At 45.7% G+C, this 123,160-nt stretch overlaps 1 protein-coding gene and 1 long non-coding RNA gene across 7 annotated transcripts; both read right to left on the bottom strand.

The window, feature by feature from the left end:
* Positions 1-56,652: 56,652 nt before the first annotated feature.
* On the bottom strand, positions 56,653-60,866 carry LOC115946411 (uncharacterized). Its single transcript, XR_004080488.2, has 3 exons — positions 60,690-60,866; positions 58,187-58,250; positions 56,653-57,031 (listed from the first exon to the last, which is right to left on the bottom strand). It is a non-coding gene; the product is annotated as an uncharacterized lncRNA (long non-coding RNA).
* A 5,438-nt stretch (positions 60,867-66,304) lies between these two features.
* FGFR3 (fibroblast growth factor receptor 3) lies at positions 66,305-122,652 on the bottom strand. Of its 6 annotated transcripts, none has more exons than XM_034064923.1 (17): positions 122,475-122,652; positions 101,254-101,517; positions 96,320-96,373; positions 90,294-90,463; positions 85,468-85,591; positions 84,864-85,054; positions 81,453-81,603; positions 77,459-77,652; positions 76,447-76,592; positions 76,233-76,354; positions 74,914-75,024; positions 74,592-74,782; positions 73,058-73,180; positions 71,572-71,642; positions 70,023-70,160; positions 69,461-69,566; positions 66,305-69,375 (listed from the first exon to the last, which is right to left on the bottom strand). In XM_034064923.1, exons 1-17 carry the CDS (start codon positions 122,635-122,637, stop codon positions 69,211-69,213), a joined length of 2,484 nt encoding a protein of 827 aa, XP_033920814.1. In that variant the 5' UTR covers positions 122,638-122,652; the 3' UTR covers positions 66,305-69,210. The 6 variants fall into 6 exon arrangements, with proteins under 6 accessions (XP_033920814.1, XP_033920815.1, XP_033920816.1 ...); XM_034064924.1 differs by having other exon boundaries at positions 76,447-76,595; positions 77,465-77,652; XM_034064925.1 differs by having other exon boundaries at positions 77,465-77,652.
* Positions 122,653-123,160: the final 508 nt, after the last annotated feature.

Raw genomic sequence — 123,160 nt, 5'->3', positions numbered from 1 at the left:
TGCTTGCTTGGTGTCGTGAGTTGTGCTAAAACATTCTTACTAACTGTTGTATTGCAGGTATGAAAGTGGGGAGCAGTGTGCTGCTTATTTCTTCTACACTTTCCATTAGACCAGGTTGCTTCAAGCCCTGTCCAACCTGGCCTTGAGCACTGCCAGGGATGGGGCAGCCACAGCTTCTCTGGGCACCCTGTGCCAGCGCCTCAGCACCCTCCCAGGGAACAACTGTGGCAGTGTTCAAGGCCAGGTTCAAGGCTTCTATGATTCTTTTACATCAGACTGGTAATACCGACATGCAGAAAACTGGTTGGAAGAGCCTCTGCCTTCATGAAATTATGATCTTAGAAGTATTAATATAGATGGAGTTTTGTTGCAAACTATTTTAGTACGATGTCATTTAAAAGGTGAACACATATGCACAGCGGCAGGGGAGAGATGGATAGCCTTGTGGTTGTTTCATTGACCCGAGGCTTAAGAAGTCTGTTCAGTTAGTGCCTATTCTTTTACTGATACATTGCTTGGCTCTTGGGACACTGTAACATAAAACCTCCTTGACAGTGGCTGGGTGAATGACAAGCTCTCCAGAACAGAGTCTCTCCATGCAAGGACCTAATATAGCATTTTGTAGTGATAAGGCTTTTAAATATTGAGTGCAGACAGTGACAGAACATACCAAACAGTTTCTCACTGCTTATACATCAAAAAGTGTTTCTGGTATTTTCCTGAGTTATTTCTCAATGCCGATGCAAGCAGGAGGATGTTTGTAGTGTGTTTCTAATTCCCTGTACACTCTGCTCACTTCCATTTTTGTGTATTATTGGATATAAATCTTTCTCAGTAGTTAAATATCCTTCACAGGTCAAAATTCTTTGGGGGCCCATTAGCATGTAAAATTTTACCCTTGCCAAACCTTCTGTGGTTTTCAAACATCAGTTTCTCTCATCTCACTGGCGTAAAGGATTTCTGCTATGCAAAAGATGGATCTAACTCAGATTTGCCTCTTTCCGTCTAGTATTTCTCTTTATGTATATTGGCAGAGCAGACCCCTTCATGAATGGCCTGATTTATGTCTCAGGGAATGCTGCAGCCAGCAGTTCAAGACGTCAGGTCTCCCGTGCGTGCTGTGGATTCTTCCTCCCCCTCCTTTTGTCTTAGCTTCAGCCCCAGACCCATCCAAGTTCCTTCCTAGTGTTTTCTGTGATTTCAGGTCCTTGGTTGAGTAAGATCTTCAGACTTCATCCTAAGGAAAGCTGCTGCAAGGAGCTGAAGAGCAACGGGGACATGAGTAATGATAATAATAGGAGCCTCTGAAAGGTCTTACTAAATGAAGATGGGAATTAACAACCTGTTAATGCAGAAAACCTGGGGATCTCTGCAGCTACTCCAGACTTGTAAATACAAGATTTCTGTTCCCCTTCCACATCTCAGTTTAATCAGGGAATATATACCAAAGTAGTAAGTAAATCAGTGGGTTTTTCTTCTCCATCCTTCCTATCCTCAGCCTTTCCCTTTTGTCTATCCCCTACTTAACATGCAGGACTAAGTAGGAAAGATTTATGGGGTCCTTGTTGCACTTAGTTTCTCAGTGCCTTGCTTTGCATTGGTGGATGTAGAGCTGAAATATAGTGACTGTTAATCTTTACAATGAACATCTCTTCACTAGATGGTTTTCAATGCTCAGTCTATGTAAACTCAGCCATTAGCAGCCTTCATCAAGCTCAGCTCTCAGCTTTCCCTGTATGACCACATCAGCTCACCATGGTCCCTGTGCAGCCTCTGCATGCAATGCTCCTAAGAGCAGAATGTTTTTATCCTTCCCTTCAAATCCTGTGTGCCTCTATCAGGGGGATCTGTGTATGCCCTTCCATAAGCTACATTTCAGAAGAATACATGTTCTTAGGACGAGCCTTCAAAATCCAGAGTGACATTGAGAAAAAGAAATGCACATCCTTATTTTTAACCTATCTTCTGCAACCAGTTACCCATCCAAATTTTGTGGTTAAACTAGCACTGTGGTCCCTTAGTGACTCAGTATAATTTCATTTGATGTGTACCTAAACTGTATGGGTCACCCTTTTCCCCAAAATGGATGGATACAGATCCTTTGTGCTTGAGCTGAAAATTAAATCCTTAAGGGTATATAAGTTTTGGACTTGCAAATTCAAAAATCGACTGATGTCAACCCCAAAACCCTCATCAAATGAATGATGGAGCAGGAAGCATTAGCAAAAAAACCCTTATTTGTATCTCTTTAATACCTTTGTGCTCAACAGAAGTCTGATGTGGAGAATAGTTTGTCCATTCAGGCTCCTACAGGATGCATAGCAGTGAATGGAAATAATAGAACAGGGAGATGTGATGGTGTTAGCATTTTGGCTGTACTTTCTTTCCTGTTCTTTGCCCTTGAGTGAATGGGATACTCCAGTATTTCAGTTTTGTGAATACGAGCACACTCTCAGTCAAGAGAAGTATATCATGGTGTACCACCACACCCGATGCTCTTACTGAAGTCTTTGGTGGAACATGGGCACTTCAAGGAAGCAGGATAAGGTCTTTTTAATCTATCTATCTATCTATCTATCTATCTATCTATCTATCTATCTATCTATCTATCATCTGTCTGTCTTTATTATTAAGAAATGATACAGTGCCTGATAAAACAGAAACATGTCACCTGCATTTAGCAGAAGACTAGAGGGAAAGTGAATTTGCCTGTCCAAGAATAGCATCACTCCAAGGTTCCCACCCCAGGAATGGCATTCATGCTGGTAAACAAGACCCTTAGCCCCCCCTAAAACCTCCCCATCTTTGATTTGATCTAGGCCTAGAGCTGTAGCCCCAGCAGGGTGGTGGGTTGCTGCTACAGATGCCCAGCACTGTGCTGCTGAAGTGGAGGTTGAGGGACATTCCAGAACATAGGAAGAAGACTAATATCACCCCTTGTACAAGGGGCCACGAAGATGATCAATGGAATGGGAATCCTGAATCATAGAATATTGGGTTGGAAAGGACTTTTACGGTCATCTGGCCCAACCTTTATAGGCAAAGTAAGACCTAGACTAGAAGATGTCCCAGCACCCTGGCCAACCATACCTTGAAAGTGTTCAGTACTGGGGAGCTCACCACTTCCCTGGAGAGATTATTCCAGTGGAACAATCTCCACTGAGATTGGGGGAACTGGGTCTGTTCATCCCTGAGAAAACAAGGCTCAGGGGAGACTTTATCACTGTGCTCCAGGGTGGCTACAAAGAAGATGGAAACTCCCTTCTTAGAAGGAACCACATGGAAAAGACGAGGGGTGATGGGCACGAGTTACTCCTGGGGAGATTCCCATTGGACGCAGTGAGGACAATCATCCATTGGAGTAGCCCGTAGCCCGGGTCCCGCTTTGCCTGGGAACGTTGGACCGGCTGATCCTGGAGGTCCCTTCCAGCCCGGGGCTCTATGAGCCGCTAGGTGGCGCCCGCGGACCGCCCAGCGCTGCCCGTCCGGTCCCGTCCCGTCCTCCCTGGGGCCGAGCCGTGCTCCTCGTTTACCGGTCTCCATCCCGCTCCCTGCTTCCCCACCCTGTCTCTCTGTCCAGCTCCTTGCTCCGCAGCCCCAGGCTCTGCTCCACAGCTCCTTGTGTCCTCCTCAGGTTGCTGTTACCAGTCCCCTCAAGCTCCCTTCTCCCGTGTCCTATCTCCCTGTTTATCCACCCTCGCTGCCAGCCGGGATAAACTTTTGCTCCCCCGTCAAATGACCCGGTACGATCAGGCACTGGACTTCCTGAAACTGACCCCACTTTGAAACACAGCATCATTTATCGGATGTGCTCCAGTCCTGGTTCACAATTGGACAGTGGGAAAGAATCCTCCACCACCAGCCTGCCCTGAGCTGCTGCTCTCGGTTGTTGCCATTGCTGTGGTTGAGGGGTTCTCTTGCAGAGGGAGGGAGGGGGGAAGAAACTTTAAAAACAGATAAATAAACTAAGTCCTCAGCCTTGGAATATCTGGTAGCAAAAAGCCAAACTCTCCAGTGGAGTTATTTGGTTTCTATTCATAGAATTAGAGAAACATTTAGGTTGGAAAAGACCTTTATGATCACCAAGTCCAACTGTTCCCCAAGACCATCACTAACCCATGGCACTGAGGGCCTCATCTACACAGTGCGTGAACACTTCCAGGGATGGTGACTGCAGCACTGTCCTGGGCAGCCTGTTCCAATGCCTGAGCACCCTCTGGGGAAGGAATTGTTCCTAATATCCAATCTAAACTCCCCCCCCCCCCCCCCCCCCCCCGGTGCAGCTTGAGGCCATTACCTCTTGTTTTATCACTTGTTACCTGGGAGAAGAGACCGGCCCCTCCTCACTACAGCCTCCATTCAGGCAGCTGTAGAGAGCAAAGCAATTGTAGACAGTAGACATTGATTCATTTGACTTCCTCTGGCTCTGTGGAAAAGCTCCCAACAAGGTTTTCTTTTGGGGGCTGCTGATGGGCTGCACTAACACAGGTACTTCTGGACTTGATGATCTCCAAGGTCTTTTCCAACCCATCTGATTCTATGATTCTATGAACATATGGTCCTTTTGTGAGGGTTTAAATCACCAGTCTGGGTTCGTATCTTCCCACAGAGCCCTGCTCTTTCCCCTTGCTATAAGAACAGCGGTGCCGGTGTGCTCTGCTGTGCAAAGGCAGGTTCGGCTCTTGCCTCAAGGGCTTAACAAATGTATTACTCAGTGCTATAAACACTTAGTTAACGAAAACTGAAAGTCCGCTCTCATTTCTTTGGTGTGAGGCATTTTCAGGATCAGACGCCAGGTCGGTTTAGAGCGGGTTACACACATGTGATTCAGCAGTTCGAATGCGATGCTTCAAATGACTCAGCCCTGTCTTAAAAGAATGCAGTTTGGTGAAAAGGTATGAATCAGAGAATTAGAATAATTCAGGCTGGAAGGGGCCCCTGGGGTCATTCGACTTCTGCTCAGAGCAGGGCCAATTTCAGATCAGGTTGCTCTCCTTGTTCAGTCATGTTATGCTTGTCTCTAGCGATGGAGATTACACGGATTCCTGGGCTCTGAGTCTGATCACCTTTTCCTAAAGTCTGCTGGGTATGTCCTATGTCACAGCTAGTGTCTGCAGCCTCTTATCCTGCAGGAATAGCTTGGCTCCATCTCCTCTGCACCTCCTGCTTAGGTAGTGGAAGGTTGCAGTAAGATCACCCTAAAGCCTTCCCTTCTCAGCAGGCTGGCTCAGCCTCTCCTCATACTCTACATGCTGCAGCCTCTGGCCATCATGGTGGCTTCTGCTCATTCCACTCCACTATGTTCATGTCTGTCCTGGTCTGAGGATCCCAGAACTGGACCCAGCACAAGACAAGAACAGGGTGCCCAGAGAAGCTGTGGCTGCCCCATCCCTGGCAGTGTTCAAGGCCAGGTTGGATGGGGCTTGGAGCAACCTGATCCAGGGGAAGGTGTCCCTGCGCATGGCAGTGGGTTGGAACTGGATGAGCTTTAAGGTCCCTTCCAACTCAAACCATTCTGTCACTCTATGATTCTATGATACTGATGGTCTCTCACCAGTGCTGAGCAGAGGGAAAGAACCATGTCCCTCAGCTTGCAGGCAATGTCCTTCCTAATGAAGCTGTTGGCTTCTGGCCTTCCTTGCTGCAAGGGCTCATTGCTGGCTCATGGGCAGCATCTCCAACAGCACCTTTTCTGCAAAGATGCTGTAAAACTGGTTAGTGACCATCCTATACTGGTGCATGTTCTTACTCCTTCTGGGTGCAGGACTTTGCATTTGTCTTTGTACAACTCCATGATGCTCCCCTCGGCTGGTTTCTCCAGACCATTGCAGCCCCTCTGCATGCAGCCCTGCTTCCCCTCCAGTGTAAGGCCCACTGTGATTACACCACTGAATGCACCACTGAAGGGTTGAAATGGGAACATCGAGGTCACACAGCTAATGCATGCTATGGGATACTTGGGTCTCACTTGCCAAATCCAAGAGGTTATTCAGGGTAAAACCAGTTTAATGACAAGCATGAAACTGATGACAATTTATGCAATCATTATTAAGTGAGCAAACTACCACGTGGTGTTAGAGAAGAGCTGAAGAAAACCCCATTAATAGACTGTTGGGGCAAATGTGAAAGTGCAAAACTCATCGACTGTGATGTGCACTAAAAATAGAGACTTGAGACTCTGTCCTCCCTTAGGAAGACTTAACCAGGACTAAAGAGAAAGCTTTCTGGCTGATGTCCAACCACTAGGTTTTTAAGTCCTGTAATTAACTTTCTTTTCATTACTTTCTGGTGGGAAGTTTTCTCTTTTCCCCATTTCTGCTAAGCTGTGGTGTGTGTTCAGTTGCTACGATGATGAGAATAATGGCATTCCCATCACCGCAAAATGGTCTAAGTTGAAAAGCTGATGTGAGTTTCTACATTCTGGTGTTAAAGTTATAAATGACTCATTCATTATTTATGCTATGTGGAGTAAAAATTTTAACAGAATTCTGTTCTTCAATTCACCTTCAAATTGCATGTTTTCTGGCTTAAATATTTTCTAGATGTGAATTGTGTCATTATAGATCTTTTCAACTTATTCAGCAGAGCTGGCAGCTGTAGTTTAAAAGCTGTTGAGCAGCAGAGCTGGAACTCACCAGACTTTTGTCCAAAGTCAAGGGGTAATGGGTTTTGGATTGATCTATAGAGGTCTCTGCTGTTTGCCCCAGGTCTCTCTGCACTACAGCAGTGATATAAATGGTGCCTCCAGAGTTCAAAGCTACTGTTCACTATGAAGTGCTCCACAGCCACAGGGACTGTCAGGTTGTTTGTTTCTGAGCAGTTTCTAAGGGCTATAACAAAATAGACTAAAACCCTGAATATCCATTTCCAAGTCCAGGCAGAGCATGAATCCAGATGATGATTCCTTCGAGATCAGTGTCACAAGGCATTTGGGTGACTGCAGATCGCAGTGAGAGCAATGGGTTATAAAGTATTTTCAGATTGTAATGGAACAGGATGTAAAGTACACTGTTATCAACAAAAAACACACTGATATCTCCCACATTGCGTTCCACACTCTCTGGCTCCCAGCCTCAGGAGACTTGATTTACGCAATGCCTTTGCCTATAGCTGCTGTCTGGCTACCAAGTCTTTACATCATGCTGCAGCCTTGCCCACATGGAAACCTCGGGAGTATTGAGTGTGAGCTGAAAAGTGGTTAACTGGAAGTTAACTATTGAAACAAGCCCCCAGGCAGTGGTGGAGTCTACCTGCCTCCTGTTCCAACCAAGGTCTATTTGTCATTCCTTGCATAGCATGCGCAGCTCCTTGAAGCAAGAGGGGGGGGAATTACTTTTCAGGAGGAGTTAACCACAAACCTGCTGCCAGCAAGACAAATTTCAGCAAAGACGTAAGCAGGAAGGTGTGATCCAGTGCACACATTCCTGAAGAGGAGGAGGCAACAGCTGGTGAGGCTGCAGCATGACGGAGAAACATCTGGAAGCCATGGGAGTCTTTAATCCAGGCGGGACAGCGTGACGCCGTGTGTCTGCCTCGTAAGAGCTTTCTGGGCCAGCTTCATAAGGAAGCTGTGTATGAGATAAGGGAGGTGCTTACACCGGGTGTCAATGGGGTCTGAAGTGCAGTACACTGAAGCCAGGTCTGAGTGTTGCTCTTCACCACTAATACTGATGAACTGGAGTGGGTCCAGAGATTAATGAGCCATTGGCTGCTGTGAGGAGCAGTTAACAGCATCGCATGGCTTTCACCTAGAAAACATGGGTCTGAAGGCAGGGAAAGCACAAGTTCAAGACATTTGCTGCACAGGGCCCGGTGCTGTGTTCTCCACAGACAAGAGCCATCAGCTTGGTTCTCAGTGAAATGACAGCAGTGGGGTTTCAGCAGACTCTCACTAGCACAGCCCAAGGCACTGCAGTTCCTGGTGTCAGCTGGAGGCTGTTGGCCTGGAGCTGACAGCTGTGACAGATGCTGCAGCTCAGCAGCTGATGTGTTAATTCAAACCAACACCACTCATGCTTTAAGTTATCGCACGAGGCTACGGCATACAAGAGTTTGGGATGGGACTGCGGGATGCCTCTCATCCAACACCCTGCACAAAGCAGGTTCCAACCTGCTCAGGGCTTCATTCAGCTGAATTCAAGGACTTGGTCCCAGATCTGAGATTCCACAACCCCTATTTGTGATATTTGACCACCTTTAGAGAGACTTTTTGTTTTCCCTTTATATTTTATTATCATTTCCTGTGTTGCAACTTGTGCCCATTGCATATCCCCTATCATGGTGGAATCATCAATAACATTAGTTATTACTTAATAAATCCCCCAGTTAATAGCATGTTTCATGGTAACTGCCTACTGAGCTCTAATTTCCTGATGCAGGAGCAGAGAACACACACCATTCCCACTCCATCCAGGTCTGAGCATCAGAACAGGGTGGCTGCAGTGAATAAGCTGTGGAGATGCTGCTCTTCCCCTGCACAGCGCCAGTGGTGGCCCTGGAACAGCTGCTTGTGCACAGGGTGACAAATTCATCCCTTTCTATAGTTGGTGCAACTGAAACCACTCGGAGATCCTTGGGGATGAAAGGCTCTGTAAAGACCGGAGTATTTTCATATGATGATTACTGAAATAAAGCTGTAAGATGCTTTAATGTATGGAGTTCATTGGAAGGTTTACAATTTGGGGTGTTTTATGAAGGGAGAAATCATTTCCAAGAACCGTGTTAGAGTAAACCCCCCCTTAGGATGATTCAAAAGGAGAGTTCCAGTGTATTACAAAATTAGCATGGCTATAGCTCTGTAAGGTTTTAAGATCCCTCAGTATCAGGGAGAAAGGGGAAAGGACAGTCAGGCAGCCAGAACGGGAATCTGTCTGTATTGGGAAACCATTAGAAAGATGCAATGTGGTGGCTGGGACCCAGGCAGAATTTGAATGTCATCCCCTTTCTATAAATAATACATACACATCATCATATTTTTAGTGCAGAGTCCAGAGGGAAATAATCTCTCTTCATTAAACTGGGATAGAACACTTTGGACTGGAATTCAGAAGTCCCAAGTTCAGGGGTCCTGAGTGGTGTGTCCCAGCTGCAGGGTGCTCTCCTATTCCACTTGAGCATCTCAAGAGCAAAGGTATGAGGATGCTGCAGCAGAAGCAGACCAGAGGGCTGCAGCCTCTTGCTTTGGGGGTTATCCCAGATGTACTGTAACCCCCACTGGGAGAATGGGGTGTTTACCCTGAATGATTTTTCATCTCTGGACCATGAGTGGAGCATTTACCACCCAGATCCAAAGCCCCAGGGTTGTATCTGTGTCAGCTCAAAGTGATGCAACTTGGACAGAAAGAAAGCTTTTGGGGCAGATGTTGGGGTTTCCTGTGGGAATTCAGGGTGAACAAAAGAGGGCACATCCCATCCAGCTTTCAGAAGTTATGCTGCTCTGTGTCTGGGACACTTATGTAGTGCTCGGTCACCGTGCATTCCAAGACATTCATGTGTTAAGGTCACGATGCCTTACACACTGTTCCACAGGTGGTGGGATGCTGGAGTAAGGCCTCAGTGATCTATGCTTCTGAAGTCTGGAGAACCTATTCCCCTGCTGTTTCATGTCACATCAGATTAACTTGCATGTCCCTGTGGCTGAGTCTGGCTTTGCCCTCATTCCCTTTCAAAGCCCATTCACAGTGCCTTTGTATGAGTTTGTGCTCGTGGGCATGGAACTTGTGAGTTAGCATTGCTCAGCTCAGCTCTGCTCTACTGCAGACAAGCAAGGAGAAGCTGGCTAACGTCTTGCCCTGTTGCAGTCTCCCAGGATGGCAGGAGATACCACAGCCCCCTTCTGCTAAGCATTGAAATCACAGATGTGCCCCTGGTTTAGTGTTCATGTGGGCAAGGCACGAGCAAGGGATTGAGACCAACATACACAAGGGTTAAGCAACCTGGTCAAAAGACTTACAAAGTGGCAAATGAAGTGTCCATGTCTCTGTCAAGTGTTCCATTTGGTAAGAGGCACTGCCTTGCTCACCGATCTTGCTGCCTTTGAATTGCTCTATGTGCAGTTCCTATGGGCACTGGCTGATTTACACATCTGCCCTCTCTGAGCCTGGGCTAGAGAAGAAAACTGATGGAAGAGAAATGAAGTGGCAACTAATGAGCAATTAGTTCATTAATAGAAGGTATCTGCTTCGCATTAGGCAGGGAGAGATGAAAAAGCCTGAATCCCATGTCCCCAGTGACTGGCTGTTTATGGAGCCTGTGTTAAACCAGGAATCTGGCTTTTTTATGGTTGCTTTTTTCCCACCCTGGAGATGCATGTGTATTGAGGGCTGAGCAATGGTGAATACCAGAAATGATACAGGGTATCATGCAGCACAGGGGACTCACCTACAAAGGGCCCCATTCTCTGGGTGATCCATGCTGCCCTGCATCCTGCTTTATTGCCGGCTCTGCCTCATCCAAATTCCAAACCTTGGTGTGGGCAGAAGGTGGGAATAGATACCTAGATTTGGAAAGAGAAGCTGGGATTGCTCCTGCAGTGCATTCAGTCAGGCTTGAGCCTGGGCTTTGAGCTACTGATGAGAGCAATGTCCTGTACCAGGTGCCCAAGCCCCTTCCCAGGACATGCAGCCTGCTCCAGGCAAGTGATGGAGCTAAGAGTTTGCTCTTGTGAGCACAAAATCCTAGTTAACAGAAGAGCACCAACAGCTGAATGACCAAACCAGTTGTTAAAGCACTTTGAACAATTGGCTTCCCCAGCCACTCAGGTGCTTCAGGAAATGCCCATCACTGCACTGGGTGGGTATTTAAAACCAGGAGCAGGAAAAGGTACCAGCTCTTCCAGAGCAGCAGTTGTTTTTTTCCTAGAAGACAGGGAGGAGGATGAAGAGTTTCACGTGGGATGCTGTAAAACTGCAGTCCCATGAAACCCAAAGGTGAGCTCCTTGTACGCAGTGTGGAGGGCGCTGGGAAGAAGATGCCAGGGTGGCTCTTGTAGTTCTGTTTTCTCCTGGAGTGTTTGGAAACCATGCAGGGCTGTCCAAGAAAACAAATACCAACTGCGATTGGGAAAATGCAAGCTATCTTTCCCTGTCCCTATATCTTTAAATGTATCTCCCTCTCTAAGTTTTCCCAAACTCCTCTCAGTTATCTCTCTGTCCAAATTTCCTTCCCTTCCAAAGCTGGAACAGTTTCATTGTATTGAAATTAAATGGAAAAAGAAACCCCCCAACTAAACCTGAAAGTGATTAAAACGTTTTAATGTAACCCCCCTTTTTCTTCCTTGAAATGACTCTGATCAAATCTTCTCCTATCAAAGCAGCAACAGAGCTCAGGAGTGGCAGGATGGGCAGGATGCCTGACAAGGGCAGCAGGCTCCTGATTTCATCAGCTATGGAACCTCTTTCCCTGGGCACTGCATGGATTTTCTGCTGTGGATTGGGAGTATTTGGGTTTTGAGGCTTGTCTACCAGGCAAAATTGTCCCAAATAAGCTATTTTGCAAGAGCTGTTCTGGAGCTGCTGCTCATTTGAACCCCATTGAGGGAGTGTATTCCAGAGCAGTTACTTTGCTCTGGAAGAGAGTATCAGTTATTCCACTGTAAAACGACTCTTACCATGGGAGACAGTGGTCTGAGCAGGGATATGTTCCAAAGCAGTGATTGTGGAATAGGTTATTCTGCAATAGCTTTTCTGGTCAAGTTCCTTGTGTCTGCAAGCCATGAATCCCTGCTGCAGCACGGGTGGGAATGCACCCAACACACGCAGCCTCCGGCTTTACGGTGAGCTGATGAATCCAATAGTGTTATTATTGTGCTTGTCTTTGAATGAGAAACATCTCTGTTAACACTGTTATCTCCTGGATTTTCCTCCTCTGTTAATCATTATGCATTCATCTATCTCAGTGCAGGTACATGGGGTTGCTTGACTCTTTTCTCCCTCCCTCCCCACTGAAAAGGTGATGTTTTATCAATGGATTCAAATGGATGAAACCCCCTTTTATTCTAACTGCATCTGGGACTTTTTGCCAGCGCTTCTTGGATTCCCTTTATTGTTTCCCTGGATGGCTGGTGATGTTAAACCACAGCATGCAGCTCAGCCCCACAGCAAGAACATCACCAGGTGTCATTACCCAGTGCTTGCAGCCTGCTCAGGCAGCTTTCTATTGGTATGACAATGTTTTCCTGCCTGAGCCAACTTGAGCTAATTTGGAGCATAAGATTTCAGGAGACTGTATCAAGTCCTTCAGTGAATTCCAAATGGATTGCAGCTGCTCTGCGCTCTATTAACCCCATCATCTTGTAATTGTGTCCAAAGAATCCAGGGGGAAGGGCAAAGAAAGCCGGAGTCTGGCAGGATTTTGCTTCGACAAAATCAAATGCAAGTTGGAGGCAGTGTAGGAAATGCTTCCCTGGAGTAGGGTGGCAGGTCAGTGGGACAGATTCCCTTGGCTATAACATGGACTTGTTTCTTTACCTCTGCGTACCTCTTTCATCCCTAATTTGAATGATGCATTCCCCAAAGTGCAGGTATTCGTGTCCTTTATGGCTTGTAAAAACCCTATCTTATGGTTTGGGATGTTATGTTCGTAGCTGCTATCAGCTTCCATGGGGACTTCTGTTCCTCAGGGCTGGGTTCTTCAAAGTAGTTAAGTGCAGAAAGTGATAAGAATTAAAAATACCCTCTCATTTCTCATTAACAGAAGCTTCTGGAGACCAAATACCAACAAAACCACCAGGTGCTTTTTAGGACTTTGAAAGCTGTTGACCTCAATAGTGCTGTTGGACACAAACCAAAGGGAGAATCTTGCATCAAATGCTGTATCTTCTTCTCACCCCTCCCAAACTATATTATGTTGGCTGCCTCTGGGCCTCCTAATGGGTACTGGTTCTGTTATCCTCCAGGTGTTTAATGGTTTCTCTTCACTCACTCATTGCTTTCTTTCTTTTCCCCCCCCCCCCCCCATTATGTGGCTTCTATCCATGTAATGATCTTTGGTATTTGCTGTTTGCCACATGTAAGTGTGTCCTGGTCTTCAAGCTCACGATGAGAAACCAAAGCAGAAACCTCTTGATGGTATGAAACCCAGCCAGTCAGTGCCCTCGCTGGGATAAGAGGAGCTGAGCAAGCTTATTTGTGCATGTTCACTTTATCCAGCAAAGAAGAGATGTCTCTTCACTAACCCTGAACCTGGCTGGCAGAGCCTTTCCTGCTAAAACATCCCAGCTTTGCACTTGCACCTTTGCCACTGGAGGAACCCGCAGACCAAAGCGGGTATTGCCATGCAGTGTCTGTGGCTTGGTGGCAATGGAGATGTAGCCAAAGCCAGAGCCTGCTCCAGCCCCTATAGGAATTGAGACGTTCACTATGGCTGGGACGTGGTTACACACTTTGGCTTCAGCACAGGCTGCTTTGCTGATCTCAGGGGTTTCTCAATGTAGTTTCTATCAGAGTACAGAGGGAAAGAGATTAAAGATAAAGCCTTGGGAGATTGTTTCTGGGAAGCTGCTCCATTCATTCTGCTTTCCTCCCAGCCACGTTATCTCACCACAATGTCACAGGGGAGCACTGAGGCATCTTTGCCACCTCCTGTCATGAGGTACCCTCCACAGCCAAATCCCAGTCTCCCTTCCTTTAAAAAAACTCCAAACAAAACATAAGCCTCAAAAAGCATGTTTCCTCTTTATTTTCCTATTTCCAATGTGCACTTTTAGAGGAATGGCTCCTCCTGTATATTAATTTCTGAGAAAATAGTTTCTCTTAGGACATTTCTTTCTTAATAGCTGTAATGCATCTCAACACAGATCTATTTTTCTCTTGAAAAAGATCAGAAATTCAAAAGGGAATCGTTCCTGTAGAAGAGCTTCTGATATATTTTAATAGTGAAGGATGAAATACATTCCATAGGCCAGTGTCAGAAGAGGAGTATCTGGGATGTCTTTATGCTTTCTTTAGTTCTGGTATTAACTCTCCATGGAAGCCTTGCTTCCAGGGGACCCTGTATCAGGAGAGGGTCCTCGTCCCCCTGAAGCTCCTGGAAAACTCAAGCTTAACTTCTCTGTGTCTCATTGCTCCTGTCTCCAAAGCACAGGTTGTACCACAAACCCAGCTCAACTCCAGGTTTTCAACTGATGCCAACCAGAGCACCTCCAGCACAGCTGGTGCTGGCCATTTACTCATCTGCTTGTATTGCTTTAGCTCTTACCCTTCCCCACGTCATCTCTCCCTGGGTGATTTATTTGTCCCTTCATGCTGTCACATCTTGATTTATGCCATTGCTGCTGATGGCAGGGCCTTGTCTGGATGCTCTGCATCTGGTGCACTCTACTCCATGGCAAAGGCAATTACCAGTAGCAAAGAGCAAGAGGTTAATTCCAGGCTCCTTTCCTCTGCCTGGACCAGGCATAAATTCCCACTAGGAGCAACTGTGCAAGCAGCTGCCTCTTAGTATGGAAATTAATAATCCCAGTTCTAAGAAACCAAGTGTTTATGCAGCAGAGGTAATGTTTAAGGCTGGTTTTGTGGTATTGCAATTAAACCTTCTCTGTAGAGGTTTAAATACTGATTATCTCAGTCCTTTTTCATTCAAACCCCAGCACATGTGATCTGAAAGGAGCAAATATTTTTAAAAGGGACAAGGAGTCTGATTTTCAGACTGATGCAGAAATGTTAAATATATTTTCTTCCTTCATTTCCATTGCTTTAATTATTATTATGTTTCCAGTAAGGGGAGTGAGTATTTCCCTATTTAGCACTCTGTTTCATTAAGCAAACTGCTCCTATTAAATCAAGCTTAATTTGCTCCTTCTGTCATTTAATGACTTTACCTGTAACCCATGAAACAGGCTGTTTGGTCCCAGCAGAAGGGGGTAAAACACGTATGGTGAAGTGAGGTTTTCCTTATGCCCACAATAGTTTCAATCCATTGGTGGGATGCTGTGCACACAGGCTCAGGTTAGTTTGTACATGGGTATTTGTGGCACAGGGTGTGAGAGCTGTATTTCTGTCCTGTTGCCTCGAAGCCCAGAACTCAAAGAGGACAGAAGCCAGCACAGACCCTGCAAGGGGAAGGCACAGGTACATTCCCAGTGGTTTTAGACCTCACTGATGCTATAGAATCACTGTTTATGGTGCAGATGTGGTGCCTTTTATTCACTTTATCTACCTGGCACTCACCCCTTGCAGTAGCTCATCAATTAGGGAGAATTTCTCCTCCTTTGGTGCAGCTGGGTGTGTTTTTAGATATCATGAAGGGAAGCAGAACATGAGCTGCATAGTCAATGACTTGTATCTGATGGTCCAAAGCCAAGGTTAGGGTGCAAGTGCAGCCCTGATGATGCTGCTGCTTCCTGCTGTGGAGCTGGAGGAAAATCCAGAGCAATAGCCACAGGTCTCAGTGTTCAACAAGCTGCAGCTCTAAAGTGTCTGAGGATGTGGATCAAATGTGTGAGATCGCACCGGTGTAAGGCCAAGGGAGCATGCTGCAGTCTTGTAAGTCCAGGAGCTGTGACAGTGATGTGGGGAGTTTAAGAGGTGAAAGATGGGTTTGGTGGTGGGCCTGGGGAGCAGATCAGGAGCTGCTGGGGATGCAGCAGCAGGAGACAAGGGAGGGTTTGACTGAGGAGGTTTTGCAAAAGGAGGTGCATTGAGGAGCTCATCTTTTATGTGTTTCTTTAATAGTCGTGGCATGAAAAGCTGCAGTTTGCCAGTAGGAATTCCTCCTGTGCATTTCCTCGTGCTGTGCCTGCTTGTTGTTTGGTCTGTGACCTGTGTGGTGCCTCTGGTTGGGGTTTCACCTGAGCTGCAAAGGACATGGCTGAGCAAAGTCTGGGAGATGTGTGTCCTCAGCAGAAGGCAAGGTGCTGCTTCCTGAGCTGCAGGAACCACTGTACCAGGCAGGTTAGTTTGGTGATAACATGGAGATCTCCTCTTCCCAGTTTCTGGGCTAATGGGAGAGGCTCAGGTGAACAACCATATCATTAACAGAATCTTACATTCATGCTTATGCTTTTTTGTCCTTTGGGCTACAAGGCAAAAAGCAGTGAGATGTGTGGGTACAGCCTTCAGCAGCTTTGTTGAAACTGGGTTTGGGACTAACGGAGAGGTGGCAGGAGGGGCTCAGCTCAGGGGATCACCAGTGTAAATCCTGGTTTCATGGTGTGGTTTTTTGGTTTTGTATGAATATGAGAATTATTTACAATGGGGATTCAAGTTAAGAATGTGAAAGTATTGCAGTGGTCATTTAAATGAAGGAAATTGCTGCCTTCTGAGAGTGCTTCAGAACAAAGCAAAGGGCACTTGGAGTAGTTTTGAAGGACAGCTCAGTGGATGCAGCAGCCCCGGGGGGGATCCTGATGTGGGATCCTGATGAAAGAACAGCTTCTTACCACCAAGATTCTGGTTTCCATTGCAGAGTCCTGTTGACTCTTGACGCAGGACATGGTTTAGTTGAAAGACGACAAAAGCTTTACATTATTTGTGATATTCTTAAACCTTACTCTTCTGAAAGGAATTGAAAAGAATCCCAACATTTGAACCTCGCACTGTGAAAGGGTTTTCTTTTTGAGTCTGGCTGGTGTGGTAGGTGAATGCTTAGGAGTTGTCTAAGTGTAAATAAGGTGCAGTTATGCATCCAGGACCTACTTTGATGTGCACATCTTTCCTGGAGGAAAGTCAGTTCTTCAGAAAGGATTTAAGGGTTGGGGAGGGACTAAGTAAAAACTCAACAGGAAGATACTTAAATAGTGATTTTTTTCTTAATCCGTTCTATTCTGTACACGTCTGCCTGGGCAGCTCACATTGGTTTGATGCTGAGCAGTCTTCTGAGCCCAAAAACTGAAGCAAATGCAAGCAACTGCAGATGTGCTTTACCTTTGAACACTCGTGTAGCTGCATGTCTCATAATTACACTTCTGTGAATACTTCTGGTGGACCCAAGGACTTAATCCCACAAATCTCACTTGATCACATCACTGTACATGTGAATTTATGCTCACAGGATTAAACCCTGCCTTCAGCTATGAAGCTATGAACCCTAATTGTTGTAAGCAGAAAATGTGTAGGGGTGGGGGAAGAAGGGCCAGGTTAAAAAACCTTACACTGTAAGTGAAAGATCTTTCGTTACCGGTAGATATTTCTGTCTCTAAGCCTTATTGCTGAGGAAGCTGCTGTCCCAGGCTCTTTGCTTATGAGGCAAGTGATGATTTACTCCAGTTGACACACAGAGGGAAATGAAACCTGATTTTGATTCCAGCCGTGTGCCAGAAGTGCTTTCCCAGGAGAGTCCCTGCAGTTCATCGCTCTGGTTTGCTGATTCCCTGAATGCCACTGAGCTGCCAGAGCTCATACAGGAGCAAACCACTGCTGCAGCCGGGATGTGACCACCCACCCAAGGCCAAACTGTCTGGGAATGCTGTGTAAATGTGCAAGGAGAAGGCATGGGAAGGGAGGTTTGACTCTGAGTCAAGGGCTGAGCAAGGAATGAGTTGAGTTGGTTCAAACGCCCAGCTCCGAGTGCTGCTCCATGGGAGGTGTTCCTGCTCAGGCTGGATTGGAAGACCATGGTAGTGTGTGAGTGCTTAGGGAAGGGATTGCACAGCCAAAAAGTAGTTGCCTGGTTACCTGCAATGACCTTCAACAGCCCAGCTGCAGACTTGAGCACACTTTCCACTTGTTTGGGTCTGTGCTCAAGGCCCTGCTCCTGTGGAAAGAGCTTTCTTCTTGTAGAAGGGATCTGTGCTCCTGAAAACCTTCAGCGTACTGCACCCAATCCCCCAGCACATCCAACCATGTGAAGATGAGGTTTTGCCGAGGAGCATCCCTTCTGTTACCCTGGTGTAGTTCATAAGCAAAGCTCACTGAAGTCACGTGGTTGTTGAAGAGGTCTCATCTGCATCCTGATGGCTCGCCTGGTGATGGTGAATCTCATCCCTGTTTGGTGTAAATCGGGGAAGCACTACTTCACCTGTTGGTGGCATTATCACCTCTTGTAATTTACCATTATCCTATTGGAATTGCTTGAAGATTTAGGTTGAATCCCTTTCCTTCCTCAACAGGGAGGGGATAACGGGATTTCCAACAGGCAAGAGCAGCAGTTTGGAGCTGATCCACAGCCATCCTTTGCCTTCAATAGCTTTTAAAGGCATGAAAAAGTTGTCACTGCAAATGTATGGAGCAGCACTGAACTACTGCAACCATGACGGTCTAAGTGAACATGCAAAGTAAAGCTGGATTTTAACTCCTTCATTTCATCTGAATACTTGGGGGAAACAAGAAACCCATGGACACCTGAGCTTTTCTTCCCATCCATAACCACCTGTGTCTTCTTGTGTGACCACTGACATGCATGGGGTGTCTCCACTGAGACGTTCAATGCCTGTATTTGAATGAGGAGATCACAGACATCCAGGATGTTCTGCCAGAAGCCCCAGTGGTTTGGCAGGTTTCCTGAAGCTCATGCCCCTTCTTGCTTTCACTGATGTCCATCTTAATTACTTTACATATACTGTTCCTTGCTGCATGAAAGAGTGTTTCCACAGCTCAGGATGTGTGAGAAGGAAGCTTTGTTGTCTGTTTTCACTCACGTAATTAGGCAGTACTGGTAACTTTATGTAAAGGAATATGAAAATAATTGGGTTGCTTTCGGCCAAGCTCATTGCCAACATCACAAACCCCTGAATCCAGAATGATTTCATGGTTTGCTAGGGTTGCTGTAGTCTTTAGATGAGTTTAGTTAGTTAGTTTGATGGTTGATGATACAGACAGTCTCTTCAGGGCTTTCTGTCCCTTTTTTGTTATATATCAACCTCTTGAATCATGAATCAAGCCACTACCATTAATAATGGCTGGGAAACATTCTCATAGTTAGAACTAGACTAGCCCACACGCTTTAACAGTCTGCAATGGAAATGCTTATCACCAGCTCTGCTAACAGCGTGTAAGTCTTAAACAGCAATGGCTCTGTAGGACTAAAGAAACAAATGGAAGGCTTGCTGTTTTATTAGCCCAACAAACTACAGTTCACTCCTGTCTCTACTTCCCTTCCTGCATAGCAATCTATGCCCCACTTCCAAACGCTCATGTAAACAATAGGGAGGGAAGCCTTTTGTGTGGCTTTTGCTAAGATTGTGAGTTGTGTGGGCAATGCAACGCAACAGAATTTCAATGAGGTTTGCAAGCTTATGCATGGGGAAATATTTCATACCTTGTATTCTCGCTTAATTGACTCCTTATTTTTTGCACATAATAATGTAATGAAGGTGAAAAGGGGAAGTGCTTTGACACAACAATCGAGCCTGTCTTTGAAGAACCCAAGGAAACGCTGTCTGGGTAGATTTATTCCTTCTGTAATTAAAATGCTTTGATGTAAACATGGCATACTCCAGTATTTGTAAACTGCTGCTGTGCTTCAGGTCTCTTCTCTTTCCATTAGTCAATGTTTTGCTCTGAATTGTATGCTGTGCTTTCTTTTGGGGACCACTTGATCTGGATTTTGTTATTGCTTTTAATGTTGATGTGAAGTCTTCACCATTTGGCTCCAGATGTAACGGGAGATGTTCAAGCCCCTATTGTCTGTGCTGCATCCTCATTCATTGTTGATGTCTCTATATCTATTGCTTTATCATGGCAGTAAAGAGAGATGTAGGTACTGCTTGCAGGGCCCAAATTTATGTGCATAATGAGCAATTCAAATCTCTACCTACTTTATATTATGCAAAGAATACACTTGACAAAGAGCTCTGACAACTCCGAACAGTGAGGGCTGCACTTGAGCAAAGTAGTGGGGCCACACTAAGTTTATACTTGTAGCTTTCCACCTCCCTGTTTGCAGATAGCTCTTTGCAGGGCCAAACACTTGCACATTTTTGTTTTGGCTTTGCTTTCCCCCATCATTTCCCTTAGCAATGCAGTCTTTTCTATGTACAAACTGCAGGTCCTGTCATGGTTGATAAAGTCTCCCATTGCATAGAGCATGGCACAGAAAAAACCAACCCAAAACACACAGAAAACCCCACCAAAAGCGAAACAAATCAAACAAAAGCACTTCAGCCATCTCTCACAAGGTAAAAACACTCACAGGGTGTTTGGCATGAAGAAGTTTCAACACTATGAGATTGGGATGGAAGGTGGGTAAATTCTTTCACTCTCAAATGTTTGCATCTCTGGAGTTTTGAAGGAGCTGGTAAGTAAGTAGGTAAGTAAGCTGGTAACTAAGTAAGATACTTATGAGCAATGGGGGAAAATGAGCCCAGTGAATCTGGACATTGAGGCTGTTCTCCCTGCCTTGTTACAGAGCAGCTCAAGGTGTTTCACCCTTTCTGGAATCTCAGGTGTGACCTTTCTCAAAGCCCATCAGCAGTGTTTTTTCAGTGGCATAAAGTATGAAACTCCCCAGTTTTGAACCCCAAAGGAGGACTTGGAGATGCCCCAGTGGGTAGAAAGGTGACTGCCCCAGGAAGCACCACCTGTGGTACCGGAGGCACCTCTGATGCTGTTGGGATCAGCAGTGCCTTTTGTTTCGCCCTTTGCAACCACCAGTGGTGCCAGTTTCCTGGGTGAGAGGATGTGCAAAGAGGGATGTGGAAGCCCCTGTGAGCTCAGAGTGATTCCTTCCATGGGCAGCCTCTGTGCTGAGCCTTGTTCCCATCTGTGCTACTGCAGTCACTGCTCTGGAGCACCAGACAAAAATATGGCTTTCAATCTCATAATGTGCTGCCCAAGCAAATGTGAAATATTTAATCTGGCATCGCCAAAGGGGTGCTTTATGACTTATGCCAAATTACATTATATAAACATAATTAAAGGGTTAGCTTTGTTTGAATCTGTCATTCCAAGCAATAAAGATGTCAGATAATTTATTGCTACATTCTGATACTCACCCTATTAAGCTAATAAGTGTATTTTTTGTGTGTGTGCATGTATGTATATGCAAGCAGCGTTCATGGTATTAGTTGGAATTGTTTTGAAGGTGGCAGGGTCTGAAGATGCTGCTGATGGGACCTGTATGTGTTAAAGGTAGAATATGAGTCCTGCAGACCAAAATTGTTAAGCTGTGATGAGCAAGGGTTTGACAATGTGAAACACTAAAAAGACTTGATACTTCTCATTTAAAAAAGGATTATTTATGAGTTGTCTCTTCTGCTCTGTAGCCCCTTTCTGCTTGATACACTTCATTTTGCCTGCTTGTAGCAGGGAGCATCCACTTTTCCAGTGCTCTTCATTAAAGGTCCATCACTTTAGGCAATCTTGTTATCAAGGTGGAGTTAACTGGCTGGCTTATTGAAGATGAGGGATGATTTAGCCAGGTACCTGCTTGTGCTATGGGTACCAGTGAACAGCCTTGGCGCAGTGTAGGATGGAACAGAGCAGTCACCAGACCCTGGGACGTGTCTGTCATTCTCTGGGGTGGTTTCAACTCACTATAGTAAGTGCCTCACACACCAGGGCTGGTGCAGGCTGATGTTCTTGGTACACACTCAGCTTCTGGAGCAAAATCCCTCCCTCTCTCCTACCCTGGGTACTCTATTTCAAGACCTGTGTTACAACCACTAAATCAATGGAAAAACAAACCCCAGTCCTGTCAAGTGCTAGGACAAATATTTTCAAGGCTATTTTAAGGTTTATAAAAAACATTAAACTAGAGAGTAAAATAGACTTGACATGATTAAACTGTCTTTATTTTAGTTACACACATGGACTTTTTGCTGCAATGCAGAAACTAAAGATGCCCCTGAGACTGGCATTATCAGTGCCTGAGTATTTCTGAACTAGTAGGGGCAATTATTCTCTTAAAACTGTTGTTAAGACAGGCTTTGTTTAAAGCAGGCTTTCCTTTTGGTTGCTGTTGAGTAAATGCACTGAGCCATAACATGCTGCTTGTTCACCTCTCCAGAGCAGCGGGTGCACACAGAGCTGAGTTTGTCATTCCTTCACCATTCATATAGCATAAAGCCTCCTATTTAATATTGAGAGGTTGCAGTTGGATGTCTGAGCAGCCCAGGCATACTAGAGGATTAAAAAAGTAGTTCAATTAAAGACCAGGACAAAAATAGATTCACAGGTTTTCTGGTTCAAATTAAACTCTTAAACGCCTCTTTCCCAAATTTCTTCCATTCGAGTTTTGGATCCAGTCCTAAACTCTAGGTCTGAAACCCCAAATTACACCACAGTTTGTGTCCACGTCAGTGACAGCCTGGATCCAAACAGCAGATATAACCACAGTGAAACCTGGGAAAGCTTTGGGTCTCCTGCCCAGGGTCAGCAGAGCCCCTTTGCCTTGTGCATCCTCTCTGCCACCATGGCCATCCTTATCTGGTCCATCCAGGGCCAGTCTGGGTAAACAGAATCTCTTATATGACTATAATAGGCTCTGTGTTAGCTGCAAGGACCAATAGGGGTTATGCTGTTTATAAGTTCAATTAATAAATTAAACTTGGTGGGGGACCTGCAACATTTCCCAGTTGTTCTCCAAGAATCACAACAAAGCTCCTCATTTTGGGAATGGTACCTAGGGGGGTATCTGGCTTTCTATTCCGGGGTTTGGTTTGGGCTCATCTCTACCCAAAATATTATTTTAACCACTCTTTGTATTTCGTTTCCATACTTTTCCTTCGGAATGCTTTGAGAAAGGATTCTGCCAAAGACAGAAATGCTTTGAGCCCTGGAAAACATTTTTTGCTGTGTATATGGAAGGCGGTGTTTTACTTGGCTTCGCTTGTGAAGTACATGGCACAACCTGCATGAAATATTTGAGGCTGCGAGGAGACATGAGCAGTTCTTGAAGGGAGGGGATAAAAAAAAGAGAAAGGAAAAAAGCTAATTTTCATTCAATGGTCTCATTTGCTTACAGGCACTCCCAGACAGGAGGAGTGGGGCAGAGTGAGGAGGATGAGCTGATTTATGAACTTGTAAAATTAAAGGTGGTATAAAGTCAGAAAGAAACAAAACACCACCCCCAAAAAAGGCCCAAATTCGAGGTTTTTACATCTGTGAGGAAGAATTAAACCATTAGTGTTTGATATAAATTCATGAAGCTTTCGAAGCACTGAAGGTTGAGATGAAAGAGCTGCCTCATGCACCCAGATTGTGGGAGAAAAGGGATGCCAAGTGCCCTCGTCCTCACCTGGATGCACCTTTCCTGTGGAGGGTGCAGTATGGGGTGGAAGGTAATGGGAGTTAATAGGGTTGTAGGGCAATTTAGAGTGGCAGGGACCTTCCAAGCTCAAAGCAGGGTTGGCAATAAGTTGCTGCCTCTGTAGGCTTCTCTTTTACCCTTAGAGGGGCCAAGTGGGTCTCAGTAAAGACATGGAGTAGAGATGGCAGATGCAACTAAATGAGGCTCAACCCACTCTCTAGCACTGAGCCCAAACTTGAGCAGTCCCTGGGTTGCCCTATTTAAGAGCGGTAGCTCCTTGGAGGTCCCAATGTGATGGGGGGATTTGGGGCAGAGCTGGGGCTGATCAGCCCACAGCCCATGCCTGTTCCTCCATGGTGTGGTGCAAAAAGGCTGTCTGAATCCTAATACTCCTTTGCTCCTAATAGAGCCCTGTGATACCCAACCAAAGCAAACCATGATGATAATTCTTCCTTTCAGATTCCCAAATCCAAGCCACAGCTACCAAGATGCAGGCAGAGCACTGCTGGAGGAGAGGTTGGGATTGCTGTGAGATGCATCAACCATGGGGCATTACCTGGCTCTTCAGCACTGCTCCTGCCTGCAGCTGATGGGCACTTTGTGCTCTAATTTGCTTGTAGTTCCTTGCTTCATGCCTTGCCTGGCAGCTTTCCTGACATGCCTCCACCTGCAAGCGAACGCCTTCTCCTGCAGCCCCTGGCAGAGCAATGCCCCAGTTGGGAAAGCTTCTCCATGAGATGCTGGAGGGCCTGGGAAGGAGAACCATGGGAAGGGCCAGACATTCCCTGGAACAACCCCTCGCTCCATCCAGGCACCTTTCCACTTGTCAGGGGAGCTTTTATTTCTCCAGAGCAAATAAAGTTGTTCCGAAGGCAATGAAGTGGTAAGGCTGAGGCTCCATGGGCAGCTCGCAGGTTGCTGCTTGTTTGCTTCTGAAAAGCACTGTTTTAATTCAGTTGTGAAGTGTCCTTTGAAGGTGCTGGGGTGCTACTATGGGCAGTTTCTTCAGCTCAGAGGGAAGTGAGTGTATCTGAACACTGTAAGACAGATGGGATCAAAAGCATGGATCAGCAATTTGCTGGATTTGGGAGGTTTGCATGGCCGGAGTGGCATGGGTTGCCTTGTTCCCTTGGCCTCCATGTCTATAGTACAATGTGAGCTCCACATCAGCAGCTCAGTCATGCCCCATGTCTCTTCAACACCTCTTAATTTTGCTGCTGTTTGTCACGGTCTGACAGGCATAACTGGTGTTTTGGAGGGGGAAGAAGAGATTTATAGACTTTTAAGTTCAACAAAAAGCATTGCAATGAGTCTGATGCTGGCCAAAATGACTCGATGCCACCATTGCTGCCAATAGCCCATGTTGTGGTTGGAACTACAGCTTCTCCTTCACATCATGCTGGTGCATGGTCCCTAGCATGTCCATATGTCATTTCTGAAGGGTTCCAAGACTTCGTTTAACTCTTCAGGCCTCCACAACCCCAGTGCAAATGTAGTCAATAAATCGAAAGAGGCTAGAAGCTGTGTTTCTAGCAGGCAACGTTGGTGATCAGATGATGCTCACGGTTGTTCCTATGGCTTCTCTCCTCAAATCTGTATTTCCTGCAGCTGGAGCAGACCTTGGCAGACACACAGATGTTGCACTGGGATGAACGAGAGCAAAACCACCAAGAAGACCTTAGAGGATGGCTGGTTCCTGATATAGTTTGTCTGCACTGGTGCCTCCCATCAGTAGTAGCTCTTCTAATCTGACTATAAAAGCTGGAACCATCCAGCCCCATCTCTGTAGCTCATCTCCAGCTTCAACTCTTGTCATAATTGTCAGGAAAAGACTGCCTTTTGAGTGGAAGAGAGGCTCTCCCTGTTAGGCTCCGGAAACAGAGCACGTGTGCAGGGCCCTGGCACTTCTGCTGCAGGAGTCATTAAATCTGTTTAATTTGGCTCTATCAGTGTGCCTGGTACCTGCTGCATTGTGGAAGAGCCAAGTGTTGTCACAACAATGCTTATGCACCCTCCTATAGAGTCTGGGCTTCGGGATGGGAGAGAAGGGAAACAGGAAAACCGTTTCAGGGAGTGATACTTTGCTATTGCTTGATAAGGATGATCTAAATAACCCATTGGGGAGCAGGCAGGAGGAAGAGGCATCTGTCTGCCAGCTAGAGCTGTTCAATGCTGGTATCAAGTGAGCAGCTGCTTGGTTTTGGTGCACAGAAGCTGCGGAGCCTGCTGAAGGATGGGTTTGGGGATGGAAAGGGATGGTTTTGCTTAGGAGAGAGAAGCATGGAGCAGCTGAGACAAGTGCAGCTGGTCTCAATCAGCTGAGCTGGGAGGGAAGGCCAAGGAAGCCAACCTGCTCCCCATGGGGGAAGAATTGCTTTGGGGAGGCAATAAAACACAGTGAGAGTGGGGAAAGGTTGCACAGTGCAACATGGAAATGCTGTGTGTGATGCTCGGATCTCCCCAGGGTCTGGGTGGGATCTGGGAGGAGCAGGGCTGGAAACGGAGCATCCAAGGGTGAATGACGGAGATACGGGGTCATGTCCCGAAACACCGACCGCTCAGAGGAGTGTTTCCACCTTCCTCATCCTCACTGTGGTGCAGTGTCCTTGCAATTTCTCTTGATTTAGGGCATGGCTTAGGTGTAATTTGGAAGAATAAAGAATTGGGCCAAAAAAGCCATCCTGGTGCTTCAGTGTAGTGAGCATGAGCCCCCAAAGGGTGCTCTGTTTAGGCAGACAGGTTCTGCCATCCGTGCTTGGTTTGATCTTCCAGAATAACAGGGTGTGAACTTTGATATTTCCACGTTGTATGGCAAGAAATAACGTGTCTGTAACAGTCCTAATCCTGAGTATTACCTCTCCTCCAAGCCTCAGAGATGTACTGATATACACACCCTGCCTCCCGCATGCGGGTGGATAATTAGGAAGAAAAAATCCTGCCGTCTGTATGTTGGTACATGTCCTTCCAAGCAATCCTGTTTTCCATAGGGATCATGTGCAGCTGAAGCGCAGCCGTTGTTGGTGTCCTGTGTTCTTTGCGTTGTGCTCATAAGCAAAAAGTGAGACAAATTTCAGTTCCTGATCGTTTTAGACAGGAGAACAAAGCAAGAGCTTCAGAGCCCTGTGCCAAGGCAGGAATCCATGAGCCTGACTTCTCTTAGAGGCAATTTCAGGATGGTATAAATTGAATATATTGGATTGAATGATTATGTGGATTGTTACCTTTGATTTTGTTTTTAATCTCTCTTCATGATAACGGTAAAACCAACAAATTAAATCCTCTAATTAAAATCCTCTTGGCTGGGGATATGAAGAGTATGTAAATGGTTCCATTTGCTAGCTGCATGTCCAAAACTGAGTTACAGGAGTGCAGTCTACACCTCCAAGAGGTAATATCTCTCCCACTATCCTGTCATCAGGCTGGTCCAGTTGTCTGCATCTCCCTATGTTATGCAGCCATGAGTCAGGAGAAAAGGCCTTAAACCTAAGGCAGTTATAGGGGATCTTTTTTCTTGTTCTTTGGTTTTTTTACTTATTATTTTTGTTCTAAATGAATTAGTAAAGGCCTTTTTTAAAGAATAAAGAAACAAAGGAAAGTCTGTCACCTTCCTCCCAGTGAACACCAACTACTGACTAAGACAAAACAGCGGCAATGCCTCTGTTTCTGCTTTCAACTCTAATATAACTGAGCTTTTGTGATATAAATTGAGTTGTTTGGATTGTTGGACCCAGCCTGAAATGTGAGTGCATAACAGGAATCCATACAGTGCTTGAAAAGTTTGGGAGGTTTGGGGGGGAACAATACTTGGAGTTATAAGAAATAATTCCAAAGTATCTTCACTGAAATGCATGGGTTTATTTTGGCTTCATTCTCTTGTAAGCAGGAGGTTGGCAGCAGCAGGGATAAGAATGTGGCTTTCTCTGAAATAAGAGAGAGAAAGCAAAGAATACAAGCTAGGAAATGACGCAGAATTGGTTTCTTAATAAACCCCCTCTCTTTCTATAACTTTTTACTTATTGGACCTTTTTGGGGAAAAACAATTGTAAAACTTAAGTGGAGTGGTAGGGAGGGGGTTGTGTGTGAGACAGGACTGGTTTGGCTTAAAACCTGAGGTTATTCACGTGGTCTTGTCTGGTTGCATTAAATCTAATAGAAGGAGAGTAAAAAGGGTGATGAGGGAGAGGACACCAGCCCCATCTCCAGCAGTGCTCTGCAAGGCAAGTTTCTCTCACAGGATCAGGCAGCCCCTCGAATCCATTCCCCTTCTATGCATCATGTGCATGTGGGTTGTGTGCAGACTAAAGACTAAGAAGCAGTGCTGTGCACAGGTTGGTCTTGTGGTCCCTTTGTCATTAAGAAGTTCAGATCCTGGTGTGCAGCAAATCCTCTGCTGTGCAGGGAATCACAGCAAGTGCAGCCCAGCTGTTTCATGTGAATAAATTGAGACAAGTTCCCAGGATTACTGTGATTTCAACATGTTTATTGATTGTTACATCCTGGTCAGCAAGATGGGATGGTCCCTGTGCCCTGCTACACATGAAGCTGCATCCTGAACGAACCCCAAAGAACTGAAGAGGGCAATGAAGATGCTCAGAGGGCTCTCTTATAAAGACAGGTTGAGAAAGTTTGGGCTGTTCAGCGTGGAGAAGAGAAGGCTGCAGGGGGACCTTAGAGCATGTCCCAGTGCCTAAAAGGGGCCTGCTGGGGTAGAAACACCTTCAAGAAGGCAAAGCTGGAGCATTTTTTCCCCTGCCATGTACTGGGTGGTGGGCACAGGACTGAGATCAGTGCTGGGGGCTGTGCTTCGCTGTTACACCCTCACCTGGTCAAATTGCCTTCACCTCAGAGGTGTGAAGTGCTCCTGCTGGTGCCAATGAAGGGGGGAACACAGGGTGGGACAGGAGCCCTCTGGGCACTTGCCCACCAGGAAGAAGGGCAAAGGAAGAGGAGCCTGACAGACAAGTTCTCTAGGGAAGGGTGAAATGGATAAGTCTTTGGGTGGCATCAGTAGGGTTCTGGTGAACCAGGGCTTGCTTTTCTCCATGGATGCAGCACCTTGTGTGTTTCCAACCTGCTTCTTTCCTCCTGATTGCAGTTTTTGCCATGAGATTGAGCTATTAAAACATTAATACAAAATAGCTAGGTAGTGCCTAGCATACTGTAAACTGATCTGTGCAGTTTTTCCTCTCTGTATGCACATACCTACCATGTCCTGGTGTGCCTGTGTGCTTATTCAAGGCTCATGAATTAAGGGAAAGACAACTTTGGTGTAACATCGGTCTGACAGTTCTTGCTCTTCTAAAACATGGCACAGAAAGAAGAGGTAAAGACACAGGGTTACAGAATTGAGCCAAAATTCACAGTACCTATTTTGCATAGCATTTTAAGAGGCCACACAAACCTCTTGTCCTAGGGAAGATTGATAACAGACTAGAGTTTGGCATTTTACTAGCCCTAAGGGAATAGTAGCTCTGAATTAGCATAAGGAAGATAAAGTTGCATAATGGTTCCCATTATAACCCGTTTTCCCTTAAAAATTTGTTACAGTTTTCAGCTTTTGGGCTGAAATGTTCTGCGCTTGTTTTCCACCTGGAAAAAAGCATATATAGATGTATATGTATGTATGTATATGTGTGTACTTAGGTCAATGAAATATTACCAAGTCATCTCTGCATCTATGTTTGTGGCACAGTAAAGTTGCTGTTAGGGAGCTCAGCTGCAAGTGACTTCGGGAGCACAGCTCTTTCCTTAAAGGTGTCCACAAAAAGCTCCTGTACAGAGCAAAAGTTACCAACTAACTTGGCTTGTGTTGAGCCTGTGAAAGCTTCAGCTAATAAAGGCTTGGTATCAATGCCTGATGAGAAGCATAATAATAAAAGTGGTTGCTATATATCGCTTAGAAACATCTGAGGTGGAGGGAAGAGGTTGCTACAAGGAGCTGAAGAGCTAAGCCTGCATTCCTGAGACTTTATATAGGGTAGCTTGGGGCTGTGACAACATCCTTGTGTGAGCCTTTGCATGGGGCACCTTCCACTGCTGTGAGATAAGGAGGAGCATCATCTCATCTCCCAACACTGTCTCATGGGGGTCACTCTCTGCTGCATGGGGTAGCCTGTGTGTGGGACAGATGTTGCAATAGCGTGGCCAAACACATCCTGCACATGGCGCTTCATTTCATACAAGCTGTTGCTGTTCTTAATGTCAGGATTTGTGGAAGGTTTTCTTCAAAGGTCATCTAGTCCAACCCCCATACAATGAGCAGGGACATCTTCAGCTAAACCAGCCCCTTACAGCTAAAATTGCATTTAAATGTGGATCTTGACATTTGAGCTGGCGGAATTTTCCAGTGATAGGTAAAATTAGATCTTTTTGTTTGCTATCTGCCATTCATTTTGTTTGCCTTGGTTAAGTTTCCAATTTTCCTTTTATACGGTCTTTGCACACTGATTAAACATGCTTGGTGGGAACATTCTTGGTGCCTGGTCTGGAGGAAGATGCCTTGCTGAGCAGGACCTGCACACATCCCAGTCTGGAAAGAGCTGCCTTCACTGGAAACTCAGGCTATTTTCCCCCTTTTGCAGTCAGGTCCATGAGCAAGTACCACAGCCTGGCCATCACACCAGATAGAGCCAGGGTAATAGCCTGAGTCCTTTATTGAATGCCTAAAGTTGCATAGCTGGATTGCCTCTGCCCAATGGTTTCAATATTGGTTTCAATAATGGTTTCAAGAGTTTCAACACATCACATATCCCCCTGTACCCATTTAGACTAATGGTGATTTTCCTCTGCGCACTGTCATGAACCTCATTTAGCTCAGCCTTGTAAACTTAAGACCCTCAGACAACTCAAAAAGCTGCTTCATCACAGATCAAGCTCCTGAGCTACCCTTTTGGTATCCAGAGCTTCTTCTGGTATTGATAAAAGTGTTTTTTCATAAGCAGAAACTTTTTATGAGCTCGATTTTGCTCAGGAAGTGGATTCTTAACCCCCACTGTATGCCACTAATGAAGCCACTGCCACTGTGGGTGCAACCCAGCTCCTGAGCTCAATAGCTGTGTTGGTAGAAGAAAATGAGCCTTGAGGGATCAAGTACTTGCTTCAGCTGCAATTATCTCCTACTGAATGCCCCAAACTATGGCAGGAGTTTGATCTTCAGAGATTAGACTAAGCTGATCTTGTTTCCAATTCATATCTACACTGTGATGACTGGATATCAAGGATATCCCCAAGTGTTTGTACCTTCCAGTGACTTTCCATTTAATTTGAGAGTGCTTTTCTGGCTTGTGCTTGCTAAGAAACTTGTCTCCTTTCCACTCTGAACATTCATATTCATGCAATTAAAGGTTTTATGCAGGTTGTGCCATACCTTCCTAAAAATAGCACATGTATGTGTTTAATAGAAGGCTAATAGGTCATTCTGGAGGATTACAACTGTCTTAATACTTTAGAGGACATGAATTGTTTTCATGAACAGTTAAAAGCAGATAAGCTTTTTCCCCATTAAGGCAAGAAACTCTTTGCTTAAGGCAAATAATATTTCATAGGGGAAGGAGAATTTATCCTTGAAACCCAGCCTTGAAGACATCATGGGTAGGTATGGAGAAGTCAAATGACCAAGTGAGCCACTTCTCTGCTTTAGCAAGTATCCCGTGTTTGGGAAGCTGGGCTGTACTAGGTAGTAGGGCATGTACCTGGGTTGGACACAACATGTGCTCCTAACTGGGAGGCTGAGGCTTTCCATTTATAAATGGGCAGACTTTGGGCAGGAAGCAAGCACAGTCTGTAAGAAAGAGCTCCTGGGTCCCACTGAGCAGAGGCAGTGCTAACCCAGCTTCAGTGTGCAAAGGGAGATTTGCTTTTCCCAGCTGGCTCACCTTCCCCTGCCAGCTATGGAAGTTATTTGGGGCGAATAAATAGCTGGAGGCAAGAATGGGAGTAAAGGAATGAGGTCAACTGATGGAGAGATGCAAGTTTTCCTGGGTAAAGACATCAGAAGCAACTTCCCTGCAGGCAGCAGTGCTGAGAAGTACCTGACATGAGTATTCCCAATGGTCTGTGGTTGAGTGTCCCAGTTTCCCAGCTCTGCTTCAGCCAGTCACCCCACCTGGCACTGGTGACTGCATCCTGCTTGCAGCTGTTTGAAGAAGGATGGTGTTATTTATAGATGTAGTCGAGAATGTACTAAGGAGGTAATTTCACCATGACAAGGGAGTGACTGTCCCATCCACGTGGTAGCTCTCTATTCTTGTCTAGCATAAAGTAGATTGTACTATTTGCTTGATGTTAGAGTGTTGCTTTATAAACTTTAAGTGTATATTGAACTTGCTGGAGGGACACGGGTGGTTCTATGGCTTCAGTCTTTACAGGCTTTGCATCATGTGTTTAGCAGGAGGTATCCATACAATATAGTGAATCTGGGGTAATGAGATTTGTCCAGTACAAGACATTAGGTCTGAGGAAAGGACACCTTCAGGCCACTTGAATGAAATTAATTGTCCAAAACCCTCCTGGGCAGCTGGAAGTTCCCAGGAAAGCTGAGCCTGGGATGCCAAAATTGGTAAGACTATATGGGTATTTCCCTGTATCACCCCAAAGGAGTTACGTGTAGCTCAGACTGCAGTGCAGTATAAAAGGACCACAAGGAGGATTAGGGAACAAATGCACTGGCCAGCCATGTCTCTGTATGTGTGAAGTGGTGAAACAACAATCAAAGAAGTGACTATAGCCATAGGAATAAAAAAGCTGAATGTGATGATATGAGAAGGTCTGGTTAGTGCAGGTTGTGAAAAGCGTTTTCAATGAACAGCCTTAACCAGGAAAGGGTTATAAGGGAGGAAAAGCTTTGCTCTGTGCATTTCATCAGGTGAGAAAACAAACAGATGAGGAAAAGGAATGAGGTGGGGGCAAAACAGAGAGAATACAGTATTATCTGCTGCATGTATCACAAAGCACAAGGTGCTGGCCACGTCACTTTGGAGAGGAGGCTGAGATGAGTTACCCTGGTAGGAAGATGAAGGAAAGGGAGGATCATGGTCATGAGAAAACTTTTGGTTTTCTTATTGGTGCAGACAAAGAGAAGTAAGAAAAGACTCAGCAAAATGGAACAGTGAGGAGTTTAAAATCAATAAGAAGGTGGATGCTTTCATGCAGCATGAGCCTGGTGGGTCATGAATATGTGCCCCTGCCCCACAGCCTGGCCCAATGAACATGGGATAAAGAGAATTGAGTGCACTTTGATTGCTCACATTTTGTATTCATTAATTCACTCATTCATTCATGAGCTGCCTTAAGGTGTTGATAGAGTTAAATCCTGAAAGAGATACACAAACCAACCCAGCATGCAAAGCAGTTCCTCGAAGGGCTGTGCAGCAAGCAAGCCCCCAGAGAACGCCGAGAGGAATGCAGCAATCAGGGCATCACTCACTCTGTTAGTAACTTCTTTGCCTCTGTCTCATGAAGAGTTTGTTTTGGCAACTGTAGAGCTTGAAGAAATACTGAGTGTTCCAGTTGTAAGTATTACATATCTTTCCTGATCTGGAGAGAGCCGCCTGGATGGGAAAGGATAGGATCATTTGCTGTGAGTAAGGGATGAAATCTGTCGATGGAAGAATAAGGCTTTCCTGCTAAAACCAAGGAATATCTTCATTTAATGCCTGGTCTAGTTTGACAGCAGACAGAAAATTGCAGACCAGTATTTTTATTAATCCCCATGGAAGATTTGGGTAGATCTAGGAGTCAATGTGGATCTATATTCAGTTCCAAAAAGGACAGAGGTGTTTCTACACTGTAGTAACTTACACATGTCAGAAATATCTCTGTAAGATCCTTTGAGAGACAAGGCAGAGGTGTGGGTTTTTTTGCAAGGCAGCAAGGTAAAGCAATTGTGAGTTGGGTGATGGTTGACAACAGCTATCTACTTACTGACTTATCAGGTGGGAAGCCCTGCAGAACCTGGTACAGCTCCTGCCATCCTTTGGTGCTCACAGGGAACAACCATGAATCTCAAAGAGAAGTGCAACATCAAAATAATCCTCCTCTTGCCACTCTGTACTGATGTGCAAAGAATGAACATCTTATAAACGTCTTTTGAGAGTCAAACCAAGCTAAGAGTTACTGATAGCATTTAGTGGTTAAAGCTTGTGGGAGTGCTGTATAAGCAGCATTATCTGATCTTTTGTTTTTATGTCCCTTTTAGTGTCATATGTGTTGAGAGGGTGTTTCTGCATCAGCCACCCTTTCTTGGGCCACGGTACCAAAGGTGATGTAGCAGGAAGCATCTGAGAGCCCTGTAGGTATCCCCAGTGCATTTGTGTCCCTTGAGCTGTCAGGACAGGCCAGACCATCCTCTGGTGCAGGAAGTGAATTACGAGCAAACCTGGAATTGTTTCTTCATCTGGATCTGCACCTCCATACAGCAGCTACAGGACCTGCATGTCTGCCCATGTGTGCTCCTGCTCTACAGCAGCAGATTGGCTTCTATTTCCTAGTCATCTCAGTGGCAGATGCTACTGAGATCCTTGAGGCCAACTAGCCTCAACAGTGGAAAAAAGGGTGGTAGATAGTTCAGCACACTGTGGCCAGTCTGTCCATGCTACAAGGGATTTCACACTGGAATTTTGCTCTTGAAGCTGAGCTTGAGCTGGAGTCTATGCAATTAAGACAAGAACTTGAGCTTGTGTGGGCTTCAGCCTGTGCTTGGTACCCAGCTGAAGCATAGATGTGGGACCTGGCTGAAGGTACAGTAAAGCTAATAATACTAATGTGCCCAGATAAGACCCACGGGGTAGGTCCTCAGAGGAGAAGTTGGTTTAAACAGCTGGATCCTCATTCATCTGGCATCAAACTCCACCATTCTGGGTATAAGGTCAGAAGCTGAAATACATAAACCTACTAGATAGTGCATGACAGTTAGAGGCACTACTTCACTATAGGTTTCGAACAGCATGGAGAGCAGTTCCCACGATCATCTTGTGTGTATTGTTTAACTGTCTCAAACCCTCTTACATTGCCTCACAGCCCTTGCAACACTTGTAAAGCACATCATCTATAAACAAGGAACCAATAATCTCTGCAAGCCAAACCCTTTCAGCAAAACCCAAATAACTGTTCAGTTACTGTGTTCTATTGAAATGTGTACCTTCATCTACAGATGATCAGCAAGATTTGTCCCTTGGAGGAGATTTTGGCTAAGCTCATAAGTAATTTCAATTCTTATGACTGCAGAATAAACTTTTGTTTTGGCAGCTGCAGTGTCTAGCCTTGTTAGTTTTGCTTATTTCTTTGTGAGCTCCGAAGAGCTTGGATTAAGCTCCAAGAAGTGGTGACCATAGCAAACATGAAAGAAGAGCAAATCTCTTGCTTTCCTCTTCTTTGTCTCTGAGGATGGATGCTTCATCAGTGCTTAGTGCTGCAGACACCTCCTGCATCCACACAGATGTTCAAGCAATAAATCTTTCTTACCTCTTGTCCATGCAGCATCTGAGGACGATGGGGATCTCCCATAGGATTCAACCTACCTGTGTTCTAGTCACGCAAGCTTCTGACTGATTTTGAGGGTTGTGGTAGGATGAATAGTACAGGCACAGAGCAGAGGAACGGGATGCAAGAGGAATATAAAACACAAGAGGCTTGGAGGGTTTGTTCTATTTATCTATCTATGAAACATCTGTTTCTTTTCAACAGCAATAACAGGTTGGATGCTGCCTTGATCTATTATTACAATTCCTATTTGTATCATTGTAAGGGCTAACTGTTAATGGCAACGCCTCTCCTGATCACTGTACACGTTGTTGTTTGGCACCAACACAGGCAGCAAAACTGTTCTCGTTTGACTGGCAGATCTACCCAGTCTCTGTAGCTCACAAAGCAGCTCTGGAAGCTGCTGTCCCCTGGGAATGCCCATGTGCTTGAATTTATGGGGCTGCCTTGAATAAAGGCCTAGAAATGCTGCTGTTGAGAAGAAAGTCTTAGTGCTACTGTGTGTGTTTTGTGGTTCTCATTTCTCTTCATCAGGGCCTGTAGTGACAGGACAAGGGGGAATGGATTTGAGCTGAAACCAGGGAAGTTCAGGTTAGATATAAGGAAGAAGTTCTTCCCTGTGAGGGTGTTGAGGAGCTGGAACAGGTTGCCCAAAGAAGTGGTAAATGCTCCATCCCTGGCAGTGCTCAAGGCCAGGTTGGACAGAGCCTTGGATGATATGGTTTAGTGTGAGGTGTCCCTGCCCATGGCAGGGGGTTGGAATTGGATGATCTTAAGGTTGTTTCCAACCCAAACCATTCTATGATTCTATAATTAAAGACTTTAGTTTAGAGTCGTGATGAGCACAAGGTTGTTATTCCAGCAGTGGACAGTGAATGGTTAAATGAATTTAATTGTCTTGCATGTCTTATATCAGAATAACATGTGAACTGCCAAATAACTAATGCTCCATGGACTACTACAATTGCACACAAGAGCTATAAGAATGCCTCTGATAAAGCTTTATCTTGGTCAGTGTTTATGCAAAGAAAGCCACTTCAAATGAGTTATTGCATATTTCCCCCTTGCAGGAGTAAATTACTCCATTCATTGTAAATTACATCCCCGCGAATTCTGAATGATTTGTGTTCCTGTGAAAAGGTTTTTCCTCTGTACACTCCATGCACTTCCTATTATTCCATGTCCAGAGAATTTCTTTCCAGTGACTGGGCTCACTCCAAGCATATCTGTGGCTTATGCTGAAAACTGATCACAGTAAATACTCTGATTGTTTCAGCTGTGGCTCTGTGTGTGTATCTAGCCTGAGCTTGGCTCAACATTAATACAGTTGAATGGGGATGGTTTGTTTTCCTGTGACTGCGTTTGTTCCGTGGATGCTTCCATGTCTCGTAGATTTTACTCCGCTTGAGCATTTTATTGATGTAAGGACTGATGAATGTGCTTATTTTAGGAGAATCTGACAAAATAATAGGTCGCTGCACACACCCACGTCTGAAATGAACCCGGTGTCGTAAACAGCACCTGTGATTGTCAGAATCAAAACCGCTTTACAAATGCAATTAATTTGTGGTTATTTAATGCTGTCATCATAATGTATGTTTCTATTCCTGATTTTTGCTGATCATTGTGAACACCACAATGTTTTGGCTTCGTACAGTACACGGAAAGAGCAAACCGGAAAGCTGCACAGTTTCTACAAGCTGTCATGAAAATACTTCAATTAGCGGGTGGCCAAATAAAAAGATATTTAGTAAACATGAAAACAGACATCTAAGGGCATGCCTGCATGGATGGATGCAAGCAGATGTGAGCTCCTCTCTTGCTCTCCAAGCCAACTGGGCACAAGCCAGCTTCATCCAGAAGCCATGAAGTTATGTTCATGGAGCGCTGGGCTTAGATATTCCATCCTGTCTGTTAGGAGCATGTTTCAGTTCCCCTCAACAAGCCAGAGAGCTCATGCAAGCATGTTGTGATGCTGAAGCCAGCTTGGTTCAAGCTGGCCTGGAAGGCAGACAGAGGAGCCCGCGTGTGTCTGCGCCCATCTGTGTAGACATGCCCTAAGCCAGGCTGGGTGAGATTTGGAGCCTCAATTAAAAACGATGTTAATTAATTCAATAGGCCAAAATGTTGCCTGCAGTCAGTATGAATCTATTGGACACAAAGAGTGTTTTTCCACTTCCTGAGCAGACAGAGTAATGGAGCTTGTATCTTTGAAGTTGGAGATGACAAAATTGACTTAGATCACTTCTGCTTGAAAATGCCTTAGTGGTTTTATCTCAGGTTGGGTGCTCACATGGTTCCCATCCCCACAGTGCCTGGACACCCCGTGGCCTTTGATGTACAATTCTAACAACACCCCTGTGAGAAGGGAATGTGATGTTTTTCCCATTGGGTAGATGGGGAACAGAAGCCCAGAGACAAAACAGAGCTTTCCCAACACTATGTGCTTCCTCATGCAGTGGTATTCTAAACCAGCTCCTCCAAGGAGTTATAAAGTGTCTCAGGCCTCCTTCAGAACTTCCTTTTGGGCCTTTTTCATACAGAAAATCCAGTGTCTTTGCTCTTCTAACCTCTAATAAGTTATGCACTGACCTGGCAGAATGAGGTCAGTATGGGCAGGACTCTGCTCCATGGCCACTAATAGACATGCATGGCCAACATGTGGTCTTGTGCCCTGGCCTGTGACCATCCTCGCAGTTTCAGTGCTAGCAAATGCCTGCATTAATTCACCCTCTCAGATCTGATGTCCCGGCACCATCCAGGGGAAGATATGAACATGGGTCTGTTCCCAAACCTTCTCTACTTGGGACAGGGAGAACATGCACTCAGCCAGCCCCTCCTGTGTGTTCTCCTGTGCGCTTTTTCCTGTGTGCTTTCCTCTGGCCCTGTCCAGGGCTGGGGAACAGCCCTTTGCCCTGTTTTACTTGGCCCTGTAAGCATCCTATCACTTCATTTTCAGAATGCCCCCATGGACTTCCAGGGAAATGGGGATGTTGCTTGGCCTCCCCCTCGGGTGGGACAGGATGCAGGGAGGAAGACTGCATCGTGGGAAAACATCTGAGTTACGAGCTCCTTTGGGGGTGAGTGACTTCATACCAGTGACCTGCTCACAGCAAAGCGGGCTGAATTAGTGCAATAAAGTATTAATTAAGGAGAGTGCCATAATGTTACAAACGTATTCCTGTGCTGGTTTACCCCACTGCTGTCAGGGGAGCTGGGCTATCAGGCCATGCACCCGAAACAGGATGATGACTTTACCCACTTGATTTGACTTGGGTAAAGCCTTTGGGTTGGCACAGCTTTTGCTGCAGTATGCAGTGGGAAGAGCAGGGATGCGATGTGGAGTAACAGGGACTCAGATATTTTGGGACCATGCAGTTGGCAAGTAGAGCACAGGCATTCGTCTCGTCTCAGGCAGTGTGAATGGATCAGCAGTGTTTTGCAGGTGCAGAGGGGGGGTGTGTTTTTAGGGCACTGCTTGATTCCCAAGGTAGGCAGATGCGCTTTGAAGCAGCTGAGGTTTCTGAGCTGTTCTCATGGCTCCTCCGCTTGCCTAAGGACAGGGAATGGGGCCGGGCTTCAAATGATGAGTTGAATCCTGCCCTCTTTGAAGTCATTGGCAGAAATTCCCAGTACCAGCTATGAGGTCTGTGTGTCTGAAGGCGCTGCAGCAGAGCAAAGCACCTTGTCTTGGGCTGGCCAGTTTAACTGGAGAGCCTGGGACCCACTTCTCTGGGGGGACCCTATGGGGCACATAAGCTATGTAGGTTCATTCTGAGATGCAGAGTGCTTTGTGGCTCAGAGGCCTCATTAAGCACCCTGTAAGTATTTATTACAACCCATCCTTATTTCCTCCCTCCCTTGAAAGCCCATACTTAACTGTTATGAGCAGCCTTTAGTCCGGGGGTATTCAAACAGTTTAATGGGCTCTAGGCAGGGTTTTCAATGTTGAAAATTAGAGAAATAAAATACTGCAGAGAAACAGAGCCAATTGGATCTGGAAGGTGTGGAAGAGAGATAAACAACGTTGTCAAGCCTCTTGGCATGGGAATGCTTGCATGTGTGTTTGCTTGGCTGTGCTTCTGATAGATGCCTCAAGCTTCCACACATGGTGCCTGGCACAGCCAAAGTGGTGAGGTGCAACAGTCATGGGAGCTCATGTGATGGTAGTGGTTGGCTTTGACTCTTTGTATGGGTATGTCCCTTCATTCTTCACCGGCTCCTGTAGGCTTGTACTGTCCTCCAGTTTGCATGATCTAGCACAAAGCTATAGGTGTTAATGCACAGTTACCAATGGGCTGCAGCCATGAATGAAACAGGACTGTGCAGCATCACAGCCCTGGATATATTGCACTGGCCCAAAGGTATGAAGGTATGACATCTATGGTAAAACTTCACTTTACTGTGTAGTCACTGATGACAGCAGTCAAGAACTCCAGATGTTGAGCTTATCCTCTGTCTCCATGTCCCAAGGCCAATAGGGGCCAGAATACCAGAACTGGATGCTGCAATGGCACTAGCTGCTCTGGTTGTGCAGACATTTGTCCTAACAGCAGTTATGTGCAGTGCTCCTCCCAAAGAATGTCTCTGCTTCATCAGCTGGATGGATGCTCCCAACTGGGTTGACAAGTAGCACCGTGGCTCCATAACATGTCCACTTCTTCTTAGTTTGTTTTCTGTTATGCTAAATGTCAGCATGTCTGATGCCATCTTACATTTAGACCAATACAGTAGGTATCTGCAGGACTGCAAAATCTCTGAGGCTGAGCACTCAGCAATCTGCCCTCTGCTTATTTGAGTATGAGGTTTCCATGCCCATGGCAGGGGGGTTGGAACTGGATGATCTTAAGGTCCTTTCCAACCCTAACTATTCTATGATTCTATGATTCTATGATTCTATGACTGCTGTTGCTCTCTGTAGCCTATTCCTCCCCCTGCCAAGGCAGATTTGTTGCTATCAAAGTCCTGCAGCTGACATATTTCTAATCATCCTTTTATTGCAGTCTATCTTCTGTAAACAATTAGCGAACCCTCGTTGGGATTTGGAGTTACTGTGTTAACTTCCTCATTGCATAGCTTTTTTTGGCTCTTTTATTGCTTGGCAAGAAAGATTTAGTGGCCAGAAGACATTAATATGCTTGCTCTCCAAGTTCCTAGGCTTTGGTTAATCACTCCAGCTGAAACCTGTTGATATTGGATGATTTCTGGAACTTTACATTTAACAAAGGAGCAATAAATGAGCTAGGTGGCAGGCACATTTCTATGATAGAAATTGCTCTCCCCTTTGGGACAGGATCCTAAGACCACTCAAGTGAGTGAGATTCTTTCCACTAGCTCAGTGGGTGCTTGCTCTGGTCACTGAAGGAGGGTATCAGGACTATCACTCAGTCACTTGTGGTTGGGAGTCCTTCGCTAACACCCCACTCTGAGTTACACCGTGATGGTTCTGGACAAAGAGCTGCTGATGAAAAGCCTGAGTTACTGAGCCTAGATCTCCTCTTGGGGGTTTAGAGGTGCCTGTCAGCGTGAGCTATGCCTAAGAAGGACTTCTCCCTGAAGAACCTCACTATTTTGTTGTTTTGGAGTCACACGTACAAAGCAAAATGATTTTTAATGTATTTTGTTTCCCGATGTAATGGTGATTGTGATTTACAGCTTACACAAAACCAGAGCACAACCATTAGCTAGGTTTGCTGCACAACATTACTCGAGGAATCTCAAAACCGTCTTTGGTTGAGCTCAGATGCACCCACCACAACAAACTGACTCAGACCAGCCTGTTTTGACTGTGAACGCTGGCCTTTTATCTCCTTGTGTTGTGCCATCGTTTTATCTACATGCTGAAAGCTTTCTTTGTTCAACTGCTGAAAACTGGTTACTCATCAGACTTGGAAGGGGTCTGCTGTCCTGTCCTGGCAGGCTGCTGCTCCCCCTAATCCAGGGCACCACATTCTTCTGGAACTCTGAGGAAAAGGGATTCCTCCCACCATTTTCCAGGCATTTCAGTGTCAGCATATTACATAATTCATGCACCGTTCAAGCCATGTTAGCATTGCTTTTTTTCTTGATTACTCCTTATTATAGTGCTATGTCAGCATATTAGTTTGTTTTCTTTCCTGTTAGCTTCCAAGAGTTTGGCTCAATTCTTGACATATGTTAGTGCTTTCATTGGCCAAAATTATGGTCACTGTGTGAATAGCTTTATGCAGGGAAACTGAACATCCACATAGTGCACCAGGCACTGTACAGAATGGGAAAGGGCTGAGGAAACACTGAGGTTTGGTGCCCGAATTGCCCATGGCAGTGAGTTGGAACTAGATAACTCTTAAGGTCCCTTCTAGCATAAAACATGCTATGATTCTGTAATTCATCCCATCTTGTTTCAGCACCAGAGGATGTTCCTTGCCTTAGGACTCCGGTGGCCAAGTATCCCTCTTCCTTCAGTAACAAGAAGACAGAAACCTTGAGAGGGAAATTTGCTTCTTTTAGCAATGCACTGGAGATACCTGTTACTATTGAAGGCCCAAAGCTTGGTTTTGGTGTGGTACCCAAGAAGGGTTAATCACTTCTGTCAGTTGAAGAACTGGAGAAAGCAGTAATGCTGTGCTTCCCCCTCCCTCCTCCCCTGTGCCCAGGCCAGTAATTAAAGTATTCATCAGGGATATGGGAGACTCCCAGGAGTGATTTTCCTCTGCTTGATGGGACTTGAACTTGCTTTCCCCAAAGAAATGTCCAAACGCAGCTCTCAAAGCCTCTCCCAGGCTCTAAAACTTTTAAAGATGTTCCCATTTGTATAAAGTAATTAAATTGCCACTGGAACAGTCCAGGTCTCCCCCCTTCCCAGCTGGAAGCCCTAATAACAGGCTGTGATGATTCAGGAAACCTGCCCACACAATTCGTGCCTTCTGTTTGAAGGGCTGAGATTTCAAAGCCAACCTCCATCAAGAAAACCCTCTCTGACTGAGTTACCAAATCCCAGCAGGGTCTTTCCATCAAACCACAAGGTGTGTTAAGTGGAGATGCTCCTCTCTTCATCATGGGTATGCTAGGTCTTACAAAGAAGTACTTTATTCAGAGAAGTCACCTTGCCTGTGGGGCCCCCAGGCAGCTCTCTGTAGTGGATGGCACCCATTTGAAGGGAACAGCATAAGGATAAAGGGTGTTGTAGAAAGCAGGTTTTTCTCCAGCTCAGACACAGGAGTCTCATTGGGCAAAAGGACCCTATCAGGAGGGTGACCTTTATATGCTCCAGTTCAGTTTTGACTTTCAAGCTTGAATTCAGCAAGGCTGTGAGCATTCCAGGCCCTCTCCACCATAGGTTTGCTGCTGAGGACAGCTGGTGGGCCATGAAGGCTTAAACTCCTTCTGTAGCAAGTATAATATTTCACTCCAAATGAGATTTTCCTATTAGCAGTGATCTAAATATAAGCAGTAAATTTTCCTGTGCAGTCAGTAAGCAGCACTGTATTTCATCAGCATGTGAACAGGGATTCATTAATGTCCTAGCTTTATTTTAACACGTTTTTCTAGGCATTCAAAGAAACCCATTCCCTTTGCAGTAAAATATTTTATTTTCTGGTTGGGGGGGTTGTTCTATTTTAAACACACACATTGTGTGCAAGTTTATATATTTTTATATACATATGTATATGTATATACATAAAATATGTGTGTGTGTATATTTTATATAACATAGGCTTATGTGTGTGTCTATATTATATTTGGCCTCTCTCCACTCTGGCCTGACTGCCCTGAGCTTAGAAACTAAACAGTTTCAGGTTTGGCTGGTGCTGGGAAAGGGGGGGGACCACCTGGGAAACTGGGTGCTGTGGGGACCGGCCAAGGAGTCGTGGTTAAACACGTGGTGCCTTTTAGACCGCAAGAGCTGCATGAGTGGAAAGACTTCATTTGGCACCATTGTTGCTGCTGGGCTGATGGATGGGAGTTGAAAAAGAGAAGAAATAATATATATATATATGCCTTAATAAGTGAAAAATCCCTCCTCCTCATGGCTGGGTGTGGTGCTTTAGATGTCTGAACTGCAGAGCCTCCCTACCCTCCGGAGCTTACACTGCGAGGCCTTGAACCTGAGAAAACAAACACAAATATGCTTAACAATACACATGTGAGAACCTGCAGAACTGTTTGCTCTGCAGCCCGGGGGGAGCTCTGTGCAGGGAGCTGGAGAAAAGCCCTTGCTGGGCATTGAGGGAGGCTTCGGTGCACAGCAGTGTCACTATGGGCTTGTCCCCATTATGTTTTGACTGAGTGTGGTGAGGATGCCAGTACTAGCAATGGGGAGGAAAGAGCCTTGGAGCTCTTCTTTTAATTCCTGGAGCTGGTTTCACTTCATTGTATTTGTGTGCTTGGATGAGTGTGTCTAAAAAGCAGCTTGCCCATCTTTCCTGTCATCTTGTTCCCTCATGGGTACCAGGGGAGATGCACACAGAAGAGTTGAGAGATTCATCCCAAGAGGTTCAGCAGAGGTTTGAGGTGGGGGGGTTTGGCTTTGTTTGCATCGCTTCTGGACCTCTTTTTTCTTGGCCTTCCCTATGGATAGGAGTATGTGTGCACTTATACAGCCCAGGGGACCACAGTACATGGCATGGGGACGTTCTGTGAAGATGCTTGTTCTGACTTGCTGGGATGCTGCTTGTCACCCTGTCACCTCTGTGGTCATTGGGGTGTGCTTTTGGGGATGCATCTGCTGTGTCTTTATGAAACCTTTTGCACAACCTGCTGCCAATACTCTGACAAGGATGATTTCATACTATACATCTCACGACTAGTTATTTATAGCCATATATGTAGCAGGGGCTGGCCTTGGTGCTGCGTCTGTCGGGCTTCACCCCGAGTACGTTGCCAAAAAAGGTCCCTAGACAAAAGCAGAGATATGAATAAGGGCCAAGGATCATTACCTTGGGCAACAAAAGCCATCCAGGAGAACAAAAAATAGCACAGAAAGAGCCCACAAAAGGCAGAAAATCCTTCCTTCCTGCCACCTCCTCTCCAGGCCTTGCCTCCAGTGCAGGGGAGTGCAAGGGCAGACGATACCCTCGGCGAAGGAGCGGCAACAAAGAGCGCATCAGCACGTCCCCGGCCCCAGGGCTACCTTTGCATCCCCACCATGCCCTTCCTTGAATGGGACATTCATTGTGTGGGGACACAATGGCGGAGAACCCCACGGTGACACTGAATGAGTTACAATGCCAACATCTGTGTGACAGTTTCTTTGCCGGGTGATGGAGAAGAGGCAATAAATTCCTGATAGGCTGACTTGGGAGAGCAGTCACCCATGGCAGGGCCGGGGCAAGCAGGGATGGAGTCGCCTATTTAATGCTGCCGCATGTGTCCCCAGCTCCCTGCCTGTGCCTGGAAACGGGGGGTCAAATGCTGCAGCCCCCCTCTGACAAGGCGCTGGTGAAAGTCAACAGAGAATTAGGGACAGGCAGCAGCCACCGAGCCATTTAGCTCATCTTCTTGTTGCCGTCTGCTCTTTGTTCGGCTTAATGTGGATTGACCCGGTGATTGTTGGACTGTCTAATTCTTCAAGCTGGAGCTGAGATGCCTGCTTTTGGTTGGGGTGGTTTTGTGTTTTTATTTTAATGAAATGACTTTCTCCAGCTGCCTTGTCTGCAATAAAGGAGAGAAGCAGTCTGCAGGGGCAACAGGCAGTAGTGACAGTTTGAAGCTTGAGGAATGTGGATTGAAATAAAACTGAATACAGAGTTCCCCTCTGCTTGCTAACTTGGATGTGGAGCAACAGGGAACGGGTATTTTCTGTTTAAAAAACAGCTATTCATGACCTTAAAACTGACTATTTCTCCTCTTAATACAGCCTTGCTCTTTCATGCAGGCTGTGTGGTATCACCCGGTGATCCTGCAGGAGGGCCATCCCACCTAGCTGAGATACAGCAGCTCTTTGATAAGAATGTAATATTTCAGCTTTGGACTGAAGTTGTATTTTCTTTTCCTGCCACGTGTCCATCTATTCATTATCAAAGACAGGTTGCCTACTAAAAATAAGCCCTGGCATTTACATTTGCCCATTTCCTGAGGATTTCTTAAGAACAAAGAAGTGCTGATTAACGATCCTGTCACTGATTAATTATCAGAGTTTTAAGAGGCCTTGTCTATCTGCACGGCAGCACAATTCCATGTATGTTTAAACATTCCTTCTGCTGCATTATACATCATCCTCTTGGGACTACTCCCCATCTGACTTGGGAAGCGTTACAACTTTTCAGCTCTTGTTTTCTGCAGAGACCAGCCTCCCTTTTAATGGTTGAGCCTGTGTAAACTTGCGGGTGAGTTAAAGCAAGTTTCCCTTCTGAATCCAAATGTCAGTCTTTAGTGATGTGCAAAATTGTTTTTGGCAAAGTTCCTCTCCAGTCAACATGCTATCTCTAGTTAATTATTATAATTTGACCTAAAACTGTTACATGTTCTGGAAACTCTCTGAGACAGAAGGGAAATCCTTTGAGTTCTTAATCCCTTAGCGTGCCATCTAAAACCAACTAAAAGCTGATGCATTGATCTGTCTTTTGATCTTTTCTCTCCGAGAATATAATAAAACTGCTGATCCATGATACCCTCAATTTGTCAGCAAAAAATGCTGCATATTAATTTATTTGTTATTATATGGATCTTCAATTCAACTTTTTCTCCCTGAACCTCTTACATCCTGGTAAAGGTGCAAAAAGAATTGCATACGGACCAGCTAGAAAAATCACATCTAAAAAGTCATTCCTTGATGGAGTTACAACGAGTAGGACCAGGAAGTCCTGTTAGATCATCTGGCCTCATCCCCTGTAAAATACAAAGGTCACAGAACTTCACCCATTTACTTCTGTATTAGGCTCAATATGCTGTATTTCACTGCACTGTATCTTTCAGAGAAGTATGCAGTCTTAACATGCTAGAAGAGAGATAATCCCCTGCATAAGAGGCTGAGCGTGCACAGAAATTAGAGATAAAAACCCTACAAAAATATAACCCCAAAATTCCCTTCTATTAAAGTAGGATTTTATCTAAAATACATTTTGTCTTCTTTAATCCAGTATCTATAAAAACTTCTGAAATGTGACTGATTTCCTTTGACAAATTACTCCATTATTAAAGGAAATCTGGAAACAGCAACTGGTATTCAACCTATGTACATTATATTTCATTCCATTTCCTTAAAATGGCCATACCTGTTGTTATTTATCTCATTCTATTGCACAAATGCTTATATTTGCCAGTCAGGAATTGTTGTTCCATGTACTGTACAATTCAAAGGAAAAAGATGATCCTTGCTTTAAGCAACTCATGCTCCATTGTTTTTCTCATTCAACCCCTCTAAGTTTCCTTTGCTTTGTTGGTGACTAGATCCTCAATGTACCTGGTTTGGTTACATCTTATAGAGATGGACCAAACCACACACAAGCCACAGCATCTGAAGGCCTTGTTCGGTTATACCCTAGGAAGTATAACTTGTTCAGTTATGCCTTATGAGGCTCATCCTGTACCTGGCATAGCTGGGTGTAATAGCAGGGTTTGCCCCTTCTCATGTCCCAAAGTGGTGAACAAGCTAGTTTGCCTTGACACATAGCCACAGAGATGACACACTGGCTTTGTCTTCCTCCACATAGCAAACTCTCTCCCTAGATGGGCTCCTGTTTGTCTTAAGGAAGGAAGCTCCTTTTAGCTGCTCGAGTCACTGGACTTCTGGAGGACCAATGTGACCTCCTGGATGAGAGCTGGTGCTTGGTCTGACTAACATGAGATTTTGACATCTGACGCACTTGAAGCATCTGAGTCATTCCATTAAAATCACTGGAGGCAAAGAATTGAGGCTCTCTGGTATTTCCAAAGGGGCTCATTTTTGCCATATTTTAATCCCCCTTTTTTTTCTTTTCAGGGCTGAGCATTACACCAGGAGCCTAAAGGGAACTCTTCCTTTTTTGCTCTCATTTCTGTCACTCGACACTTCTTGGCTGCAGAGAGGTCTTGACTCCCATTGCTGGAGGTTTCTCCTTTAGGCTTTTCCTCAGGCTGGTTGTCAAGACAGGCTCACAGGAGCGATGTCATTGAGTCCTCTCACCATTAGGAAGGAACCAAATCCAAGTTTGCTGTTTCTTGGCCCTGTGCCATGGCTGCCATGGTGCTGAGAGCTTCCACTTCCCCCTCAGGATGTGTTTTTGGTGAAGGTGCCAGTGGCTGCTGTGCATCACACTGACACATCATGTTCAATTGGCCCTGACATTACATGATGGTGGAAGTCCCTGGTGTATCCCAAGTGCTTTGGGCAGAAAATGTTTTCTTTTTCCTGTTTTATCCAAGGAGGAAGCATCTCTGAAGCAGAACTTTGATCACCCACTTACCCATGATGAAAATGTAGGTAATTTCAGCAACTATTTTTTCATCAAACAGGAAATTTGAAGTACCTTTGGAGTCACTGTGTTCTTAATCCAATATTGTGGCAACACAACTACAGCTGCCCCAGAGTGGGGTCAGCACAGCAGGATCTGGATAGCAGTGGCACACAGCATGGAGAGGAGGGTTAGGGGACCTGACAGGGCTGTGCAGCAAGGCAGGGAAGGCTGTGATGCTTTCACTGGGGACACTGTGAGCTAATGTACAGACCTGGAGGAGCAGGCTGGAGTGAAAGCTGTGGTGATGGTAATTTGTGCTGATCTTAATACATAGAGGACCATCAGGATTCATTTTCTCATAGTTCTGCTCAGCCTGGAATCAGGTTTAATCTTTCTTCCTTCAACCTGTGGATTGGGATACAGCTTTAGAGATCTGTCCCGGATACTGAGGCATTTCTTATTTGTAACTCCATTCAGACCTTAATATGTTTGACAATCCTCTAGAGCCATTGAAGAAGATACTCAATGTGTCCTACTGGGTTTGTTGTTACGGTGTGTTTGTGAGCCAGAATAGAAATCTGAGCACCCCAATTCACATTGTCTTTGCTGCTGTTAGATGTCTCTTCAGCTTGGGTTTATACCCATTTGTTTGTGACAAAGAGAGAGATGGCTCGAAATACAGAAAATCTGGTTGGAAGGAGGTTGGGAGCTGTCTTCAAAATCTGCTATTTAGGCATGTCTGCACAGAGAGAACGTGGATCCGAGGCACGAGAGCTGTTCTGGTGTTGGATTAGGAGCCCTCGCAACACTGTCATGAAAATAAATATCTTTGTGTTCCTTGGAGATCAAATAAACAGGTCCCTTGTTCCACATTAAATGGAATTTGTACATTCCCGTAGCCTTTTTATTGTGTCTCTTCAGGATTGTATCAGCAGCTGCTTGGGCAAATGCCAAGTGAATGGGACTGTGCAGCCACTTTGCATGGCGAAAAAGAAGCCAAGAGAATCCTGTGCTTGAAGCTCTGCTATGGATATTGATGGAGGGACATGGAGGTGTCTAGGCTGGGTTTTGCTTTGAGCATGCAGGATCCAAAATACCAGCCTGGCTGCCAAAGGAGCTATGGCAGCAGGGGCCAGCACAAGAAGAGCTTGAGCTCCGGGAAGGTGACCGTTTCCTCTCTGTCTCTGTCCACCTGGGTCTGGCTCCTGCAGTGGTCCCACTGCTGTTGAACCCAGTTGAGCTCCCACAGTATCATCAGCTTCAGGAATCTAATGCGGAAAAGACTCCATGTGGCCACAGCTGCCTCAAACACGATCCTCAGCCTTTGCAGGGAGCAGGTGTAAAATGTTGGCAGTTGCAAATTCTTCTCCTAAACCCCTTGGCTTTAGAATGTTCCCATTAGAGATAGTTGCTTTCTCTCCCCTTCCCAAAGTACTGCAGCACTGGGCTGCCCCCAGAGCAAGTTCCAGCTCCCTCTCCTCACTAGCTCAGCTGTACTCCTCCTTCAGGGCTTGTCCAGACTTGGCACAAAGGTGCTAACACGCTTGTACTGACACATTTCCAAATGCAAGATGACATATTTTCAACTGAGCAGCTTTATCTTTTCCTGCTAACACCTGCTAAAAGCAGCTCCTTCTGTCCACACTGGGATTTGAAAACCTGTTTGCTCAAATATTTTAGCTGCCACGTTTCAGGAATGCTCTTTTCCCCACTGCCAGGATAGGCAGGACATAGGGGGCTGTGTTCCCTCCCCACATGTGAACCTGGAGCTAATGACAAAGCCTGGCTTTGGATAGTGCAGGATCAGGTTTAAAATGAGTGACAAGCTCTGTTTGCTTTAATTCGGCATCCGGGCTGGGGTGGGAGAGGAAAGCTTCACAGGCCAGGCTGCAGACACTGACCTCGTGCCATTCAACTTCTCTTTTCAGCCTGTTCCAAATGAGAGCAATTTGTCCTGACACTTGCTATTCCTCTTCCACTCTTTCTGACAATGTCTTCAGTTTTGACTCGTTTCTCCTTGCCCATCTGAGAATATCTAAACTTAATCAGAAAGATGATTAATTCTTCGTTTTCAAAAGAACTGGCATCAGGTACCTCTGGCAAGATGAACCCCTTCCAAAGCCAGTTGGATTGAGCTCCTTCCTCCCCCTACATAAGTCAGGTCAGGTCAGGATTACCTGAGGTCTCATCCCAAAAATCCTCCAACCTCATCCACACGTGAAGCTGTTTGTGTAATACTAGGAAGAGCTGTGGGAGTGGAGATTGCAGGGCTGGGCTTATGAGTTTCAGGCCTTTTGGGGAAGAAATGTTCACTGTTTCCTTCGCTAGTTATACAGAACCAAACCAGCACAACAGCTCTGCTAATGAAAGGGGCAAGTTAAGGCTCAATAAGGATGTCCTGTCTGGGCTCAATTCTGCCTGCAGTGAGCTCAGTCTCAGCACCTCAGTCCTCAGGTGCTTGTGTTGAATGTACCAGGTTCCCTCTTGGTAATAAGGAACAACCCAAAGTAAAGGAGATTGGCAGAGTCTTGCCATTAGTGAATGAGTAATGAGGTACTTACTGCTCCTCCCAGTGCGTAAGGAGTGTAAGACATAAAGCTGGAATCTGTGTCTGAAAATTTAGGCAGGGCTACAGCAAGATTGATTTCAAGGCAAAATCTGGTAGAACCCAGTTGAACCGCCCTTTATGTGACAGCACCTCCCAAGCCCTATGCAGTCTTCCAGATTGAGCAACACCACCTTTTACCTTCTCCCCTTTCATGCTGTGCCTCAACCTGCATCTGCCCATGACTTGTTTTGCCAGCCTGGATCTGCGTAGCACATCACTTTGGTGGGAGCTCTGCCGAAGATGGTGGGCTGTGCTTGGAGGGGATCACGGCCAAGAGGAATTCCACATGGAATTCAAATATGAAAGGTGATGGAAATATGCTTTGGACAGTGGGGCCAAGTGGGGTTAGCTGACATGTTGATTATCATCGCCAGAAGACAAGAAACCTGTTGAACATACATATCTTCCTTTAAGGTCACCCCTAGGTTCTTATACCCATGTGCTCAGTGGTGGCAAAACCCCTTCACTGTATAACCTAGAAAGAGGACTTTGTTTCCCAATATATTTCCTTAAGTTAGTAGTGTTCAATAATATTAATAGTGAAAGGAATAAGGGAAAAACCTCTGTTTACAACTGCAGTGAGAGCCAGCTCTTGCATTAGCTGGGTTTGTTGGTCTAGGCTGGATTTTCTATAGGCCAAACATTGTCCCCTGCATCTACTGATGCAATGGGCAATTCTGTTTGTGGCAGCTTGCATAGCTTCTGAGCTAGTTTTCATTTTTCATAGAAACAGGACAGAATTGTTTCAGAATGTTCTCCTAAAATGGATTTTCATCACATTACTGAGTTTGGGTCAAAAAGCCCATTAAAAAATATCCTCACCAAATTGTTACATCTCTCCCACTAAAATTCCTCAAACTTCCAGAAAATCTCCTCCAAATACACTATCAACCCCAAATGTCCTTTCCTGTGCTTCCACATGGTGACACATTTGGACAAAATGGAGATTTTCAGAGTGTTTCCCTTAAAGTCCCTCTGTACACAACCTTTGAAACCTCACTTCACAAACCTCTATTTCTAACAGACTTATCCATGGCTCAGAGTTCCCAGTGAAGGTCCTTGGGTACATTCTTTCACCAGTTTCACTAATTCCCACACTGAAAAACTGTACCTCTTCTCTTAAATGTATCTGTAAGGCTGTAAATCCAGTTCAGTCATAAAAAGTGGATCTACTTGCAGTATATATGCATTTTCCAAACAGACAAATCTTGGGGGACTGATTGTGCTCTGGTCCATGGAGCTAAGCCAGTTTGTCCCAGCTGTCCCTCTTTCTAAAGCAAAGTGATGAAAATGGGTCACACAGACAGGAACTGCTTGATGACTTTCATTGCCCTGATCTCACTGGTGCAGTGTGGTTTATGATCCAAGCGTGGCATGGATGGTAATGTTCCTCACGTACGTTCCTCCTCCAGTTCTTGTGTTTGGCTGGTTTGTTACTGATGCACCTTTGACTATTCACACCTCATTTCAGATGTGGACGTAAGCAGCAGTTTTTATTTGATGTGAAGAACAGAATCAGTGCTTGGAAGCAAAAGGCACTGTTTGTTTTGCGATGCACACAAGGATTCCTGTTTTGCAGCTATGTTGTGCATATTTCATAGCCTTGTAGACAGCTTCTGTCAATTAATGTGAATTATGGCTCCAGAAGCATTCGTTTACCATAAACCTGCAGTACATTAACTCCTGAGTTTTAATCCTTGCCAGCAGCAAATTCATTGCAATGCAAATAGAAATGATCTTGAAACTTGTGACTAGAAAGACATTTCTCCTGCAGGACTGCTGCTTCGGATGCTGTGGGGACTTGCCTTTGTATAGGTCATGATTCCGGTGGGGACACTTTGCATATCAGGATCAGGCTACGGGCTCCTCCTGGAGCATGGGACTCCTTGCCTCCCATTCTGTCCCCAGCTAGAGAGGGAAAACCATTGCCCCTGGAATGGTGATAGTGGCACAGGGTGGTAAACCTGGTCTATTTGTATGCAGAAAGCTCAAGGCAGAGGACAGTTCCTCCCAGCACAGCCCAGGATTCTCTCCTAAGAGAACCCAAGAGCCCATAGAAGGACAAGCCCCAGCTCACTCCTCTCCTTCCTCCCACCTCTGCCGCAGGCTATGTGGTCTCAAAGTCCCTCCTGAGCTTTGGGGCTTGCCAACTCCCTCTCTGAGATGTTCACTCCTATCCCCAGTGAGCTGCCCCTTTCTTTAAGAGACAAATGAGTCTTCTGTTGGTCAAGTGCTTTGTATGGGCTCATGGAAGAGTATGTTATGGATAAAGCAAGGGAGCAAGCAAGGTGACTAGCAGGTGGGAAGATGGGGTGTGGGTTGATGTGGTGCCTCAGGGTTTCAAAGATTGAGTTCATCTTCTGGCATTGCAACCTGGGAACTTGGGTTTCTTGAGAACTCTGTAGACCTTTTGGTAACGTTTGGTACGTGTCATGGGGAGAAAGGCTTAGAGCTGTAAACAAGAGCTAATCTTAGAGAGCAAAGGGAGATGACTGCCTGCAGGGGCTGTATCCACACAGATAACCAACTAAGTCTTGTCTTTTAATAGCAAAGAATGCAGGGTTTATTTAATTTTTAGGCAAAAAGATTTCACAAAGATCTGTAGAGGACTTTCCTTCCTTTGGGATCTACAGATGGGATGCTGGTCTGTAGAAGCACATCCTGCATGTGGAGGTATTTAGGCAGTGTGATCAGGCACCCCACTGGGAAGGATAGATAGATTTTGGGTGGGGGTTCTGAAACAGTGCTCAGCTGAGAGTCCATCTCCACTCTGCTAGAGGCTCTTTTAGAGTATCTGGTCCCTTATCTAGTCTAGCCTGCATTTCAGTTAGCCATTTTTACAATGATGGCAAGAGAAAACCCTAATCCAGGCATATCTATATAGTGTGTGGATATTCTGCTGAGTGTGTCCATAAAAGCACCTGGGCTGGCAGATAAGGCAACACTAGCTTTCTGTCTTTTCTCAAGCCAGGGCAAATCTTTCTGAAGCATTGAATTTTGTGTCTGCTCCAGAGGTAGAGTTTTCCTATGCAGCTAGAGTAGCCATACCAGCTGCTCTCTTCCACTATGGCAATGCAAAGCAAACCAGAAAAGCTGGCTAAGCTGCTAAGGGAAAGAGTTCCCATGGACTGGGGAATCCTCTGGTAGGGCAGAGTCAGTGCAGGACAATGCTCACTGCCAGCCTGTATACTGGATTACAGCCAGGGACAGTGCCAGTGGTGCCTGTATTCTGATGCATGATAAGTGAGCTTGTATGGATGTCATTCAGATTATGACAGCAGCCTTCAGAGACTTTTGGTAGTGACCTATGCATTGGTTGAATTGACTTTGCATAGTCTATAGCTTATCGAGTGAAACTTGAAAGTTATGATGCTCACTGGTTGGTTCTCCAGTGCTGTTCTAATGCTGCTGTGCTGACTGACCTATGCTGATCTCTGCCATGGCTCAAGAAGAGCTTCTTTGCTGTATTCATGCACCATTGAGAGCTTTTACATCTCCCAAATGGGTTAGAATGTGTGTGTATTTTTGACTTAGCACTTTTCACTGTATGTGTACAGGATGTAAGGAGCAGCTTGAGGAAACAGCACAGCAAAGCAAAGCACAACAAAGTTTGTTGTCTCTTGCAGACCAAGAAATCATTCCTGGGTACATACAGTATTCAACTAGAGCATTTGCACCTCTTCTACTACCTGCTTGCATAGGTAGAGTGCCTGTAACCACTGGAGAGTAAGTGCGTTCTTAAGGGAATGAGACAGCTTTTGCAACTGAAACTTTCACAACATCAGCTTTGAGAAAGCATGACCACAGTGGAAGGAGCACAGTTGGATGGAGGTCGGGGTATGGACAGTGCTCCCCGGTGAGGGGAAGTGCACAGGGAGGAGAATTGTGCCTGGGAGCATGGTTGTGGCAAGTGGGCACAGACTGACCTGTCTTCCAATAAGCCTTTTGTAGTGGGTGTGCATTGCTAGTGCAGCTGGAAACCAGTTTCCATCAGCTCCCAAGACAGGCTGGAGCTCACAGCAATGCCCAGTTCTGTATTTCAAACCTTGCTGGAGTGTGCAGAGCTCTTGTTGGTGCCAGTTGATGCCTGGTGCTCTAGGGCTTGTTCCTATAAGCTGCCATTGCGTAGGACTGCCCTTTTATGAGAGACTCCTGCTGGGGTGGGTGTTGACCCATCTCATATATACAGCCTCAGAAAGGTTTTCATTTATTCAGTGACCACCGAAACTAGTTCCTTTGCTATGGCTTGTCTGTTGTGGGAGACTGCCTTGTGTTGGAAAGTATATTATCTGACATGCCTTAACTAGCACCACGTTAAATGCTGCTTTGCCCAGCTGTCCTTGCTGCTGCCAAAGGCAAAGTAATATTGAATATTGTGGTGGTGCTGATCTAATCATGCTAACGAATATATTTTCTAAGCAAACTTTTCCACTGTCGACATAATCTGAAGTTTCAGACAAGTAAAGAGTACACAACTGATTCATCTCTACTTGGTGTCTGCTCCTTATGGTTGTAATTACCAGCAGCTTTTACAGAGGGTTTTGTTAGAGAGGAGAACATTTCACCCATTTATCTCAACAACACTGTTAGTGGGAACAGTGGGGGAACTTACAGAAAAACTTGTTGTTCTCTGTTCCTCTTCCAACGTCAGGGCAAGTGGGATGCAGGCATTAAGTATTGAAAGCCATTGTAGGCACAAAGTAAGGAGCTGAGAAGTGTGTTTTTGGCTCCTCATTCCTTGTTTTTGCTGGCCTGCCCTTGTGCCATGCATGCACTTCTAAGAAACGTGGTAAACCTTCTGTTTGAGTCAGGAAAGTGGGTTTTGAAAATCATCTCACCAAACTCTAAGCAGGGCCAACACATGCACAAGGGCCCCTACACGCATCTGCAGCTTGCACCTGGGTGGCAATTATTAGCTGGTCATCCCAGCTCATGGCTGAAATTCCAGCGTTACCACTCTGCTTGCAGGGAAGCCAGAGTGAGCCATGCATAACCATCCATTTAATCTTATAGAGGAGTTAGGCAATTTATGGAGCTTATTAAACATGGCAGAGATGGAGCTGGAACTGGGTTCAAACAGTTGTTCAGTCTTAACTTTCTCCTGCAAGCCAAAATCAGCACAGTGCTTCCTATGGAAACCACTTCTGAGATTCACAGGTGAAAAGCATGACTGATAAGATGCATGGCTCTGAGGGGTGATTTAACAGGGACTTCTTCCACATGGAGCTGTTTCAGGGCAGCCCTCATGGTCACAAAAAGCTTTTCATGGGATGGACTGGAATTTGAGGGAGAAATGCCCTCGCTCAGCTTCTGGAGCCCTTTAGGAGCTGAAGATGATGAAACAGTGAGTGAGGCAGTCCTGCAAGATCTGAGGCACTGCCGTTGCTTATGCATGGATGTACTAATTGGTAGGAGACTGGAGGCAAATCTGAATAAAAACTCCCTGCACAATTATGAGAGATTAAATCAAGTTGGATTAATTGAAACTGCAGGAGCGAGGGGAAGGAGCGCACTGCTGCAGCTTGAACAGGTTTTACAGGAACTATGTCCACCAAACCTCCCTGACACTGAGCATCCAACCAGAGGCAACTCTTGAGTAACCAGCTGGCTTGCAATGAAAACCAGCTCCTTAAACAACCCTTTTTCCTTAACACTGGGACCAGTTGGATAACTCTGAGAAGGACTAAGAGGTTTGCAGAGATGTATCCAGAGAGGTGTGGAAGTCAGGGCTTTTGGGTCCTGGAGGGCTTATCCTCACTGCTTGACTTTCTTTGGTGCTGTCTGCAACCTGGCTTTCCACCTCAGCCCATGCCAGAGCAGCCACTGTGCACTGCCCAATGCCATGAGATCTCAGTCTTAAATCTCACTGATACTTACATATAATTAATAGTAAGATTAACCCAAGAAGCCCAGGAAAGGCTTTCTGCCTGTATCTGCTCAGACACTGCATCCCTATGAGAAAAACACAGAAACTACAAACTCAAAATGAAACTCTAAAGAAGAGTGCTGGGTCACTTGAGAGCAGAAGTTAGAGCAACAGATCCAGCCCAGCTACCCACAGAGTGTTAGAATATTACTCACTTGCTTTTAAATGGCTGAAGATCAAGTGAAACACAGGTGTGATTGAAATACTACCTGTCACAGGGGTTTTAGTGGCCAGTCACCACCATGCATATAAAAAGCTATTCTACTCCAAGCAGCATCAGTGTCAGAATGAAGGCAAGGGGGGAAGTGCAGTCAAAACTGAACCAGTAACTAGAGTTGCAAGACTTTTAGGTTTTTTTTCATGTCTGAAGATTGCCTTTTTGAGGAAAAAATGTATCTATTTTACCTTAAATACAAGTGAAAATCAGAGTTGGTAACTGACACCTTCACATCCTTTCTTTGGAACCTCAGAGGCTGGGGTTGTGATACCAAATGATGTTTAGATTTTGTAGTTGGGAAGAAAGGCTGTAAATGGCCATTGGAAAGTACCCTCCAAATTAAACAGTGAGAGGTCAAATAAAATGAGCTATGACTGGTGACTTAGACTGAAAAGTAGTAATTATCCTGCTTCTTTGGGCTGGAATTAGAAATCTGGGGGTCTGTTAGTATAGAAAACTGCTATAAACCCCATGCCCTGCATTTGTCTGGCACAGCACAGGGCTGTTTTCCATGCCCACCAGAGCAGGACACTTCCTTTTCCATGCAAATCCTTTGGTGTCAGGAATGGATCATCATGGGGGAGTTGAGGAGAGTTGTCCTAGGGGCAACGTTTCACAGAAGCCAAGTTAGAAACACAGGTTGGAAATCCATTCCCTGGTCTCTCATTGAGCATGGATTCACATGGTGCTGTACAGCCGTTTGGGCACTGAGTCCATTAGTGACCTGGTCCAAGTGTTAGTCCAATAGTGACCATAGGTACTTTTTGAAACACATTATGGGAGGAAATGGAAAGTATTTCACCTTATCTAACTCAGTGAACCCCCTTCTGCAAGCAGGGCTCCTAAAGTGCATCAGTGCTCGTTTGCTCCTTTTCATCCCTCAGAGAGAAGAATTTAAGAGGAACGCTCTTCCCCTCCTGTTAAATACTTCTTACATGTCAAGCGTGTACATTGCTGCTGGCAAAAAGCAGCCAGACCTGTAGAAAAAGAGATTGCTGAAGAATGTGTGGGGTGTTTGGGTGGAGCACAAACGAGCAGATGTTCCCACAGAACAACAGGGTTTTATGGTGAATGCACAGAGGTAAAGCCCTGGCTCCGGGGCAGCTGGATGCGTTAGGTGTACTCCAGTGTAAGAGCCACAGATGCAGCAGGACTGCAGGAAAAATAACTGCTGGGATGTGCCTGGACCCTTGAAACGCTGCCTGTGCGGGTTTCCCTCTGAAGAAGCTGACTGGGATGGCTGTACATGGGATAATCTGTGTCTAGTTTGCAGTCTCCCTCGAGCACAGAGTGATGAGGTTTAATGTCAGGTAGAAAAATGCCTGTAAAAAGGAAAGGTGGGGAGTTTCAAACCTGGGCATTTGAAGATGAGCCAGCTAAATCCACGTCTTAGTTGTGGTTCAGAGAAAACTCCAGGAACAAACTCGCCAGCAGAGTTTTAAGTTGACAAGCAGGTATACTTTATTATGGCGCTGGGAGACACGAGGGACAGCTCCTCCTAACCTGTGTCCCCATATTGCTATACCGGCCATCCCTCTATGGTCACTGGATATATTACATCATTTTCCAGAAAGTTTCCTGCATGCATACAAAAATGTGATGGTGGTCTTTCAGGGTCGTTTACTTTTCCTAACAATCTTCATGACCAGCTTAATTAACATTACAGACATAGGAATCATCCTGTCCTTCTACTTACCAGTTACTTTAACTGCTCCCATCCTGGACATCAGCCCCAGTAGATGTTTACACCAGCTTAATGGGTTTATTAACACCACCAGCATAGCAATCATCCTGTCCTTCTACTTATCAGTTAAAGTGTGCCCATCCTGGGCATCTGCTAGTCCCAGATACCTCCCCATCCCCAGGTCCTGTTTTTCTATTCTGCTTGTCTTACACCTTTTGTACTAAGGTCCTAAGGACCTGAAACTATGTCAACTACCCTCAGGCACCACAGTTACTTTCCATTGCAAAGCCATCAAACTTAACATTACTTAGAACTGATTACATTTTGTGTTTTTGTGCCTCCTTGTCTCAGTTGGCAATAGTGAAATGCCATGTTTTTGGCTTGTAAACCCTGTATTTGGTAAGGGAGTGGTCAATAAGTATAAAATACCTCTGCCACATCATTCAGGCCAAGACAAGTCAATCCTCTGCTGCATGCCAGGGTGGTCCTCATGCCCGGATTCTTAGGGTTACTGCTGCAATATGTTGCATGTATGATCAGCTAATTTATGATGCTATTGCTTTAATTTGCACTGTATTGGGAGCTTGTGCTCTCAGCCCTTCTGAAAACATGCACCTTAACTTCAGTGTGTGTGAACTCTGGTGATTAACTGTAGAAACTCATCTGTCAAGTTCGGCAGCTTTGGCACCATCCTAAAAGATTCCACAGGGATGTGGAGAAACCCTTTTGTGCCCCCACTTGTCACTGAACCCTGTCTACCTCTGTGTTCATGGAAGACTTGCCACCAACTCACCCTGTTTCTTGAGCTTGCATTGATCTTGCTGTACTCAATGTACAAATCTTTCTTGCTCCAGCACCTTTAAGAAGTGAAAATAGATTGATGGTTAATAATGCATTTCCCTTCTGCTTCCCACTCTCTGAACGTTATGTCCCACCCAAAATCTCTTTCATCAGTGCCTGCACTTCAAAAGCACCGAAGACGAATGGCGTGGGTTACGCTCCTTGAGTGTTAGTGAGAGGTTGGTGATATCTGATTTCCTCTGTCTTGGTTGTATCTTGCTCATGCGTGCATTCTGCACAGAAATCTGACAAACGAATCACCAGACTAAATTGAGATGTTTCGCCTCATCTGATATTTAATGTGAACCATTGGCTCCTTTGAGGCTGGAATTAAGTATTGGGTTACAGTCGCTGTAATTAGCGGTTGTGTGAAATGATCATTAAATCCGCTTTCTGAGCCAAACGAATTATTCAGACATTGAGGAAGAAAAAGAAACAAAGGTCAGATCAGCTTTAGATTTGATCATTTGGAATTATATGCAAAATAGGCTGGAAGGTTTGAATGGCACAGTGGCACAGGGACGTGGAAGATCTGTCCCTTTGTGGTCACAGATTCTTATTTCTCAAAGGGAGACAAAAGCTCTCATCATAATCCGTAGGACTGTGTTTGCCCTGGCTGTCCTGCATAGCTGAATCATGAGAGATGATGTGGACTTTCTAAAGGAATATCTGTAGCACTATTTCAGGTGTTCCTGCACTTGAAGGAAGGGGCAATTGGCTTGATATGTGAGAGCTATGAGGAGCATTCGAGACCAAGAACCACAAAAAAGCTAGTTACTGAGTGAATAAAGAAAAAGCAGGTACTGTGGCACTGATGCAGCTTCCCTAGGAGATCCTGAATAGCACAGTCTGCCCATGTCCTGTGCTGTGTGTGGGGCTGCACAGAGAGGGACACACTGCTCCCCAGTGCCCATCTGCAGAGCAGGCAGGAGCTAAAATCAGTGATGACAGTTTTAGCCTCTTATTTGAGTGCTGGCATCCAGACTGAAACACTTTGTGGTCAGCCGAAGTGACAGTCTAATTTTAGGTATAATTCTCTGCTGCTGAGTGTGAAATGACCCCTGTACCAAGGCACAGCTCATAAAGACCTGGAGTTCAAGGACAAAGCATGGGGCCATAGGGGTAGTGAGGACTCAAATTAAAGCATTGCCTTTGCCCTCCCCTTGCAGGGTAATCACAGGTTGACTTGTCACTGAACAACCCCAACTACAGCATATTCCACAATCTTTCCTGTTGCACGGAGCCATAGCCGTGTGCAAAACCACCATTGCTGACAGCTAAGTATTGGGATGCAGCATTACAGCTGAGTACTCAACCCTAACGCTGCATTGCTTGACTGCTTCATTTCCCAACTTTAATGTTGCATAAACAACAGTTTTTTTGCCCTGTCCTACACGCTCACACATGCACAGAGGCCTTACTTCCCTCCCACACAGGCTATCCTCCCTTGGCTTTGCTGGAGATTTTACCTAACAACTAAAATAATGGCCTTTTACGCAGTTTCTTAAGATTGACTTTAATGATGAGGATGAGTGTCTCCCTTTTGGAGAGCTGCCCACTCTTCTTGGGCCCATACTGCTCTTACGTTCTTCCCTGTTCATGAAATCCCTGTGATACATTGATTTTGGGCAAGGCAAATACGAGTTAGCATCACCTACATGAGGGTTGTGGTGCATTCAGAAAAACTACCTAGCTTTAGGTCAGCCAACCAAGATTATTTTGGATTCTGTAACCTCAGAACCGCCCCTTTTGCCAATAATTTCTTGCCCTTTCTCTACCTTGTAAAAATTTCTTAAATTCTATATTTAAGTCCAAGGCTGATGGAAAAGTCAGGACTATTTCTGTGCCAGCATAGCACTGTAATGTTGTAATGAATACAGCACTTACCTTTCTGTGTTCTGAATGTCCAATAACAGCTTTGCTTTTGCAAACCTAATTCCTGAAAATGTCATTAAAACCACTCTCAGAGAGTGGAGCTCTGCGTGGAATGGGCTTGGTATCCAAAGGCTCCCACTGGCTCTGGTTTCTTAACTCCTGTTTGTTCTTTAAAGAGGAAAAAATGTGATCCTCACAAATAAATATTAATCTGGACTAAAACTAAACCAAAATGTGGTGCCAGTGTGCACGTACCTCCTGTGCTCGACAACCTTCAGGTGAAAAATCGCATCATGAGCTAGTTAAAGAGGGCATAGATTAGGGGTGGATGAGGTGTCTCCAGGGCTTTTTCAGCCCATCTAAGACAGATGGTTAAGGCAGAGCTATGACCTTAGTAGTAAGCATCAATGAAACTGGTAAGCAATATGAAAAACATCCATTTTCCCAGAATATCTAACAGCAGAACTCTTTGTATGCTGAAATTGTAACTAGTAAGTATATAGATATAACTATGTATTAGTAACAACATATTTGTTAATTAGCAGAAAAAAAGCATTGTAAGAAAGAGGAATGATGCTCACCTGGCACACTCCAGGTACCTTGGCCTGCCCTCTCCACAGATGATCTTAGCAGAAACACCAGGTTTTTGCTATTATCGGGTTAGAGGAGGTCCTTTCACCCACCATAAACACCTTTGCTCTGCCAGTACAAGGAGAGCTGGAAGCCCCTTTGCCTTCCTCACCTGCAGCCTGGGACCTGCACCCCTGTCTGGATCTTGGTGTTTGTTTAGCATCAGCCTTACCATGTGTGCTGCTTTTATCTGCATTTTTCATCTAGTAGTCACTGTGCTGGTCAGAAGCCAAGTATGGTGATTCCAGACCTCGGTGGTTGCCTTGCCAGTTGAAAGCCCCTGGCCATCAGGGGTATATCACAGTGTCTCCTCTCTCCTGGGCTATTTGGAAGGTGATAATACTTGTAAAGTCATTACCTGATTTTCAAGCATGTCTGTCATTCTTCTGTTGGGGTATGAGCTTCTCCTTGGGTACTTTGTGAAGGGCTGCTTCACAGATGTTTTTCATTAGTTTTATTATCAGTTGGTGTTTATACACCCCAGGCTGAGGCCATGAAGGTTATTCCGTGTGGAATGGCTTTTTTGAAGAGGGAGACTCTGCAGTGTCTCATGAAGATGGTCTGATTTTGGATTTTCCTGGTGTTTCCCAAAAGTCTGACCATAAATGACTTTGGGAGGTATTTGCAGAAGTTTTTCATGTGCAAGCCATAAACCTCCAACAGAAGCATTAGGTAGGAATGTGCATACTGACGAGGGCGTTTCCACAAACATGGTTTACAATGCCCAGATCAGTCAGTCCTAACATTTGCCTCCTGCATCTCTTGTGTAGGTTGGAGTTGGCTGCATGGTTTCTGTCCAAGGAAGGATAACCACCAGAAATCTGAGTAACTTGTACAGCAAGAGCTCTGAGATGACATTCAGACTGCCATGACTTTGAAATCTCACGTGCAGGTTGTAAATGAGTGCCTTTTTCTGACAGCATCACATTCCCAGTGTGTGAACTCATGAGTACCTGGAAAGATATTGCATCTTTCTTAGGAAACCATCTGGCATCTTGGTCCTTTCCCTCCTCTTACAAAGGTGACTCAGCTTCTGCCATCCATGTGCCCATCTCTGCTCTTCTCCTTGGTTTCCGTACTGCCCTCACCAGCCAAACATCTCAGTGGCTTTCTGCTGACGTGTTCAGCAGTGCCTATTCAGCAGTTTCCTAAGGGCTCAAGGTCCATGGTCACGTAGTTAATGTTCTGCTGTAGTTGCCTTGGCTTGACCAGGCAGTATGCAATGAAGGTCAGACTGCTGTCTGCTAAGACAAGCCAAACTCCTCACTGACATCAAAGAAGAGAAGGCATCCCTAGGAGACTGCTTTAGGCAAAAACTTCAGATTGGCAGAGAACTGAGAGTCCTCTGAAGGCACTGGCCAAGATGAATCAATTACACACATTCAAGAGCTGATCCTGTCCAGCTCTTCAGCCTTCACAGTGGTGCACAGTGAAGGTGTGGAGGGCATCATCCATGTAATTCAGCACTTGAGTGCATGTTCCCGTGTCACTTCACACAGATGATTGTGTTAGGACCCTGTAATGGAGGTGTGCAATGAGTCCCTAGCAGTGCTCACTGAGTTTGTTCCTCCAGAATGGCCTCAAGCACCATCACCAGTGGGTCTGTCATCATCTGCAGGACAGAAGTGGCTGAGGGAGTTGAACATTGCAGGGAAGCCACAAGACTATGAAAGCAGATCTCTATCTCCTGTAATAAGAAGACATTACCAGGTTACCTGCCAGTACCACTACAGCAGGTTTAATTCCAGGGTCTGCTAAAAGCAACTTCTGCGAAGTCTATCAAATTCTTACCATGGCAGAAAATTGTATTTGGTGCCTCCTCCATATTGCTGATGGAACTGGAAAAATCAGCATTCACTGATAAATGTGTTTTCTGCCGTGTGAGCCGGCTAGGGAAGTGTCTGATGGAAGGTCAGTGCAAAGAGTCGTTTCCTGGCCAAGTTATGGGTTATAGTGGGAAACACAGAACACCTGTGGTGCTACCCAGGAGAGACATGGAATGATTTCTCTTGGGCTTTTTTGGTAGGACCAGAACTACCTCATAGAGCCAGTGTGTTGGCTCCTGGGGAGCTGCTGACTGGATCCTGTTTGTCCAGGCTGTTTCCAATGTGTATGAGCACGGCAGGAGTGCACAACAGCACTTCTCCAAAGAGCACTGGGCTACATCTGTGCAGTCTGTGATCGTCTTGTGTTTGCTAAGTTACTCTCCAAAGCAGATAGTTCCTTGAGGCAGCTCAGTGAGGGCTTGTAGGAATTTGTTTGGGTTTTTTTTTGCCCAGTTCTACCAGTTTGTCAGAGTCTTCAGGGGATGTGCTATGTTTTGTATTGCTTTTCTCAGCCTTGATTTTCTGCCATTAATACTTCAGGTCATGATCTTCTATTAAGAGGTTTTGTCAGTATGAATCAAAAGGGAACAAGTTTCACCACCCCTCCTTGCAACCTGCTCTTTATTACAGTCTCTAACATCTGGAAGTCTCTGATTATTCTAACATCCATGTTGACTTTGGCTCAGGGTAGACTGAATCCAAATGCAATGCCTACCTGAGATGTAAGGCACCTACCTTTGATGTAAGGCAGTCACACCACCTTCCACCCCTGCCACTCTAACGTGCCTCGAGAGCATGCAGAGGAAGGTGAGGCAGCACTAGAGGTGAGTCTGTGTGGTGTTTAGCTGATTGCCAGTGACAGGGGCTAGACAGGGTGTGTAATCACCAAAGAGGCCATGTATGACTATCCATGGTGTTACCTTATTCTGCCCAGTGTTGGTTTTAGTTTGTGCTGCCTGATTTTCCAGCCAAAGGCATAGGGAGTGCACCCCAGTGCCAGGGAGTGGGGATACCTAATGGTCTATGGGTGCCATACTTCCCCTTGCTTTTGCTGCTTGGGTTTGTGCCCAATGCTTATTTGAATGTAGCACTTGACTAGAAAATGCACCTGACTCTGTCCATTCTTCCTCTTCTCCTCTCCCACTGGGGTGCATCCTCCCTGATGGCACTTTTTCTTGAACTAGTGAGGAACCTAGAGCAAGTCATGCTTGGTGGGTGATGCACACAGATTTTGGCCTTTAACAAAATAATTTCTGGGCCAATCCCACTTGCACGTTTGTTCAGGTATCTTTCTTCTTTCATACTTTCTTGTCCCATTCCCTGCTTCTGCATGCTGCCCCTCAAAAGGACCTGGGACAGGTACAATGGTTATGGGCTGGTCTTTGGTGGGGACTAGCCAGGGGAGCTGATCATACAGTGGTGCATGTGGGCACATATGATCCTGCAGGGCTAAGAGCCAATTGTATTACCACATGGTAGGACATGGATTTTTTTCCTGGTTTTAGATAATAATCTTAGGAGCAGGGCACAATGCTCCTGCTTGACATGTTGCCTACACCTGAGATGCTGCTTGTGAAAAACAAAATGATGGTGATGAAACAGAGAAAATAAATCAGAGCTAACATGGCTGACAAAGTGGAGGAAGAAGAGGGTACAATAAGTGTCTCCTGGTGAGCCTATGGTCCTGGGTCAAGAAGCCTTAGAAAGCTCTTCAGCTCCTGGCATGTCCTCCGGACATTCCCTTATGTCCTGTTGTTAGTAGCTCTGTGGTTTTGAGCAGATCCATTGGTCCCCTTTTATATTCCATTTTCTTGTCAACACAAGCAATGACTCCAGACTCCCTATGTGCAGGTTATGAAGCCTCTGCGAAGGATGCACTTGCTCAGAGGAGTTCACCAGCAGGAGACACCTCCTTCAAGTTTTGAATGGTATCACCTCCAGGAAACTTTGCTATTTTAGTTCTAGTTGCCATCTATCACTGACATCCACAGAGCCTCAGACTTCTCTTCCTTTTGCCAAATCCTCCCTGTCTCACCATGGAGCCATAACCAATGGGAATAAATCAGGGTTTTAGTAATTTGTTTGAATATTGCTATGGAACAGGTCACAGTGTCCAGTGTGAGGCCCTATTTGTGTAGTCACCAACAGAGGAAAGAAAACATTTGTTTTGCTTTGAGAAAGACCTCTTTCATGTGGAAAGGGCAGACAGTTCGGGTGGAAGGCTGTGGCCACTGCAGGATGAGCTGCAGTGGGATGTACACTCCTTCATGCAGCCCAACCGAGCAGCTCCGCAGATGTTTCTTGAGATGGGTTTGCACGTTGCTCAATGCACATCACATTCCGCAGCCAAATATTCATCCTCAGCTAAGAACTGGCTCTATTGTAGAGCACTTAAAGTAAAGTACCACCCCCTCCTCCCTAACCCACAAGCAAACAGTGCTGCGGGTGAAGGCCAGTGGAGGAAGAATGACATCATGAAACCCAAGAGGGAAAGCAAACATCACACCAGCTCCATGCATGGGTCAGCCACTGCGCCAGGACAGAGACATGGCTTTTTGTGAGTTCTGTGCTCTCTGTGTGCTCAGAGGACTTTTTGGGGTAGCTGTGAAGCACGGGTATGCTACACATGAAAGCTAAGTGCAGAGTGATCTGCCCTCCTACTTTTCAAGTCCTGGTGGCGAAAGTTGCACAACCTCACCTCCCTGCTGTGATGGAGCTGTTTCCACATGAACCATCAGAAGGCCATTTAGCTGTGCTCTGACTGCAGCCCTGAATGGCAAGGGATTGGTCTCTGGCCCATGCCGCTCCTGCTGGCCAGGGTTTAGGGCTGGCCATCGAAGTGTGTCCTGAAAGCATGGAAACAACTCATTCCAGGCAGCAAGACTTCTCACACAACGAAGTGCATCCTAATAGTATGTAATAAAGAAAAAACAGACTGATTTTTTTCTTACAGTGGCAAATAAATTACCTAAAACCCCATATAATTCTATTTTCTGCTAGGATGCAATAGTGGTGGCACCAGTCCCAGGGCTGCAGATGTAACCTGCTCAGATGCATGCACTCCCATGCCCAGCTACTTAAAACTACAGATGACTGCTACTATAGGTAGGCTATATGAAGCTAGATAAACTTGAATGCAAGATTGGAGTATCTGGGATGCAGTTCAACAGGATCACTTGTAGGAATCTGTTAACATTATATGGACGTGCTCGTAGGATCGGTCTGATGTTTCCTATCCCCCAAAACCAAAGCCAAACATGGGCTCCTCTGGGAGCAAGGCTGGGTGAAGTCCCTTGTGCCCACCCCACCAAGCACCAGGTGCCTGCTCCAATGCCACCCAACTTCTTTTTCCTAGTGGTGGTCTCTTGTGCCCCTTCCATCTCCACCAGCATCTGCAGGGCTGAATGCAACATGAGCACCACCACCATCACACTGGGAGAAATCCACAAGGTTTACTGAGCAACTCCTACCCTTGTGCTACTGCTACACGCTCAATCCTGTACGAGACTCCTCTATGCCCACATGCGCACAATGGCTCGTGTGGCTATAAATACACACACCCCCAAATAAAGAATACGGCCCTTAAACCAAAATTGTTATAAATTTATTATGAATATAAAACCTGTGCTGACCAGGAGTCACAAAGCAGCAGTGTAAAAAATAAACCCTCCTGGCACTACAAATCCCAGAGCCGAGGAGACTCGGCTTTGCAAAGGACCCTCACAACAGGGAATAAAGCCCCAAATTTAACAACTAGTTTATTTCTTTTTGTTTCTTTGTAAAAGTAAGTTTGCCATGTTAACAAAAGCAGGATAGTTTTATTTAGTGTTCATCTCACACCTCGGACAGCTGCAGCTGTCAGGCACAGAAATACAGTATTAAAATAAACTGAATAAGAATTGCTCATCGAAAAGATCACGCTAATGCAAACCTGTGGATTGGAACATCGACAGTATAAAATGTAACAAAATTGGAAATTTTAATTTTTAAGCTTTTAAAGATAATAGTCCAGGCTATAAAACTATATAAGCATTGAATAAGAAATGTTAAAGTCAACAAGTCTACAACAGATACATCTTGTAAAAACTCAATAAATTATATATATATTTATAATATCTAGTAACATTTGAAATCATGCACAGTTTTGTACATTTTCTTTTCTCAGTACAGGAAAACTCAACGCTTCCAGTACTTGGAATGTACACAATTAGCAGACATTTGTAAGAAAATACCAAAAAATTCTTTTAATCCAACAGAACAAAACAAAACTCTATAGAAATCTACCTTCTCAACCTTCCACTGAAGTAACCTCAAAACTATAAATTATTTCTTTTAGGATAAGGATTTTGTGGCTCTAAGAAAAACAAAATAACTTTAAAATGAGATGCTGCCATCCTGTTATTCTGAAACATTGATATGCAATATGCACCAGAGGAGAATGGAAAGGATGAATTCAGGATGCGATTTTCCTTGCCTCTTTGTGGTAGTGAAGTCTTCTGGACAAAAAAAAGCCCACTCATAAAAATAACCCCAGCCCAAATCTTTCCCCTTGTCAGCTTGATCCATGCTAAAATTCCCTAGTTCACATCTGTGCTTTTAAACAGCTATCTGATGTTGAGGAACAAAACCAGCACAGCATTTTAAACACAGAAAACGGGGCATCACTGGCATTTTCCAGTGCATTAGATACAACAGAAACACACAGTCGCTGCACCTCTCCTGCAAACACTGTCGCTCTTCTTGCTATTTTGCTCGCATGGCATTTCTGAAGCCCAAAATACAACGGTACTGGCAAAAGGGGGGAAAAAAGCTACCCTGCATCATCCAAAATCAACAGTGTGTTTTGCTGCACACCAGTTATTAAATTGACCACAAAGAATACCTTCATTTGAAAATAGAAAAATAAACACCCTCCGCCCCCTTAATGCACAGTGGTTAAACTGATGGAAGAATTCTTGGCTCTGTTTTTCTGAAATAGGTAAAAAATCATCTCTCTGCTGCTATTTGTTTGGTTTTAACCACTGGTGATGTATTGAAAAATAAACTTACCTTTGCTCACTGCAATCCAGGATAAACTAATATTTTGCTTTTTAATGAATACAATATATATATATTTATACATTAAATGTACTTTGTTAAAGGACTGTACACCTATACACTCTTTCAATATTTCCCATAAACACAAAAAGAAAAACTTGATTAATATATTTTTTCTCCATTTTTTAATAAGTTAAAGAAAACCCCACCCTTAAGCTCGGTGAACTTTAAAGTTTACAGTAACGCTATGCTATTTAAACCCATGAACAGATAATGTTAATGTCTATAAATAACTTCTTTACAAATATACATGTTAAGGTACAATTTTTAAAACAAAACTGTGAAGATATAAAACAAACAAACACAAAAAATCTTTTCTTTTTGCCCAGATCAGTATATCCTAGATTGCAATGCTCTTATTTTGAGACTCTCTCAGTACTGCTTTATGTCGCATTAGTATTATACATTCTTTTTTTTAATATATTTATTTATATATATACAGGATATATTTATAGATATATACAGAGATTCTCTGGAATAAACCTTTTTGATATAAGTTAAAGGCTCTTGCCTACAGGTACCCGTAACTTCTTTCTCCGAGTCACTGCACGTAGATGGAGCCAAACCGCTGGTGTCGAGGGGTGGATGGAGGAGTGCCCACTCACCCTTGGCAAGCAAAGATGCACAAACCCCCAAAGCAAGCTTTTTCTCCCCAGAGCGGTTGTTCTCAAAGGTCAAGATGTGGCTTGAGGTGCCCATCCCTGGGGTCTGCTCCAACCTCGGCATGGCCCCATTGCTCCCAGCCCAGTGCAAGGGCTGGTGGCACGGCCAAAGCACTGCCATTCAGGTGACTTGACCGTCTCTTTCTATGTTCTTTTTTTTCCTTTCTCCATGATGATTTACATTTTACTTAATTATCTTTTTTTCCTCTTCTTCTTCCCAAAAAGGATTCCTTCTATGTAGCTGGGCAGAACGATCATGAAGCTATAAAAACGACGACAACAAAAATATAGATATTTTTATAAATATATGAATCCCTGCAGGCAACGTGGCTTTTCAGCTCCACCAAAAAGGTTCATGTACAGATTGCATAAGCGAAGAATTTCTACATTCTTTACACTTCTTTTTTTTTTAATTTGTGTTTTTTCTTTCTTATTAAAAAAAAGGAAGATTTTCTTTCCTCTTCTTCGTATTGCAGGCACAGTACGGCTACTCTGGCACTCGAAACGCAAGCGCGGAGGCTGGGAGGTCAGTGCCCCTCCAGCTTCAACATTCTCCTTAGTACAAAACAAAACAACCCCAAAATGAAAAACAACCCCCAAAAAAAATCTCAGATATGAAAAATCATCTTGGCAAGAGATTAGTTCCTTCAGGCCAAACAGTGCTTCTTGACTCTTTATACAGCCAAATGGGAAAAAAACAAAAGAAACCAAAAAAAAGTTAATTATATTTCTTTTTCTACCCTGAACATCTCGACAACAACACACATCTCTGAGCACCACCATGCAGTTCCACTGGAAGATCCTTCATCCTTGGCACCCCACATTCCTGTCTCCATAGGCATGCTGCCCGCCCGTCCATCCATCCATCTCTGCCCAGGATGGGTTCCTCACGTCCGGATGACGCCGTTGCAAGGGGGGTGCTTGGGCAGGCAGGGCTCATCAGGCAGCAAGTCATGTGCAAAGACTGAGTCATCCCCCGAGGAGCACGTGCTGTGGGTGTCCTGGCCAGCTGGTGAGTACTGCTCGAAGGGCACCGAGAGGTCCAGATATTCCTGCCAGGGCAACAGACCCATCAGTGCTGGGTGCCCACAGTGGGGACTAAGCAACCCCTCCCTGTGCCCACCCCATCACACTCACATCGGTGGATGTCACAGTGAGGACCCTGTCCAGGTCTTCCACCAACTGCTTGAAGGTTGGCCGCTGCGAGGGGACGGCGTGCCAGCACTCCCGCATGATCATATACCTGTATGAGAAGGCAAAGGGGACATCACCCATGGTGGGGCTAAGTGGCACCCAATCACCCCCAATTCGCTTGAGAGAACAGCTATGGCCAATGCAACTTCAGCCATGGAGATCTTGGTGCATGGCCAGTTGGGTAGAAGAGGAGAAAGGTTTTGTGGAGTCATGCTCCTTATCACTGATCAACTCATGCGTGTCCATGCTCTCAAAGCAGAAAGGCCTGTCCTAAAGTGACATGCCAGAGATGCAACCCCAACCACCATCTACCAAACCAGGGCAGGCACGTTATATGGCTCAGCAGTCATGGGCTGAGCTGAAAGGAGTAGGGATGGGTAAGCCTATCTGGAGACAGCTGCATAATCTCACAGTGGGGATTACCCCAACAGCCCCAACCACATCCTCGGGTGGTATTTGGCCACAGAGGGAAGGGGTAAGGACATCAGCCCCATCACACACTCACAAATCATGGGTGCAGTTTGCAGGTTTGTCCATCCGATGGCCTTCCTTCAAGAGTTTGAAAAGTTCTTCAACGGGAATTCCCGGGTATGGAGACCCTCCCAAAGTGAAGATCTCCCATAGTAGCACACCAAAAGACCAGCTGGAAACCAAAGAAAGATCTTTAAAATTCAATGAGGTTTTTTCCAAGCCCTCCCATATCCCCTCCCCCCCCTACTTGGCTTTATTTCTGTGCAGCCATGCATAGCTAACAGAGTCATCAATAGCATGACTAATTGCCTAGGCCATTTTTACTAGTTACTTGGAGATCTCTGCTGATCCAACTCAATAGCAAAGAAATCCCAGGCACCAAGTCTGAAATTGAAATGAGCATTTAATCAGATAGGTGACAGCCCATCTATCACCCACAGCTCTTTGTTAGGTCTTCCACCAGCTCCACTGAATGGAACAAATCAAATTATTCATGCACGGCTTCACTGAATTGCAGGCTTGGAACCACAGGCCACTAATTGTGCAAGCTGATACCAAAACTTGCTTGTTACAACACTCATTTCAGTGGCCAAGCCGGCAGAAAAATACCCCAACAAGCACTAATGTTACACACTCCAGCCCTGCAGCTGCGCTCTGGGTAAAAGTCCTCTTTTTCAAATACATCTTTTGCCTTCTTCTTTTTCGTTTTAAAAACAAGGATTATCTGTCCCTGTTTCGCTTTCCCGCACGCTCGCTCTCCTGTTCTCTAGCTTTGATTTATGTGTCATGCCCGTTGCAGCATTACCTAAGCACGGAAACTATGATTTAAGATCAATGAAAGCCAAAGTATGTGAAAAAATACAGAAATAGATTCATTTGTCCAATTGCAAGCGGTGAGCTTTGGGGAGCAGGCAGTGAATTACTGCAGAAATGCCATTATCAACCACATGTTGAAATAAAAAAGCCGGTGTGCATGCCGAGCTAGTTCAGCCCTCGTGAAACTCAGACGTGACACTGATTTACACATGAGGCAGGCTCTGCTGTTTGCTTACCGTGCAGAGGCACTAAAACGGACAAGATAGGATTAGGAAAAATAAAGGAAATAAATGAAGCAGCAAAATTAATCCAAGAATGTATCTGTTGAATAGTCTCTGATCAACTCTACTAACAGCAGACAGAATGTTTCCAGCTCATCCCACATACTCAGCTGAAATGCAACTGTCTGGGGGCAAAGCGTGCAGGAAGCCAAGGGCAATTTTTCTGCATGGAGCTTGCTTTCTGCACAGTTTTTGACTGAGGAGGAGTCACCTCATCTATAAATGACTAGAAATACCTGCTTCCCTTCCAACAATTTTTCAGCAGCTCACTAGAGTTACTCGGATGAAAGCAGCTAGATAACAGTAAAATAAAACCACGTGTGCAAAGCTGCAGCTTGCAATCGAGTCATTTGCTTTTGCATCCCCAGGCACCCCAGCAGTGAAGAAGCCCTGCTCATGCTTAGCAGTGCTTTGTCTTTAAGGTACTATAGCTGTTGATTTCCTGGTCATTTAATTATTTTCCTTTTAAAGTCAGGGTATGCTTACACATCGCTCTGGTGAGTATAGACCCGGTCAAACAAAGCTTCTGGAGCCATCCATTTCACAGGCAGCCGACCCTGTAATTAGGAAGACAATGGGAACATCCCATCAGCATATTCCCCCAGCCACAACGGCACCATCTGAATCTTCTTTTCTAATCCAGTTTGAAACATTTTCATTAACAGCCACATCTGCCTTCCCGGTCACTGGGCAAAGCAGGAGTGGCCACATATAAACAGATTAGAGCATTTGATCCCTGGATCTTCGCTGATGATCTGTGCAGTAAATGCTTTCTGTGGAGGACTGTATTTCACTGCCAGGGCAGGTTTAATGTATCAGCGCATCTAAATCTTTGCATGGGAATAGCATCCATTGCTCATAAGTGCGGTGAGCTCTGCAGCAGAGCTTCAGACAACACTTTCCATCTCTTTGGCTGGAAGAAGCAGTTGACTCCTAGTCTGAACCTGGCTTGGGCTGTACTTGAAGGGAAATTTCCAACACTGAAGGCGAGGGCCATAACCTCTTAAGAAACAAATCCTGATCCTGCTGGGGGCTGAAGGAGGAGGCCTGACCCCAGGTTTCCTGGGGAACATCCTACATAGGGTCATAAACATGGCTTGTCACATGTGAGATATATGAGATGACAAAGATCAGATTAATCATAATTCTTTGGGGCTTTCCTTGGCCCCTGGAGGGAGTCAGAAAGGACTGTTTTGTGTTTGAGGCATAATTCTGCTGCAGGGGGACTTTGTCCTCTTCTGACCCACTGTCTCACTGTGGGAGACAACTAGAGATGGGACATAGGCAGAATGCACAAAAAGGATTATGCTCTCAGCTGTCCAACACAGCTCAAACAGGGAAAGTCCATCTGACCTATGATTTAAATTCCCAACAATTTTCATTGATTTATGATTAAGAAATCCTTAAGAAAGATTTCTGATGCAATTTTGGAAAGGACCAGTATGGACATGGTGAGCTTTGTAGGACTGCCTGGATAGTGAGACCTCTTGCAGTCACAAGGCCCTCAGGTTCTGCAATGCCTTAAATGCCTTCCATTGCCATCTCTGAATTGCTGTAGTTGCAGTTTCAGGTACAGCAGCAGGTATACAAAAAGTGATATTTCTATGTCAAGGACTCTGGTGGGACAGAAGTTGGCTCCTTGGGACCTTTACTCAGAGAAATGGAGCAGACTGGAAAGAGCTCCATTCCCCTTTGGTTAAAAACTCAGTTTCTCTTAGCCTAAAGCCTCCTGGCCTGAGCTGAAGCCTCACAGTCAGCTGCTAGCAGCAGCAGCATCTGTCAGAAAGAAAATGAATGGTGGGTATATTGCTGGGACCAGCCTATCTACATTTCCTAGGTGATGACACCAGAAGATTTCTTCCTCCTACGCCCCCCTAGAAAGGTAGACATGGGACAAGGGTCACTTGCTGCAGGGATGACTGAGCTGCCTGTCAAAAGGAGAACTGCATGTCCTTGGCAGCTCTATACTTACATTGGTGGTTTTCTTGTAATAGTCGATATTGTGGACGTCTCTAGCGAGGCCAAAATCAGCTATTTTCATCACATTGTCTTCAGTTACTAACACGTTCCTGGCTGCCAAGTCACGATGAATGCACTGTGAAAGGTGAGCAAGTCAATAAATAAGGGCTTGTTAGCTGCTCGCGCCTGGAACCAACAGCACCGTGTGGTTTATGAGCTGCCGTTTTCATTGACTCCCAAGCTCATAAAGCTGTGGGCACTGCTTCACTCCTCACTTTCTGTGTCACTGCCCTATCATGCATACTCGGTGGGAGCCACCTCTTAGCAACACCTAATTGGCAGCCTCTGCGCTGACACAGCCACATGCCTTTCCTCTCCAAAGGGGATGATGCACAGATGAGAAAGCTAACCCTCCTCTTGTGTGGGCACTTACTGGGATGTGAAGCTGCTTTTCTGCCCTGCTTCCTCCAGGAAGAGGAGTGCAGGCTGATGTTTGAAGGAAATAATGTCCTAAAATTAAGGTGTCTCAAATACATACGCAATACATAGAATCACAGGACAATGTGGGTTGGAAGGGACCTTTAAAGGTCATCTAGTCCAATCCGCAACATCACAATTGTTAGCTGAGGAAGAAGCCAGATTAGCCTGCACTGTGCAAAAAGAGAGTTTAAAGTCACCAAGAGCCATCTACCCTAAACTGCAGCCACAGGACAAACACATCTGACATCTGAAGCTGAAGTTGTTCTTGCCATTGTGCTCCCTGCCTACAGAAAAGAGGACACACTGGCTGATGCACAGCTTTGTGAACCCAAAGCCTGATCCTCCACTTGCTGATGTCAAGGTAAGGCAAGACTAATCCCAACACAGCAGCCAGCTCAGTGCCAGCAAAGTGCTCCCCAGGGAGCATCATAGCCATATGCATGTATTGAGCCAAATCCATGCTGGCTCCACTCCTACTGAGCCTACATATGCTGGAAACAGCCACAAACACGTGAGCTACACCCAGTATCTCAACTTTCTCATGAGTGCTCTGCATCTTTAGCGCTCTCAGAGGGAAGATCAGGGAAGGATCAGAAGGAAGGACAAGGGATGCAGATCCTGTTATCTAATGTAACAGTGACATGGTGGAAGCTCGCAACTTGGCATGATGCTCACCCTGACCACTGCTGCCTGAGCCTCAGGATCACACATCTGAAAGACAGCTACCTCTAGGAGTGACAGAGCTTGAACAGGTGAGGACAGGCAGCAAGGTCTGAGTTTCTTACACTTTCATATGCATTTTGGGGATACTAAACAGGCCTGCAGGTCACAGCAAGGGCTGTACAGCTGCATGATTCATGAACACAGCCAGCATATAGGAACTTCTGCATATGGATGAAGCCTCCAGCAAAACACTCAAGACACTTCATACAGAAAAATGTGGTCTCTGAAGGGAGAAGCCTGCCAACACTTTGCCTGAGGTTGTCCTACACACACACAGAGCATGGCATGCCTTTGAACACACGGGTCTGACTGATGCTTCTACCAAATGAGGTTTCTCAACTCACTTTCTGAGATGCCAAGTACTCCATGCCCCGGGCCACCTGGTAGGCGCAGGAAACCAGGTCTTTAAATGTCAACTGCTCCTCAGGCAGCTTGCAGGTGTCGAAGGAATAGTCCATGCCAGGTGGGCGACGTGCCCTGAGGTATTCCCGCAAGTTCCCCTTTGACGCGTATTCCACCAACACATAGAGCGGTCCTGCAAGCAAGAGCACATCAGGATCCAATGGAGGAACAGCTCATCTGGGATGTTCTGGGCAACCACTGAGTAGTTACACAGAAGGGACAACCCAAACCTCCCACAGCCCTGCAAGCTGCTTTGCTACGTACCGTCCTGTGTACAGGCACCAAGGAGGTTAATGATGTTTTTATGCTTCCCAATCATCTTCATCATTTCCATCTCAGAGACCAGGTCAGAAAGGTCCTTGTCTGTGGCATCATCTGGGGAAAGCAAGGATGGAAAGCAAAAATGTCAGGAGGAAAGTAAGTGTTTCATGAAGCTGTCAATACAACTGCTGCATAGACACGTGGGGTTTTGGTGGGGAAAACAGAACTCAAAATATGGCAGTGTTTGTTTGTTTTTATCCTACTTTGGGGAAGAAGAATCAAAACCAAAACTGACTACCACAAGGAAAGATAAAAAACCCAAATAAACTGAGATAAACTTTCATATGGGAATTAACAAAGTCTTTCATCTTCTGTTTCATCCTGTGAAGTATTAAAGAAATAAAGTCACTTTTGGTACCTGGGATAATTTTGCCTTTCCGATTGTTTTCCTCCCTCACCTCCAGAGGCAAAGAGTTAAGGACTGTGGAAGGTCAGAGCTGGGAGGTGGGTTACAGGAAGGAATGCATTTTTTTTCATGGAAAGCTGCAAGTTTTCTACAACAGTAGAAAAATGGAGAGAAATGTCCCCAAATGAACACTTTGGTTTAGCAAGATGGAAATGCTCCTGCTTCCAAAAGCAACTTCAGAATGACAGAAATGTAAATTAAACAAATCCTTTTCTGATAAGAACTGTTATTTTTGTAAAGCTGTCACCCCATGTAGCCTCAACCCCGGGCTGCTCACAGCTGGAACATCTGCCCTGCTTGCTCCAGCTGAACTCCCCAGGGTGATTCTGTCTGCATGTTGCCTGTGTTTACTGTGCAGAGGGCAAGGATGGGAACAGACTCGTATGAAGGTGCCCAGTGACTCCTCCACTTCTGGCTTCCCTTTAACCTCTTGGGAGTTTGGGATCAAGTGTCTTTAGTGAAGAGACTCCTCACAAAGGAGTCTGTCAACCAAATGTCTGCAACCTTCACCTGAGCTTGTTGCATAAGGTTTTGTGAGAACAGGCAGCGCTGGTTAAAGGAGGAGTAAGGAGTGGGCTGATTCATAGAGTTGGCTAGACAGGAAGGGGGTTCCCCTTTTTCTCAGGGATGCTATTACCCCTTGGCAAAGAACTGGGTTAATTCCCAGTCCCTCTTCCTGATAGGATTTGCACTTTTAGGTGCTCTCCTAGGAGACAGCCATCGCCCTCAGGCTATGTGGGTGAAAGGGATGAGAAGCTGTTCTTGTTTTATTCTGTTGTATCTGTTTGTATAAAAGAAGTGAAGAGAGGAAATCCCAGTGCTAGATGCTGTTCTGCTCTCTGTAGAATTCCCATACCTTTTAACATCTTGACAGCAACAGTGATGGCTTTGTTTGGCTTGTCCTTATCGATCCCAATCGCTTCTGCCATCACCACTTGGCCAAAACACCCTTCACCGAGCGGCTTCCCCAAGGTCAGGCTGAAGGGAGGAACAAGCAGTTATATTAGTAGGTACCAGGATGGTGGCATTACCAGCAGGCACTGGGATTGTGACCCGTGGGTCTGACTGACCGAGAGCGTGCCAATTCCCACTTAGGATCTGGAGGCAGTTCCAGCTCGGAGACATTGGCTAGCATCGGCCCATCGCTGGAGGAGAGACGTGTGATCCGGACCAGGGGTGTGTTGGAATTCATGGAAGAGTTGGACTCCAACGACACCTGCTTGGGTAGAGCAAATGAAGTGTTATTGACAACTGTATTCCCAGGCCGGGCACTGCCTGAGATGGGTCACGGAGGGGGTTTGAGCTATCTTTGCTCAGTGACACTTTTCTGGCAATTTCTAAATGGGAAACCCTCTATTTCTCCCCACTTCCTTGCAGAACTGCACTGTGGTCAGATTGTTAGCTGGTGGAAGGGAGGGATAGGTCAGCTGTGCCCTCTAGCAGGCAGGTTTAATCCATTCATTTGTTCCATGTGTGTCTCCACAGCATGTACAAGCTGTGGAGTGACTTCTGTACTGGCACTGTAAATACCCACCACAAGCTTGCAGCCAAAGCTGTGAAATCTGTATCCCTCACCCTGTGGTTTTACATGGTGCCTTTTGCTGCTCCTGCCCCTGTCCAATAACACGTGGCAGATCATCCCTAACTGCATGGAGAAAGAGGACCTTCTCCCACCTCCATAAGAATTGGTTTGGATTCATCAGTGACCTCTGTGAAAGCAGGGACAAGCACAATTAAACGTGCTCTATGCTCCCCAAGGAGCTCCTCCAGGGAGCCTGGACTAAACTGTTCCCCTGCAAGATGTGCCTTCTGTGGCATCCATGGCTGCACTGCCAGCCCCTCTTGGACAAGGGCAACTGAAACATAGCTGCTCATGAACCAGAGTCAGCTGGCACCAGCTACTGCTCCACTGGAACAGAAACAAATCAATAAGAGGGGGTTAAACTCCTAGATGCAGCCAACTTATGTCCCTCTGGGGCAGTGTTTTCCTGGCAGAGTGCTGGACCTAGAGAGAACATTTCAGGGAGGGGAAAAAAGAGAGGGATGACCATAGGGGGGAATAGGAATCTTGTATCTACTTTCTGTTACCTGTCTCTTGAGTGGGAATTTGGAGACTTTCTGTACAGTGGGGGTGTTCATGGCTTTTTTGTTTGGCATTTTCATCCTGCAGACAACCACAGCGGCCACCACCAGGACGAAGAGAATAAAGCCAATGCCGTAACTGAAAATGCCAGCATACACTGAGCCCGAATCATCCATTTCCATGAGCTCCTCCGCTGCGGGGTGACAAGAGACACCGGTCAGGATGGGGTAGGCAGCTGTCTACATGCAGCTACACAAAAGCAGTGCAAAGAATTTGGGGAGGACTTGCTCATCTATGCCAATCTGCTGAGTGACTTCAGTGAGGGGGCTCTCCCAGGCCAGTGGTTTTCAACCTGCGGCTGTAGCTGAAACAGTCTGCCTTTTGGGGGGTAATTTTACTGCACTGTGATGCAACCCTGGGGTTTCTAACAGCCTTCATCCCGCAGGTTGAAAACCAGTGCTCTAGGCTGAAGGTATCACCTTTGTGCTGTTCCTCTGACCCAGATCTTGCTTTCCCTGCCCATCCACACATGGCTGGATGTCTTGGATGTGCAAAGGCTGCAGGACTAGGGTTTGATGCATTTTGCTGATCTGACTTCTTCATCAAAGATTTCCACTGGACCAGTGCCTGCCCTGCGGGACCAAGGAGCTCAAAGGGCACCCAGGGTAAGGCATCACACAAGGCGAAGGCCTCTCAATCTGCACAATTATTTAATGAAAACTTAGTTCTGCTGAGAAGAGGCTGGATGGTCTGACTCAAAGAGGCAGCTGAGCTGGGGATGATGGCATGAACCAACCAGCCATGGCTACCTGCTAGCAAGGCTTTTTCGGGACCTGCAAAGCTCAGCTGTGTTTCTTCTCCTTGTTCCTTTCAGGACAGGCACAAACACCGGAGGAAGAAGGACTGGTGGGACTGGTTTTCTGTTCCCAAAAGCAGTGCTGGCATCAGAGGAACAGTCAGAAGTGGGAAACTTTATAATGAAGTCATGCCGGCATGGTTAGCTCGCCAACAGCTCATGTACATCACTGCTGCCCCAAAGCAGCATCTTCAGCAAGCAGCAGGAGCTTTCCCCTGGCAGCAGCAGGCTCCATGTCTGCTCTTCAGTGGCTGTGTCCAGGGGGACATAGGGAAAGGCCTGTTGGTGACACTAGGGGCTGTGCCAGTGATGCAGGGTCTGATCCTGCATGGAGCCATCCCCTCCTGTGAGGAAGGGTTACCAGACCTCCTGGGATCAGATGCTATGGTTGGTGCCGCAGCTATGCTGCCTCTGCTTCACATCTCCCGCAGTGTGGACAAGGGTTTACAAGCAGTCGGGCTGTATCCTGTGCCCTCTCTGTGGGCAGCACTTCGGGGCCTGCTGCTGCACAGACAGCTGTCAATCACTCCGTCTGACTTCAGTATAAAGTTCCACTTCAGGGCTTTGGGTGGGTTTTCTCCTGCTTATTCTTTGCTTGAATGAGAGGTTCACACACAGTAAAAACAGTTGGATGAGACAGCACCAGGAGATTTTCAAAATAACAGAGACATTGGTCTTATAACCAAAGAAAATGATTTCTCATCCAGTGGATAGCAGAAGCAGAAACAGGATCCGATCAGCTATTATAGAGCTGGCAAATACACAGAGGAAAGACCAGCAGCAGGTTTGAGCATGAAAGACACCTTGAGCCCCAGAACAAGCAATTACATCCGAGCCACCCGCACAGATAAAGTCAAGATTAGAAATGCCAAAGTTTCCAGTTCCTAAACACATCCTGAGATGGATATGTTGTGAGCTGGACCCAAATGTGGTGTATGACTGCTTTAGCCAAAGTGGGGTGTACAGGATTTTCTGTGCCTTTTCAGTTAAGGTCTAGTGAACATAGTCCAGGTCTGTTCCTGCACAGCACCCATGAGATTCTGTATGAATATTGCTGGTGCTTTCCTGGAGTGTGCTCAAGCCTGCCCCATTGCTGGAGGCAGCTTCTGCAGGTGAAGGGACAGCACAGTCTCATTCTCCTCTTTTGAAGAGCAGACCTGTCTGTTGCATATTCTGCGCTGGCTTCATCGTCAATGAGAGCTTTTGCACATGAAAGGACCACAAAACTGAGGTCACCCTGGCCTTGAGTTTTAAGCCTGCTGCAGCTTTCATCGATCCCAGCTGGAGCAGGCAGCATGCAATGCCCCTGGGAGCCAGGACTCCTGGCCTCTGTCTACACATGAGTCTCCTCGAGCTTCTGTTTGAGATCACTGTCTTGGCCTGTTCATCTGTGAAGTGGAAATAATGCTACAGGCAGGGAAGGGTGCACTCACACCAAGCACTTATGCATCTTATTTCAAGTTAAGATATGAGATTAGACAGAAAGGTTCCTCCCTAAGATGATCCACAGTCCATGCCCAATTTAGGTGCCCTGGATCATCTGATGGGGAGGTTTCCTTCTGTCACTGTCAGTGTAAAAAGAGAAAGCTCCTAAATTTGGCTTAACAGTCTCCTAACAAGGAGGCTGTGAACACTTCCTTGTTATCTAGATCAAAAAGGACACTGGGCATTCTATGCCATTACTGCAATAGTAATGCAAATGTTGAGCTGCAATGCAAAAAGTGTCAGCTGTGAGTATGCAACAGGAGCCTGCAGCAAATCCCAAAGGATTTGCTCCCAAAGAGCACCCCCTCTTTCCAAGCAAGGGGCGGTGTGAAGGAACTTGGCATTTCTAAAGCAAAACATAAAGGCACCCTGGAGAGGAAAGGAGAGGCCAGCAGAGAAGAAAATACCTGGTAGCACCGTCAGCCAAGCAGAGTGATGTGAGAACCCAATAGAATTCCCTGCGAGACAAGTATATTCCCCAGCATCCTCAAAAGTAACATTTCGCAAGTACAGAATCTCTAGCTCCTTATCCGTTGTGTTAACACCTGCCGTCTACAGGGGAAAAAAAAACACACACGTATAGAAAAGAGGGAAAACAGAGAATAAGCCACATTCCCAGCAAGTGTGAGGACACCACAGGCAAATCTCAAAAGCAGATTAAGGTGGTTTGGTTTGTATTATTTTCCAATGGCCCATCTTCCACATTCATTTATTCATTCCCCTCTGCAACCTGTAGTCAAAAGCAAAAAAGGTTCCCTTCACCAGGTTCTTACTCTGTCCCACTAAAGAAGCATGCAAGCAAAGGCATCCAAATGAAAAATTGCCCCCACAATATGACTGACTTCAAGTTAGTAGGGTGAGTACAGGAGTGGGGAAAGGAGGGTGGTAAAAGAGAAGAGGAAAGACAGAGAGAAAGGAGGAAGGAGGGGAGATGTAGTGGGGAAAGACTCAAGTGCTGATCAGAGGAAAATACAAACATTTTGGTTCATTTCATCCAAAAAACGATGAAATTTTGGAACTTTTTACAAAGTTTTCAGAGTGGGCATCTCAAAGCATATATTGATTATACAGCCCTTGATACTGTACCGTAACTCTGGCCAATAGCAAGAAGGTGCCTGTAAAGGAGCTTTCCTGCAGTGGCACTGAGCAACACAGCAGCCCAACCCTCCACGCTGGAGCCAAACCCAGAGCCCATGAGATTGCTGCTGCTCTCTCTATTTAACATATTTGCTCGAGCTAATGTTGACACTTATTTCTCCATTACTTCTCCAAGGGACAGAAGTGATTGTATCAGTTTTACAGGTGAAAATCTCCAAACAGCTTGGGTTTCCAGAGCTTTGAACGTCACAGGTCATTAACATGCAATTCTGTTATCAGCACTCAATTGTAAAGAAGGGAAAGGAATAAAAGCAAGAAGAGTTGATAGCAAAATCTGACAGTCATTTTATTGTGGGAATTTTTCCATGGCAATTGCTGTATAGGCGTCACATTCTTGTTTAAAAAAAATTAGCAAGAAAATAAGATCAAGCCATTCAGCGTCAGTTGACAGGGTATAATACAAAATGAATAGGAATTTTAATCACTAGCTTCTTAAAATTGTTATAGCTCATTCTCGCAGTTGCCAGGGCCTTGGGACAGAGTCTGTGGTTTACCTGGTTTTGGTTTGCGAATGTGGAGCCAAAATGGTTTTTCGGCTATGCCTACGAAATTGTTGGCTCTACACAGATATTCTCCTTCATCTTGTTCTGTCACATTGAACAGATTTAGGTTAGCATCGGCTTCAGCGTTTTTACTGATCCAAGACTGCAGGAATAGACAGAAACCTGAACTTCAGTAAACCAAGCAATACCTCATCACACCTATATCAGCTAGGATTGACTATTCACGGCTATCTGTTTTCTGCTGCGGCAACATCCCCTGCTCACCCTATGGTGAGAGACTTAACCCAGGACCTGGGTGAGGAAGAGGAGTTGCTTCTGGCCCCCAAACCACGTGAAGGTGAATCCCTTCCCTTCACACACCAATTCCCCACTTCTCCATCCGACAGCAGAGGCCCTGTGGTTTCTCCATAACTCAGCAGACAGGAGCACCAGAGAAAGGGCTTAAGCAGAGAATTGTGTTTGCAACCCGGCTCAGCAAATACTGTTTCAATTATCAGATTCCAAAATAGAATTTGGAAACAAAATATAAGCAGTGGCGGTCTGAAAACTCACTGCTGACTTTGCCTTTCAGAAATTAGCTGTAATTTTTTCCACTGCTTATAGGAGCCTCTTTACTAAATAAAGTGGTGCACATAAATCAAACAAACTTCAGACTCTTAAGCAAGGATTTCATGTCTCTTCTTCCACGCTGCCACAACAGCACATCAGGTTTTTTCCCTAAACACCAAACAGTTGTTTTTATTTTGGTTGAAAATGCACAACCATTTTGGGTGGCCTCGGAGCCCAGGGAAAGTCTCGGAAAACTACCAACTGCAGTTCTGGAAGTGAAAATAAGCCAATTACTCTTCTCATTTTTGGTCTCTCCATCCCAGTCTCGGTACCTTAAAGCCCTGATTCTGCCAATAAGACTTGCAGCCCTCTAAAATCAACTGGGCTGCCAGATCTGATAGGTTATTAGGAACTGAACCCAGAGGTGGCATCAAAAGGAAGCCCCAATGTCCATAGTTGATGACAAACACCACCAGTTTTGACCTGATCTCATCTCTAAGGCTTATGTGCTGGCAAGTCTGTCTGTCCTAGCAGGGAAACGTGCCTGCCTGCTGTTGCTGCCTTGTTTATAATTAAACTGGGCATGTTTCAATGCAGAACATACAATTTAGCCTTTGACAAAGCTTGGGCACAGTGTTGCCAGCCCACTCTCTGTAACTGGAATGCATTTAGTGCTCTTCTGCAAAGAAAAAGGGGTTTCCTTTGATCACAAATTAGCCCAGGCTTTCAAGAACAGGTGATGGCTTGGTTTTGTCAGGCTGTTAAGAAATGGCCTGAAAGTACAGCATTCAACTTATCCATCTGGACTGGGCTGGGTTTTGCTTCCCCCCCCCCGCCATTTAGATGTAAGGTGGGGGAATTGCATGTGCCGGGCACCTCTCTATCCCCCTTGCTGCAATAGAGACTGGGATACTCCCCATACATAAACTGCCCCATAGTGGCTCCTACACTCCACAAAATCTCCTGAAAGCAGGAGGGAAGGGCAGGCTGATAAAAAAGCCATATCTCCCTGCAGGCACCACAGCAATGGGCAGGAGGGAGCCTTTTCTAAAGCAGCTGTAGGCAGGGAAGGGCTATTAACAGCACCCGGCTCCAGCAGCACGGCTGGGATGCTGGGTCAAAGCAACAGCAGTGTGTGGCACAAGGGGAACGAATCCATAAAGCCAACAGGCTGGCCTCAAGAGGACAGTGAGATCACTTTATCAGATCTTTAGCTTTAAAATACAAGCACACACACATAAAAACAAAACCCCTGCAAAGCTGGGCTTGACACAGCTCCACGGAGGCCCAGTACTAGCGCACAAAAGATGCATCCCAAAATGGAAATGCTCCATGCCCCAGCGCTGATGCCGGCGTTAATACAATTCAAAGCATTCCTGATTAACCAGAAGTAGTAAATAGACGTGTGCTGGTCCTATTCAGCAAAAAAATAAAACCAAACAAAACTTGTGCATTCAAACGCCTGCCTGTGCTCCCCTTCGAGGAATGTGGAGCCTTTGCCGTTCACAGAAGAGAAGGTATTTGGCAATTCTAATTACCTAGCCACCCCGGTGCCGCTCCAACTTCATTTTAAAACACTATTTATGCGGACTATTTATATGTTCTTTGCCACAGCAAAATGGGAGCTTGTGCTTGTGACACAAGGCACTGATCGCAGCGGCTCTGCAAACTTCCAAAAGGTAGCACTTTATCCCACGGGGACCACACACGGAGCCCGGAGACTATACTAGATGGCATGTGACACAGGCAGCTATTCAGAGCTTGGTACTGGGCTGTGAAACCAGGGGGGAAATTCAAATATGCATAATTCAAACACATTTGGAGAGACAGCGAGGAAAGAAAAAGTTCTATCAACTCGCGAGAAGCACGTGTTGCCAATCCTGAAGAACGGTCTCCAACCATTTCTTCCAACCAATCTGTTATTTCAATCTGTGTAATTATTTCCAGGGTCTCTGGCTTTTATTATCATGTATCTGGCTGAGTTACAGTTTTGTAGATGTCTGATAAGTAGGGTGTTTTTTAAGCTTCATACAAAGAGACGGAGGGTGTGTGCAGCAGGATGTGTATGGGGTATGTCTACGCACAGGACAACCTCAGCTTGAAACTGTAGGGACAAAGTCTCCTTTCAGCTATAACCACAGAGCCAGAAAAACTCCATTTGGCCCTATACATTTTAATAAACACCAACACAGAATACCTTGAAATGCTTAAAGGAAAAAGACATTTTAGAAGTCAAATGTGCTTTTTGCTCTCCATTCTCTCCTTTTTATATTTACCCAGGTTGAGGGGAAACCAGACCCACTGGCTTTGTTCTGGCTGTAATCTGGAAATTCCCTTTCATGACAGCATTTTAGCAAAGTAAAGTGAGTTTTTGCTCAATCAAGGTTTTCCTGAGCATGGATAATAGCAATGTTCACAAATGTTAGTGGCTGGAACAAGGCTATCTTGGCTCACAGGTGCTGGTACTTCAGCATTATTTAGTATGTGCACGCTGCAGTGTGTTTACATGAAAACGAAAGAATGTGTTTTAGTTGGGAGCCTTTTATTTTAGTAAGTGCTGAAAATACCTCTATTGAAGCTGTAAAAAAAGAAAAGGTTATTTTTACAATTTCAGGTCAAACGCAATCTGACAGCTCTTTCATTATGCTGCATTTCTCCCAGTTGTCTCAGCTGTTACAACTACTTTGCTTATCTCTGCCACTACAGTAGTTGTGTTATCTCTGGCAAATAGAAGAGTATGGAACATTGACTTCAGGACACTTTTGCTGTACCCCCTCCAAAAAGCAGAGTATTCCACTGTGTGGGCTTAAAGAAGGACTGCCCTGAGGCTGAGAAGAGTGAGTGTGTACCAACCTTCAGCACCGTGACATAGGGCGTCCCATCGGGGCCATATTTGCTGCCATTGACTTCCACATGCTTCAGCCATTGGATGTGAGGCTGGGCATCACTGTAAACCTTGCAGTGAAACTCCACATTGCTCCCTACCACCACGGTCTGGTTGGCAGGGAGCCCTGCTTGCAGGATTGGTCGGTGGGGCGACCTCTCTGAAACAGAAAATAGAGGGAAATCCTAATTAATTCACTTGTCCTTTTTCCAGCATGAATCCTCTGAACCCTTCATCTCCTGCCTTTTCAGCAGAGAGGGTGAAGATTGGGACTGACCCCCAAAGGTGTTCTGGTCACCACTTTATTTAGTGCTTCTCAAGCCCAACAGGGAAGAACCATCCAGGAATGGAGGAGGCATCTCAGCCCTGCCATTCCTTCTCTGGCTCCTTTGTAGACCGGATAAGTAATTTATTGATCACATATCTGAGGCTGAATTGTTGGCCCAAAGGAAGTTTGTTGTTGGTTTTAGAAGACACATGATCCAGTATTTTGGGAAAGAAACCAAGCTCCTGTTTCCCATATCTAGTCACACACCACAGATCAGCTGTTGAAGGAAAACAGTGAAATCTCACCTAATACATCAAGCTGGTACGTGTGCCTAATGTTGCCGTATTTGTTCTCCACAACACAGGTGTAATTTCCTCGATCTGATGGCACAACACTCTCCATCACCAAGCTCCACTGCTGGTGTCGCAACTAGAAGAAGAAATTAAACCATCAAGCTTGCGGTCAAGTACCATCACCACCAGACTATTCAAATCAGTGAACAATCAGTGAGCTTCTATATACTTGGCCAGCATGAATGGACCCCAGAATAGGCCTGAACATCACAAGGACCCATCTCAAGGGTCATTAAAGGCTTAATGTGAAAAGGAATTAAGACCAAGGCAGGAACAGGGCAACACAGCAAAACACACTGAGATTGCAAGGTGACTTGTTGATGCTTCCACAATAACAATAATGAAACCAGCTGAATGTGGCACCTCTCATTAGAACACAGAAAGCATCAGCTAACTCTGATCTGCTGGTCCCCTCTGCCAGACCACTCTGATCCAGAGACTTTGTCAGCTCAAAATATTGTACTCTCATCTGCAGATGATTACCAACTGCTACATATAACCCATAAGATGACTACAAACAAAAATCATACTGCTGCATCTATAATGTGTTTTAAAGATGCATGCTATGGAAGCAACAGGTCATGGCAGTTGTCTGAGCAGAACTGAATGTCTACAACTAACTTAGTCCTCTAAAATCCCTGTAAAGAACAGGAGAAAACAGGCCCAGCCTGAAGTCTGGTCCCTAGGATGCTTGGTCAGCCCTTCTATTTTGGCACCAAGTTTTATACTGCTTGGTTTTCTGGATGTGGCTCAGGTCCAGAGCTGTTAGCTGCTCAGTAGCAGAAAGGAAAGCACAACCCATGTCTCCACTCTGACCGAGTGCCCTGTGATCCCAGCTAGAACATTTGTTTCTAATGAGTATAAAGGATATAACGGATATGGAAAGCAAATCTTGAATTAATACAGAAAGCAACCAACAGTAACAAAGATGATTTTAGGATGCATAGCATACAAAAGTTCTTCAAATCTCTGGATATTAATTTAATGCCTTTGGCTGCCCAGAGCAGAACACCTAACTTCACTGAGCATTTTGAAGGTGACTCCAAGGACACAGAAGCAGGAGATTACAATACAGAATGTCAAGGGCTGATGGAAAAAACAAGGGTGTAATTGCTCCTGGAGTTTTCTTGCTGCAGCAGGTGAACTCTAATATGAAGTCATTTAACCTCTTTAGCTACACATAAATTGCATCCACATGCTTCCCTTTAAAGGGCCAAGTCACAATTAAAGCCAGGGCTTTACAAAGAGAATGTTTAAAAGTCACAGAACTAGTGTAAGGCGTCCCTGCCCATGGCAGGGGGGTTGGAACTAGGTGATCTTAAGGTCCTTTCAAACCCAAACCATTCTGTGATTCTAGGAGTAGACAGCTTAGTTGCAAGATAGGCGAGCACAAGTCATTTTAACAAAGCTTTTATAAATCTCTGCTTCCCTGAGAACAGAACTGCTGAGCACCCCACTTTTCAGAGACCGCTGAATACAGCATTTAATTTCAGGTTATATGAAATAGGAGCCTGTGTCAAAGTCTGTACAGAAATCCTGGTTATTGTCTGGTCAGGTCTGACTGCACCCTTTGCCCACACAGAACAGCACAGATGGAGCTCAATGCAGAACCAACATTCCACTTCTTGTAATGCAACGTGCCACTTGGTGCCTTACACAGCATGGCAATTACAGGGTGAAAGGAGCTCTGAGAACAGAAAACCTGGACCCTCAGTTCACAGCTGAACATACCAGACTGTCAAGGAAGTTTCAATGCAAATTTGTGGCTGCTCCGTGGCTTATTTCCATACTGGCTTGTCTCGTAGTTGTGCCTAAAAGACTTTTTCTAACCCACTTTTCAGCATTGCAAAGCACTTGCGTCTGGAACCCCTAGGAGCTACTCCAAAGAACTGGGGCTCCAGGTACATGGATGACTCCCTAGGCTGATCTGTATTATAAAATCAGGTCCAAGTTAGGTGTTTTTCTTAGGATGCACTTTCAAAGATGCTTTTATAACACTTTCAAAGCCCTTCTCATTACCAGGTTTGTGATGGGGACTTTGGACTTAGAACAGAGAGGAGAACCTGGGGGGCACAGACCTATGGGGCAGAGCCTGTTTGGAAACTCTTATAGAAGCAAGAAGATTATTTTATTTGTTGGTTTGTTCTGGGTTTTTTATTTTTTAAGTTTGAGACTGGCATCTAGAGTTAAAGGATAATAAAATGGGGTATTCACAAGTTAGGGCAGTCATGACACTCGACCAGACGTTAAAAACATGAAGTGACTTTGTGCGGGCATTAATCAATCGGGTGAGATACTGGAAATCCCTCTGGTTTATTTGGTGCTGTCATTCTTGGCTCCTGTGAAACTAACACAGACACACTTGGAACCTCAGCCTGTGTTTGCCAGACTGGTATGCAAGTCAGTGCAATGGTCTGGGGAAGGGATAATCCTCTATCTCCCCTCCCCCTCAATCTTTCCTTCTAGGGTCATTTAACACACACAGGCTTACGATATTAGAGATTCCAACAAGGATTTAACCATTAATGCTCTTTGGGAAATTTCATATGATAAGTCATATGAATTTCTTGTCTTTATCAGTTAAGGATGAACTGTAACAGAACTAGGTTAGCCTGCACTTTATGCTTTCAACACTCGCCCTTCTCTCTTGCTGGCTTTACACCGGGCAGTCACACAGATCTAAACCCAGTTTGTAAGAGGCAGAAGTGAAGAGTGGTCAGCTTTCATGTGGTGACTACAGACCTTTCACAATCAACACTGAAACTCTTCCACACACTGAAAACAAATGAGAACAATCTCAGTTCAAAGATTTCTGGGTTAGGACCAGATCTCAAGATGAAGTAAGCCAACCAAACTCTGCCAAATATGGATCTTGCCCATTCTTTTCAAACTGCCTGATCCTGTTATGAAGATAAGGTGTAACGGGGAATTTAAATCTTAAATGCATGAGATACTGAGCAGGCTTTCAATTTCTTTTTCTGGTTCAAATCTCAGCTGATATCTATCAGTATATTTATACTGGATGAGATTTACATTAGACTACTTACATCTAACCCCAGCTCAAGAGTAAAAGCAAGCAAATAAGGGAAGGAAATTTACAGAGAGAAAGATGTCTTTATATTAAGAAAAGGACAAAGAACTACACCTAGACAGATAGAGAGCTTAAACCAATCTTGCTGTAATTGGCCTGACATTGCCTTCAATAGCTCTTTTAAGCATTGGCTTGTTGCTGAAGGTGCCCCTAGAGAAACAAAGTACAGCGATGCCAAAGACTCACTACTGTGTTGCAGAGGATGAAATGTGTCAATTTAAACGCAACGGTAGATTAAAACCACTGGGAAGTGGGATGGGGAATTACTTTCAGCTTTAGATTTGATTCTGCAAGCATAATTTAGTGCAGCTGACGTTACGTAGTTTTGTCAAAAGCCATTTGGTTGGTGCACACAAGCCTGAAAACACTTCATGATGATCCTTACCGCCTGCAATTAGTAAAAGATGCCTGTGCTTTGTGAATGCTATCTGCTGAAAGGCTGTTTACCCACAGGAGTTGCTTCCCCACTTCTTTTCCCCCCTTAGCTTTCCAGAAGATCCAAACCTGAGCGTGTCCTCAGCCTCATTCAGGCTGGAGCAGGGAAAGGACTGAGGAGGGAGCTTCAAAGGCTTCACTGAAGCAATCACAAAAGGCTCTTTCAGGAACAGGACTGAGCTAACAGGAAAGAAACAGCCCAAAACTGTGGGGAAGGAAGACTTTCTGAATCCTGTTCTGGTTTCTGGAGCCCAGCACACTTTGCATGCCTAGCTGCCTTTCAAAATGCTCAGATGTGGTAGGCATCAGCACACAGCTATTCAGAGTACTGATGAAGGTGCCTTGCTAAAAATCACCTTCTTTCCTTTACTAGTATAGTAGCCCAGGGATATGCCAGGGCTGACCGAGTGCAGGCAAAAATCACTGCTCAGGAGTCCTTCTTTCTGTACTGATTTTTGTTATAATCAGCTGCTGCCAGTATTATTCTTCCCAAATAAAGCCATAAAGGAGCCTGACTGTGACCTCAAGGGACAAAGTAATAACAACAGTAACAAAATCAAAGAACTGATTTTCCTGTTAAAATCCTGCCACAAATCATCATATCCAGTAGCACAGAAACTTCTGGCTAATCAAATCATGAGTGCTGTGGGGTTTTGTATCCCTTAGCTCTATCTATAAACATGAGCCAGAGCATTTTCCAGAACACCTCCTGGTAGAAAGCAAGGAGGGAGAAAACAAGCAGCCAAGGAGCAGATGCTATTACTCTGGCTACAAGGGATTCCAACACTTGACCAAGGGTCAGTGATTTATACCACAAGAATGTTAATGACCACCAGCACGATGGCCCAGCTCTTTGGTGAGGTCCTCCTACACCTTCAAAGGATGCCGTGTCAGTTTTCGTCGAAAGCCTGGAAAGCCGGGAGCAGCTATGTCTCAATGCACTGGGCTGACGTCCAGCAGTTAGGACAGAAGTTTGTGCTCCTGCTTTCTCATCATTGCTCACAACGCAACCGTAAACCCAGCCTCTATTACCTGTTCACTGAACAATCACTGTAGACAAACCCAGAGGGAATTAGCCTTCAATCCCAAGGGACAGCAGCCCTTTTTAACACTTCGGTGTTGAGCAATTGCTAAGGCTGCAAGAAACACCCCCACTCCATCCCCACACGTGTTCTCAACGTTAATTCCTGTGAAATACAATTTTCTGCTGGTAGGAAATGGCTGATGAAAGAGACCCAAGCCAAGGCCTTACCTTGATGCCCCCAATCCTATGCTCTCCTTTGAATTCCTTGCCATTTTTCAGCCAGTAGATGGAAGGGGTTGGGTTTCCACCTGCCGGGCATCGGAACCGAACAGTGTTGGCAGCGGGAACTGCCAGCAGCTTCTTCTCCATCTTGTCTGGCCGGGTCCAGAAGGGGACACCTGAGGAAGCAAAAACCAAGTTGAACAGGCCTGTTTCTGCCACAGAGGATATCAGCTGGTGAGCAGATGCATTTCAGGAGGCTTTGGCATGTGCGGAGTGACAGTTAAATTGCTACCTGCTGCAGTTAAGATAAATGACACAGAAATGCTTTCCAGCTAAATGACTCTCATAGACGTAAACGGGGTGTTTGCATTTTAGGTTTGTGATGAAAGGTTCATGACCAGGTTTTTGTCTTGGTAATGCCAGTGTAAATCTAGAGTAGCTGCTTTTAAATCAACAGGTAGAATTATCCCAGATCAGGGCGAGAGTTTAGCCTCAGTGTTTAAAAAGATACAGATGTACCTTCAGGGACAATGGTAGCCAAGAAGCACGAACAGCAGAAAGATGTTAGAAATGCAAAAACACACTGATGGGCCAGCAAGGGAGCAGGGAAAAAGCATTAGCTGAGTGCACTGGAAAACTGCTTCTCAGTGAGCACAAACGTAGCCTCCTTAAGGGAAGGAAAGAAGAAAACCAGCCAGTGCCAAACTGGTTTATCATGTTTATGTTCTATAAGTACAAGTGATTTTAGTTTTAAAGATTCATGTTACCCTTGAACAGGGATAAGTTGTTCTAAAACACCAGTGTTAGCATGAGATACTTTTTATAATCTGCCTCAAGAACAGTGATGTTTCTTGGCTACGTTACAAACATTACATATTCACTCCAAATTAAGGCAGCAGCAAACTCATTATGCTGGGAAGAAAGTTTTTTTAATAGCCTCCCAAGCTTTCATTTCTGCTTAAGGAAACACTGCAGAGCTGCATGTGGGGTGCTTCCCCTCTCATATGGAAGGTCACATCCAGCCCCCCCCAGCTCTGTGCTCTGCGCCAAGGCCAAAGGGAAATGGGGGCAAACAGCATTTGGGCTGCAAAACAGCAAAGGGTAAGCCAATGATCTTAACTGGCTGTCTCCTCCGTGTGGGAAGGAAGCACCCAGAGACACAAGAGTACCCAAACCAGTCAGAGACACCTGTGTGCTTCTGGCCAAGACAAACTGAAGGTGCTGGTCCTTCAGTACCTGCTATGGGAAACATGATGGCCACCAAAGCTGTTGGGAAAGCATTGGTGCTGGCTTCTCCTGCAGTGGTGATGATGCTCAGGAGATGCCCAACACCCAGCATCACAGCCCCACGTCAGTGCTACTTTGAAGCCTCTGCATCCCACTCCCCCTTGATGACAGGGGTGTACAAAGTTTCCCTTCTTGCTGCATCCCTCTGAGGTGCACCTGAGCTGTTCTCTTTCTCCAGCACTCCCTGATTAACTTAGTCCCAATGTGCTTGGCTCCGCAAGATTCATCCCTTTGCCCTTCCAGGTAAGTCAGTGACGACCTCACCTTGGTCTAAGGACCCCACCTTGGTCTAAGTACCTCATGTCCCCCACTCAGTCTCCTGCTGTATTTTAGCTCCAAGGATTTTGCAGGCAAGGTCACATAGCTCAGCAAAAGAAATCCACACACCCACTGATTTTTAGCACCTCCACATGGCCCTGTCTTCCCATGGCTCCTTGTAAAGCCTGCCTATCCATGAGAAATGTCAAGAGCTACATTCTGGAGGCCCTCCATCCGCTGGAGATGGCCCTGCTGGGAACACTGTTCTCATGTCTCATCCCTTTCACACCACTTCTTGCCAGGGTGGCACTGAAACAGTATGGCTGGCACAAACAAATCAGAAAGAGGAATCCCTCCAATTCCCATGCTCCTGCAAAATCCCTCTACAAACTGTGCTGTGAACACACAGCACACCTGGGAGGGCCCTCAAAGGCTACACGGTAATGTGGGTTAAATAAAGCTGGACAACATGTTGCCATTTGCCTTCCAACATCTGAGCTTAAAATGTCAGTAGAACTGCACAAGAATGGGGAACATTCAAAAACGCTAGAAGAGTGGGTGCAAGCCATAAAGAAAGAGCAGGTCTTGATGGTAAAGGAAGATGCTGCTGTCACCCACGTTGGGAAAAGGAGCAAGAAACCAAGAAAAAGGAAAGAAACCAAGCAAAGGTTGGGTGAAAGCCCAGGCTGCAGCAGGGGGTGAAGCTGGAGGAGGTGGGTGGTGTTGGGAAGCCTGAAGAGGAGGGAGTTGCAGAAACCATGTTGGGAGACATCTGGTCCTAGGTTTCTGAAGCATGGACTATTCTAGCCCAATGCTTCCTTTTGGCAATGCACCCTGATTTCCCGGAGACTTTACAGGAGGTTAATGGGGCTAAACAGGATAGAGTTCAGGGAAAGGCCAGGCACGGATGGAAAAGTCCCTCTTCTCTGCTGCTAAGGGCAGCCAAATAACCTGCTGTTTGTTGTTTGATTAACATATCTGCCTATAATAAATCCCATTTTATGGTGTCAGTGACACTCACCCGGGCATGGGGATGTAACTAGATCACACAGCCATCCCACCAGGACTGTGCTCCTCCTTATGCTATACTTTTGGGGAGTCTTCCCCTTTCCACACTGGCTGCATGTGCTGCAGGGTGAGGTTTCACTACGTTTTCTCACTCAAAAGATGAGCTTGAATCTCACAGGAGTCCCATCAACCCACTGGCTGCAAATGTTGTCACTGAAGCCAAGAGGGATTTTGCCATCAGGCATCAGAGAGGAGCAGGAAAGTTTCCAGCTGGGGATATTCTCCATATGGAGCAAAGGCAGGATCCACTCCTCCCTCCTGCAATCAGACACTGCTTCTTCCCCAGGTGCCTTCCCTTCGTTTGGGTTCTCTTCCATGCAACTCAGGGCTTGCCAGAGCTGGGCACCCCTGGATAGATGTGCCAAGTTTCAAACAATCAGAACATCACTCTCAAGTTGAACTGGAACTGGAAGAAAGTGTCTGTGCATTGAAAACAGTGCTTTTGTTCTCACTTGCAGGAGCAGTGAACAAAACATCACTGCTTTTGGTTTGCTGTGCCCCCAGAGTCCTTTCATTACCACTTTTTAAGGGGGTGAAAATGTTGCTAACTCTTCTTTTCAAGCAATGCTTGCAAAGCTCCAGAGAGTTTCGGCAGCGAGAAAGGAGGAAGGATGAAAGACAGGAAAGATTTCTAGACCCGCTCTCTCTACATTAATTACAAGCAGTGATTTTGCATGTGCAGGTGTGAAAAGAAAAGGGACTTGAAAAACATTATCACCGGCTCTTTCCCATCATCAAACACCAAACCCGACACAATCCGTTTTGTTTGGTAAAGACACCGGCCACCCATCCGACTGGAATGACCAATTAAAATAAAATGAGAGGGATACTTGGAATAATTAATACAGCCGAGCACTCATTTAGCAATTAGGAGCTGCCACAAAATTCTGTGGCAGACAGAATCAACCCTAATTGTGTAATTTCTCCAGCTGACGCCTCCGAGTACACAGCCAGATTTAATTGGAGATTATAGGGGCTCTTTGAAGGTGCTGGGGCTACGCAGCAGGGGCTCCAAACAAACAGATACAGGCGGGTAGGGAGCACTGGGGCAGAAGAGCAGTGTGTGAAAAGGGTGTTTTGTTTTTGTGTCAGGGCCAGGAAATACAGCTGTAGAGAACAGAGGTGTTGGAAAGCCTCTTTCTGCAAAGGCGGAGCGCGGTTTGTGACAAGGCTGCAACAAACAGGCCAATGATTTGAAGCTGCTCAAGTTCCTCTTTCTTCTTTTCTATTGCCCACCCCTAAGCAATGCCCCTGTTTCTATGCAGCCCTTCAGAGAGGATGCTTGAAGGAGGGTGAGCAGAGCAGGGCACTCCATGTGGAGGGCCTATGTACTCTCCAAGAGGTTCTGCACCAAATATTGATTTCTTTTAAGACAGATTCCCTCTCATTCTCTTGCTTTGCTATTTCCAGCTCAAGTTAATCAACACTTTTGGGTCAAGTCCCCCAGATTAACGAGATTAGCTTTAAACTCATGATGCTATTGGAATCAGCTCTCCATCTCTATAGATGTGAGGATAAGAAACTCTCTTGAACAACACAATTAAAGCAGAAAAATTAACTTATCATCACAAGAGGCCAGGAGACAAAGCTTTTATTCAGTGACATGCCATATGGCAAAAGGCAGTGAGCCAGTCCTGGATGCATTAGACACCCTCCCCCCCCCCCCCCCCCAGAAATATGAACAACTATTGATTACATTTTTCTTTTGCATAAAAGCATGTTTATTGCCTTTACTCCTCTAACTACTGACCATGGCTATGTCTGATGGCCAAGCAGAAGCCCATACACCCCATTATTAGGGTATCTTTTTGCCACAAGAGATGGAGGACATAGATCTTTGGGCTGCCCATAGGAGCATGTGCTCAGGATGGTCCTACAGCCCCACTGCACTGTCCCACAGTGGTGGTGCCAGGGTTAATAACACAGCTCCCCAGACTCAAGAGAAGAAGTTTAAGTGGAGGTCTGACGTCAAACAAAGCAACATAAAGCACATCCATGTCATGACATGCCATGAGGCTTCACCATGCTGGCGTGTTAAACTGATGAACCATTTTTAAAGCAGAACAGAATCCAACATTTTATAACAAGACCTTTAAGCAAAGACAAGCCGTTACCTTCAGGTCTAAAAAAAGAGACAGCCTCGAAGTCAAGAAGACCCAGAATATAAGCTATAAATACATGTGGTGAAACGTGTGTTTTCCTTTTCAGTGGAGAAAACCATGTCTGTGCCGTAAACCAGCTGCTGGTTTTTGATATCTGTTGCTAAGAGATAGAGTTTGCTACAAACCACATAATAAAAAGTACAGAACAATTAATGGTGCTCATCAGAACCTGTTCTGCAGCAGGAACAAATCCCGCAGGATCAAACTTCACCCTTCCTATCCCTCTACCAGGCTTCAGCAGGCATCAGGAACACTGAGTGCCTCTGCAAAGGTGCCCGTCACCTTGCAGAATCCAGTCCTTAATTAGAAGCCATCAGAAAACCACTAACTGCTGCCGCCGATGGGTCGCCTGGCACCGTAACTCAACACTGCTGTCCACATACTAGACAACACAGCTATGTGCTATGAATTTATTACAGTAGGAGACCTGTTTTAAAGAGTCCTGCATGTCCAATGCTATGGGCAGCAGAAATTTTCCAGTCATGTTGAACTTCTGCCAATGTACATAGCTGATTGGGAGTTCAAATGCAAGACATTTATTTATTGAAAACACATACACACAGGCAGCTCACTTTGCAGGAATATAAAGAGCATAATAAAACACCACACTAACGCCTCTGAAGCATGTAATGATCCTGATTAATGCTATTGCGCTTAAAGAAACAAGCACTGGGTCTGAAAGAGATTCAGAGTAAAAGCACTGAGAGGCTCCGTCCTGGGGCTCCCTTTCCTAAGTGAGTGAAAGAAAAAGGCACTAAAGTCAAAGCGGTTGCTCCTGCCTACAGCATCAGGTAATCTGGCTCTTGGATAGTGTAAATGTTATGCTCTGACTCCAGCCAAGGTGCTGGTAAGGACCAGAATCAAACCAGCTAAAAATGAAGCAGGTGAAGGTTTGCAACGCTGTAAAACTGGTGTAAAGTCAGCGAACATAAAAAAAAGTAAGCAGGTTTGTCTGGATTTACATTCAAGGAGAATTCATAAACACCAGCTCATTGAATCAGATTAGCAGAGTGAGTGAAGTTTCAAAATGAATCACACTACTGCTGCTGTTGGATGTTATAGCAGCAGTACCACTCTGGTCACTAACTATTTCTAACTTTTTAGATAAGCATCATCATGGTACCATCCTACGGTCACTGATTTCAACACAGAGAAAGAGTGTCTGTCTGACCAGGTGAACAACTGGATGAGCTGCTCCACTTGGGAGCCACATTGCTTTGAAAGAAAAGGCCTCTGTATGCCAGAAAAACAAATTACCTGTATCTTCTGACTCGTCATCATCATCTTCATCATCACCCGATGAAGGGGAATCTAGGAAGAGAAGGAGAAAAGTGAAGCAGAAAGAGGATGGTATGCAGGGGCACCATGCTTGACAAGGCTGTTGGTGCCATGGTGGGCTCCATCAAGGGAGGATATTCCAGTGATGGGTCAGCCTTCTTTGCAGCTCCACCAGCCCATCCCTCCCATGCTGCTGGGAGGGTCAATTGGCCAGGAGCTTTCTGAACTAGAAGAGAGGTGTCATGAGTTTGTCAGTATTCTGCCACTAGAGACCAGGGTCCAATGCCAAACACTTCTCCCTGTGTCAAGTGCTCTTCTCATAAATACAAAAACAATTCCAAGAGGGGAAGTTTCTTTCTGCAGAACAAGCTCTCCCCCACCTTTTTTCTTCTCCTCGAGCATTCACTCTAAAGACATTTTATTCCACCAAGTCTCAAAATGACAGGTCAGCATTTCTAACTCACTTTCCCTGCATTTTTCTTTTACCTCAATACACCCCTGCCACATCTCCCTTTATTAACTCCTTGCTCAACCATTCAGACTAAAGCTTTTAAAACCTCCCCTTGCAATCCAACCTCTCTCAATCAACGTTTTGATGGCTGCTCCATAAACAGTTCCCTCCAGTTATATTCCTCCCACAAAGGCACCTCAAGGCAGTAACTGATTACAGGTTAACATCTGCACCTCTCCAAAACATCCTGATCTGTTTCTCTTTATGTGATCTAATATCTCACCTTCTCCAAGCTGTCCACAATGAACTCTCAGTTCCTCTTTCCTCTCAAACAAATGACTACTGTAAATATAAATCCCATTATCAAATAGCAGCTTAGTGTTTGATTTAGTTTACACGATTTAGTACAATTCAGTGTCTGGAAGATTTAGCACCACTGACTTCATATAATCTCCAGGAATGTCTTTTTTAAATAAAGGCAAAATGCTAGCAATCCGGCAGCCTTTATATGCTGAGACAGTGGTGAAAGAACTTGGCCTTAAACACCAGAAAACAGGAAACTCTGAGTCTTCAACATGTGGTCAAAAATGCACTACTTCAGACCATGCCAGGCAGAACCTCCTTCATTTCAAGTTGCACTTGAGTTTTCTGCTGTTTCTCTTGCCCAGCTCAGTGGAGGTAAAAGAGGAGAGGAAGGGGGAAGACAGAGAGAAAAAACAAAAGTTAAGGGAAAGGTAACAACAAATGCTATTTCTCTGCACAATCTGAAAGGACTTTCCAGCCATATTCACCATCTACAGGTGGAAGTAGCACAGGAACCATCTCCATAGGCTGCAGCAGTACATTGGGCTTTGCACCTTCTCCTTGGCAAAGTCTCAAGGAAGACTTGCAGCACATATCTAACTGCAACCCCTCAGCTGAGGTCCTGCTGGCAGCAGAAGGAGGGAAATGCCACGGGGCTTGCTGAAAGTGAAGTGGATGTTTAGGAGTTTTGGCTGAACCAGCAGGTTTGCTCAAGTTCTGGCGAAGGCAGAAACCCAGCCAAATCCCCACCAGCATCGACAGAGAAACCAGCACATTCTCAGCCCTGCACTCTCAGATTTGGTTATCCATATATTAACAGGGGATTATCATTTACTTCTACTTTTCAATGAACCTATCACGACCAGAGGAGCTGAATCAATTTTTAAACCAATTCAAATACATTTCCACAAAGCTGAGGGAAGAGACTTTGACCCTGTCCACGCTTCAGGTGAGAGGTGAAGCTTAGGATTTAAGATCAAATATCTCATGCTTAGAGCTATTGTCCTGTTCAGGTTACTAAAACATCACATTTTTCAGAAGGTGACTAATTTCTAAGCTATTCATCAATCATTTACTATAATAGTAAAACTGTTGTCAGACATTGACAAGTATTGGCATCAACAAGTGCTTCTAGATGTTATTCTCAAAAGACCTTTAATTATGAATGGAAAAAGGCAGCTGTTTTGAATAGCTCAGTCTTGAGTATTTTGAAAGTTTCTTCTGCTGGTATCAGCCTGCGGGTCATGCTCGTCACAGGCAAGCTGCTCAGCCACTAAATCCAAAGGCTGCTGTGTACATGAAATGGTTGCAGAAACGGAGCTTCTGCCAACAGGGCTGGAGATCAGTTTGTGCATGCAGCCTGTTTCTGATCCTCTTCAAGTGCTCAGGTTTAAAGAGGACAGTACGTTTCTTTCTGTAAGCTAGCAAAACACGCAAGCTCATGTCTGTCAAGGGAAGCATTTTAAAGAGATCAAGCCCTGCTATTAATCAACCTGGCTTTCAACTCTAATATGTGAGCTTCAGCATCTTGTTGCTCTGCCTTCAGCATCAAGCATATCACTGTACACACTGAGAGTTGCTCTGGAAGAGCCAATTTGTTGCAGACTCAAAACTCAAGAGCTCCACATAGGAAAATCTTGATCCCCTCCTAGAATTGCAGAATCATAGAATAGTTAGGATTGGAAAGGACCTTAAGATCATTCGGTTCCAACCCCCCTGCCATGGACAGGGACACCTCACACTAAACCATCTCACCCAAGGCTCTGTCCAAATTGGTCTTGAACACCAGCAGGGATGGAGCATTCACAGCTTCCTTGGGCAACCCAATCCAGTGCCTCACCACCCTTAAAGAACTTCCTTATATCCAGTCTAAACTTCCCCTGTTTATGTTTTAACCCATTTCCCCTTGTCCTATTACTACAGTCCCTAATGAATAGTCCCTCACCAGCATCCCTGTAGGCCCCCTTCAGATACTGGAAGGCTGCTATGAGGTCTCCATGCAACTTTCTCTTCTCCAGGCTGAACAGCCTCAACTTTCTCAGCCTGTCTTCATACAGGAGGTGCTCCAGTCCCCTGATCATCCTCATGGCCTCCTCTGGACTTATTCCAACAGATCCATGTCCTTTTTACGTTGAGACCAGAACTGCACACAATACTGCAAGTGAGGTCTCACAAGAGCAGAGTAGAGGGGCAGGATCACCTGGAAGAATCTGGAAGCACATCTCAAAATGGGACTTACATGTGCACCAGCTGATTTTGAATACACCCAGCCTAGTTTTGTTCACAGAAGAATGCACATCAGAGCAATTCAGATTGTTAGTACAGATTTAAACCAGGTAATGCAGAGAACAACTCCAGCCCCAAACATCAGATACTCACATGAACACCCAGCCAGATACCTGAGCTAATCGCTGGCGTTACCTTTAAGAATTGGGAACACAAACCACAAACCTCTGATAACAATCTCATCTCCTCAGTGCAATCAATACTAATTATGAAGAAATATCTGCACATACGAGAGGCGCCACTATTGCCACATGAAGCAGGGCTTCAAAGTTTAAAACAAGTGCTGCTGACAGCTAAAACGGAGACTCCCACATTACCAGCACTTTGGTGGTAATGACAGTGGGCTAATAGAATCAAAGACTCATAATGCTGTCAGAAAGCAGGTTCAGGTTACTCGCTTGTTCTTAAGCTGTTATTAGCTATTATTAGCAAAGAGGAAAAACACAGGGGCTTAAACTTTTTAAAAGCAGAGGATTATCAGCCCTTCCACTATTAAAAACAATTTCTCACTTTACAAACTTTGGGGCTGGCAGCTGTTTCATTTGAGTGTGTAACCAGCTGCCCTCTTCTGCCTCCCTGCTGCCCCTTGAACTCAAAAGCATTTAAATGTCACTTAAAAAAATAAGAGAGAGTAACGTTTCTAACAACCTGCAGTTCCTTGGATAGTTCCAATAATCATACCTAGTTAAAGGAAGCCTTTCAAGGGCCAAATACTCCTTTAACCATTTAATTGATATGACCTTGAAGCATTCACAGCAATCTCCAGTAACATTCAATGAAAAGCAGATGTTGGTGGAGTCTCACTGAAACGAGCTTTTATTCTCATGATGGTTTGATTCTCACACACAAAATCCTATTTCTGGCACGAGAAAGCCCTTTATGGAGTGGTTGTGATTACAATCACAAACATCTCTGTGTTTGGTTTTCAGAGCTACTCACTTTCTGAGGGAACTCAGCTTTCAAAGGCAAGGACCTACTGTCCTGGGATGCTTGAAGAAGCTCCAACAGTTCAAGGGCAAAAGAGAGTTTTCAAAACCTTAGATCTAAGGGGTTAGTTCTTCTGAAAATTCAGGCTTTTAATCTGTGTGATCAGGAGGCTTTCTATCTGCTCAAAGTGATGAGAACCCATTTACCAATGCAGCGGCCTGAAATCACAAGAGACTATCTTAGTGCTAGCCATTAGCTATCTGAGAACAACAGATTTTTCTGGCACATTCTGTTCAGTGATCCAGACTTGGACAGCTTGTAGCTGTTCTCTCTGAAGTGCGGAAAACACGGCCCAGCAAATGACAGCATGTGCTTTCCTAACACAGCACTTGCTCTCAATATCAGAACTCCAACAAATACCTTTGATGAACCACATACTTGGGACATATATGGCTTACAGATAAACTACTTCAGAAACAAACTAGTAATTTGTGATAACTGGAATGGAGGGAAGAGATTTATCAGCTATGGTAGAGAAACAGTTTTCAGGAACCTCCAGCTTTTACATGCAATTTTGCCACAGATTGTCACACAAAGTGGGAAAAGTCACTTAACCTCCCTGAGCCACAGTTCACTCACTCACAAAAGACTTCAAAGGCACATGTAGCATTGCATCTATTTGAGTGTTAAGGGGGATTTGTGGTTTAATCTGACTAGCACCGTTTCTAAGTCTCTCTCGGTATTAACATCAAGCTTTAACATTTGGTATGGACACGCAAGCGTTCTTCCATTGGTTTGTTTTGCCAGTCTAATCTGTGCCAGGAGTTACCAGGGAGGTAGAGACCTACCAAGTACGGACAAACACCACAAAGCACCAGCTGTGTTGAACATGTGGAGGCACAAAAATAAGGATAAGTCACCAAGAGAGCTGTATTTCTGCACATACCTGTGACTCTGACTGTAAAGTTTCCCAGGACCTCGTTGGAATGCCTTGGCTTGCAGCTGTACAGCCCCGAGTCATCATATGACACATTGATTATCTTCAACAGTTTTTGTCCAATATGAGTTCTGTTGGTAGGTGCAATCCCGATACCATCTTTAAACCAGAAAACAGACACAGAAGAGCCTTGGGTGTTACAGGAAAGTTCAATGGTATCTCCACTTCCAAACACCAACTCTTCTAGAAAGGCGGTCTCACTCCTCAAGTATTCTGCAAAGGGAGAAAGAAATGGGAATGAGTAAATAAGAGCAGATGCCAGAAAACAGAAAAGCTGTTATAAAAAGAAATGTATCATTGTGTTTGTCCTACTGATGCTGCCATGTGCCCAGAGCTCTTCCAAAGACAGCTGTGCACACCATAATCAAGTAGCTTATCTACAAGGACGGCTTCAACCCTGTAGTAACCAAAACACAGCCATCACCCCATCGGGTGCATCACAACAAACAGAGCAGACCTCTATGCAGGGTCATTGCAACACCTGATGTTGGGCGGGGGGGTGATCTGGTAGATATTGTGTGCTGCAAAGTTCACAGTTTAGTCTCTGGATCTCTTTGTTCCTATTGAGTCTGTCCACAACCGCTGCAAGACCCACAACGGAGAGGATACAAGGAGGAGAAATAGGGATAAACCCATTTCTCAAGTGGCTCTGGGTGGTCTAAAGGCAAACTCTATGGGATGAAGGAAACAAGGAAGGCTGGACAGAAGATGCAGGCTGGAATGGCTAAAATAAATGAACCCACCACTAGCCCCCTGCTGTACCTCTGTATGACAAAGAAGTGCAAACCCAAAGACTGAGCCTGAAAGGTTAAATCCCCATTTCTTCAATCTATCTACCAGCTGCATCAGTTTGTTCCCGATGTTCCAGAGTGATGACAGTGAACCATGCCACATGGTAAAGAATCTGTTTTACCATAGGATAATGACACAAGGAAAGGTTCAGGCTCAAAAGACTCCTCATGGAGGAATGTGGGGCATGCTGAAAGTCTGGTTTTTGTGTCTGATGGTCCTCAGGCTCATTTTAGTGACATGTAAAATCATTCTTGACATTGAATGGTTTATTTACCCTTTCTACCAGTCTAATAAGGAAGAATTAGCTCTCTACAGCTATCCTCAACCCAGCTAGATCAATCCCCACCTTGTATTTGCTAACCAACATTTTCACTTGGCATCACCAACTCTGAGGCTCTATGCTCCACTAGGCAGAAGAGTCTTGGTTTTGTAAAATATTTATCATGTGGAATCCTATTCCACAATGAAGGCACTTTGATGCTATGATTACATGATTAGCAAGTAAAAAGTAATTCAAAACAGGTAAGTCTGAACCTAATCCTACAATCCAGGTGGCCTGAGTTGATCTCTGATAGTAATGCAATATAGATAGAGATCCTAATTTTGCAGCTTAAGCATATTCATAACTACAATTTGACTGTGAAACCAATGTAATTACAGCAGTTCTGAATACCTGAGGACACGGCATTGGCTTCAAGCTGCTCTTCTGCCATTAACTGGAAGAGCTGGAGCATTTTTAAGAGAAAAATGCATTGCTTTTCTTGTCGAGCAGGTTTTCATTCTTGTGGAAATGTAAAAGTTATAAATATCAAAACGTTTCAGTCAATAGCCTTGCAGGGTAGAAATGAAGAATCCCAGGGGCCCCAAAATGTGGTATTTCATGGGAGGTATAGTCTCACAGGAGGCAAAGCCCACACTCATTGGGGTTTCAAAGAACTTTTGCTCTGATACCCTGGCAGCATTTCCAACTGAAATACTTTAGGTTTTGGCCAGAGTGTTGTGGTATTCCTAACAGTCAAAGGTTGAGGGTGTTAGGTTGTTTTTTCCTTGTAATGAACAGATTTTCCCTGAAAGCATACACTTTTAGTAAAAAGAAAAAGAAGACGGAGCCCCAGCATCTCCTTCTTATCAGACCAGCACTTGCTGAGACGCTGTTTGCCCATGGTCTCTTCCCAACCAGAATATATCCTTGGGGAAAATATGGTTGAGAAACATCGTGGTTTAACTGTTCTTTTCAGGATTTTTTCTTCCTTCTTCTAGACTATAAGGATTTCTTTCAATGGTACCAACTTTGGCTACCTATTAAAAAGCCCTGTATACACCTCTGCGCTAGCACGATGGGTACGGATCTTCCTTTGCTTGTTGACTCTGATGGAAGCTCTTGCTACTTTCATCTACTGGAAAACAAACCCCATGCAGCTGCACAACCCCTCCATACAACATACACAGTTCTGCCCAAGATGTTTGCCAAATGATCAAGACTTGTGTATTTTGGCTTTTGTAACACAAACCTACCAAACAGGAACAAGCCCAGACTAAGTACAAACCCAAGTGCACCGTTCAGCCATTTAAAAGGAAATCACTCTTTTTTGAAAGCCATATCGAACCTGGGTTAATGATAAAGGGACAAACTGATATTATAAAACATTAGGGAATGCTGAAATAAAGAGGAAATTCAATTTAGGCTCAGAGCAGAAGGACTGTGGTCTGAAGCTTTTACTGTGGAAAAGAGCATCGTCTCTTGTTTCTGACAACTTCATTTCAGCATCTCTGCTCTCAGTCCTTCCAGCAGATAGTGTGATACAAAGTTCAGCTCTCAAGATACTTAAATGCAAAGTTCAGTCATAGTGACTGGTAGTACCTAGAAAGACAGAGTGGTGAATTAGAAGCAGAATGTTACTAATGATTTTAAAGTCACTTCTTTAAACAGCTTTTCAAATTTAAGTTTATATGCTTATGACTTAAAAGATAAACAGGATCCAAATTGGAGACCTCCACAAAGCACTTAAATGCACACTGAGGTGCTTTGCTCAACTGTGACTTGGAGAAAGAAATTTTACTCTTATTACTCACATAGCTTTTAAATATGGTGATAAATCCAAAAGTGGACACAGTCTCATCTCTTTGTTGTCTGAGAAGAGCTGGAGTTTAAAGCAGGGAACCAGAACTCACATCTCCTACTGGGTGCCCAGAGCCTACCATCTCCTTCCTGCCTTCCAGCTGTGCATGGCTGGTGTTTCCAACAACTTCTCAACAAGAGGCACCAAGACATCAAGGAGACATGAAGTTGCCCTCTCTGAGGCCAAGCATCCAGCCATCAGACTGACTTGCAGAAGTCATGGGTGTTTTAGTTACTGTTGAACACTGATTACACAGCATCAAGGCCTTTTCTGCTCCTTTCCCCACCAGTGAGCAGGCTGGGGGTGTGCAAGATGTTGGGAGGGTCACAGCTGGGACAGATGAGCCCAGGTGACCAAAGGGATATCGGATATCCCATACAATATGGTGCCATGCTCAGCATGTAAAGCTGGGTCAAGAAGGGTGACTTTTGGAGTCACACTGTTTGCCTTCCCAAGTCACTGTTCTGCATGGTGGAGCCCTGCTGTCCTGGAGATGGCTGAACATGGGAAGTGATGAGTCAATTCCTTGTTCTGCTTTCCTTGTGTGCACAGCTTTTCCTTTACCTATTAAACTGCCTTTATCTCAACCCAAGAGTTTTCTCACTTTAATTCTTCCGCCTCTCTCCCCAGTCCCACTGCAGGGGGAGTGAGCAAGCAGCTGTGTGGGGCTGAGCTGCTGGCTGGGGTTAAACCACAGCACATCAGGATAAATTACCAGGAGTAAACTCACATAGGGATTACAGGAACTCACTCCATCACTTGACAGCAAGGCAGGGATTAACACATTTGCTGCTTTAGTGGGTTCTGAGACAGGAGCAGACAATCAAGGTTGTGGACTCCCAAGATATGACTAGAATTCGACCATTTATTAGTTCAATCAAAGTAGCAATGAGTTGAAAATCACCAAGAGGCGCTTCTGATGGTGATCAGCACTTGCAGTATTATCAACTGCTGCTCACAGCAAACATTCTACAGAGAGAAACATTTTAAGCTGTTCAGAAGAGCAAAAAGGCAGCAACTAGTCAGGAAGCGCCTTCTACAACGAGAAGCAGCTGGCCCAGCAATGCTAAAATGCTTTTGTATGTATTCACTTATACGGATAAGATACTTCATCTCTGTAGCTGCTTGGCTCATCCCAGTGATAATTCACTTTCTGTGTGGTTCACAGCTCCAAGTGCTTAAGTGTGTCAGTATTTCCATCAGATGTCTGCTCCTCTCAGACATCAATACTTCTTTCTGGCTGAGCCTGGAAATGTTTTACTTTGGTTGTAACGCAGCAGCTCTCAAAAACTGTGTGTGGGGGGGGATATGCAGTTATATACATTTTAGGCACAAAAGGACAAAGAGGTGGAGGGTAATGGGTATTCATGGGCTTCTTATGGCCCCCTCAAAACTCCAAGCCAACCTAGAGCCTGGTTGGTGCCCTCCTTGGTGTCAGAGACTATTTCCAGGTCCTGTGTCAAAAAGCATGGGGGCTGCTCCTGGACAGCAAAGGCCCATCCTGCCTATGAGAGGCTCTATGTGAGATGAGGGACCCCAGGGCCCCACATCATGTTGGAGGGTGACGAGTCCTGGATCCAGGACATTCCATCCAGTTATTCCCCTTCACCTGTGTTTTTCTTCCTGGAATAGCTTCCCACGATTTCGCTTTTCCAGACATCAAAGTACCTGGGAGCCTCCCGAGGGTCTGCTCAGGTGGGAGCATCACCATCATCCTCCTCCTTCAGCGAGCAGCGGTACATCCACCACACACCAAAAACATCCCACTACAAAGGGCTCAAGGCACACAGCAAGATATTCCTCACCCCACCCTGAACCCTGGCAATCCCAGAGAGGCTTTTCAGGATTGCTTCAGAGCCCAGTGCTGGAATGGAATCAGAGTCTCATTTCTAAGAGGATCATATTTTCCCCTTTTCAAGCTGGACAAGCTGCATTTGGCATGTTAACAAGCAGCAAGATAGCAGCACTCCATGTATTTCTCTCTTCAGGTTAATTCAAAACTGTTTCTTGTTCTATGCATTTTATTGCACCAAATCCACTGTGACAGGATATATTACAGGATCACAGGGAAACAACCATGCCAGAGCTTTCTCCTGTTGTGTCTGGAACCCCTTTCCAAAGAAGATCATAGCCACAGCCACTGAGTTGGTGGCTAATTGCTGGAGGGATGCAGAAACCTCCAGCATCAGTGAACAAGGCCATGATGGCAAACAGCACAGAGACTTAGACCAGCACTTTGTCCTCTATGCATGTGTAACCCTTGTTTAGTTTAAGTGTCCCACCTGTATGAATAGGAGCCTATAGTATTATTCACCTCCTACATCAGTGTTCTTCCCAACATCTGTGTGACTACTTATGGGATGGGACTGCTTCCCCAACTCGCTTCAGGATTTCTGCACCAGGAAGAGCAAACCCCATTGCCCAGAAGGCAAATAAAACACTTCTCTTGCCGAATGCTATTCATTGGGACATGCCTTACATTAAAAAGCAGGCAGGAGGGATGACAAGCGGCCCCAGTGCCACCTCCCTGCAAGCACCCTGCCATGACCCTGTTCCCTCCATCTCCCTAGAGGCAGACAGGCCCCGGGGGCATATTGGAAACCACCGAACCAGCCCCAGGCTCTGCACAGAGCAACAGCCCTGTGAGAGGTGGGCATGATAAGATCATGGGATTGCCTGTTTATCCAAGTACCTGCCTTCACAGGGCAGATAAGATCAAGGGAGTGCCCCCCACAGCAAAGCGAGCTCACCTACAGTCACCACATACCCTCACTGCACTGTGGGAGCTGGCGGGGTAGTTTTGATATGTGGATATTTGGTGGTGCTTTATGCAAAGCCTCCTCTCCTTTCTGCAGCATCCATCCTGGCTATGGCTCTGCCGCCTCAAAAGCACATCCCCAGCTTGGTACAGCAAAATGTAATACATAATACATACGTAATATTACATATACTATTTTATGTTTATGATATTGTCTATAATATTTTAGATATATAACTTATATGAAATAGCTATATGCTGTTGTCTCTCTTCCCACTCTTTTCTCCCCTACCAAGGTCAAGCCCCCTCTCAGAGTACGTTTCCCAGCATCAAGTTGAAGCCATCCTGGGACAAACGGGCTCTCTCTGGCAATCACAGCAGCAAGGGATGCTTTGCCAAAGCAGTATCATTTCCTGAAATGGTGTTCAGCTGGATTATCTCCCCTGAATCATAGAATCAGCTAGGTTGGAAAAGACCTTTAAGATCATCACATCCAACCATTACCCCAGGACTGCCAATTGCAGCACTAAACCCTGCTCAATGGGGCTCATACCACAGCAAGAATAGAAATATCTGGTTGCCTCTGTAAAACCCTCAACCACGATCAGGCAATGTGACTTCAGGAAACCACCCCAGAAAAGGGTTTGCCTCCATCACTTGAAGATGCCACTTTATCTTTCACTGGTTGCACATTTCCTTGGCAGAGGAGGGTTGGTTCTGGAAAAACTTAGAAGCAGCTTTCCTAATAATAATGCAAGGTAAACTGCTCATTACCACAGCAGTGGCCTATGTAATTGTTACCAGACAGCACTGCTCCCAAAGATGCAACAAGTGCGCTGCACTCTATTACCACCCAGCGGGGTTTTTACTTTAGGCCTGTACTAGGAGGAAAGCAAACTTCTTTCCTAGCAAATTAGCAGAACAATAACCAGGTTTAGTTCTATCATATGCAGCTTGCTCCATAAACAAGAGATTATGGAAAGGAGAGGGAAAAAAATCTCTAGTGTTTAGCTTGGCTATCCCCGACTGCGACTTTGGAGACTTTGGAAGAGCCTCGAGAATGGAAAAAGCAGATGTTGCAAATCTGCCTTATCTAGGGAGCAACTGTTGACTCTGTTGTGCAAATCCTAATTTACATCTGCATGAAAGGTTTCAGAGATTAAATGGCATTCAAGGAGGAATATTAGCTTTTCTCCCTCCCTCCAGCCCTCCTTTGAATGGATTTACTACTGGCAATTAGCTTTCTGTTCCACCGGCCAAGTAGAAAACAGGATTCATGAGGACTCTACAGTATCCTCCTTTTAATGGACTGTTTTCTCAGATCACCCAATTCAGATGCTGGGAGTTAGAAGAAGAAATAAATCGTCACAAAGCTAAAACAGTTACAGAAACACTTTGGCAAGGAGGATTTCCCTGTGGCACTTGGAAAGCCCTGAAGAGAGAAAGGAAACACAACAGGGAATGAATCAAAGGGGTCTCCTGGCTACACCCAACAAAAATGGGAATGTAAAACCCCAGAGACACAAAGCTTTGGTTGCTGCTGAGAGCCCAGAGCTTGTCCTGAGGACAGCCTTTGGATGGGGCTTTGCTGGCTTAAAGGAACAGGCAGTGATGGGGAGCTCTTAAAATCTGTCAAGACTGTGCAATCAAGTATTTTGTTTGGTTCCCCAATGAAAACACCAGTATCTATCTACCTATCTCACAGCTCTGCATTCCTTCAACAGAAACAGAAGAACTGATATGAAACATCCTCTACTTCATCAATGGGCCCCAAGAACAGGGAGCAGTGGAGGAGACGTCAGGCAGCACGAGGATGCTGAGGTCTCCACACTGTGCTGCTCCATGTGTCCTACAAGAGCTCCTGGTTCGTGCTGAATCACCTCAAGGATTCCCACTATGCAGATGGTTCCTGCTGTCCCGATGCTGAAGCCTTTGTGCTCTACTCCAGAGGGGCCATCAATGAGCTGTTATGTCCTCACCAGCCCAGGCTTGCAGTGGGGATGACACCAGTCCCAGCCTGGGACACAGGTGAGTGCATCCTTGTAGCCACATCACCCAAGCACAGTGGCCAAACATGGTCAACCCAGATTGCTCCCTACTCAAGGCAGAGTGAGGAACACCCATTGGGCTGAACCTGGGTGGAGCACTAGACACTGTGCAGATTGGTTACGATCCTTTTAGTGTCTGCCTCTGAAGAACAGTGGCCAACTTGGCCACGGCTCAGCAGGGGCATCTCAGCTTGATCTCAACACATAGATCCCACCACAAAGTGGCTGGTGTTTTACATTCCTGCTCCTCATGCCTGAGGATGTGCAAGAAACCTCAGCATTGCAGCAAGCAAGCAGCTGCCACAACCACTTTTCAAAGCCAGTAGAGAGAGCTATGGAAACTGAGGCACAGACTGAGGGCTTCCCAGCACCCCAACGGACTGGGCAAAGCTTGTTCCCAGCCTCTACTGGAGCCAGACTGAGTCCTATAACCAAACCTATGCCCTTCAGCATCAGTGCACCATGCCATCCCTCCTGCTTTGCTGGACCAGGTTACCCAGCAGGTCTTTGTAGGTAATGTGTACCAGCAATTAGCACCAAGAATGATGGATTACACAAGCATGTGTTCCACTAAGCATAAAGAAACTGAATTTCTGGAAATATCTTAAAATTTCCTAATAAATCCTTAAAAGAATCATCACACAATACTGACTAATTCCTTTGAGTTACTTCTTCTGGGCTCTTCCTCTATACCCACATTTCTTTACTAAAATCCTTCAGAAATTCATTGGTTTGACCTCCAGGGTGGGTTTTCAGCTATTCAGTGAATTCTAGCAAAACATTCACCACCTCTTTAGTGTTCTTGTATATGAATTTTCAAGCAATACATAAGGCCTGTAAGTTTAATTTTACACATATGAACTTTAAAGGGATGCGAAGACCTTTACAGAGGTCCCTTCACAATTCCCAGGCAGGCCTAGCTCTGGTAGTTACTTGTGATGCTTTTCTGAAGTGGGCTTTGAGATCACATGGCGTCAGAAGAAATCTGCCATAAAGCCCCAACCTTTCCCCTTCGGTTCACAGCTATGCAGCTCCCAAATCCCAGCTCCTCTGCATTTCCCTTGCACTTTAATGTGTGCTCCTCTAATCTTCATTTAATGCAGGCAGCTGGCTGCAAATACCCCCAAACAATGACTTTAATCCTAAGTATCCTGAAGCCCCCCCTTCCTCCCTGGACCAAAACTGAAGGGAAAAAATGAAAAGAACAGCCTCAAGACAGCAAGATGGAGAAATCCAAGTTATCCAGTGGGCCAAAGGAGCAGAAAGACACAATGAGCTAAATTTTGCCTGGTTTGCTAATTAAAAACGGAAGCTACCCCACTCCAGAGCCAAGGCGGGAGATGGGGGGAGTTTTCATGCTATTCACAAAACTGGCTTCCAACTGGGACCATATTCACTCCCCATTAATTGTCATTCCAACTACGAGTGTCCTAGTTTCAAAATGAAAACTGCCCTCCAATGCAGCTCGTGAAAACTAACACCAGTGTCGAGGCATTAAACAGAATTTATTGATTGCATTTTCCCACCCACTAAAACTTTAATAAGCATTAAACCTCAAACTCCTGGCCCCGTTTCCTCCCTCTACCTTCTCTTGCCATAAAAAGGGTCAGGCTCCTCTATATGGAGATTAGGACTTAATGTTTGGTATTTGTTTATGAGCCTATCAATTGCCTCTATTTCAGGAGGGGGAAGCACATCTCGAAACCCCCCCACCCTCTTGTACATGGATTAAGAGAGGGCAAAGGTTTAGGGTAGTTTGGGTGGGTTTATTTCCAACTGATTGTGGAGTTTAGATATATGGCGGATCATGTTCTCTTGAATGAAAAGGAGTAAATATTGCCCTTTTTTGCAAGTTTCCCTTGAGTAACATAAAATGGTATTTTTCAAAGATCCCCATTTCTCAGTAATAAGACACAGAACTTCCAAATCTTCTCTGCTGGCCCTTTCCAGCTGTGTTAAAGGAAAAACAAAACAATTTGGGGGCCGCTCTGTCTGCGTACTTAGTAAAGAAAACAAAGGTCAAACATTTGAAATGCAAAGGTCGGTGATTAAGCCCAGAAATCCATATCTAGGCATCAAAATGAATAGCCAGATTTTGAGAGTGCTGAAGCGATTTAAATGCAGAGCCTGACCTGGCTCAGCATCTTTCAAAACCAAGCCTGTTATTTCAGTGCCTCAAGCAAGATTTAGGTGCCAGGTACCCAAGCTGGGAGAAGTTTAACAGTAATCTCCTTTTGGGAAGCCTGATCCACTTTAATCTAAAGTCCCGAATGACAAATGGGTTTTGTTATTTAGAAAGCACATCTAACTGAGGCTGCAACACTTTGTCCTTGTGCTAAACTCAAGTCTTATCCTTATTATTATGAGTTGGGAGAGATAGCGAAAGAAAAGTAGATGACAAGAATTCCTTTATTTCTCCTCTTTAAAGGAGGCTGCTAAAGGGATTAGACAGCTTTGAGTTCACTGCTCTGTTAAATCAACCTTACAGTATTTTTTCAGCTTGTTTGACTTGCTGTTTCTGTATACATTTGTGTTTTCACCTTTCTGCATTCAAATCCCACGCTTAGCATTTGTTCTGCGCTTCTCACAGGAAACTTGGTCAGTTCTTTATTTGTATTAAGTCTACTGAGTTATAGAAAACAGACTTGGAAAACAATCCCTAAATTAGCAGGACTTACCAGCTTCCATGCATACGCGCACACACATAGGGCATCACATACCATCCGACCCAAACACAGTGGTTTATCATTTCCAGCAGCAACAGCAGGGCATCAGGTTCACCAGAACGGACCTTTTAATGGTCTCCTGCAACCATATCTATTACAGTGGGGTTTGGACTGCACGTAATAAATTAAGAGAGAGTTCAAGGAAGTCATGCGTGTCTTGGTTCCTGCTGCCTTCAAGCAGTTTTAATGCCCCCAAATAATCATCCTCTACAAACTGTACTACGTTAGGCTCCCATATTACCAGAGGCAGGTTAGATGCTCTTATATGCATCTATCTTAATGCTGCCGTAAGGAAACATAGACCCCCTGCAAAGGGTCCTCTCCCGTGTCCTGCAGCAGGACATGGCTGGTCCTATCTGCATCAGAGACCTTCCACTTTTGTACGTGTCTATGGCAGACAGAATATATGTATGACAAAAAAACGAGCCCAGCAACCACTCAAGGGCTAGGCTTGTCTGAAAGTCAGGCACCGAAGAAGGTTGGTCAACCTCCCCATGTAACCTATCCACACTGACGTATACACCCATAAATGGAACAAGAGCTGCCCACAGCATTCCAGCCCCTCCACTCCCTTTCTGAGGGTGGGTGGCTAATTCAGGGCCATCTCCTCTTCCTGCCTGCCCCGAGACACCAGGTGTTATTCCTCCAACTGCTCTTTCTCATCCCTAAAACGACCGGGCTCAAGCAGTGGGTGAGGTTATTCCTGCAAAGACTGCCCTGTTTGTCCGCGCTTCATTTCCTGTGCACTGGGAGGAGGGGGACAGAGGGGAACAAAATCTCCACTTCAAACATCTACACTAATTTTGAAAGCACCTGAGGAGGTTTCAGGCCCTTTTTCACCAGGACTAACACATTCCGCCCACAAGATGACGTTGTTCGGGTCGTTGAGAGCTCCCCACAAGAAGGATTTACACTGTGTGGTCACCAGACCCAGGCAGACAGCTCAGTGTCTCGATCTATTGCAGGAACCAGTGGAAGGTACAAACCTGCCCCTTTTTGTCCCTGCACCAAGGGAGATGGGGCATAGGAGAACCCCCTGCTGTCTGCTCTGTGTTGTTCTCATCCCTCTGTGAAGACTTTTCCCCCCAAATCCTCTGATGCCAACAACCTACACATAAAAATGAGGCAGAAATCTCACTCCTTCACTAAATAACAACACAGGTTGGGGTCCCAGTACAACTCATAAACACTTTCTAGGAGTTATTATCCTTTTTTCTCTGGGCATATTGCAAAGGATTTCTGTGGCAGGAGGCTTCAGGTTTGGGTTTCCTTTGCCTCCCTGTCCAAATAACTGCAATACTAATTGGGCCACTGGCCAAGAGCAAACTGTGACCCTTTTGTCCATACTACCAGAGTATGGACGATGTTTGCATTTGCTCCTACAGCTCTCTCTGCTAACTGGAATGAAGGGAAGAGCTATCAAGGTGCCCCCTCCAAGATACCCAAGGCTGAAAGTAAAGTTGAGCATCTGTAACACTGTATTTACTTAAATGCCACAGTATCTATTGCATTTATACTGTAACCCAGCTAGAATGGGAGCTGAGAGTGCAGGGGGATGGCTTTACCCAGTATCCTCAAGACTAATGCCAGGATTCCCCAATAGCCGCTTATACTCTTGTTTCCAGGCCAGGGAAATCAGGAGAATAGAAAGCCTGGAACTTGTTTTTATGCTTAATTACAGATCTCAAGTGCCTGACATCAGGCTCTCACTCATTATGCTTTTGACACCGATGCAGAGCTGGAACCAACGCTTTGCACTCGCTCATCACTCACTACGTTCATGAGTGTTGTAACTCTGAAGAAGGTGGGTGATGGATTTGTAGCAATTTGAGGCAGGGATGCAGAGAGGACACCATCTGCTGTTCCTTACTGCTGGCTTTTTCCTTCCTTTCTGTAATTAATCAATGCACAAATTGGGAGGGCAGACGTTTCCTGCAGCCTCCTCTTCCCATCACCCCTGCGAAGCAAAGGCTAAGGACGCATCAGGGTTGCTGCAAGGTCTAAGTGCTGCCCGTGGAGCGTGAAGCAGCATTAGGGCCAGTCAGTGGGAGTGCTGGGCTCCCAGCCCTGCGGCGCATCCCACCCAGGGGCCTCCCAGGGCCCAAACCACCACACACAGCAAAAAAAGAGGCTTTTTGAGTTTTCCCTGGAATAAATACTAATGCTTTCACAGGCACCATGCATAACACACCGGCTGTAAAAATTCATGTGGTTTTTCTTTCTCCTTCTTTCCCCCCCCCCCAACTGCATTAACTCATAGCTCATCTCTTACACAGTAAATACAAGCTAATTTATGCACCTCCGTTACCAGCCCCCCCACTTGAATCCCCAGCCTATTAACATAACTATTTAAACTGGACATGTTTTCTCAAACATTCTTCTTTCATAAACTGCCAAGTGACAGTTGTTTACTGTCAATAAGCCTGGGTACTCTAAGACAGGGAGAAATATGCCCTTTCAAAAGGCAGATGTATCGGCTACCAGAGGAAGATTAAAATCTGGTGTTTTTCTCTTCTCCCTCCCCAAAAATGCTTTATTCGTAGAGATACACATGATACAGATCAGGAGAGATGGTTATATGCCTAATTCCAGTCATTCTTTTAATTAAAGACAGGCTCATGGAGGATTTATCTTTGGTTGCACATGCTGGTTGTCAGGGCACATGCATAATCTTCCCATTGCAACTGGTTTTTCCCCTTCACTTTTAGCTCCGATACCCCCCATCTCCCAAAGCACACCTTGGGGAATCAACATGCTCATCTTGCACAGATCCTGCTACTGGCTAGGAACAAAACTCTTGCCTGGAGGAATCCATATAGACAAGTTATAAAAACCAAACCGAAGATCAACTCATCAGTTAGCTCAAGACCTACAGCCTCCAAACAAGCTGCTCAAGTATTTTGCTGGGAGGGAATTTCTTCTGCTTGAGTCTTGCACATGAAAGAGGGGGTATGAGAAAAACAAACCCCAAATCCCCTGAGAAAACTCTTTTCTCCTCTGCTTTGACAGCCCATAAAGTGCCGGGAAAGCTCTTCACCGGCTCCTATCCCGGTGCAGGGGTCTCGGTGCAGGGAAAGCCGGCTCGGCCCCGGCTCGCTGCGGACCCCCGCAGGGGATTATTAACACTTTCCCCGGCGCATTGTGCGGCCCACAGATCACAGCACTAGGGGCTAATGCCGGCCGACACTGATACAATGGCAATAAGGATGGGGCATGAGCGGATGGCGGCCGGCACTGCGGCTCGGCTCCACGCAGGACTTGTGCCAAAGTGATGGGGGGGCCCGGGCAGTGACCATCACCGTTGCCTCAGGTTATCACCGTCGTGTTTGGGCTGTGATACTGCCACCGGTTTGAACCAAAGCCGCAGTTCTAAAAGCCAAGATGGGAAGCGAAGGTCTGCTTTACAGCAGGGTGAGAGGAACGGGAGGTCAGAGAGCCGGCGCCAGGGATTTGCCCCCATGAAGCAGCACCAGGCATCTCCCCACCCCCAAAGCGGGGAGCCCTTTTACTCGCCGAGTTTCCTCTGCTTGTTAAAATGTTTGGGTCATTAGAAAACTTCCCAAACAATCCCTGCTTATGCTAAATAGCTGCTCCCACCACGATCTGTGAAGGGCTTCAGCCTGCTCCCTTGGAAATCAATGGGGGCTTTTTGCTTTGGATTCAATAGGCGCAAGATCAGGACCTCATTATTATTTTTACAGGACTACAAGCAGCAGAGAATGGCGAAACTCCTAAACAAAGCAACAACCCTTAGCCAAGCTTGCCATGAAGGATCTTCACAAGCTCTGCCAAGCATCAAAGTAAAATTAAAAATCCAATTCTTGGGAGCTTTTCAGGGTTTTTTTTTTTTTCAGGGAAAGCATAAGGTTGATAAAAGCTGGTCTCATCATTTGGATCTAGGAACTTCTCCCATAGCTCAATTTTCCTCAAGAGAAAAGCCCTTATAGATGCTTATATTGCCTTCCCCAGGGGGAGTAAGAGGAGATAAATAGTCCAGGGTGATGCAGTTACCCTGCAGCACCCCATGGAGCCCTGAACAGAAACACCCTCCCCAGGACTTCACATCATCTCTTCTGCCCCACGGGCATGATGAAACCCCACCAGTCCCTCTGCAGAGCCACCGTCAGCAACACAAGGGACCAGACAGCTCCAGGATATGGGTCCTGCTACGGGGGCCATGTCTGCACCCCATCTCCACAAAGGCCAAGAGATCACCTAGCAGTAATCTGGTCTCCAGAGCTTCACTGATTTAACTACATCAGCTGAAATACTTTAGTGAGCAGCACAAGGTAGTTTGGTGCAATAAAGACACAACTATAAAACACTCCATTTTCTACATTAAATGAAAACAAGCTGATAAATACTTTCATCGGTTATCAAACAGCAGGAGTTGGGAAGCCAGCCTTGTGGGTGTCTGCCATAGTGCACACCATGATTGCCTGTTACTTCCTTTCTCTAAATGCCTTAAACAAATGAATGCAGGCAGATTGGCTCCTTAGGTAAAAGGAAAAAAGGGAAAGAAAACCCAACCAACACGCTGCCATGTGTCAGCTTGGTATTTGCAGGTAGTTCAGTAGCGCACAGTACAGTTCCTGGGTGCAAATACAGATACTGGGGTCCTCATGCTGTGGCCTTCCCAGGGAAGAGTGCTTTCAGCACACACCACAGCCTGCAGAACTTCCCTTGCTTGCAGAGTGATCCTAGACTTCATCCTTTCCTCACCCGAAAACTTGGAACACTTCTCACTTCTGAGTCATTAACACTTTTAACCCCTCACAACCTGCAGAAATGGCACAGCCCCAACATCTCACAGATGCTAAGCGTGTAAGCACATGGTAATTGTTTTGCATACAGTTCTGCGTGATAAAGAAATCTCCTTCCAAGTTTTAATATCACCTCTTTATTTAACCAACTCTTTATCTTCCTCTGCTTTCTAGATTTGACAAAGCAGGGCCAGCACACGAGACCTACCTCCTCCTCTGCAATAAATACCACACCTTTTTTAGATGAGCACATCTGAAACTGAAGCAGTTACTGGAGAAAGGTTTTCTTGCTCAACTGTGCTGCTATATTCTTCATTAAATAAAAAGCTTTGCTACATTGCATAAGCTGAGTGTTACAGGAATAAACAAAAAGTTAACTTCCTGGCTAGTCCCTATCCACCTGAATGCAGCAACCCCCCCCCCCCCCCCCCCCCAGAGAGCCTATCAGAATAACAGGGCAGGTTTACATCTGATTACCTTTCACATTTTAACTACTAAGTTTACCAAAGGTTTTACTCAGCTCGTATCTCACAGTTCTTGTTTGCTTTTGATATTACAGAAACTTCCTGGTCATTCAAGCCAAGGAGCAGATACTTCAGGGGTAAGCACACCAGCAAGACCGCATTCACCGCAGGAATAAAAGCCCTTCTTCACACATTCAGGGCTTTAAATCATATCTGCGGCACTTGGCAACCTGAGCTGCGAGCATATCAGAAAGGGGGCATTGGGACAGTCAGAGAAAAAGTACATATTTCTTTACAAGATCCTCAGATAAACAGCCAAAAGAGCAGCAAACAGTAAGCTGATAAGCTCTGTAGGAGGCCAAGAAAAAGAAGTCAGGGTGTAACAGGGTATTTAAGGTGCCTTCAGTATCGTACATGTCTTCAGACATGGGTTTAGCCCAGTGTTTGCAATGGGGGTGCTCTCAGATTTACTCCCCCTAACAGCAGGGTCTGCCTGCTTCCACATACCATGAATGGCTTTGCTGAACCACAGTCCCATCTGCTGCAAAGAAAAGGATGTGAGGCAAATTTTTACCAAGCCACCATCCTCTCTGGCATCCAGCCTACTACAGGGAAGAGAATAAATTTTATTAACTAGCCAGTATTAAAAAGAGATGAAATGGCAAACACTGAAACATCAAACCACACTATCAAATGGCTTGGAGGGTGCTGAGTCAGCAGGCAATTTCAAGCTAGGGTTTGTATTTGGGTTTTGGTTGGGTTTTGAAGGATCAGAAAAAACAAAAAAACAGGTATGGAGAGCCAAACAAGCTCCCAGGACACAGGAGAAGTTACAAGCATGCAGTACACTAGGGAAAAGGAGAAAAAGCTACTCAAACAGGGAACAGATTAAAGTCTGTTTAATTGATTGCGTATCAGGTTCAGCCTAGCTGGGAGAAAGTCCCCAAAATGGGGAGCGAATTTCACTTCTATTTTTAGTAGAAATATCTGAATTTGCAATATTCCTGCTGGGTCTACCCCACATGCACTAAAAATTGCCAAAAGCTAAACTACGTCAGTCCTGGGGTAACGGTTGGACTTGATGATCTTAAAGGTCTTTTCCAACCTAGTTGATTCTATGAGAACCACACAGCCACTTGTACACCTGTTCTGAAGTCTGAGGGCTCCTGCACTGGACCCTACACACTTGAAAGACCAGTCAGAAAAACCCACCAGCAGGCCATGCCCTAAAACCTTAGCTGAAATTACAGTTCAGCTAATGCCTTCAGTCACAGCTCTGTGTGCCAGCTGACAGATCACTGTCAGAAATGGCTTGGTCAAATGCTTTTGTAAACTGGAGCTTTAATAACACTCAAAAACTGGGCTGATTCCCTGTCTTTCAGGGTCTCCAAGTGAAACAGCAGATGTACGCAGTAAATTTTCAGGGAGGACAGCTTTCTAAGCACAGAGCTGGGTGTCAGAGTTCACTTTTATTGACTATATTTTAAGAAGAAATATTTTGTCCCCCAGCCTTATAAAGGGGTGGAAAGTCCTCCTCCAGCTTCACACAAGATTTCAGCTTTGTCCAGGCAGCAGACTGGGTCCCACTGGATGGAAACAGTCCGGATGCAGCGGTGATGCAGCCATCAAGACTTCTTTAGTGTTCGCCCAACTTCCAAACCCACGCTCAGGCAGGCTTTGGGACAGGTACAGTTTCCCAAACAGCACTGAAGATTTGTTGGAGGGAGTTATAACAGTCACCATGCTGGTCAGAATGGCTTGCCTTAATTGTGTGATTTAATTAGCAGATCAACACTTCACTATACCATTTTCAGATCTACTTTCATCATGTTCCCTACTCAGTGGTTGTTAATAAAGTCTTAATTAAAAGGAAAAAGGAACCCTCAGTTTTAATTGGAGTGACCCTTGTCAATATGTGCAGAAGACCTGATGTTATACAGCCAGTATCAAATATATTAATGAGTCCATCTCTGCACTGGAATGGACTTTGTAGTTCACTATTTGCTAGTTAAGAAACAGATTTTTATATAAGCCATATTTCATCATCCTTTACTTATGTCCTCTTATCACTCAGTAAAATATATTAGTCTCAACATTAAAGATTTAATTTTTAGCTGCTAATGAGAACAAATTGATCAACTTTTAATCTCAAAACTGCATTTCTCATAGCTGTCCACTGATTCTAAAGGGTTTCTGGTCTCAAGCAAAAGTAAGAAACACGATCAATATATCAGAGACTCTTTTCAGAGGGTTTTAATACATAAATCCCGAGGACAGCTCCAGGAATGGTTGGTGCCATTTGGGACTCACTGCAATACCCCTTCAATTTCAAGGTGAAATTTGAAATGCTCAAATATACAAAGCAAAGTGACGCAGATCACCGTACCCTACACCTCGGACCCATTGCTGGGTGCATGCCGAAAGGCTATGAGAACCTGGTTGCCACCAGCTTCGTGAAGAGTTAACATCTCAACCAGCACATCACCAGTTCTTCCCAAGCACAAAACTCATAGGAATTGGTACATGCCCTCCCATTCAACTTAAGCAAAATCCCGAAAGAGCCCCTTGTCCGCTCTTTTGGCTTGAAATCTGCCTGTGCAGTAACTCTTGAGTGACAATTTGACTCTAGTGCTGCACAAGGGAACTTCAGTTCCTGCTCCTGACAGACTGGGAGAGTTCTCCCCTTCCCGCACAAACCTGCTCAGACATTAGTGGCTCTCTATACAACTCTTTCAATGCACACAGACAGCTTTAGCTGCTAACTAGTGCACTACAAATCCTAAGAAGCCCAGAAATTCCCTTTTTCCATGTACACCGTATGCAGACAGACACGCACAAACCAGCCACAGGAGACATGCCGGTTATCTGAAGGTTTTAAAAGCAAAACTCTCCTGTTTCAGTTGGTCTGCTCTCTAAAACAGCCAGCGTTACTTGACATGCACAAATCGTACCAAGTAATATCTTTATCTGAATACTAATGCAAATTGGACGGGCTTTTTTATATTGATGTCTATTCTGTGGCTGCTGAATAGAGTGACCGCATGCTCAAGGCTGCAAAGGAGTTCACTGACCTCCCTAATCATCTCTGTCATAGCCCCTGAATGACATACACATTCAATCCTGCCTCGCCTCTCTACTTTCATTCATAAAAAAGAGAAAAAAGGGGTGTGTGTGGGGGGGGAAATTTGACATTGTTCTTCCTGCAGCAGCCCCGGGAAAGGGAGAGAAGAGAAACTCAGCCCAGATGAGGCCCCTGGTGTTTTTAGTTTAGCTTCTATTCAGCAACAGCCCCGCCATCTGCCTCCTTCCTGCCAACAGCCGAACACCTCCCTGCGGAGATGTTAAAACCTGCACCCCCTCCACCTCCGCTAATAGCGAGTATTCATATTAGCAAACATACACATACCTCCAGAATGCCTCCCTTCAATGTGTGTTTTATGTAGCTGAGTATAGGCACAAAGCAGTAGCTGTTATAGCCTTCACAGCCCCGTGTGGAGAATTAGATCACTGGGGAAAAATCCTTCCAAGCCCCTTTATGGAAAATAAGGCCTTAAACTGTAAATGCAAAGCCCAGCGAACAACAACCCTCAGTAATGAGCCAATACCCCATGGCCCATTTGACTAGAAGAAAGAATTTGCTTTTTACCATTCAATTCAAAAAGACTGAAAAAGTAAAATGTGTTTTTACTTGGCTCTGAAGGTTTATATTCTTTACAGTTTCTTTTGCACAACCTTTCCCCCCCTCCAGGTTGGACGGGCAGCGGGTGCCCCTGTGCTTGCGGGGCTGCTGGCTTCAGCATGGAGCTGGGTGAGCAGCGCCAGCTTCACGCTTCCCTGTAGCACACGTGGTTGGTGGCTGTGGGAGAGCCAGCAGCATCCCTACGCAGCCCCCAGCCTGTTCATAGTGATGGGGTGACCCTTGGAGATGTCGCTGGGTGTTGGAGTTAATGGAAGCCCTCTGCACAGAGATGAATCCTGCTCCCAAGGAGTACAGAGGGGGTTGACAGTGACAATTCTGCCTTGGGGAAAGCTGACAGCGGTAACAGAGCCTGTCCTGAGGATTTCTACGGGAGCCCCTAGAAATCCCAACCCATCGCTCAGCTCACAGACATCTGATGATGTTTCCCTCAGTGTGAACCCTTGAGTGTGTCACTTGTTACATTTCCAACAGCATCCTAAAGCCTTAACTTGCAAAGGAGTCCTAAGACCACGAGGAGGGTTTAGCACCACTTGAACACATCATCAACACCCAGCTACAGGCTGAAGGTGTGGGGGGAAACCCAGGGGACCACCGAGGTTGCTCCCTACCCCATTGCTTCAACCCTGTCTAAAGTGCCAGTACCAATACGTACTTCAACCTAAACCAAGGAGAAGTGGGGACACTTTCCTTCTGCCGCTTCCCACCCCTACCACCAGCTCAGGCTGCTCCCTTCCTCTGCACACCGACCTCAACTGCTCTGACCAAGTCGCCGAGATGTTGCCCCATAAATCAATTCCTTTGGCTGTGAAAAATGAGCCAAACGAGTTACACTAAGAATCTGGTGTTTTATTAGGACTTTCTTGAAAACAAAACCAACCCCCGGTGTGATTTATAGCTTTAACCAAAAGGGGTATGAAAGTAATGCCCCCACCCCCCAGCCTCCATGAAGCCCATTTATTCCCCTGTCACTTTTTTGGCAACCAGGCTTCAAACCCTTTCCTGAACAATGGAAACTTTCTGCCGGGTACATGCAACCCCGAAACGGGGGACTGCGAGGGGGCTCCCTTCCATTAAAGAGCTTTGAAAAATAAACAGGGACTCAGGTAGCAGCTGAGGCGTATCAGAGACACGTTTCAAACCCGCCGTGTATCATTAAGAAAGCCCCAACAGCAAACTAAACAGCTTTTGTCCGACGTGTCAACTTTCTTTCACTTGCAACCGCAGCGCTGCCACTCTTGGGGGGACCTTTGCTGGCTCCCCTGTTTCCTCCTGAGCACAGCCGCAGCTACCAAGCTGCGATCCAGCGTGTGCCTGCCTGGAGCAGCGCAACTCGTGTTGCTCCTAAAACGTAGCTATTAAACGACCCTTCCTCACTTTTCCCACCCAAGCACACACACTCCCGGAGCACTTCGGACGTGCGCTGAAGATGCGCGCTAGGGAGGCATCCTTCCTTCCCCAACCGCAGCCACGGGTCCCACCCGGAGCGCTGGATGCACTGCCACGGCGGGGAGAGCTCAAGGGAGACAAGCAGCGTCTTAAAAGCAGTTCTTCCCTCCTGGGCGCCTCAGCGGCTTGCCCGAGCCGCGGGGAGAGGAGGAGAGCCCGACCCGCCCGGCTGCCGCCTCCCGCGTTCCAAACTCCCGCTCCCAAGACGGCTCCGGCGATCCGCACCCGCCCGGCTCCGCTCTCTGATAAGGGGAGCTCGCAGAGTTAAACCGATCCCCACCGCGGCCGATCCCCCCTTCCCGACCCGATCCGCAGCACGGAGCACGTGTACGCGCCCGCGCAGGCTGCCTTACCTGCCGGCTGCCCGCCGCTCCTCTCCGCCGCCGCTCCGCCGGCCCGCCGCGCCGCCGGCATCCCCGCGACGGCCGCCGCCAGGCACAGGCACCAGACGGAGCCCCAGGCCGCCCGCATGCCTCCGGCGCGGCGCCGGGGCAGCGCACCGCCCGCCTCAGACATCCCGCGGCCGCATGCTGCCGCCGCTCACCGCTCCGCTCCGCCGCCGCGCTGCCAGGAGAGGGAAAGAGGCGCTTAGGGGAGGGGAGGACGAACCGACCCGCCCCTGGTGCGGACACGGAGAAAGAGGGGAAATAAGAGTAAAAAAGAAAAATAGAAGTAAAAAGGGAAGGGAAAAAAAGTGGGGAATGGGGTAAAAACTCGTGGGGGGACGCGCTGAGCGCGGGCGCCTACCTGCGCAAGCCCCGCGGCTGGCCGCGCACCGCGCATGGAGGGAGCGAGCGCGCCCGCCCGCAGCAGCCCCGTCCGCCGCCCGCCCGTCCACCCGCTGCCGCGGCTCTCCTGCGTCTGCTCGGAGCGCAGCGGGCGCGGAGCGGGGCGGCCGCGATGTCTCCGCCCGCCGGGCAGGGCCGCCCGCCCCGTCCCGCCCCGCCCCGCCGCCGCCGCCCGCTCCGCTCCGCGCCCGGCCCCCGGGGCTGCGGGGGGGGATGAACGGGGCTCCGATGGGAGGGGGAAGGAGGCGGCC

This window comes from Melopsittacus undulatus, chromosome 7 (assembly GCF_012275295.1).
Source record: "Melopsittacus undulatus isolate bMelUnd1 chromosome 7, bMelUnd1.mat.Z, whole genome shotgun sequence".
NCBI lineage: Eukaryota > Metazoa > Chordata > Aves > Psittaciformes > Psittaculidae > Melopsittacus > Melopsittacus undulatus.
This window is presented reverse-complemented; position numbering and strand designations above follow the sequence as displayed.

What these genes read in the sequence shown, in the direction of transcription:
- FGFR3 (XM_034064923.1), bottom strand. Translation starts at nt 122,637, where the DNA reads ATGTCTGAGGCGGGCGGTGCGCTGCCCCGGCGCCGCGCCGGAGGCATG. An exon ending in CTTTACAGTCAGAGTCACAG is followed by an intron (nt 96,374 to 101,253) that starts GTATGTGCAGAA and finishes TTCTCTTCCTAG; the next exon opens with ATTCCCCTTCATCGGGTGAT. An exon ending in TCACTGTGACATCCACCGAT is followed by an intron (nt 69,376 to 69,460) that starts GTGAGTGTGATG and finishes TTGCCCTGGCAG; the next exon opens with GAATATCTGGACCTCTCGGT.